At 37.4% G+C, this 144,179-nt stretch overlaps 8 protein-coding genes and 1 non-coding gene across 13 annotated transcripts; 5 read left to right on the top strand and 4 right to left on the bottom strand.

The window, feature by feature from the left end:
- The first annotated feature begins 446 nt into the window (after positions 1-446).
- Positions 447-2,496, top strand: LOC129441817 (cerebellin-2). Its single transcript, XM_073873150.1, has 5 exons — positions 447-735; positions 1,298-1,381; positions 1,545-1,628; positions 1,726-1,854; positions 1,957-2,496. Exons 1-5 carry the CDS (start codon positions 543-545, stop codon positions 2,229-2,231), a joined length of 765 nt encoding a protein of 254 aa, XP_073729251.1. The 5' UTR covers positions 447-542; the 3' UTR covers positions 2,232-2,496.
- A 648-nt stretch (positions 2,497-3,144) lies between these two features.
- Positions 3,145-8,716, bottom strand: LOC129441816 (uncharacterized). Its single transcript, XM_055201518.2, has 3 exons — positions 8,566-8,716; positions 6,633-6,882; positions 3,145-5,776 (listed from the first exon to the last, which is right to left on the bottom strand). The coding sequence occupies exons 2-3, from the start codon at positions 6,760-6,762 to the stop codon at positions 4,977-4,979; spliced, it is 930 nt and encodes a 309-aa protein (XP_055057493.2). The 5' UTR covers positions 6,763-6,882; positions 8,566-8,716; the 3' UTR covers positions 3,145-4,976.
- Positions 8,717-11,739: 3,023 nt separating this feature from the next.
- LOC129441815 (uncharacterized) lies at positions 11,740-21,713 on the bottom strand. The gene is made up of 6 exons (XM_055201515.2): positions 21,575-21,713; positions 20,078-20,327; positions 17,549-18,204; positions 14,096-14,197; positions 13,173-13,305; positions 11,740-13,025 (listed from the first exon to the last, which is right to left on the bottom strand). The coding sequence occupies exons 2-6, from the start codon at positions 20,202-20,204 to the stop codon at positions 11,971-11,973; spliced, it is 2,073 nt and encodes a 690-aa protein (XP_055057490.2). The 5' UTR covers positions 20,205-20,327; positions 21,575-21,713; the 3' UTR covers positions 11,740-11,970.
- Positions 21,714-31,641: 9,928 nt separating this feature from the next.
- slc35d1b (solute carrier family 35 member D1b) lies at positions 31,642-56,946 on the top strand. Its single transcript, XM_055201512.2, has 13 exons — positions 31,642-31,889; positions 32,332-32,365; positions 32,718-32,804; positions 50,763-50,830; positions 51,022-51,093; positions 51,176-51,244; positions 51,490-51,592; positions 52,524-52,616; positions 52,732-52,799; positions 53,742-53,820; positions 53,898-53,980; positions 55,607-55,659; positions 56,002-56,946. The coding sequence occupies exons 1-13, from the start codon at positions 31,684-31,686 to the stop codon at positions 56,010-56,012; spliced, it is 1,026 nt and encodes a 341-aa protein (XP_055057487.1). The 5' UTR covers positions 31,642-31,683; the 3' UTR covers positions 56,013-56,946.
- A 2,054-nt stretch (positions 56,947-59,000) lies between these two features.
- mier1b (mesoderm induction early response 1b, transcriptional regulator) lies at positions 59,001-72,865 on the bottom strand. Of its 3 annotated transcripts, none has more exons than XM_055201510.2 (14): positions 72,746-72,789; positions 72,009-72,074; positions 71,903-71,927; positions 69,288-69,433; positions 68,071-68,265; positions 67,204-67,333; positions 66,979-67,043; positions 66,809-66,881; positions 64,694-64,845; positions 64,453-64,534; positions 63,056-63,150; positions 62,786-62,913; positions 59,777-59,904; positions 59,001-59,697 (listed from the first exon to the last, which is right to left on the bottom strand). In XM_055201510.2, the coding sequence occupies exons 4-14, from the start codon at positions 69,384-69,386 to the stop codon at positions 59,414-59,416; spliced, it is 1,431 nt and encodes a 476-aa protein (XP_055057485.2). In that variant the 5' UTR covers positions 69,387-69,433; positions 71,903-71,927; positions 72,009-72,074; positions 72,746-72,789; the 3' UTR covers positions 59,001-59,413. The 3 variants fall into 3 exon arrangements, with proteins under 3 accessions (XP_055057485.2, XP_055057486.2, XP_055057484.2); XM_055201511.2 differs by lacking the exon at positions 72,746-72,789 and adding an exon at positions 72,245-72,630; XM_055201509.2 differs by lacking the exon at positions 72,009-72,074 and having other exon boundaries at positions 72,746-72,865.
- A 2,153-nt stretch (positions 72,866-75,018) lies between these two features.
- dis3l2 (DIS3 like 3'-5' exoribonuclease 2) lies at positions 75,019-105,529 on the top strand. 2 transcript variants are annotated; one of them, XM_073873051.1, is made up of 21 exons: positions 75,019-75,170; positions 77,763-78,410; positions 80,443-80,579; positions 80,657-80,710; positions 80,862-80,963; positions 84,441-84,579; positions 85,941-86,026; positions 86,447-86,676; positions 86,764-86,937; positions 87,277-87,356; positions 87,447-87,559; positions 92,178-92,285; positions 92,409-92,642; positions 98,133-98,212; positions 98,403-98,586; positions 98,779-98,868; positions 99,305-99,449; positions 99,647-99,777; positions 100,167-100,271; positions 101,478-101,582; positions 103,591-105,529. In XM_073873051.1, exons 2-21 carry the CDS (start codon positions 77,783-77,785, stop codon positions 103,693-103,695), a joined length of 3,030 nt encoding a protein of 1,009 aa, XP_073729152.1. In that variant the 5' UTR covers positions 75,019-75,170; positions 77,763-77,782; the 3' UTR covers positions 103,696-105,529. The 2 variants fall into 2 exon arrangements, with proteins under 2 accessions (XP_073729152.1, XP_073729154.1); XM_073873053.1 differs by having other exon boundaries at positions 75,076-75,195.
- A 2,300-nt stretch (positions 105,530-107,829) lies between these two features.
- On the top strand, positions 107,830-114,253 carry LOC129441798 (uncharacterized). Its single transcript, XM_073873047.1, has 6 exons — positions 107,830-107,926; positions 109,215-109,274; positions 109,422-109,655; positions 109,745-109,962; positions 110,055-110,214; positions 113,153-114,253. Exons 3-6 carry the CDS (start codon positions 109,442-109,444, stop codon positions 113,320-113,322), a joined length of 762 nt encoding a protein of 253 aa, XP_073729148.1. The 5' UTR covers positions 107,830-107,926; positions 109,215-109,274; positions 109,422-109,441; the 3' UTR covers positions 113,323-114,253.
- A 1,093-nt stretch (positions 114,254-115,346) lies between these two features.
- Positions 115,347-115,537, top strand: LOC129443520 (U2 spliceosomal RNA). Its single transcript, XR_008644184.2, has one exon. It is a non-coding gene; the product is annotated as a U2 spliceosomal RNA (small nuclear RNA).
- A 12,010-nt stretch (positions 115,538-127,547) lies between these two features.
- On the bottom strand, positions 127,548-134,580 carry LOC129441808 (complement factor H-like). 2 transcript variants are annotated; one of them, XM_073873033.1, is made up of 7 exons: positions 134,370-134,580; positions 132,102-132,281; positions 131,834-132,013; positions 131,419-131,595; positions 131,155-131,343; positions 130,957-131,007; positions 127,548-128,400 (listed from the first exon to the last, which is right to left on the bottom strand). In XM_073873033.1, exons 1-6 carry the CDS (start codon positions 134,431-134,433, stop codon positions 130,982-130,984), a joined length of 816 nt encoding a protein of 271 aa, XP_073729134.1. In that variant the 5' UTR covers positions 134,434-134,580; the 3' UTR covers positions 127,548-128,400; positions 130,957-130,981. The 2 variants fall into 2 exon arrangements, with proteins under 2 accessions (XP_073729134.1, XP_073729136.1); XM_073873035.1 differs by having other exon boundaries at positions 127,548-128,396.
- Positions 134,581-144,179: the final 9,599 nt, after the last annotated feature.

The raw sequence follows: 144,179 nt of genomic DNA, 5'->3' as shown, positions 1-144,179 counted from the left end.
ATTTCCCCTCACGCCTGTTTAACCGACGCTGATTTGGGCGGGTTTCTCCCATCCCCATACAAAACAACTTCTCTGTCTTTGACTGCTCTTACAAGAACGTGGGTCTCCTCGGCTGTGAACCGCTCCTGGCGTGCGCCTGGTAAATCCGTCATAATAATAGCAACCCGCCATGGAACTTGCGCCCTTGCGTTTAAAGGGAATGTTGGATAGCGTTCTGATTGGTTTATTTGACGTTACGCCCAAACCACACCTATGCATAATGAACCTACTTCAGACCAACCCCTTATTGATTTGCGCCCGGCGCAAGACTTATTTCTCCCGCCGGGAAAATAGCAACAGTGCCCAAGATCCGCCCACAAAGTCACATGCGCTTTGCGCTTCCCACTTGCGTTTCAGATCGTTAAAATAGGGCCCCATGTGCTACAAGACATTATTGCATTCACGTTTGCAGTCCAAAGTCTATTTGACAGTTTAAATGATTGTGCATAATGTTTGTTTTCTCTCTGAAACCAAACGAACTGCAGGACTGATTCAGTTGAAACATGAAAAGAAAAAGACAAACCATTATGTTGAAGCTTATTACAGTTTTAATGCTCAATATTTGGGCCATACCAGCAGATGATATACTTTCACCAAGCATCAACATCCTCGCTGAACTGGAGAAGATAACAAACATGGAAAGCAGGATTAAATCGATGGAAAATGAAATGGAACAACTAAAAACAAAGAACACAGGTAATATAACACTATTCACATATCTGTGACTGTAAAAAAAATTTTTATTAATGATATTAATACATCATCTGAAAGCTGAATAAATAATCTTTCCAGTGACGTATGGTTTGTTATAGGGCAATATTTACAACTATTTGAAAATCTGGAATCAAAGGGTGCAAACAAATCTTAATATTGATAAAAATACGCCTCAAAATATGCCTTGTCCAAATGAAGTCCTTAGCAAACATTACTAATGATAAACTAAGTTTTAATATGTTTATGCTTGGGAAATGTACAAAATATCTTCGTGGAACATGATCTTAAAATCCTAATGAATAGAAAAATCGATAATTTTGAGTCGTACAATGTATTGTTGGCTATAGCTACAAATAAATAAATAAACTTATGACAGGTTTTGTATAAAAAAACATAAGACATGCTAAAGGTAAACTCAACTGGCTTTAAATAGATGATGGTTTCTTACTGATCTCCAGTGAAATGATATAATTCATATTTCTATAATCCAGCAACACTAAATCACTTAAATCACATAAACATATATGACTGATTCTTATTTTAGCACAGGAGCTGGAGCTGAAGGCCTTAAATGTTCAAATGAATGAGAGAAAGATCAAAATGGATGAACTTGTAAGAGAAAATCAAGGTATTGTTAAACAAAAATATATTTTTCCAATCAAAATGTATGTGTGAGCCATATATTGCCATACATATATATACAGACAGATGTCAAGATCTGCATATTGTTTAAATAATCATAACATTTCAGTTTCATTGAATTTGACATTATCTATCAATGATTGTTTTAGCACAAGCAAAGAAACTGGAGGCCTTGGATGGTACAATGAATTACATACAGACCAAAACGGATGAAATATTAAAACAAAACTATGGTAATGTAACAGATGGCAGCTTTGTCAAAGGACTTGACTGATTAAAAATACAAATACACCTGTAATGAAATCATTTCTTATCTATTTTATCTCTTAGCGTCAAAAGTGGCTTTCTCAACTTCTCTGTTGTCCTCTCATGGACCTCTCAGCAGTTTACACACATTGATTTACAAGCACATATTTCTCAATGTTGGAAATGCCTATGATGCAAGCACAGGAATCTTTAAATCACTTCATTTAAAGCTTACCTCTTATTTATATAAAGCTCTAATAAAACATGTTTAATAATTGATTTATGGTTAATATTCATCTGACACAGGAATCTTTACAGCGCCTATGAGGGGAGTTTACATGTTCGTAGTCTTTTCAAAGGCGTATGGAGGTCGAGATAAAGCTGTCGTCGCGGGCCTGTTTAAAAATAATGAGCATGTGTTTTCTACATATTCAAGACATGATGGAGGTTTTATCAGCGCTTCAAATGGAGTTTCTCTGTTATTAGAGAAGGATGATCGAGTTAATGTAAATCTCTATCCTGGATATTACATTTTTGACAATGAACACCATCATAGCACCTTTAGTGGACACCTGCTTTTCCAAATGTGATTAGATATTGCACAGAGTTCAGTCACTAAAAATTAAATCTGTTATTTTATATCAAGACAAGATGTTAACATATGAATGTGTTGTTCTTTAAAAAACACATCCTTTCATTTTCATTCAAGTATTTATTCAACACATTAGCATTGCTTATTCTGAGGTAATAGAGTCAACCGTGGGTTTATTTAACAATAAAAAATATTTTATGCATATCTAAATAAATGACTGTACGAACTGCAACTTGTCAATTGATTAAAATATGATAACAAAATATTGATGTTTTTTCTTAAAATGATCCAATGACCAGTATGGTGTTTATGTGACCCTGTCTGTGAAAACCCAGCTAATGTGTTTATTTACTGTTTTCAACATAAAATCATCATGCATAATGTAAAGAACATTCTGTAAAAATAACAATATAACCTTGATATCTTTAATATTGACTCGGTAAGATCATGGCAAAGATTAAAATCTATGTGAAATCAAACTAAAATCAAAATAGAGATTACGAGACAGATACACAGACACGGTCACCAATATGAGTGAGTGTACACTGTTAAAAAAGATCCTACAGTATATTTTCAAACCAATTAATCTATTTATCTATTTATTTATTTTTAATTAAGGTTTACAATTATTTAAAATTCTAAGTAAAGGTGCAGTGTGTAAATTTTAGCGACATCTAGTGGTGAGGTTGCGAATTGCAACCAACGACGTAGTCCACTTGCTTTTGAAACACATAGAGAAGCTATTGTAGCCACCATCGGACAAACAGGTCATCGACGGAGACAACTTAGTAAAAAATTGTCCGTTATGGGCTTCTGTAGAAATATGGCGACTTCCATGTAAGGGGACCGTCTTTGTATGTAGATAAAAAGGTCTCATTCTAAGGTAATAAACACATAACGGTTTATTATGAAAGGTCTTTATACACCCCTGATAATATAGTTTTGTATATTATTTTGCATTTCTGTCAAGAGATCCTTCTAAAAATTACACACTGCACCTTTAAAACTCTGTAAAATTACAAACATTATCTGTCAATTAACAGCTAGTCTGTTATTTTAAGTATTATGCCATTATTGACAAAATAAAGAAAATCTTTTTTATACAGAAAATTTTATTATACAATATGTTTGCTTTTTTCTTAAATTACATGTACATTTACAATAAAAATCTATAATTAAATGTGTAGTTTATTATATTAAAAGTATATCATTTAAAATAAAAATACACAAAAATATAAAATAATATCCTTATTATAATTAATTTATTGTAAAAAATTATATAGGGTCACTTAAGACTGAATATAATGATTAGTCATCCATTTATGATATTTTCTAGGTTAATAATATTTACTATAAATCTTGTGAAATTCTCATATTGTGATACGCAAGCTCATTGTGAATTTAAAATAAGTGTGCCTTATATACACCATAAAATGTCCAAACGTGGTTTTAAGACGCCTATAAATAAAGGTTTAAGAAAGCTCACAGACAGCCGATAAAAGTTACCAGGATTTACAGATTTTTGTTGTCCAATTATTGTGGCCTAGTGGTTAGAAAGTCAAGACTTTTCTGTAACCCAGAGATTGTTGGTTCGATTCCTACAGCTAGAAGGAAGTGTTTCGGTGTTGCAGTAATAGTTGCCGATTTGTTTGTGTCTGTTCATGCAGTTGATGGGTAAAATGCAGAGACAATAATGTCTCTTTCACTTTTATTGGTCATTTTATTGAAGGTGTTTGGTTACAAAAATCTGGAGAAAATCTATAAAACAAATAAATCTGTAAAATTATTGTGTTTGGAAATTTTACTTTCATTTTGTTTTTTGTTTGGCAGCTGCTGACGTTTGACCATTTTTTATGATTTTTTTGTGTATGTAAACAAAACAAAAAATAACATAACTACTTAATTTCTTACATCACACATGTACATAGCAATAACAAAATGTACAGTTTATTAAACATTAAATATAAAATAATAAATAAACAAAAACTGTGATGGGTCAAAACAACATCAAACATTACACAAAAATGGTACTACAAACTTTTCCAGAACATTATTAATTTCATTATGTGGAAATTAAAGTGAAATTTTCCTGCTTGTTAACATATTAAAAACTTTTTTTTGCAAAAACGTCTGTAAACACAGTACCAGTAAACATCCAATAAACATTTACTCGCTGTCTTCATTTCACCTCCAAAAACATTAGCCATTAATTTTCCAGTTTTTCCAGGACACAAAATCTGGAAAAATGTTTAATATGATTTCATTTGTAGTAAAACCATTGAGATTTTTGTAAGAGGGTTAATAATTTAATTTAGTGATTATTGTGGTAAAGACTGTTGATGATTTTATAATAATAAATTCACAAACCATATCAAGAATATCTTCTGGTGTAAAGGTGCATTATATTTTATATAACTTCTGATCAATAGTTTAATATTTTTTTAAGGAAATCAGTAATGTGCAATTCAATATATCAATAACATTAAATAAGCACACAAAATCTTTCATAAATTAGACATACGACCCAAGAATGTAAAAAACAGTTTTTCAATGCAACTCAAAATGAAATTATAGATAACTATGACAGATTTGAGCAAACACATGTCAATAAGGCAAAAAAATTTAAAGTTATAAGCACTTTTATACATTTCAGGACTTGCTTGGACTCCCAATACAAACGTATAAAAATAAAGTAAAAAAACATTCTTAAAATGTCTTTAACAACCTAGTATGACTAGTTGAGTCAATGATGGATTGTTGTACTCGAGACATGCAGACATGTTCTCATGTGATATTCAAGACTGAATTTTCGAGTGTAACTCTTTCCACACTGAAGACATGGGTATGGACGCTCTCCAGTGTGCATTCTCATGTGTAACTTAAGACTACATTTTCTAGTGTACTTATTTCCACACTGAAGACATGTATATGGCCGTTCCCCAGTGTGAATTCTTACGTGTTCGGCAAGATTTTCTGTCTTTTTAAAACTCTTTCCACACTGAGGACATGTGTACGGGCGCTCCCCACTGTGAATCCTCATATGATCTGTAAGTTTCGTCTTGATTTTGAACCTCCTTCCACATTCTAGACAAGCATACGGTTGCTCTCCTGTGTGAACCCTTATGTGGACTCGAAGATAATTTTTATGTGCGAAAGTCTTTCCACACTGAGGACACGAGTACGGGCGCTCTCCAGTGTGAATCCTCATGTGCTCCGTAAGTTTTGTTTTTTTCCCAAAACTCTTTCCACACTCGAGACATTTGGCTGGGCGCTCTCCGGTGTGAATTTTTATGTGATTTCTAAGTTTTCCTTTAGTTATGAAACTTTTGTCGCACTGAGGGCAGGTGAAAATATTTTCTCCAGTGTGAGTTCTTATGTGCGCCGTAAGGTTTGCTTTTCTACTAAATCCAACTCCACAATGAGGACAAGTAAAAGATTTGCTGACTTCTTTTTCATGTGTGCTTTTTTGAAAGAAATAATCTCCTCCCGTTATGGAGTAATGTGATGTTTCTGATGCTGATGGTTCTTCCACTTTCACCAGGTCTAAAATAAAAAAGAAGGCGGCTATATATTTAATTTTTTTATAATTTTTTTGGGAAATTATATATATATATATATATATATATATATATATATATATATATATATATATATATATATATATATATTTATATAAATATATAAATATATATATATATATAAAAATATATAAATATATATAAATATATAAATAATGTGCACACACATATATTATGCAAAAACAAACATTTATTTTGTATGCAATTAATTAAGATTAATCTTTTGACAGTTCTTGTGTGTGTGTATATATATATATATATATATATATACACACACACACACAAGAACTGTCAAAAGATTAATCTTAATTAATTGCATACAAAATAAATGTTTGTTTTTGCATAATATATGTGTGTGCACATTATTTATATATTTATATATATATATATATATTTATATATTTTTATAACAAACATTTATTTTGTATGCAATTAATTAAGATTAATCTTTTGACAGTTCTTGTGTGTGTGTATATATATATATATATATATATATATATATATATATATATATATATATATATATATATATATATATATACACACACACAAGAACTGTCAAAAGATTAATCTTAATTAATTGCATACAAAATAAATGTTTGTTTTTGCATAATATATGTGTGTGCACTGTGTGAAATTATTTTGTATATATAAATACACATATGCATGTATGCATTTTAAAAAAACATATATATATTATATATTATTGTCATTCTTATGTTCCCGAGACATAACATCTTCAAATCATAATATGATAGAGGTACTTTAATGTAATATTTCTCAGCAATCAATTAATAAGGAAACCAAGAATGGACACCAACCTGTTTGTTCTTCGATGTATTCAATTTTTATTCTGCATGGGTCTGTATCAATCATATCTTCTCTCTCCTCTTTTATGATTATACTTTGACAGGACTGATGTGTCATGGTTGATTTATCACTTTGTGTCATTTCTACTTTGGATGAAGTGGCTCCTTCACTTGCAGAATAATAGGAATTATTCCTGTAGTTATTTGTGAATTTGCTTACTAGGCGCAAATCTTGATCTGTGTGTGGTACGAAGAAACAGACCTGCCAAAAATCAATCAAATACATAAATTAATACATTCACAGCAGCAACACCTTCAAGGAAATCAAAAAGCCTGAAAATAACAACATAAAAACACAGACTATAAAATACAGAATCGGGTGACTTGTATAGATCGCAAATGCCCCAAAATTGTAGTTCATAACTTAATTTTTCTTCTGTTGAGAGATGATTTAAATATTCATGGATTGAAACAGATGGAAATTGACTGGCTTGTGCTACCTCTTTATGGAGAACCCATAAACTGCATGTAAACTGCCTTTATTTTACCCTCCAAACCTTCTGATGGGTTACGTGACGGAAACGATGTTTGCATCCAAAAGTTTAGGCAGTTGACTTGTTAATAAGGCAATATATATCTGCTTTAAAAATGTGTAATAATTAAAGGTGGTCGCAGGATAACAAAGCTCAATAATCTAAGCTCCCCTATGCCCCTATGCTTAGCTTTATTACACAACAGTTAGTGTTTACTGGGTACAATGTACCATAGACTGTAAAAAATATGGACGTAGTGTGCATGACGTCACCCATAGGTTTGTGAAGAGCTTTTTTGAAGCTTTAAGGCCCTGTTTACACGTACATGGTTATTTTGAAAGCTGAGACATTTCCCTTCGTTTACACGCAAACGGAGAACTCGCCTCTGAAACGGATTCTTTCTAAAAACTCAGACCAAAGACAAATGGATGTTTAGGCAGCCAACTTCACAGTATGCGCCAGAGCTCGCACCTACGCCAAAAGTGCGACCTTGTTCTAAAGAGTAACAGGAAGTGATTTGTTGCTGTTTTCGGGATTCCGATTGGCTTACGCGGGCTTGAGATTTTGGTTACACCATATATACACATGTACATGTCAATTAACACTTTTCTGAAAACTGACATGTGTGCACAAAGTTATTTTTAAAACCGAAGAGGTTGAAATGTCTGTTTAAGAAAATATAATTTATGCTCTGACAGCAACATAACACACTAACTAGGGTTTGAAATGGGATCAGAAAGAACGTGACCTTTAAGGTCTATTGGAATTGACACCCTTTTGGCGCCTTTAGTGTCCAGTCGATGAATTGCAGTTTAAGTCACTTCCGTATTGGCTTCATCAGAGAGATCGGAAGGTTGCCCCTCGCAATGTAGGCATGGTGACATATTTGTAGTAAAACCATGGTAATACAAACAGTAAATAATCTGCCAAAAAGCATCGTTACTACACGTTTAATCGAATAAAACCATAGTTCATATTCGTAAGAGTTATATTGTGAAGACTTAGCATGGACAATGAATCGTCACGAGCCCATCATCTAGATTTATGAACGAAGCCCAGTTTCAAACAAAGTTAAGGTCCATATTGTGAACTTCACTCCTGTCATTTGAACATTTATTTATTTATTAACAAAGCGCCATACATAGTTAACAAACATTTGCAAACAAAACACGTCGGGCCCGCAATATCTACATACAACAAAACTACACATTTTTGACAGTTTAACCTGATATCAACTGTAGTATTAGTTTGCAGTCTTTAACCAAATCTATTGGTTTAGTAATATCACAAAAGACAAGAGAGCTCTACAGTTATCCAAGTCATTATATCTGGTAAGTAAATCAGACAATGGAATGATCAGATCACATCATCTCATCACACTAACATTCCTTATCTAAAGTGAATATACTAACCTGTCTAAACGAAGATCTTAAATATATCCTGCAGTTTGTTTTTATAAATTCCCTGATGACTTCTCGTCAGCCTCCTCTTCTTCTTCCTTTAGTTGTATGGCGGTTGGCACGCAAATGTGTTGCGCATTTCCGCCACCTACTGAGTTGGAGTGCTGAGCATTAATGTTGAGGGAATAAAAACGTATTTTTCTATTGTGTGTGCAAAGATTGATTAATTGATGTGTGCTCTTTAAGCAAATATAGGAATGACCAAATCATCCCTAATGACAAAAAACAGCATCTTCCCTTCAGATCCCTAATTTCTTCATTTCTATAGGTCTTGATGATTTCCCACTCACCAAAGAATGCATTGAAATAATGGTAAATGGCTTTATTAAATGCAAACATTATCCAGAGACAGTTTTACATGTCCATTTACAAGCATGGGATTTGCCTTTTGAATGAAATGGTCTATTATTACCTTAATTGAAAGGGTCATAAATAATAATGGTGAGCTCTGCTCTGATTGGCTGTTTCTCAGAGCAGCTGTTTTGGGTAGCTCTGTGTGTGTAAACCGAGGGGCAACCTTTCGATCTCTCTGATGAAGCCAATAGACCCCTTCAAGGTTTGTAAACATTGAATGACTATCGGGTGCGCGCGCAGCATACCATCCAGGCTTTATAATTTAATCTAACAGGGCTGAAAAATGATGACTTACCTCAAATGAAGTGAGCACAACAAACACAAGCCTCTTTGATATTTGCATTGTCCCAGTCTGCACGTTAATTGCTTGCAGCTGCAGATGTAGTAGCTTTTTGTTTTTGAGATTCTGCATGAATCGCGAAAACTCAACGGAAGACCTGGTGCGATTTTCACAGCCCACGACGTAAGTAGGAATTTTTGACGATACCGAATAATACGCAACTCAATCTGCTGTAATGACTTTTCTGACCCCGACATGCGCAGTGGAAACTGCCTGCGACGTGAACCGTGAAGGGGTCTATACGGAAGTGACTTAAATTGCAATTCATCGACTGGCCGCTTGAGGCTGGCTCCAAAAGGGAGTCAATTCTAATAGACCACCATGTTAAAAATGGCTAACTTTACAGTAGAAAATAATGTTTACATCCTGGTACAAAAAGTGATTTTGGTAGGTATAGCTAATTTTGCCCTTCACGACAACTGTGAGGGGGTGAATTTTTTTGTAACTCATCCGTTTAAATTATATTAAGCCTTAAAGTTCTGCATAATTCAAGGCGTGGCCACTTGAGTGAGGGGTGAACGGCCACTGCTGTCACTAGAATCGAGCTAGGCGGGCTCAGCAAAAAGCCACCTCAGCTTCACCCATGTCCCACCTCTTTACCCATTTTTGGTTTTCCGCGAGTGATTCGCAGTGATGCACAACGGCAGGCAACGCCTACTTTAAGCTTCAAAGACGATCCTCACAAACCAATGGATGACGTCAAGGACACTACGTCCATCTTTTTTTTTTTTACAGTATATGGTGTAAACAGACCTTTTGTTTGGGTCTGTATCAGACAAAGATAAGGATTTTGAGGAATAATCAATTATTTGGAGATTGTTAATGGACGTTTCTGAGTGGCAGATTGTGTTTTTTTAGTATAGATCTGCAAACGTAACTGTAACGTCAACAGTAGAACTTCAGACTAAACGTTAGCATATAGTATTAACTAGAATATAGCGCTAACGCATCAGTCACAATTTCATTGTAACAACATTTAGGGGCAGTTTCCCGGACAGGGATTAGTTTAAGCCAGGACTAGGCCTTAGGTTTTGTTGAGATTGGCCTGTTTTCCAGCAGTCTTTTGCATGCACAAGGTTTACACAGGTAGGAAACAAGTGTGTTTGAGGCACACAATATGTCATTACCATGTACAGAGCTTATATTATTCATCCATGCCTAGGCAAATACAGTTTTACATTCTACAGCACCTTTAAACTATCAGAAATCAGAAAGAATCTGAGCAGATCCTCACATTTAATGGATAAACATCTTTCACCCACTGAGTTGCCAAACCAATTTGTGATGATTATAGAAGAATAACGGCATAAAAAAACCCAACAATAAATTAACCTCTTTTATGTGAGGTTACAATCATACAGCAGGATATGGGTGATTCTCACGAAAACTTGGTTTTAAAAATGTCAAGCATGAAAATGTAAAAATTGCTTAAATTTACTTTTTTTCCCACCAGACATTGAAAAACAAAGTCTGGAGTAAATGGGAACATTCATTTAAAAACTTTTACTTATCATTTAACACTTTTTGTAACATAATAAAAAAAAATTAGTCCTAAAAAATCTCATTACCGCAACAGTCAGAAAACATCAACACTGACATATTTTCAAATTGACATGACAAACCTGAAAGAACATAATTTGGAGATTCTGCACATGCATTTAAAATCAAAGTATTATGCTTCTATTAATTAAATTAACATTTAATAAGCATCTGTTGCGGTAATGATAATCAAAATGTCGTGTAAGCATTCTGACAAGACAATATTTCAAATTAACTGTAAAAAAATGATCTTACCTGGTAGCCATCTTGAAGTAACTGGTCCATGTGCTTGGTCACTCAAAATCAAACTTTATTAAAATTCTGTATGTGTGCTTAAACTGTTCTCAAAAAGTGTTGCGGAGGATGAGAACATCAGGCATGGACACATCATTTTCCTAATTTTCTTCATTATTATTATACATGAATATTCAGTAAATATTTTTTCTGTCATCTAAAGTAGTCTAGCAAAACATCCATTTATTTTTTTCTTAATATTTTTGTGTTAATTTGATTAAATTACAACATAACGCATGTTCAAACACAGCCGGACACATTGCGGTAATGAGAATTTCAGCAGAAAATGAGATAAAATTTACAATTATAAATTCTTATGTTGAAATCACACATTGTGCAAGGTAGAACACAGTATTGTGTTAATTCTGATGCTTTTTAATGTTACTATATTACACATTTTAAAGCTAAAATCATTAGTGCCGTGGTGTTTCAATGGTTTCGTGAGAATCACCCATATAGGTCTTTCATTCAGTAAGTTAGGCATAGATTAAAGCAAAACTAACTTAAAAAAAAGTCAAACGTGAACGTTTCTGACCCACAAACAGAAAGAAAAGAACAACGAGCAACTAGTAGGGGAATGCAATAAAACTTCTACAAAAATTATGCAATTTTCATTGTTTTAATTACAATATAATTGTTTTGCATCCAAACACTATGTTTGATTGAATAATAAAGAACAAAAGTAAGCACATACATTGAGTACAGTTAATCGTAAACACTGACAGTGTGAGAAACACTTCACACTAAACACATTGAACACTGAACATATGAGCTCTCCAGTGTGAATTTTCATGTGGTCTGGAAGATAACTTTTTGTTGCGAAAGTCTTTTTACACTGAAGATGTGGGTAAGGGCCCAGTGTGAGATTTCATGTGGTACTGAAGACCTTTTTTGTGTACGTAACACTTTCCACACTGAGCACATGTGAATGTCTCTCCAGTGTGCGTTCTCATGTGCTCTGTAAGCTTTGTTTTCCTCATGTATGTCTTTCCACAGTCAGGACATTCAAATGGACGCTCTCCAGTGTGATTTCTCATGTGATCTGTAAGCTTTGTTTTCCTTGTGAAACCCTTTCCACAGTCAAGACATGGGTATGGGCGCTCTCCAGTATGAATTCTCATGTGGACTACCAAAGAACTTCTCTGTGCGAAACTCTTCTCACACTGAGAACATGCGTGTGGACGCTCTCCTGTGTGAGTTCTCATGTGATCTGAAAGCCTTGTCTTCTTACTGAACGTCTTTTCACATTCAGAACACGCATACGGACGCTCTCCAGTGTGAACTCGCATGTGATCTGTAAGCTTTGTTTTCCTCTGGAAAGTCTTTCCACAGTCAAAGCAAAGGTATGGGCGCTCTCCAGTGTGAATTCTCATGTGGACTGACAAATAGCTTTTATGCGTGAAACTCTTCTCACACTGAGGACATGTGTGTGGACGCTCTCCTGTGTGAGTTTTCAAATGCGATGTAAGTATTTTTTTTTTTGTGAAAGTCTTTCCACACTGAGGACACGAGTATGGACGCTCTCCGGTGTGAATTCTTATGTGAAATGTTAGTTCTTTTTTACATGTGTACCGTTTATCACACTGAGGACACGAGTATGGACGCTCTCCAGTATGACTTCTTATGTGAATTGTTAAGTGTTTTTTACGTGTGAAACCTTTCTCACAGTGAGGGCAAATAAAACGCTTTTCTCCGATGTGAATCTTTTTGTGCTCCACAAGAAGTCCTTTACTTCCAAATCCCATTCCACAACGACGGCAAGTAAAAGATTTTTGCCTTCTTTTGGGAGAGGAACTTTTCATCTGCGAGCAACCAGAAGATTCTTCTTCCTTTACGGCGTTATATGATGTTTCTGATGCTGGTGTTTTTTCCAGTCCCATCAGGTCTAAAATGAAACAAAAGGAGTATATTTCATTTTCATTACAGTTCATTTCTGTCATTCTCATGAGTCATGTTTAGACCACAAAATCTTAATAAAACTATAATGTGATTTTACTGTAATGTTTTTCAAGAATCCAGACTGGACACCAACCTGTTTCTTGCTTAATGTCTTCATTGCTCTTTCCGTGTGGGTTTGTATCACTCATATCTTCACTTTCCTCCTTTATGATTATACTTTCACAGGACTGTGTCATTCTGAATTTTAAATGAAGTGTCTCCTTCACCTGTACAATATGAATTATTCCAGTATTTACTTGTGAACATTTTAAAACATGCATGCACAACTTGCATTTCAGCTTTTTTTCAGTTATATTGTGTTATGTCATGAGGGTCTATTTTTTCCAGCGGAAGGCTTTTAGTGACAAGTAACTACTACCATATTTGTAGTAAAACTGTGGCAAAACAATAATTAATCTACCAAAAAACATGGTTACTACACCTGTATGCTAATAACACCATAGTTCATATTCATACGAGTTCAATTGTAAAAAAAAACTTAGTACAGTCCTACAGTAAACGTTTGTAAACAAAACACATCGGGCCCGCCAATTCAACCCGCCGCCACGTGAGGGTTGGACGTCCAGAGCGTGCGCTTTAATACTGATGTTTGTATCAGGATTCTGGTCATTCATATATTCATATTTATAAGACTATATTGATGTTTTAAATTAAAGTAAATATGCTTACAACATCCGAAATTAGCGCTTAATAACAAACGGATTTTATGTACACATTGCTCTTATCTCAAAATTAGGTCCCTTCTCATTTTAACAATGCATGATTTCTGAGGTTCTTTCTAGACATTTGTAAAACGGTGTATTTTCTGTCTTTTGATAGCTGAATGACCAACGTCCCGGTATAAAACAAGAGGATTAAAGCGCAGGATATGGACGCAAGTTATGGAGAGCTCTTGTCTATCCTATTCTCAGCTAAATGTCATCGGGTAAGTAAATCGGACAGTGAAATAATCAGATCATATTAACACCTAATATTCCCTACAATAAGTGCACTAACCTGTGTAAAGAAGATCTTAATTATTATCCTGGAGTTCTTACAAACTCGGTCAGTCCCGTGTTGTGGCGCTTGGAAAGGATTGCGCGTTCTTCTTCTTCTATGGATTTATTGGCGGGTCGCATAGCAACTTTTTGGTGCATACCGCCACCACCTGTGCTGGAGTGTGAAGTGATTTCAGTCTAGGCGTATGTTAACAGTCTTGAGTCCGAAAGTGGGCGGGGCAAGTGTTGCCTTACTAGGCATTCTGCTACTTGTGTTTGGAACGTTTTAAAGTGCACCTATTTCATTGCAAAAAAAAAACGTTCTATTTTGTGTGGTTTATGGTTCTACAAAACATTATTTTCCACATACTGTTCATTTTTGTAGCTCCAGATGTCCTGCCTTCCTTAAAATGCTCTGATTTTATACAAAGCTCATCGATCTAAAAAGCGCTGTGTCCCTAATCGGCCAGCTGAATGCCTCTGATGTCCGCAGGAAATGTGACGCTCCTTACCATGTTTAAAAGATTCGCACACAATGCAATGCTAACAGGCTGTGAGTCAAAGCTGGAGGAATTATGATAATGTCGTTTGCTTTTCCAGTAGGTAGTACCCAATACTATTTTTAATACCAATTCGGTTGGGGTTCCAAGCGACCGGAGCTGATATCAGAACATGAGGCGAAACACTGTCGATCACTGATTGGTCTGAGAGAAATGTCACTACCAGCATCATCGCTATAATGTAAAAGATTAGCTTTATCTCAGTGCTAGCTTATGCTGTCTCGAGTAAACATGTTGTCATCTGCGCTCTGCTATAAGTTCCCAAACTCCCTTTCAGTGATGAAAAACATCCACAGATTGAGAATCAGGAACACCATAACAGTTTTTTTCCAGACTTGCAGTTTGTTGTGGCACATTCGCGACGCGCACATCCACATATATGCTTAAAGCAACTTAAATGAGGCTCAACGGAGCGCATCGACTGACGCCACGGCTGTTTAGTAACTGTTATGTGAGACAGAGGTAGTGATAAATGCGATGTGCAAACATCTGTTTGTGGTAGTCAATTTTAATTTTGTGGCAAACTGAGAAATAAATAAATGTATGGAATATAGAACAATGCTCTCTCTTGTATGATGTCACAGCGCAGTAGGCAGTGCAATATAACGACACGCCTATAATCCCTCCCACTGCAAAGTGTTACTAAACTCAATGGAAAAGCTAACCACGCCAAAGTGAGGTGAGCTGACCCGACCCAAACCAAACCAAACCGTGGGGTACCATGCAATGGAAAAGCGCCATAAAACAATACCCCAAAGAATATGTAAAATTGTGAACCGGACCAGATGCTCTTTAAAGTTTAAAACCATGTTACTATTAAGCAACTTATTAAAAAGATTTAATTGAAAATATATATTTACGTTATAAGAGATGCAATTATATTTTATAAAAATATATAGGGTAATTTCAGAGTGATTGAGACACTTTTTGCTGTGTGTGTGTGTGTGTGAGGGAGACTATTAAAGGTTTAGGGGGTGGTCCGGGAAACCGGCCCTAAAAGTTAAATGTATAATTTATTATCCATTTGTTTTGTTGTCTCATAAATGATTAATAATATAAATTGAATACAAATCTTTAAAAATAATAATAATAAAAACAAAGCTTGAGCATTTGATTTTAATGAAGAAGCATTTTTAATACTCCATTTTACAACTAAACTAAGAAAAACTTTTTTTCTCAAAGAACAATTCTATTGTGGAGTTAAAAAACTAAAATTATTAATTTTAATAAAGTTTTTTTACCTCTTAAATAGCAAAAGATTACACACTAGCTGTACCTGCTCCAAATAAATACATTTAATTAATTACAATTAAAAAACAAATAATTAAAAATACAAAATTCAAACTAAGAAAATAAATAAATTAAAAAACAAAATAAATAAATAAGCTATGCGGGCACACACTGCTATCCCATCCACTTTCGCCCTCAGACTGTTAGGGGGCGTGCACACCAAAGCTTTAACGGCCGCAGCCGGTGTCATCAGCAATTCGATCCCCCCGGGCAATTCTGCCCCCCTAGGACCCCCGTGTGATTCCATTGGCTGAAAAAACTCCTCATGGGTAGTTTTCTTAGCGCCTTATTACAATTCCTACAAAATCGCGTTATGATGTAGTAAGAACGTTGTTAAAATTACAAATAACGTCTTTTAAATGATATGTTTCATATAGTAGTATATAAATGAGGCTATGGTGGGAGATCTACACATTGCTTGTGTCATTTTATTATTTAGATTATTATACTGTACCCTTTTCACTTTTGTACTGTGTAAAGTTAATAAATTACTTATAAAGAACATGATTTTGTTTAATGTGAGCTGAATTACACATTAAAATTATAACTTATAAGCCAAGATTACTACACTTTTACTATTAAAAAAAAATACATTTCGTAAGGTATGTTAATAATTTACAAAAATAAAAGTATTGTTTTTGTAAAGCAGATGATGACACAAAAGTACTGATGTGTCTGCAACATGAATATTAGTTTATTATATATATTTTTTGTTAACTTTTATTTAAAAACATTTGTATGCTTCTATTTTGTACAACGTAATTAGCTTGCTAGACCGCTAATGCAGACGAGATATCGGAATGACACATTTTTGACCAGGCATTAGTGCTAGGTACCAATCGGGGTCCTAGGGGAGACCGAATTGCCAGGGGGGACCGAATTGCTCATGACACCGGCACATGTATTCGATTGTTTCTAATGGAAGCTCAGCGTTTTTCAAATATGTCAGCAGCTTGCGTTTTTTTCCGAGCTGAAAACCGGCGCTGAGCGTCAAGAGTTGAAAAAGATTCAACTTTGGGTGAAAAGCTCCGCTCGTCAGTGTCAGTTCTCCCATCACAGTGGAGGAGGGGCGGGACAAGTATCACAACCACCAACCGGCTCACAGCTCAAGTATCACAGCAACCAAAGCGCTCAGTTGAAAAAACAGCTGGCAATCAGTGTCCTCCAGGCGTTTCAGCCGCGTTTCAAAGTTTTGGTGTGCACAACCCCTTAGGCTTATCCTCAGACTTTCATGACATATGGTTCTGCGCTTTTGCAGTTATTACTATCTCGCTACTTTAAGCATACTAACATGCACAATTATTACATAAGTTATAATACACAATTGAATTTGTACAATGCATGCATTTAACAACATAAATCAAAATAACCGACACCCAAAACAGCAGACCAAAACACACTGGGCACCGTTTGACCTAAAGATTTAAAAGAGACCACCTCATGATTATATACCAAAGTTGTCAAAAGTTATATCCAAAAATATCCGTTTATATATCTTTTGACCAGAAGGTTGTGAAACTGCGCAAGTACCCTCAGATCATGATTGGGACAACTTGTAAGTTTAGTGTCAATGCACGAAAGATCCAGTCACGTATGAGTTTTGGCATAATAAATCATACCTATCCGATGACCTCTTTGGGACATGGGTAAAGGAGCTCTCCACTGTGAAGTCTCAAGTGACTTCTGAGTGAGCTTTTGCATGGTAACTTCTGTTCACACTGAGGACATTGGTACGGGCGCTCTCCAGTGTGAATTGCCACGTGGAAATCAAGACTACTTTTTTGTGTGAAACTCTTATCACACTGAGGACACTGGTACGGGCGCTCTCCGGTGTGGATCCTTATGTGGACTCGAAGATAACTTTTATGCGTGAAACTCTTTCCACACTGAGGACACGGGTATGGGCGCTCTCCAGTGTGAGTCCTCATGTGTTCAATAAGTTTCGCTTTCCTTCTAAAACTCTTTCCACACTCAAGACATGTGGCTGCGCGCTCTCCGGTGTGAATTTTTATGTGATCTCGAAGTTTTCCTGGGCTTGTAAAACTTTTGTCACACTGAGGGCAGGTGGAAAGATTTTCCCCGGTGTGAATTCTTATGTGCGAGGTAAGGTTTGCTTTTCTACTAAATCCCTTTCCACAGTGAGGGCATGTTAAAGGTTTGCCGTCTTCGTTTTCGTGCGTGCTTTTCTTTTGAAGATTCTTTCCTTCTGAAGATTCTTCTGGAAATATGGAGTTATATGATGTTCCTGAAGCTGATGTTTCTTCCAGTTCCTCCCAGTCTAAAATGAAACAGAAGAGTATATTTTTATGACAAATTATTTTTTGTTGAATTTTTTCTGCCATTATGAGACCATAACATCAACATTAGCAATAGCAACATTATTAAAATATTAATATCTTAGAGGAATTTTTAAGTAACATCTATTTTAATCAGGCCCGACACTAAAAGAAGGCCACGCCCCCCCCCATCAGAAGTATGTGCCTCACTCTATTGCTGCGTTTACACCATCCGCGGTAGAGGCGTGAAGTCAATAATCCCCCCCCCCCCAAAAAAAATGTGAAGAAGCATTAACGCGCGTCTGGAGGTCTTGCAGAGCGAATGAGGCGTTTGGCGCAGCGCAGAAGACGGGTTCGCGCGAATTGAGCGCCTGTCGCAGTACGCGCGAATGGTGCTTTTTGTGCATTTTGCGTTTGACGCAAATTTGCCGCTGACGCCCGAGTTGGAAAAATTTAACTTTGGCGGAATTGAGCGCCGCGTTAACCAATAAGGAGCCTGCTTCCTGCTGTGGCGGCAGCCCCGCCCGGAGTCACGCATTCAACCTGAAGGAACGCTTGATATTGTCCGTAAGCAGTCACCCGGAGCTATTCGACACAAGTTCTTATGGAATAAAAAGGACCTCGCTTGGAAGAGTGTCAGTGAGGACATTGGGCAACCTGGTAAGTTGTAAAAACACATTTCACTTTTGAGTCACGTGACGTTTATCGACCCGCACCATTTATTTTCCCCTTATAGTAAGGTTACCAAATACAAACCGGTAACTCTCTCGATAAATGCACAATCAACATCAGTAAACTTGCAAACAGACAACCGCATAGCACTTGCCCCTCCCACAAGAAGCGGATTTTGCCTCTGACGCGTATCAAATGCTTGCTTTTTCCGTGCGTCTACTTCGCTCTAAACGAAAACTGTTTCAAACTGTTCAAGCGGCAAACTAGGCGCGCGGTAGATGCGATTTTGACGCCTCAAACGCGGTTGGTGTAAACGCAGCATTAGATTTCAACAAATACATATAATAATATTATCACCATAAAAATGCCATGATCTAGAATATTGTTGTTGGTGGTTTGTTTTGGTTCTTCTTAAGTAGGCAGCATTTCCAGAAGAGAGCTTGGAGTTTTCAGCCACTTTTAAATGCTTTGGTGTACAATGAATTAATTAAACAGTTATTTTTATTTAATGGCTTGCCAGCAGAAGACAGGTTGTCTTAGTAGCAATGAGATAATGATTTCTGTCTGGATCCAGCACCCAGACAGCATCATAAGCATATCTCCTGACACATAGTTTTGTATTTCAAGGTAATGTCCAGCACATATATTACCAATATTGTTCATATTTCTTTTTGTATTATGGACCAATGTATTGCGGCGAGGCCACAAAACACAGCTATAAAAGATGTGCGCTATTCAAACTAATACTAACTAATACTTTAATACTAATCATTTGCAGAAAAAAAGTTTTTGTTTACATAATATATGTGGGTGTACTGTGTATAATAATAATGTATAAATACACACACATGAATAATTAAAACATTTTTTGCATCTGTATATACATGTTTATCTTTATATATAATTTATATTATATAAATATTTTTTTTTTTCTTAAAATTATACATGTATGTGTGTGTATTTATATATACATAATTATTATACACAGCATACACACACATATATTATGTAAACAAAAACTTTTATTCTGCAAACGATTAGTCGCGACTAATCGTGAGGCAGCACTCTTACTTTAGTTTTTATTTACCTTTATATACATGTCTCTCAAATTATCTATTGGTTGCCCCCCCTGGCATGTATGCCCTGGCACCAGACATGATTTTAATGTTTCATCAATAAAAAAATCAACAAATCAACACCAACCTGTTTGTTCCTCGGTGTCTTCATTTATTTCTTCGCATGGGTCTGTAACGCTCATATCTTCACTTTCCTCTTTTACGATTATATTTAAACAGGGCTGTGTCATAGTTGATTTATCACTTTGTGCCATGTCTACTTTTGGATGAGGTGGCTCCTTCACTTGTAGAATAATAGGAATTATTCCTGTATTTATTTCAAACTTGGTTTACTGAAGGTGTAAATCTTGATCTGTGTGTGGTTCAAAGAAACAGACCTGAAAAAAATCAATACATTATATACATTACCAACTATACATTTATATAGATGGTTTCAGCAGAAAAAACATAACAAACAACGTTTTGTGGTCCAAAGTTAACTTCCGGTAGAGTTCTGCAAAGAATCATAACAGTCTCTAGAGCAGATTATTTCTGATAACAAGCAAAAGAAATAAGTAAATTACCTTAGTTCAAATCATAGCTAATCAACCATTACACTTAAAGTATACAATGTTAACTACAGATCGGCTGCCAAACCTCTTTTCAAATTAGTCTGGACGTCCCGTGTTTTGTAGTGGTGTTGGTTAGTAGCCTTATTTATTATGGTATAATTACACAGAATTTATGATAAATAAATATATTTTATAAAATGTCATAAAACTTGGCCCCCCGGCACCCCCAGTTTGAGAACCACTGATCTAACCCTTAGTGCGGGAGTCAAACGTGTTTTGTCTTATACTGATAGTAGGGGTAATACTGGTTCAATTAAAGGACTGTGTTAAAAGAACTTGCTGTAAGTTAACAAATTATTAATAAACTTGGAGTAGGTTGCAAAGCCATAAGAGTTATAAATTCATATGTAATTAGGAGATTAGCTCTCATTTTGACAAATGGCTGAAAGTGATAGTTCACCCAATAAAAGAAATTTAAGTCATCTTCCTCTTGTGTTCAGCTGAACAAAGGAAATTTATATAGGTTTGTATCAACATGAGGGTGAGTAAATGGGGGGGGGGGGGGTATTCGTTTAAAAAATGCACTGTACATTCATACAAAACCATACCTACACTGGTGCGGCGGCAGGCCACTTTGATACAAACTGCGTTCCGTAGTTAAAGCTTTAACATGTATTTAAGACATTAAAGCAGCGTTACGGGACGATTCTGAATTATACCAAAAAGTTGGCATCCCTACCTACCTAACACAACATAAAAACGTGTGAGTACACAATTACACGTCTTTATATTCTGCACTGCAGATGACATTGGCGTAATTTTCCGTATCTGCCTGATGCCGATAATTAATTAGGCTACTTTTGGCCGATAGCTGATCGATCATGTACCGGTAATATAGTTCATCTCTTGAGGAAAGTGACTCAGGTGGATACTGGAAGCTGCTTAATATGACGGTAAAGGAAAAACTATAACAAGTGCTGCTGACCAAGGCTATCTTAGTTTATATTTGTATAGTAAATAATATTATTTAAAAATCAGATCCCAACATCGCATCATATTTACAGTGCACTAACCTGTCTTAAAAAGGATATTTCAACCTAGTTCTCCGTTTGTTTGTCAGGCTCGTCTTCTTCTTCATTGAGTTTTGTGGCGGTTGGAAAGCGAACGTATTGTGTACTTCCGCCACCTACTGTGCTGGAGGGCATCAACGTTACAGAAATAAGAAAGTTTTTCATTGTGCATGTACAGACAAATTCAATAAGCTAAGGAAATAAGAAAGTATAAGAATCAAATTATTTTGATTAAACGTATTGATTTAAATATTCTTTTAAATCCTTGTGTATTTCTGATGATTATCTTATTGAATCCTAAAGACATAGATCATTTAGAGACCTATAGGGGCGGTTTCCCTGACAGGGATTAGCTTAAGCCAGGACTAGACCTGAGTTTAATTGGGAAATATAACTAGTTTTAACAAACATGCCTTACTAAAAAGATTACTTATGTGCATTTTGAGGCAAAACAAAGGTCACTGATGTATTTTAAGATATGTCAGTGCAAGTTGTTTTGAGTTTGGACAGCTCTTACATTTGTTTTAGTCTAGGACTAGTCTAATCCCTGTCCGGGAAACTGCCCCATAATGACTTAATTTGGTTATGAAGCCTAACCCTTTCATTATAACTCAGGAGTTTTCTGACTTTGTAGTCAGCCAAACCCGCTTGACGGAAATATTTACTCAAACTACCCCAAGAGATTTTAAAGGAATACTCCACTTTCTAAAAAAAGCATTATAATTTACTCACCCTCATGTCATCCAAAGTGTTGATGTCTTTCTTTGTTCAGTCGAGGAAGAAATACATTTTTTTTTTTTTTTTGAGGAAAACATTACAGGATTTTTCTCAATTTAATAGACTTTATTGGACCTCAACAACAGTTTACAGTTTCAACGCAGCTTCAAATGGCTCTAAACGATCCCAAACTAGACATAAAGGTCTTATTTTAGCAAAACGATTGGCATTTTTGGCAAGAAAAAAATCACTTTTAAACCACAACTTCTCGTTTTGCACTAGCCGTGTGACACCCCAGCACAACCTTACATATTGCGTAAGCACGTCAAAAGATCACACATGACGTATGCGAAACTACCGGTGCATTGTTTACAAGTGTAAAGAAAGAGGAACGTTCCGAAGTTGTTGTATGTGTAATGATATTAATTAATGTCTTTGTTTCAGTTTATAGTTTAAAATGGCCCACAAGTGTGCTTTTCGCATGACCTTTCGACGTGCTTACACAATACGCAAGGTTGCGCGCCACGCGGCTAGAACAAGACCAGAAGTTATTGTTTAAAAGTTTTTAATTTTTCTTGCCAAAAATGACAATAGTTTCGCTAGATAAGACCCTTAATTATGCCTCATTCGGGATTGTTTGCAGCTGCGTTTAAACTGCACTTTTAAACTCCAGGAAATGGCTTACGGATATATTTATATAATATTATTTATATTTCAAATCCATGAGTTTTGTGCAAAATTAATGCATTTGAGGAAAGCAGTATATCATGAGCTACAAAATGTATGGTACACTGTTAAACCTTGCTGTAGATTTCTGGGTAAATAACTGTAAAATTGGCAGTATTTAGCTTTAACATCGGTGAAAGGTATTTTACTGTAATATGAGGTGCAGTTATGCTGCACTAATAATAAACTACAGTAAATTACTCTTTGCACCAATTAAGGGAAATAACTGTAATATTATCTGGTAAATTACTTTCCTCTACATTCCCCATGATGCACTACGTCACAATTTATTGAAAACTGTTTACATCTTCAGTCAGAAAACAAGGATTAATTCATTAACACATACATGTGCATGTATACAAACAATTCATCCACAGGTGCAGGTGTCACCAATTTGCATTGATAAACTTATTTGTTTGTTTGTTTGTTTGTTTTCTCTGGAGCATGCTGTGTTGAACAATATAATAGTGGATTTGTATGTTTAAAAGCTGAAAATGGATCACATAACTATGAGTAAGTTAACTGTTGTGAGTGTCTTTAAAACACATAAAGGTAAGATTCCAAATAGCTTCCTGATTAGCAAGTTTTTAGCATCTCCTATCAACTTTAACCCTTGTGCATTGTTTAAATTCACTGCCCTTTCATGCTGTTTGTGGCCAAAAAATGCCACTAAATGAAACTGTTGAAAAATTTCTCAGATTAATATTTTTTCAAAAAAATAAATAAATCTGTTAATCAACCTCAATACTGATCAAAATTACCAAATATTTAAAAAAAAATTCCATGATTGTAACTCTTTAATTGCAAAGTTCATAAGTGATGTTACTTATTTGGAAATTTTTTTTTATTTATTTTCAATAAAAAGTGATTTTGGACTGGATTTTTAAACACTTTTCATAGTCTTGGGCATTTCAAAGATTAGAAAAAAAAAAACCATTGGCTTTGATGAATTTTTAGTTTTTGTGCAGCATCAGATTTTATTTTTTTCTTCCTCATTTATTGTTAGTGGCTGTTTTTGCCCCATTGACTTATAGCAACATTTTTTGATTGCAAAGCCATGACACCTTATTATCATGCATTTTGATTGTTGGTGGTTTTTCCTTTTGCAAATTTGTAATTTTTACTGTTGATCACCATGTGGCACCATAAACCCTTTAGTAGGCCTGTGCAAAAAACAGAGCTTAATTTCTGGTTTCTACTTCGAGTTTTATGGAGCATTTTTGTTAATGCTTGAATTGTTAGGATATAAGAAGGTCATTTAAATTATGTTGAATTACTGAAGGTTTGGAATAACCTGAGGGTCAACGGTGACAACGGAATCTTTTTTTTAGGGTGGGATTTGACATGATTTTGTTAAGTGTCTTAAAAAAAATTGTCTACTTGTTTTGTATTTAAATCTAGTCATGATTGCAGGGTTCTTGCAGTCCCATGCTCTATGTGGAGGTTCATGGCCTTGTTTATTGGGTGTCCCCGCCCCCTCGTTCTCATGCTTATTAGTAATCATTGGTTTTCTCCCATCACCTGTTTCCCCACATTATCTTGTTTGTTCTTTTCTATATAATGTCATTGTGTCCTTAGTTCTGTGCAGGTTCATTTTGTTTAGTTCTTGTGTTTGTGTGGTTATCTAGCCGAGTTACCTTGTCAAGTTTAGTGTTATCTGTCTGCTTATGGTGTTTCATGTTGTGTACCCCCTAGTGGGTTTTGTTTTATGTTAGTAAATAAAGTGTTTTCTGTTTTCCCCGACTTCGTCTGCGATTGGGTTCATTTGTCCTCTGATCCTGATATCTATTGCCACAGTAATAAAGTGTATTTGTCTAAATATTTTGGGATTCTTTCTCCCTTTTTAATAAAGTAACATAAAAAAAGAATCTTTCAAAAGTTAGAGTACCACAATGAGTGCGGCATTTTATATACTGTATATACAGTATTCTACCTGAAGCATGTGGTACCGTACAGTAATTAACTGAAATCACTGCTGTCAGTTATTAACTGTAATTCCTAACCTACAGTATAAAACTGGCAACATTGTTGCCAGTAAGACACCGTAATGATACAGAGACAGTAAATTACTGGCAACACTGTTGCCAGTTATTCACTGTATTGTCATAGACACAGTACTATACTGGCAACACTGTTGCCAGTAAGTCACCGTTACAGATGCTGTACAGTAACTAGCTGGCAACAGTGTTGCCAGTAATTTACTCCTAAAAAGCCTGGTAAGGTTTAACAGTGTAGGCTATGTGGGAAATTATGTGTTTTTTGAACCATAAACCCCACAAACACATTGTATTATACACAAATAACGTTTTTTTAGTAATAAATAGGTGCACTTTAAACTGTTGAGGTCCAATAAAGTCTATTAAATTGAGAAACATGATCAAGGCACTTCAGTCATGAGTCCCATTCACTTCCATATAGTAGGAAAAAAGAATACTATGAATGGTGCTTATGAACGGTTTGTTTAAAAACATTTCTGAAACGTTCACAAAAAACAAATGAATTTGTAAAGGTTTGTAACGACATGAGAGTGAGTGAGTAATGATGACAGAATTTTAATACCGGTATTTGGGTGAACTATCCTACGGAGCCCGTAAGGGGTCACTTTGGTGTATTTTTTTAGACCACACTATTGCGTTCCCACGCAATACTTTTGCGTTCCCACGCAATACTTTTGCGTTCCCACGCAATACTTTTGCGTTCCCACGCAATACTTTTGCGTTCCCACGCAATACTTTTTGCGTTCCCTCGCAATACTTTTTGCGTTCCCTCGCAATACTTTTGCGTTCCCTCGCAATACTTTTGCGGTCCCTCGCAATACTTTTTGCGTTCCCTCGCAAAACTTTTGCGTTCCCCCGAGAAACCTTTTGCGTTCGCTCGCAAAAAGAGAACACTGCCCTCTCGAGAAAGCACAGCGCTCCACAGCGTCACCCGAGGCAGCTCACCAGGCAATGGCATCACCGATGCCCACCGTCTGAAGACATGACACAACCACTGTTATTAAATAACCATACAGTACTTCTCTGTATTCAAGTCCAAGTCCAAATGAACAGCGGCATGCAAGACCAGTCCTGCACATCCAGTTCACTCCAAAATGGTCTAGTATTGTCACTTAACTTATGCTGCTTGACTTCTCAGCACAAAGATCACCACTAAATTCATACCAAACATTTCAAATTTAGAAATAGGCTACCCCATCCCATCCAACAAAGAAGTGGGCACTCCGCGTGCGCCGCGCACCCAGCACCACACCACACGGCACCATCGATGTCCGCTGCCAATAGACATACAACCACTGCCATTAAATAACTATATTGTACCTCCCTGTACCCAAGTCCAAGTTCAAAACAAAACTCCACAAACCTCTCCATCCTGAAATGGTTCATATACATTTACAATGGAGCGGTTTATAGAGTTTTATTTTGAACTTGGACACAAATACAAAAAATACAATATAATTATTTAATAACAAAGTTATATATCTAACAGCGTACATCAATGATGCCATATGGCCCGGCGTTGCATTGCCCCTCGGATCTGATTTGTACTCCCTCTGTTTCATTTTTGCATTCATGGTTAAAATGTTCAACCCTTTGATCCAAACAACAATTCAACCCTATGCCCATATGGGATTCAAAATGTTCAGTGACACCACAGCCAGATCCAAACGTCTCCCGCGCCGAGCCAGACGGACGAGCCCAGCGCTGTCATATAGCAACACTATGCAGTGTTTTCAAGCTCATAATGTTTATTTTAGATTTCAGACATTTAAATACACATAAGAACTGGTAAAACAATAGCCTACATTTAGTTTGTAAAATACACACCGATGTCTGTGGAAGCAGCAATACAAATCCATTCAAACAAGATAGTAATTTGCAAATAATAAATAAATATTATTTTCAAATAATAATAATAATTTGCCGACGTATCAGACAAACAGTGGAAGCACAAAGTTCACTCCACTGTTACAAAGGCTATAATGAAAAGACGGGGATGCGCTTCTCCCCCGCGAAAAACAAGCGCGCCCAAATGTAATCTTACAAAGTGTACCCATTACACAAATATAATATACTTTAATACAGTTAAGTGTGAATTAAATGCAATCTTTTCGGCGCACTTAATGCGCATTGAATGTGGTTAGTTTCAAATATATCATATATTAAGTTGAAATAAACTGTAATAAGTTGCCATTAAGAGTTAACTTAATTGTTACTTTATTACAACTTTATATCTACTTTCATAATTGCTTCTAGTGTTTTTACAATATAGACATGAAATTAATGTGACTTAAAATACACTTTAATGTCGGTTAACAATAAACTTAAGTGTGGATTAAATCCGATGTTTTCAGCGAAATGAATACAAATTAAGTGTAATTAATTTCAAATGTATCACACATTAAGTTGAAAATAAAACCAATAAGTTGCCCATTATTGCAACAACTTATGTGGGTCTTTAATACAACTTTATATTTACTTTCATAATTGCTTCTAGTGTTTTTAAAATATAGTTAAAGTGCACTATTCAATCTGCTGTCAAGCAATTAATGTAAAATTAAAAATAAGTTAAAGTATATAACAGTACATTTAATTATTAATAAAATGTAATGTTTCAAATACAAATTTGCCAAATAAATTCAAAAATATAAAATTAAATTAAATCAGTTGAACTGTGATTTCAGTGCAGTAAAGCGATTTCAATGCATCTTTCTACAGTATGTACTTTAACTACTTGTATGTACTTCTCAAAATACTGAAAAACAAATCTAGTTAATTAAATACGTATTCATTTCAGTTTAATGCATTACAAACAAACAAAAACCACAATGCTTACACTGACAATAAAACAGGGCTGGGTTTCCCGATAACGATTGAACTTAGCACTTAAGAGCGCTTTCTACGAGCTACTTAACAAACATTCGTTGTTCATTTACGTGCGTTTCCCAAAGATGCACGTGAAACGATCGCTCGCAGCTGGGTTTTAAGTGCTACTTACGAGTCGCTATCCATTTGTCAAGTGCTGAAATGTCACCAATAGAATGACTCGAATTCGTAGCAGAAGTTTGTTTAGGCTAATGATCTTCAGCCGATGTGCACTAATATTTTTAATAATATATTTTCATTATTGTTCAATGACTTTTAAATGTTTTAATAATTTATTAAATATTCTTTTCCGTATTTAGTTAGGACTCGTCCCACTGCGAAATGCCTTCTGCGTTTTAGATTATTAATATTATTTGTTGTTTATTATCTATGTTTCTTTATTATTATGGATTATTGCATTGTACCGTAAATATTTATTTGGTTTCTTTAATTAGATGCCATTTCCCTTCAAAACAATGTTTAGATGAATTATAGCAGCAATCGGTATGAACCATTTATCAATTTGCTATACCAACTTTTACCAAAATACAAAAAACTTTTACCAACTTATACAAAATACGTTTTCCTTCTTTATTAATTTATGTTTAGTCATTTAAATTTGATTTCTCATTTGAATTTTAAATATATTATATTATATATTTAATATTAAATAAACAAAGAAGAACCCAATAAATAAATAAACATTTAAAACATTACATTATCGTCATTGCAGGAGTGCAATTTGCTGGTTGTCCTGTAGGTGACATTGTAACTCTGTTGTCTTACGATGCACTTATTAATGAACGATTACTCCAGAGCACTCGTAGATCTACGATGATTTTCAAGTGCAACTTAAGTTACGAAGCTTTTGGGAAACAGCCCGTAATTCTAAGATGATTCGTACGATCGTTTTTACGATCTACTTAGCCTTACGTTACGATGCTTTTGGGAAACCCGGCCCAGTTTGGTAGTCAAATAATTATGAATCGAATTTTTTGTTTTGCAAAAGTACATTTAATAAATGAATAATGAGTTGTATATGTCCAAACAAATACAAAAAATTAAAAAAAATTAAAAAAAACTCTTAGTTTAATATTGTAAAATTAGAATCAAACAAGTATCAATATTGAATAATTGCATCCCTTAGAAAAAACAATCAAACTCAAAGTTATTATTTTTTAACATTTAAACAGACAACAAAAAAGAACAGCATGAACTTTAAATTAACAAATCCAAAGGTAGGTCACTTCAGTCTAATTATCAGTAATTAAAAGTGTATAGAAATATTGTCATCATAGAGTACTTTCTTTAAGTTAAACTTAAGAAAAGTGCACTTAAGTGTGTTAATAAATAGTGTCATTAAAGTGTATCCCATTTAAGTACATTAAGTGGTCTTTAATTTTAATTATATTATATTATCAGCAAGTGCACTTCTCAAAAAGTATACTCTTATTGTTTTAAGCACACAAAAGTACGCTTTCAATACACTTAAGCACGCTAATTTTTCACAAGGGCTGTCAAGCAGCTATTACATAACAGAGCGAGGCCGACGAACGTGCTCTTAAACAGGAAATAATATATGGAATTATTTGTGCATCTTTAAATAATTGTAAGAATACATTTCCTTTAAATATAATTTTTGTCATATAAAGTTTTAAGAGATAATAATGTCTTTTCCACTTTTATTGCTTAGACTTGTTAATGCGGTTAACGTGTTTTGCGCATTTACGAGTTTATTTCAGTAATATTGCTGTGTTTAAGGTAATAATAATACAATTTACATGTCAAGCTTCCTTATCCGTTTATTAATTTCATCATGCTGTTGTGTTAAGTTATATGTAGATATTTATTGCCATATGAGACGTTCATTGCCGTTATATGAATACTCTCGTCTATTATTCAAATCGCGGAATAATGTGTGCATCTTTGAATAACTGTAAGAATACAGTTCCTTTGAATTTTTTTAAATATAAATAAAAACAAAATAAAGTTTTGATCAATAATAATGTTGTGAGGATATTGCCATTGCCGTGAATACTCTCGTCTACAATATGGATTATTACGCTGTTTCAATTTTGCTAGTGAGTTTCTGGTTACCTGTGCAGTTGCATATGGAGTGTTTTATGGAGCGCTTCATATAAAAAATATGTCGTTCCAAAGCGAGATCTCAATGTGTATTATTCATTGATGGTATAAATTAAGCCCCCAACAATTTCAAATGCCCCCTCAGTCATTTCATCCTGCAGCCGGGCCTATAGGTACCTTATTACATTTTATTTCAACTTAATATATTTGAAATTAATTACATTCAATGTGCATTCAGTGCGCCGAAAATACCGCATTCAATTCACATTTAAGTGTACTCAAGCCCGTTATATTCATGCAAAAAGTACACCCCATAAAAGTACAGATTCAAGCACACCCATTTTTCGCAAGGGAGGTGCGCATCCCCGTCTTTCAAACATGTATCATTATAACCTTTAAAACCATAAAGTAAACTTTGTACTTCCACTGTGTTTGTCTGATACGTCGGCAAATTATTATTATTTGAAAATAAATCTTATTTGAATAGATTTGTATTGCTGCTTCCCCAAACATTAGTGTGTATTTTACAAACTAAATGTAGGCTATTGTTTTACCAGTGCTTATGTGTATTTAAATGTCTGATATCTAAAATAAACATTATGAGGTTGAAAACAGTGCATAGTGTTGCTATATGATAGCGCTGAGCTCGTCCGTCTGGCTCAGCGCGAAAGACGTTTGAATCTGACAGTAATGTCACTGAACATTTTAAATCCCATATGGGGATAGGGTTAAATTATTATTTAAATCAAAAGGTTGAACATTTTAACCATGAATACAAAAATGAAACAGAGGGGGTACAAATCAGATCTGAGGGGGCAATGAATGAATAAACCATTTCAGAATGGAGAGGTTTATAGAGTTTTATTTTGAACTTGGACTTAAATACAAAGAAATACAATATAATTATTTAATAACAGTAGTTATATATCTACTAACAGCGGACATCAATGATGCCATATGGTGTAGTGCTGGGTACACGGCACACACGGAGTACCCACTTCTTTATTAGATGGCATGGGGTAGCCTATTTCTAAATTTGAAATAATATTTTATATTAATTTAATAATGATCTTTATGCTGAGAAGTCAAGCAGCATAAGTTAAGTGACAATACCAGACCATTTTAGAGTGAATTAAATATGCAAGACTAGTCTTACATGCCACTGTTCATTTGAACTTGGACTTAAATACAAAGAAATACTGTATAATTCTTTAATAACAGTAGTTATATATCATATCTTCAAACAGTGGGCATAAATGATGCCAATGCCTAATGAACTGCCTCATGTGACGCTGTGAAGCGCGGTGCTTTCTCGCGAAAACAGTATTCTCTTTTTGCGAGCGAACGCAAAAGGTTTCTCGGGGGAACGCAAAAGTTTTGCGAGGGAACGCAAAAAGTATTGCGAGGGAACGCAAAAAGTATTGCGAGGGAACGCAAAAGTATTGCGAGGGAACGCAAAAGTATTGCGAGGGAACGCAAAAAGTATTGCGAGGGAACGCAAAAAGTATTGCGTGGGAACGCAAAAGTATTGCGTGGGAACGCAAAAGTATTGCGTGGGAACGCAAAAGTATTGCGTGGGAACGCAATAGTGTGGTCTAAAAATATTCACCAAAGTGTCCCCTTACGGGCTCCGTACTATCCCTTTAATGATCTACTGTCCCTTTAAAAGTTCAGAGAACGGGAAATCCTTCAGGTTGGAACGTCGGTTGCTCCTCGTACTGTATGTGCAAATGTGAAGGAAGCATGGCGACTAAACAAACGCGTTATCAAAAGAGATCTACTTACAAAAACGCCAAAGATGATAATGTGTCGCGAGGAGAAGTGCCCGGGACATCTACGTTGTTTTTAAAGCTAATGGCTGCAGCTTTCTATGGACTCTCTTCTTTTCTCATTGTTGTCGTTAACAAGAGTGTTCTCACTAACTACAGGTAATAAATAAAACATTCATGTCATCTCATTCAGCGCATGCAGGTGATTTATTTTTGACCAGATATTAACGCGATATGTGTTACGAGATCGTCTAATAACTCAATGCGTTATGTGACGTCATATTTCGCAACAGGCTTTCAGCTGTTGCTCACCTTTGGTGTGACTTAAATAGCTTGGTCATAGTTTGTAGCACATCTGTAAGCAGGTGAAAAGAGCTTACAGGCCATAACAATGTATTGTCTATAGAAAGTATCTTGTATAGCTAAAAAATAATGTTTAGTTGGTGTAAATTTTGTTACTGTCAAACTCTGTTACCAAGGTTAGGGTTTTGTGCAGTATGCGTGTGTGAAAGAGAACATGCTGTCAACCTATCCATATGTGCACTTCATAACTAAGTAACTAAATAACCAAAGAAAAATCCTAACCTTACTGTGTTTCCAGATTTCCATCCTCTTTATCTGTGGGAATTGGCCAAGTAAGACACATTTACACATCCAAAACATTTCACTAATGGAAGCGAATACTGAAACCATTAAAAGCCGATAAGAGTTCACTTGGTTGGACTTTATAATACATTTTTCATAGTACACGAATCATAATGAACTATAACCTAAATTTGTTCTAAATTTAAATATGATAGGAATGAAATGAGTCATGTACTAATCACAAACTAATCATTCACCATGAAGTACATGTTTGCTTGTTTGTTAGTTAATGTATTAATTAACAGTTATAACACTAAAGTGGTTGTTGTTTATTTATGAATTCATGTATGAAGTCATATTGTAATGTACTTGATGACAGTAACTACATTTTTCTATGTGCAGATGTTGGCAACTGTTATTGTGTTGCGAGGGGCAAAGTCATTAAATGTGATAGATTTCCCAGATTTCGACAGGAATGTCCTACATAAGGTGAGTGGCTTAACTCTGTTTGCCAAATTTGTCTGTGAATGTGACAATAGAGACTTTAAAGGGGACATATCATGAAAATCAGATGTTTTTTCTCCATGTTTAAGTGCTATAATTGAGTTCCCAGTGCTTAATCTATAAAATGTGAAAAAGATCAACCCAGTAACTTAGTTTTGGTAAAACATTTTCTGCAAGCATGTGAAAAAATAGGACATTGAAATTAGGCTCCCCTTGTGATGTCAGAAGGGGATAATACCGCCCCTTAATCTGCACTATCCAACCACATCACTGCTATTTATGGCGCTTTTCCATTGCATAGTATCCCACGGTTTAGTTTGAGTCGGGTCAGCTCACCTCACTTTGGCGTGGTTAGCTTTTCCATCGAGTTTAGTATCACTTCGTAGTGGGAGGGATTATAGACGTGTCGTTATTTTTGCGCTACCTACTTTTGTGGCATCACAAAAAGCGAATGTTCCGCCACAAACTGCAAGTCTGGAAAAACTGTTATGGTGTCCCTGATTCTCAACCTGTGGATGTTTCTCATCGCTAAAAGGGAGTTTGGGAACTTAAAGCAGGGCACAGATGACAACATGTTTGCTTGAGACAGCGCAAGCTAGCAGTAAAGGTAAAGCTAACATTATAGTGGGGATGCAAGTGACGATTCTCTCAGACCAATCAGTGATCTACAGTGTTTTCGCGTCACTTTGGTATCAGCTCGAATCGCTTGGAACCCCAACCGAGGTGGTATGAAAAAAAGTATCGGGTACCACATAGGCTACTGCACCTAATGGAAAAGCTCCCAAAAGTAAGCTGACCCAACTCAAACGAAACCAAACTGTGGGTACTATGCAATGGAAAAGCGCCAAGTGCACAGATCAGCTCATTTGCATTTAACAGGACACACAAAAATGGCACATTTTTGCTCACACCTACAAAGTGGCAATTTTAACATGCTATAATAAATTATCTATATGGTATTTTGAGCTATAACTTCACATATGTACTCTGGGGATACCAAAGATTTATTAAAAAGCCTTGTGAAATGTCCCCTTTAAAGGAATAGTCTACTCATTTTCAATATTAAAATATGTTATTACCTTAACTAAGAATTGTTGATACATCCCTCTATCATCTGTGTGCGTGCACGTAAGCGCTGGAGTGCGCTGCGACGCTTCGATAGCATTTAGCTTAGCCCCATTCATTCAATGGTACCATTTAGAGACAAAGTTAGAAGTGACCAAACACATCAACGTTTTTCCCACTCAAGACGAGCAGCCACACGAGCAAGCCTGGTGGTACAAAACAAAACGCAGCGCTTCTCCAAGCGGATTCAAAAGAGGAACTATATTGTATGGCGCAACAGCACCCTTGGGAGCACTTCGACCCGCCTGAAAAGTCCACTCCCCCTCTCACTCTCATAATGGGAGAGGGAGGGTGTTACTGCGCCGAGTCGAAGCACTCCCAAAAGTGCTATTACGCCATACAATATAGTTACCCTTTTAAATCCGCTTAGAAAAGCGCTACGTTTTATTTTGTACCACCAAACTTGCTCGTATAACTACTCGTCTTAAATAGGAAAAACCTTGATGTGTTTGGTCACTTCTAACTTTATCTCTAAATGGTACCATTGAATGAATGGGGCTAAGCTAAATGCTATCGAAGCGTCGCAGCGCGCTCCAGCGCTTACGTGCACGCACACAGATGATAGAGGGATGTATCAACAATTCTTAGTTAAGGTAATAACATATTTTAATATTGAAAATGAGTAGACTATTCCTTTAATATACAGGTAGCTTTAATGTGATGTATATTTTCTTCAGAGATGCAAATGCCTAAAGTGTCATTGTGTTGTACACTGAACTCACCTGGCATCCCTTATGCAACAAAAATATATTTCTCAATATATTACATGACAATATATTTCATGTGTCTCCATATATTGTGAAATTTACATAGTAATATATATCATGATATATTATATAAGAATATATTATATATATGTAAGTGATATATTGCAATATATTATACAATACTGCAATTATTGCCGTTTTCATATATTGAGTAAATACATCTCATTATACTATTTAATATATCCCATAATATATTGGAAATATATGTAGTAATATGTTGATACATATATTCTAAATGTATGTAATATATTGATACACATATTCTAAATGTATGTTATATATTGATACATATATTCTAAATGTATGTAATATATTGCAGTATATATTGGTAATATATGGAGTAATATGTTGATACATATATTCTAAATGTATGTAATATATTACAGAATATATTGGCAATATATGGAGTAATATGTTGATAAATATATTCTAAATGTATGTAATATATTGTTACATATATTCTAAATGTATGTAACATATTGCAGTATATATTGGCAATATATGGAGTAATATGTTGATACATATATTCTAAATGTATGTAACATATTGCAGTATATATTGGCAATATATGGAGTAATATGTTGATAAATATATTCTAAATGTATGTAATATATTGATACATATATTCTAAATGTATGTAATATATTGCAGTATATATTGGCAATATATGGAGTAATATGTTGATACATATATTCTAAATGTATGTAATATATTGCAGTATATATTGGCAATATATGGAGTAATATGTTGATACATATATTCTAAATGTATGTAATATATTGCAGTATATATTGGCAATATATGGAGTAATATGTTGATACATATATTCTAAATGTATGCGATATATTGCAGTATATTGTAAAATACATGAGTAATATGTTGATATATATATTCTATATATATGTAATTTATTAGAGTATATTGATAAATATAAATAATTGTCGCTTTTAATATATTGTACATGAATATAATATATGTGTTTATATATCTCAAAATATATGCAATATTATATTTATAAATATCCGCCATATTATATTCCGATTGATATGCAAAATGTATTAACAATATATGTACAGATATAGTGGCACATGCATGTTTACTATATGGTAGAATGTATTTTAAATAACATGTAAAATTATATAGAAATATATACATAAAAATATGTACACACATTTATACCACATATTAACACAGACTAATGGATAATCTATCAAAAGCCACCTTTATTTTCTTTTAATCAGGCACACATACTAAAACTCATTTGAGGTAGAGAGCTAAACAGACCTATTACAACCACAAGAGGTTTTGCACATGGTCAGACAATGTGATTTGCTTTACATTACATAAATGTCTTGCATTACATTTACATAAATTACATGTTAAAAGAGTGACATTAAACCGAAAATATACAAAATATAAATTAAAGCAATTTAAATTACCAATGTCTATTTATTTCAAACTTCAGCAGTGCCGTTATACAGTTAAAAATACAATATAAACAAAATGCACAGACAAAAATAGATAAATAAATAATAAACAAACTTTCAAGGAGCTTTGGCAACATGGAAAAGCAAAGAAATAAATTGCCAAAAGAACAGGCCTTTATCCTGATTAGGAGTCCATCTTGGCTCTTCACTGATTTAAATGACTTATATACCCATGCTTTTACACTTCACCTGGTGTCTTAGCTCGCATATTCTACTGTTGATGGATTTTCTAACATCAGCTTTGGCCGTGGAAACTGGTTTAAAACAGCATCTGTGGAACAAAACAACAATGATTACTCTCTCCCTTTTCACTCCTTCTCCTCTGGTTCACAAAAATCTCTCCTGGAAGAGATGCAATCAAAACTGGAAAGCACCACCTCTGAAAACTATGTACCTTGTAAAGCTTGAAGTTTTTCCTGGGTTGAGAGCATGCCAACGATCAGTCTCCTTCTCGAGTTTTACTGGTGGTTAGCAAACAACTTTTAGGTGCAGTACTGCCACCTACTGATTAGGAGTATGAGTTAGGACTATAGGTCAGGACCTATCAGCCTCCTTGTTGCTAGTGTCTCTTACGTGTCCTGTCCTCTCCTCGCGCCTGAATCTCAGCTTCCTACTCAAGGGATTATGCTCCATCGCCTTTGGCACGCATTCTGGTTGAAGCAGTCGGTGCTGAGTAGAGTACTGACAAACGTAGAAAATGAAAGGAAGGTCACTGCGGTTTCAATAAAACTGTTATTTGTGTAATGCAGATTTTTGTCTTCAATATTTTCTTTAGGCTATATCCCATGCACATGCATGCATATGGTGCAGTTGTTTATTTGGAAAGTATAAATTGTTAAATCATACATACATACATACATACATACATAGCACATGCATATATTCATGGGCATTGCTAGATATAAAGCTCTACTGGGGCTCAGGCCCCCCATTTTTTGCTGACTTTTTTTTGAAAGCCTGCTGTGTGCAAGAAGTGTGCAACACTTCTATACAATGTCCTTTGCTTAACCCACTATTCTACAGTTCAACAATTACTGCAAAATTTACATCTTCATTATACCTAACATTTTTACACAATTCTTGAAACTATGCCTCATATTCTCAAAACAGTAAAGACAATTCCATAAAGTCTCACACAATACTCCAAACATCATATTTTCAGGTCAAAATGAAGCTCTACACTCAAAACCATTCACTCTTACTGAAATACCAAGCTTTTCCCTCAGACAACACACACAAGCTTTCAAAAACACACACACACTACAACACAGTATTACACACTGGTGCAATCAATTCAAAACAATATATCCAAAACTGGTAAGTTGCTTGTGGTTCTCCCCCTCAAAAACCTTTTCACATGACCAAAAAGACACAATCAATGTATGCATTTGCTAATAAAATGGTTTATTCATTAATGTGCTATACACAGCACAACTGTAATGGTTTTTATTATGTCGCCTCAACATCCCGTCTTACAGTTTTTTCCAATTGCTAACACACAATTTTGCAAACTAGTCTGGTTTTATCAAAAAACTTAACACAATTTACAAAACCACACACCCAAATAGCAAAATACCACATATATCCTGCAAAATGAAGCACTCCAACCTAAACTACATATAACATTATCAAAATCAAACTTTGACACAAATTGAAACACACTTCATTCATATTACCAGATTTTTGTCTAACCAACTACACACAGTTGGGCATAATGAAAAGTACACTTTTCTTTAGTATGCTTTGCCATAATACTAAAATATGTATTAGATTGTTCACATGCACAAAAATATTTGCAGATACACACACATGCTGTTGAATGTTTTTTTTTCACCAAACAAGTCACAACGCCTCGTCCACATCACAGGCAATATATTCCCTTGCCAGACATCAAGGGAAGAAGCGCCTTGAGCTCCTTATCCATCCCTAAATTGCACCAACATCAATTTCATCACATGCCTCTTCCATAGCCTGCAAAAGAGGCATGCGCATAAAGGGCTGCTGGGTATATACCTTACATATAACTCTTCTATGGGGTTCAAAAATGGAGAGTATGGTGGGAGGTATTGCACGATAAATGTTTGGTAGTCAGCAAACCAGTTTTGGACTGGGGCTGCACGATGAAAGCTCACGTTGTGCCATACTACAACATACCGGTTTCTTTGGTCTGCATCATTCATACACTCTGATGGTATGAGCATGTTGTGGAGTCTTTCTAGAAATGTGAGAATATGGGCTGTGTTGTATGGTCCAAGGTTGGCATGACAGTGGAGGACACCATCCATATTGGAGATGGCAGCACACATTGTGATGTTCCCACCACGTTAGCCAGGAACATCTATAATGGCTCTGTGGCCAATGACGTTCTTGTGGTCTTTTCTAGTGCTTACATCCTGATTGAAGTGTTAACAATTAACCATTCAGGTGTTTGGGCAGGTGGCACATATATTGGCCATTTAGCTCGTGTAGTGTCATTTTGAATGGTAGTGTTTTGAAACGGCAAACATGTGACTTTATGTCAGATTGTTGTGTCTTGTGCAGAGAACCTTGTTCAGTGCATTTAAAAAGTGTCATTGTGAATTGCAAAATATGTGTAAAGCAGAAAATGTTTTTAGACTTTTGGAGACTTGAGAAGAGGTGTTGCTCTCTGTGTGTCAGTTTAAATAGTTGTGCTGTTCATGTCATTTTAGTGTGTTAACAATTGGAAAAAACTGTAGTTCTGGGTCAGGCCAGAGAATCTCATCCACATCACATATTGGTCCTAGCCAAACAGCGAGGGTAAAATCCTCTTGCATGATCCACCCCTGGCATTCATTTACTGATATGTTGATCTGTATGGAAGGTAATTTTATGCATTTCTTTATTCCAGTAGCATAGTCCAACAGTGTATGCACACTAAAGCTACTGTACAGAACAGTCTTACTGTAAGTACATCTATCTGTTTTCTTCCCTGAAGGCTCTGAAGATGGAGGCAACAGTGAAGCGACTCAAATTAGGCTTTACTCGTTTCCCCGCCTCCCTCATAGTCATTGTAGGAGCCATGTCATGTGACCGTGGGAGAATGGGGCGTCACCTAATTATGTATGTTTAAATCACCTGCGTGTGTTTGTGAGAAGCATGGGGGTGAGTGCAGGAGCACATATTTTTTGGTTGACCGTACGTACATACGTACAGCTATATATGACTGTTTGTTTATTGAGAAGCTGTATTTGATCTTGGGCAAATCACTGTTATTGCTGCATTGAAACAAAACATGCGGAGAATAAACAGCAAACTTGCAAGATGATTAACGAGTCACCATTTATTGCTCTCACTCAGCCCCTTAGCGGTTTTTAAGACACTGTGCCGCTACATCTAAGTCAACCAAAAAATTGACGCTTTTGGGACATTACGTATGGAACGATAAGGGAAGAGGCCTGTGCGCTTTGACTGGGACAGCGAGAAAAGGCTGCATCGATGGAGTATGGATTGTAAAGGCTCTGTCTGCTTAATAAGGAACTGTTGCATGCTTGGACACACTGAGTCTCAACGTCTGCTGCTATCGTCTAACTGGTAGGACAAAAGTTACAGTATTTATGCTTGTGTGCTGCGGATTAAGTGTAACAGAAGTGGCTGTTAACTACACAACCGCCGTCGTTGTGTTTGGCTTTGGATCGCGGCTGTTGTTGCCGTTGCTGTGTTTAGTTTCGGATTGCTATGTGTTCTTGAATATACAATTGAAGAGATATTTTGGATGAAGTGGATTGTTGTGGATTGTTTGCTTGTTGTGGAAAGCGTTTCACGCATGCGTTCATCATGAGTGAGTCTGAAACAGAAGCGGATACTGAACAGGAAAAATGTAAGCGAAAAGTTCAGCTTACCGCAAAGGCTTTGGCTAATAAAATTGAACAACTTCAGAAAGACCGAAAGAGAAATGTCAATGTGATTAAAGGTTCAATATCAAACATCAAAGAGCTCATGCTGAACAATGAAAATGTTTCAATGGTACGGTCTGAACTTGAACGCTTGACGCAACTATTTAAAGAGACAATCAAACTTCATGATTCAGTAATTCCATTATTACCAAGTGATGAGCAAACTAATCAAAATGAATGGTTCTCAAGTATATACAAATACAGTGATGTGTTTATAAAAAACACAACTCAATGGTTACATGGAATTGAGAACTTAAATGATAACAACCAAGCTCAACAGCTGCAACTTGCTGAACGCCAACGTTCTCTGAATGATTCAAAAACTCAGAACGAGTCTCAAAGTGACATGCATAACCAAGATGAAATAAATCCAAGTGACAGTATTTCTAATGTTGGAAGTAGAAGATCAAGCAAACAAAGCTCTGCTGCAAGACGCTCAACAACATCAACAACCTCTTCTGCACGTATTAAAGCAGAGGCTGATATAGCATCTCTAATGGTACGTCAAAACTTCATGAAAGAAAAGCATGCAATTGAAGAAAAGGAGCAAAGCCTAAGGAAACAAAAGGAGGATTTTGAGTTACAAATGGAAATTGCTGCAGCTATGGCAAAAGTGAAAGTGCTTAAAGGCTCAAGTGTACGCTCTGCTAAAAGTGATGTTACTTATCAGTCTGATGGAATGAATTCTTACTTTGATAAAGGACAACAGACAACACAGAGACTTAATGTAGATGCAGATTCATTAATTCCCACAAATATGACACAACACATTGTTTATTATAATGAGTATGGTAATTCAGGTGCCAAGGCAAAGACAGGAAATGTATCTCAGGCTGTCTATTCTCAGACTATTCCAAATTCAAGTCAAACAACTCAGAGTGGTCTTGGGAACCTTAATGTTCAGCATGGAAACAGTCCCAACACTGATTCAAGATCTGCTGATACAAGACTTACTAATGAAGTTCTCCATATTATGGATAAACAAAATGAAATTACATCTTTGCTGATTCAACAACAGTGTATGTCGTCTTTGCCAAAAAAGGAAATTCAAGTGTTTGATGGAGAAAGTTCTCTCATGGTCAAATATCAAAAGTGAAGATCTCAAGGCTTTACAAGATTATAGTCTGTTTTTAAGAAGTTGTTGTAATTGCATGGAAGATATTCACTATATGCATGAGATGAATACACCTACTAACATGTTGACTGTAGTGAAGAAGTTACCTTACAAATTAAGAGAAAAATGGAGGTCCAAGGTTTGTGAATTGCAAGAATCAAGCCATCAAAGAGCTACCTTTATTGACGTTGTAAATTTTGTTGAAAGACAAGTAAAAATAATGACTGATCCAGTATTTGGAGATATTCAGGATGCTACAGCACTGACAGGAACCAAATCATCAAATAAAGGAAAACTTCAGTCTTATCTTAAACCTAAAAGAAGCAGTTTTGCTACTACTGTTACAACAATGGAAAGGAAATCAAGAACTGGAATGAACCAAAAGGAAATTGTTTCACCTAGCAACAAAAGTTGTTTGTTTTGTAGATGTGAACACACTTTGGAATTGTGCCCTCTATTGGAAAAGAGGAGTCATAATGAAAAGATTGCATTCATTAAGGAGAATGGCATTTGTTTTGGCTGTATGTGTACAGGGCACATCAGTAAAGATTGTAGGAATCGCCTTTCATGCAAAGTATGTAGTCTTAAGCACCCTAGTATACTTCACATCTATCCAAGTGAGAAGGTGACCAATTCAAGACAAGTTGGTAGACAAGCAGATGCTGTAATGGACAGTGTTTTGGAGTTTGAGTCCAGTGGATTTATTGGGGCTGGTGAAAACCAATGCAAACTTTCAATAGTTCCTGTGCAAGTAAAATCTAAAAAAGGAAATAAGGTTGTGATTACTTATGCCTTTCTGGATCAAGGAAGCACAGCAGTTTTTTGTACATCTGGACTGATGAACAGACTTGGTCTGTCAGGTAAAAGGACTAACATTCTCTTACGTACTATGGGTCAGGAGAAAGTCACAACTACCAACATTGTTTCCGGTTTGGAGGTGGCCGGTTTGAATGAAAGAGACTTCATAGAGTTGCCAGATGCCTATACACAAAATACCATGCCTGTGCATAATGTAAACATCCCAAGACAAAATGATCTTTTGAGATGGCCACATTTGAAACATGTGAATCTGCCTGAAATTGACTCTGATATAGAGCTGCTGATAGGAGTGAATGCCCCAAAGGTCATGGAACCAATTCAAGTGATCAGCAGTGTGGACAATGGACCATATGCAATTAAAACTAGGCTGGGATGGACAGTAAATGGTCCACTAATAGGAGATAGTGGTGACCAATCAGTCTTCACATATCCTGAAGTTACAGTTAACAGGATTTCAGTTTCAGACTTAGGAGAGCTTTGGCAGAAACAATTTGAAGTTGATTTTCCTGAAAGTAACACAAGTGAACAAGTTGGATTCTCAAGAGAAGATCATAAGTTTATTGAAATGGCAACCAACTCATTAAAGCTTGTTGATGGTCATTACTCTATTGGTTTACCCTTGAGAAATGAAGATGTTCATATGCCAGACAACAGGGTAATTGCTGAACAACGTGCTCTGAATCTAATGAAAAGGTTGAAAAGGTATGCTTCATTTCATTCTGAGTATTCAGTTGTCATGAAAGATCTCATTTCTAATGGTTATGCTGAGAGAGTGCCAGCTGAGGACTTGAAACGTAGCGATGGTAAAGTATGGTATATACCCCATCACGGTGTTTACCACCCTCGGAAAGGAAAGCTCCGGGTTGTATTTGATTGTGCCGCTACATTTCAAGGGATGTCTTTGAATACCCAATTGTTACAGGGACCAGACCTTACAAGTTCATTGATTGGAGTAATAACCAGATTTAGGAAGGAACAAGTTGTGATCATGGCAGATATTGAAGCTATGTTCCATCAGGTCAGGGTGCCAAAAGATGATGCAGATCTGCTGAGATTTCTTTGGTGGCCTGATGGTGACCTTACTCAAAACATGGTGGACTATCGTATGGTTGTACATCTCTTTGGAGCTACTTCGTCACCTAGCTGTGCAAATTTTGCTCTCAGACGTTGTGCAGAAGATAACAAAGACTTCAGCCAGGAAGTTACCGATGCAATCTTGCATAGTTTTTATGTGGATGACTGTTTACTGTCAGTAAATTCAGAGGATAAAGCCATTTCTCTGTATCATGACCTTGTTGCTATATGTGCAAAGGGAGGCTTTACACTAACCAAATGGATCAGCAACAACCGAGAGGTTCTGGCGAAAATTCCAGAAGAGTTCAAAGCAAAAAATGTAAAGGATTTGGATTTGGACCACGACTTGCTTCCAGTGGAGAGAGCACTAGGAGTTCAATGGTGCATACAATCTGATGCCTTCAAGTTTAAGATTGTGTTGCAGCAAAGACCTTTAACCAAAAGAGGGATCCTCTCAACCATGAGTTCTGTTTATGATCCCTTAGGAATTCTGTCTCCTGTGATTTTATATGCAAAAAAGATCTTGCAAGACTTGTGCAGAAAGAAACCGGGCTGGGATGATATAATTCCTGTTTTAAGTGCTCAGGAATGGAGTAGTTGGTTAAATGGATTACATGATTTGGAAAACTTCAAGATTGATAGATGCTTCAAACCTGTGGGTTTCGGAGAGGTGAGAACAGCACAGTTACATCATTTTTCGGACGCAAGTGAGGATGGTTATGGAGTAGTTACTTACCTGCTCTTACATGATTTCAGCTCACAAGTGCACGTTGCCTTTGTAATGGGAAAATCGAGAGTAGCCCCTCTGAAGTCAGTATCCATCCCTCGTATGGAACTAACAGCAGCAACATTGGCAAGTCGAATGGATTCATTGCTGAGAACAGAACTGTCCATGCATCTTCAAGACTCTGTCTTTTGGACTGACAGTACTTCTGTACTGAAATACATTAAAAATGAAGTCTCTAGGTACCGAATCTTTGTTGCTAACAGAGTTTCAGAAATCCTCAAGGTGTCTCAACCATCACAATGGCGGTACGTAAACACTGCTCTAAATCCAGCAGATATAGCTTCAAGAGGGTTGAAAGTGGAATCTTTCTTGAAGAACAAGGATTGGGTCTTTGGACCTCAGTTTCTCTCTCTTCCTGAACAGGAATGGCCAGTTAATCTTACTGACTTGGGAGAATATTCATCAGATGATCCAGAGCTGAAGAGAAGTGTTACAGCCAATACTGTGCAAGTGAAGGACAATATGGATGTTACAATGCAGTTTATCCAGTATTTCTCCTCTTGGACTCTTTTAAAGAGATCAGTAGCTTGGATTCTCAGATTTAAGCAGTTACTTCTAAATCTAAGTCAGAAGAGAAAATCATTGAGAATGTCGTTGACACAATCTAACATTGATGAAACTCGACAAAAACAACAGTTGAAAAGGGAAATGGAGGAAATAAAGACTCAGTGTGGTCAAACCAAGCTTTCTGTGGAGGAGCTAAAAAGGTCTGAATTGGAGATAATTCGCCACTGCCAAAGGAAAAGATACTTTGATGAATTCTCAAGCCTGGAAAAGGGAGAACATGTAAAACGGAACAGTCAAATTTACAAGCTTAATCCAGTACTTGAAGATGGTGTTCTAAGAGTAGGTGGACGGTTGAGTAGGGCAGCCATGCCTGAAGAAACAAAACACCCTGCTATACTTGCAAAAGATTTTCACATCTCCAGCATTATTCTTAAGCACATACATCAAGAAGTGGGTCATGGTGGCCGAAATTACATGCTCTCAAGGTTACATCAGAATTATTGGATTCCTGGTGCTAGTGGAGCCATAAGGAAGATCATATCCAAGTGCATGATCTGCAAACGTTTGCAGGCAGCACCAGCGCATCAACAGATGGCAAACCTACCTCTGAACAGAGTCTCTCCAGACAAACCTCCATTTACGTATGTCGGAGTTGACTGTTTTGGACCTTTTGAAATTAAAAGTAGAAGAACTATTGTCAAAAGGTACGGTGTTATCTTCACATGTCTGACCATTCGTGCAATTCATATTGAAGTGTTATCATCATTGGATACTGACTCCTTTATTAATGCACTAAGAAGATTTATCGCAAGACGTGGACAAGTCCTAGAAATGCAGTCTGACAATGGTACAAACTTTCATGGTGGAGAACGTGAATTGAGACAAGCTATTGAAGGCTGGAACCAATCTCAGATCAATAACACACTTCTGCAGAAAGGAATCAAGTGGACCTTTAATCCCCCTAGTGGTTCACATTTTGGAGGCACATGGGAAAGACTGATTAGGTCTGTGAGAAAAGTTCTTAATGCAACTCTAAGAACACAAACTCTTGATGAAGAAGGTCTCCATACAGTTTTATGTGAAGCTGAAGCAATTATTAATGGACGTCCCATTACTAAGGAATCAACTGACCCTAATGATCTTGAAGCATTAACGCCCAATCATTTGCTACTGTTAAAGTCTACACCATCATTGCCACCAGGAATCTTTCTAAAGGAGGATATATATGCTCGTCGAAGATGGAGGCAGGTACAATATATCTCGGACCTGTTCTGGAAACGATGGACAAAGGAATATTTACCTCAGTTGCAAGAGCGGCAAAAATGGACAGCTCCATCTCGCAACTTCATTTCAGGAGATGTTGTGCTTTTGATCGATGATTCAGCACCACGTAATTCATGGATAACTGGAAAAGTGATTCAAACATTTCCAGATAAACAAGGCTTCGTTCGTCAGGTGCGACTGAAAACTAAGACAAACTATTTAAATAGACCTGTGACAAAAATCTGCCTTCTACAAGAGGCAGATATTTGATAGTTGCCTCAAAAGGACATTTGGGACTCTCTTACATGAACATTATCCTCACATAAGGCAGTGTATTGGTAAAATACCTTCCTTTGGACACTGAAGTGTTAAAAGTACTCTCGTCTAAAAAAAATGTTTTACAAATGTACTAATGTTGATATTGATGCATTTGAGATCTTGTATTTTGCATGTCTCCTATATGTATTTGATGAATGTAATTATTTTGAGTCATAATAATTAGGGGCTGGAAATGTAGGAGCCATGTCATGTGACCGTGGGAGAATGGGGCGTCACCTAATTATGTATGTTTAAATCACCTGCGTGTGTTTGTGAGAGGCATGGGGGTGAGTGCGGAGCACATATTTTTTGGTTGACCGTACGTACATACGTACAGCTATATATGACTGTTTGTTTATTGAGAAGCTGTATTTGATCTTGGGCAAATCACTGTTATTGCTGCATTGAAACAAAACATGCGGAGAATAAACAGCAAACTTGCAAGATGATTAACGAGTCACCATTTATTGCTCTCACTTAGCCCCTTAGCGGTTTTTAAGACACTGTGCCGCTACAGTCATGGACCAGGACATGGTCAGCTAGAGTGGCTCGAATTTCATCTGAGACTGTTTGTCACCTTGCCCTTCGTCTCCCTCCTCCTCCTTCACCACATCCTCCTCCTCTTCCTACTCCTTCACTAAGTCCTCTTCCTCCTTCGTCATGTCCTCCTCCTTTCCCTCCTCCTCTCCCTCATCCTATTCCTCTCCCTCCTCCTCCTAGACCTATTTCTTCATGTCCCCTCCCTCCTCCTTTACCACGTCCTCTTCCTCCTCCTTCACCACGTCCTCCTTCTTTCCCTACTCTTCTGCCTCCTTCTCTTCCTCTCCCTCCTCCTCTTCCTCCTCCTCGACCTATTTCTTTATCATGTCCTCTCCCTCCTCCTTCACCACGTCCTCCTTCTCTTCCTCCTCTTCTGCCTCCTCCTCCTCGACCTATTTCTTCATCATGTCCTCTCCCTCCTCCTTCACCATGTCCTCTTTCTCCTCCTTCACCACGTCCTTTCCATCCTCCTCTTTCTCCTCCTCAACCTATTCCTTCATTTCTCTGTGGATCTATTGTTCCAAAGCTCAGTGAACAGATTCAGGCCCTTTATCTATCTATTGAAGGATCTGATTGATGTGTGTTCAATTTTGACTTTTAGTGTTTTCACCTTGGTAATTGTTTGCTAATTGAGCCTAGCTGTGCTGACTTGAGTGAACAGTATTGAATGCTAGTGCTTTCCATATGATCAGATGGTGTAAGCACTGAGAAATGTAAGGATTTGTGTGTAGAGTTTTGAAGTAACAGTTCGCCAAATCTGACTCATGTGTTAACCCAGGTTATTTAATATTCCATAGTGTATTTAAAGTGCTTTATTTTCACACACAAATTTTGTACTTAATACACTAAAAATTAATCCTTAGTACTACTTAAGATTTTCTTAAGATTATCCAAGTGTACTTCACTGTACTATTTTGAGACACTAATGAACTAAATATGAACAAAAATGTGCTAAAAATGTATTTAAAAAATGTATTTAGGTACCACTTGTAGTAAACTTGAACCCATCTTTGTATAAAAGTTGTGTTCAAGTTTAATACAAGTGTTAACTAAATACATTTTTTAATACAGAGATGGTATGTTAAAAGTGCATTTTAATTCATATTCATGATGCTTCAAAATAGCACAGTGAATAATCTTAAGAACATCTTACATCTGTCTCAGCAACAATGCAATTCTACAGACAAGTCTGTAGAATTGCATTGTTGCTGAGACAGATGTAAGATATTCTTAAGATTATTAGTTATTAGATTTTCGTTAGATAATAATATTAAAAGATTTTAACATTAATTAACATTAATTCTGCATATTAAAAAAAACTGCATTTTTAAACTAAAACACAGCAAAAAAAATGTGACACCTGAAAATGTGTTCCACAACTAATCAAGACAAGAGGTTTTCCTGAGATTTTTCCTCTAAGGTTTCAGACCTGACCGGGTGAGGATGTAGTTTGTCTTACCTCCTTTAAACTCATCATCTCTCTTGTCTGCTTCGCTTTCCCTGCTTTGCACAAAACATGTTCATCTAAAGAAGCCAATAATGATCGAGTCAAAATAAGATTAACATTATTATTTAGAAACTTTCTTTAGTCGGGTCATGTTTTCATAAGCTAAGTCACTCGCGTGGTGTCACCTTTTGAATGCGGTTGTGCGCAGATGAACGCAAAGACGTGCATGGACATGGATACGTTTGTGCACGAGTCAATGCGACTGCTTCGTCGCTTTTACAAGCGTAAATTGGGTAACTACATTGCATATAGATCCGTTTTTGCCGCGATTATCTTTGTATAGGAATACACTAGTTAACTGCTCAAATTTAAACTTGAGATTTACAACGGGACACAAAAGATTTACACTGGGGCATGTGCCTCAGTAAAAGGGATCTAGCGACGCCCCTGCATATATTGCAGTATATTAAATCATATAAAGACAAACTATTACATGGAAAAACATAGTGCCCTTTTTGGTCTTGGTTACAATATATTTTGTATCAATATATACATGTATGGTCTATTCATATACTTCAATATAATGGAAAATATACATATTAAATCCTATATATGGGAATATACTGCCTAATATATTACATGATATTTTCTATGCCTATATTACAATATATTGGGAAATATAAATATTAAATCCGATATATGGGAATATATTGCCTAATATATTACATGATATTTTCCAATATACTGCAGTATATTTTTGTTGCATAAGGGATATCTCTCTATATGTAATAATCACATTAGATAACAGTATGTTCAAGTTAGTGGCCTTTATTTTAAGGTCAAGCACACTTTTCTGGCAAAAGTAAGGTTTGAAATGCTAATACATTTCTTTAGGATGTTTATTTTTGTTATATTGTGTTTTATAACTAGTGATGTTGGCAGAAACCAATGCCATGGTAAAGGTTTCTGCTTATTAATTTGTTTATTAGAGGGCCACCGATATATCGGCCAATAATTGCTATTGGTCGATAAATGCGATTTTCTTCACACTATGCGCTATCGGCCGATAGTTTAAATAGCCGTTAGTCATGGTTGATATGTCCTGTCAATCAAAAAAGAACAGGAAGATGCAATGAATTTAAGCTCTGTTTATTAAAAAAAAAAAAAAAAGAAACATCCCTAGGTTAAAGGAATAGTCTACTCATTTTCAATATCAAAATATGCCACTACCCCAACCAAGAATTGCTGACACATCCCTCCATCATCTGTGCGCGTGCACGCAAGCGCCGGAGCGCGCCGCGACGCCTCGACAGCATTCAGCCCAGCCCCACTCATTCAATGGTACCATTTAGAGACAAAGTTAGAAGTGACCAAACACATCAACGTTTTTCCTATTTAAGACGAGTAGTTATACGAGCAAGTTTGGTGGTACAAAACAAAACGTAGCGCTTTTCCAAGCGGACCCAAAAGAGGAACTATATTGTATGGCGCAACAGCACCCACGGGAGTAGTTCGACTCGGCGCAGTAACACCCTCCCTCTCCCATTATGAGAGTGTGTATGGGATCGGACTTTTCAGGCAAGTCAAATTACTCCCAAATGTTCTATTACGCCATTAAATATTGTTCCTCTTTTAAATCCGCTTAGAAAAGCGCTACGTTTTATTTTGTACCACCAAACTTGCTTGTATAACTACTCGTCTTAAATAGGAGGGGCGTTGATGTGTTTGGTCACTTCTGGCTTTGTCTCTGGGTGGTGCCATTGAATGAATGGGGCTAAGCTAAATGCTATCGAAGCGTCGCAGCGCGCTCCAGCTCTTACGTGCACGCACACAGATGATAGAGGGATGTATCAACAATTCTTAGATAAGGTAATAATAACATATTTTAATATTGAAAATGAGTAGACTATTCCTTTAATATTAATGGTCATTCAGAAAATGTAATCTTCAAAAAACCACCAAACTATCGGTATGGCAGATTTTAGTCGGAATAATCGACTATCGGTAACGGTGAAAAAATGTAATATCAGTGCAATCTCTAATAAGCAATTTTATCTGATAAAACTTCGTTTTAAGGTAAAATAATTTATGATTATAATTTGGTTACTGAAACATCCACATTACCAACTTTTTCCAAATAGATGTGTTCATTGGGAATCAGTAGTGAGTGCGTTTACATTTACAATCGTACTCCAATTATGCGTAATAAATTTAGAATGTCTAAAGTCATGTTAAGACGTAAAACGGTTTTCGTTGTGCGGGTCATAAACTGCTAAATTCAAACAATACGGGTAGTTTTTTGCCCATTACCCCGATTTCGTGTTAAATGCCTTAACTGGCTTTCTTGCCGTTTTATTCATGTGCGCATGTGTGTAAAGGTAACACAAACGAAAGTAAATGTAAAGTAACGACTAAAAGTCTGCTCTCGACTCAAGCAGTTGACAAAGATACTGCAAAATTAAAAACTCCTGTTACATTTACAGACTTGAAATCAGTGAAAATGTATTAGCTTTTGACGGATGTCCCTTCGGCTTTTTGAATGACTAGGCAGGCGGTGTTGTCACTTCCTGTGAGAAGCCTGACAGATCTGTGTAAACACTGTTGTCTGCATGGCCGATTTATTGATAATGTCAATCTCCGGAAGTGTCTTTATATTTGTTCCTCTTTATATAAAAAAGCTCTAGCATTATTTGTTTGCAGATGCCTATGCCAGTCATAAAGTTTATTAAGCTTAATAGTTTCTAGTTGGAACAGTTCATGAATTTATTCTTTATTTCACAGGTATTTCCACTTCCTTTACTGTATGTGGGAAATCAACTGACAGGCCTTTTTGGGACACAACAAGTCAAGTAAGTGTTAAAAAAAACCCTAATAATAAGCAAGAGTTTCCTGATTAGGTTAACTTAACAATGAAAGAAAACCACCATCAGACAGGACTTTGTCAAGTCAACCTTCATAATTTGTCTAGGAAAAAAAGGAATTTGTTATGAATTGTTGATGATTATGTTATAAATAACCAATAATAATTTGTTTTTTGCAGTCTGCCAATGTTTACTGTGCTGAGAAGATTCTCGATTTTATTCACAATGATGTTTGAGGGTTACCTGCTGAAGTACGTCTATATACTCTGTGTTTTTAGTAGACTCAGAGCAACTCTACTTATATACTAATGTATGTTTTTCATCTATATGTAGAAAGAAGTTTTCATGGTCAATAAAGGCAACAGTATTCACCATGATCTTAGGAGCATTTATAGCTGCGAGGTAAGCTGTTCATGCCATGCATTTTATCAGCATTTGTTTTCTCTGCTGAGCTGCACTGTGTCACTCTTTCCTTGCTCTTCTTCATGTTTACTTAAACCTTTTTTGAACATTTATTTATTGTTACATTGAATTGTGTATGTATTAATTGACATAGCCAAAGCCATGTGTTTACTGAAGTTTAGTGTAGATTTATGTTTGCTTGAATCATTCACATTAATGCAATGTTTTTTATTTAACTTTGACAGTACAGATCTAGCATTTGACCTCCATGGATACATTTTCATTACACTTAATAACGTTCTGACGGCTGCTAATGGGGTTTACATGAAACAAAAACTGGACTCTAAGGTAATTTGACTCTCAGAGAACCCAGCGTGAATATTCATCATATCCTGCTTAAATGTTTTTTTGATGATATTGCTAAAATCGGGATGTTTTATACAGTGCTGTGACAAAGTTTTAGACACATTAGATGCTTTACCAACAAATAATCTTTGCTTTTCAGTAGGAAATGTCAATGTAGATGTCCAAACATTAATTTACTGTATACTAAAGTGAGATTTTTCTTTACGAAAACCGGTATGGCACATATAGAGATCTGATCTTGCCATCATAAAGAGACCGAAAAATCTAAAATACCCTAAATCTATAAAAAAACTTTGCGAAGTCCAAAATGCTTGAAATAAACAACACTAAACCTATTTTTGTGAAGCATCCTTTGTGTTTAAAGTATCAACAAAGTACTTTACATATTTTGTTTTCACTTGAATTTTTCACAAATCTTGCACACTTGCAACACTAGATTGTAACAGTAACAAATTATAATCTGGTTTATAATCTTCACTGCTATTAGTATATAAGAACAAATAATGTACTTAAAGGGATAGTTCATGATGGTAAGCACACAGCTGATTGAAACCATTGACAAATACTATGGAAGTATTGTTATAAATGATGAAGATATTTTAATAAATGATGGTAAGCACAGTTGACGGTACCCATTGAATTCCATCATATTTGTTTTCCTACTATTGAAGTCAATCAGCTTACCATCATTTATCAAAATATCTTATTTTGTGTTCTTAAAAAAAGAAATTCATATTTTTGGGTGAACTTTAAAAACATAAACATGCACAAAATGTCTTAACTCTTGCATTTGTGCAACATTCAGATAAATAATAAAATGATGTTATTGTTTTGTCACTAAACCTGAAAGAACATTTTCTTGCTAAAGGTTGCACCTTTTTGTTATTTCATGAGATTTTCCTCTGCTTTTCAGGAACTGGGAAAATATGGGCTGCTGTATTATAATGCATTATTCATGGTTATTCCCACTGTAGTTTTGGCACACTTCACTGGAGACCTTCAGAAAGTAAGAACTGAATAAACATCCTCCAATGATTTTACTCTTTAAGCTTAATAACACCAAATGTTTCAAAAAGTTAAAGGCACTGTATGTAAACTTTTTTTGCATTAAATATTTTCAGGCTTTGGAATACGATGGTTGGGCCGACCTTTTCTTTATCTTTCAGTTTGTGTTATCATGTATCATGGGGTAAGAGTGTTTTAATTACTATGCACTTAATACATATTCATTCAAATTAAAAATATTTTAATATTATATTAATTTATTAGTTATTGGTGTAAATTAATATTTTTATTAATATTTAATATAAATACATACATATAAATAAATATATACGTTTATAATTGAAATGTAATTAGATTTTACAATATTTATATTTATATATTTATTAAGTCTGTTACTTCAAAGTTCATTTTTACTTTTAATGCATTTAAATTGATATTAATGCATTTATATTTATCCAAAGCTACTTAATGAGGAGAGCAATAGACGCAATCCACTAAGCAAATTGGCAAACAATGCATACACTGAAAAAAAACTTCTGGACATCGGTTGCACATAATTAAATACGTTTTTCTTAAAATGAATTTAACATTAATTAAAATTAATTTAATTTTAAGAAAACTTGATTGAATCATATTGAACTGGTGTAAATAATTAAATTGCGTAGATTCAACAATTCTTTTCAAGACAATTTATTTTAAGAAAATTTAATTCAATCATGTGCAACCGGAGATTTTTGTCATTGTAAGTGTTGTGAAAAGGGTTAGACTAAAAAGACAATGGGACTTAACTATAACCAAGCTAAAATATATTTGTGTATTGTATCAGTTTAAAATCTTGGATTGTCTCAGTAAAAGTTGTATGTTGTTTACAAACCAGCTTATAATATGTTTGGATATTTTTTCACCTAATTTCTATTAAATTCTTACAATAGACTTGTTAAGATAGGATGACGATAAGATAAAAATATGCGTATTATTATATGGGATGGATAGCCGTATGGAATATCGCTGAAATAAACTTTTTTTAAACAAACTGCATATTCGAGTGACTTTCAGACATGACTGATAGGTACTGGACAACATATTACTATCATTCTGTATCATAATACTTTGATTGTTTCGGCAGGTTTATTCTCATGTACTCGATTATGTTATGTACCCATTATAACTCTGCTTTAACAACTACCATTGTCGGCTGTATCAAGGTTGGTAATTTATAAGTGACTTATAAATGATTAAGAACTGAATATAGTAGCGTTAACTGTGCTTTTTAAACAAACAGAATATCTTGGTGACATACATTGGGATGGTGTTTGGTGGAGATTATATCTTCAACTGGCTGAACTTCATTGGCCTAAACATCAGGTAAAAATACATCAGGCTATAATAATATTTGACAAATTATGTGATATTTGAATACACAATGATCTATGTAAACAGCACAGACTTTGCTTCGGATTGAGGAAATTTCTCAGGAAACGTGCTTTTGTACAACTTCAAGTTTAGGAATTGATTTATTTTTATTATATCATTTAAAATGTTTTGCTTTGTGCACTTAACAGAGTTAAATATATCAAATAATGTGATATTTAGCTCAGTATCCTATTAAATGTACACTGATGCACAAAGACCGTCTGCCTAATATGCTTTTGGTTTTCGGTCTGCTGCCAAAACAAGCGTGTGACGGTGGACAGAGATCATCATATTCACTCTGATTGGTTCAATTCAAATGAATTTATATTCATATAGTGTATAGTTAATCGCTCTGTAGAAGAATGGGCGATGAAGGCTATGCTGTTACTTTGCTCAAAAGAGACGGGATAGCCTTAATTGCCCATCTACAATAGTACCTAACACTAGGGTGGTCCTATTGGGTCATTTTTTCTTTAAATGTTCAACTCTCACCCCTAAATGTGTTAGGATATCAATAAAAACACACTGTGCAAAATTTTGAATTATTCCTACAATATCTAGAGGTTGCTCAAAGCCTTTTAATATTTCCAAAATTACAGATTTTGCAAAATCTGTACCATTTAAAAATGGAGGGTAACTTTGTTGTAGTTATTTCAGGCTCTTCTGATCCGACCATATAACCATATAGGGGACTTGCTTCGTGTTGCTTCAGCCATTGTGTATATTGTCTATTGTGCTTCATTCACATTGAAGCTATTTGCTTTGAAAGACATATCACAACTAAAACAGGAGTTTTTAATGCATGGAGCATGGTCAAATAAGTATATATTATTAAACAATTACACATGCTAGCACAAAGTATCACATAATATGCCAATGTGTTAAAGGCGGAGTCCACGATGTTTGAAAGCCAATGTTGATATTTGAAATCACCTAAACAAACACGTCCCTACCCCAATAGAATCTGGACCTTCTGTTGATAGACCCGCCCCACACATACGCAACCCGGCAAGGATGTCGGTTATAGACACACTGCTTGCTGCTGATTGGCTATAAGTGTGTTTTGGTAGTCGGCCCGTCTCCTTTTCCAAAGCGTTTTTCAAACATCGTGGACTCCGCCTTTAAACTTCAAAGGTCTTGAGCAACCTTTACATATTAATTAACATTAAAAAAAATTTTTTATTTATTTAAACATATTGATGTGGTGAGAGCATGAATTTTTGAAAGTTGAGAAATAAGGACCACCCTAATTTAACACCCAGTCGCCAGTTTGTCTTTCCTCGGACCACTGTTGGTAATATCTCACCATCGCTGACTGCGAGCAGCCCACCAGCCTTGTTGTTTTAGAGATACTCTGGCTTCTTGCCATAACAATTTGGCCGCTCGGATTTTCATTCCTGCCTATTTCACCTGCATCCAACACGTTGATAAGAAGAACCGGTTGATTGTTTTCTTACTATCTAATCTACCAGGACCTCAATATGTGGCCTGCTTCAGAAATAAGCAACAATATTTGCTTCACTTGTGACTGGTGGGTTTGATGTAGTAACTTTCTGGCTCATTTTGTTTTCTCAACAGCATTGCTGGCAGTCTTGTGTACTCTTACATCACTTTCACGAAGGAGCAAAAAAGTAAGTACGGTAAATTGCACATGTTTGCAAAAACGAAATGAGAATTTTGCTAAACATTAATAACGCTAATGGTTTGAGTGGTTTTCAAACTGGGGGGTGTGAGATTGTGCCACGGGGCCCCAATTTTATGACATTTTATAAAAATACATTCAATTCTTTGTAATTAAACCCTATAAAATACATTGTATCATTTAATATGTTATGTTTAATTCAAATGTTAAGTTTGAGATTGTTTTTATGTCAATATTTTTTTGGGGGGGGATGCACCTTTTTTGCACACTTAAAAGTTTGAGAACCACTGGGTTAAGATAACATGCAAAAAAATGTTTTTTCTCTTAACAGAAACAAGTTGATGAAATAAACATGATCCGATTCAACAGTTTCAACAAATGATGGAGGGAGTCAGCAGAGGACACAAGCAGACTCATTTTATAGTGCCTTATATGCTATTAAGCATAATGGTGAAGCAAGCTTCGGATCCAAAAGTGTTTTTTCCATTCGTTTCTATTTTAGATTTTTGAAAATCTACTAAATAAGTGGACCAAATCAATTACGATGAATCACACATTATATCAAATGACAATTTTCTAAGCAAGAATATTGACAAAATGACTCAGGGACAAACTGTGATTTTTTTTTATTGCAAATGATGTAATTAACTGAAAAATATCAGTATAATACTATCTAAAATTATTTTGTGTTTATCAACAACTATTAAAGTATAAAATAGGGATGCACGATATATCGGCCAACATATCGTTATCGGCCGATAACTGCTTATTTTTAATATTATCGGTTATCGGTCTGATAGCAAAATTAGGTCGATAAATGAAAGGCGATAAATGATGGATTATTTTGGTTTGTTGAACGACTTCACTTGCTCATTGCTGGCCATGTGAAGTTTTGATTGGTGCTTTCTGTGACATAGCACAAAGATGACACGTGTTGCGGGCTTAAGAAGAGTATGCTAGTCTAGCGCAAAGACAAGATGTCCGCGGTCTGGGAGTTTTTCATTGTGAAAATAATGAATATTTATCGGCCTATATATATATCGGTTATCGGCCCCCAAATATAAAGAGTTATCGGGTATCGGTATCGGCCAAAATTTCCATATCGGTGCATCCCTAGTATAAAATTAGGTATAAAGTTTGGTTTAATTATTATTTTATCAGTTTTTATTGAAATCATTTAAAGAAGCAAATATCTTAAGCTCATGTAAAGGGGATAGTTCCCCCAAAAATAAAATTCCTGTCATCATTTACTCATCCTCATCTTGTTCTAAACCTGTATGAGTTTCATTATTTTGTTAAACACAATAGAAGATATATTGATGGCAGCACACAGTTGATGGCACCCATTGACTTTTATAGTATATAATAATACTTCTTATGGAAGTCAATGGGAACCAGCATCTCTGTTGTTTAGCATCTTATTGTCTTTAAAGGAACAGTATGTAAGAAATGTATATTAATTAATCATAAAATTGCCCTGATATGTCACTAGACATTAAGAAATAATTTTCATTTCAAATACTTATATCACTCACAACAATGGTCTGGCCAGAATATTGTCATTTAAAAAGTGGAGTTGCAGCCCTCAACTGATTGTGTTGTCATTTTGTGTATTGGCCACCAGTTGTGTGATTGCAGTACCAGTTTTAGCCACAAGTTTTGTGATTGCAATACCAGTTTTGGCCACAATCCTACATACTGTTCCTTTAAATGTCACAAACATATTCTAATGATAGGAAATATATACTGTTTTTGAAATCGCAAATTAATACAAGTACCCCCAGACAAAGCAGAGGGGATCTTGTGTTACTCTGTACACATCTCACTTCAAGCATCAAGGAATTTATGTGACACAGGACATAGACACCTAAATGAGTGCATGACTACAATCGTCAATAATAACATTATACAGATATATGATCACATAATGCTTGACCACCCAGAATCAAATACTAAAGCTCAGAGTACATTCACAATATTTATTAGATAAACGTCAGCGGATCAACTGAAGTCTTACAATCATGGTTTTAATAAATACCTCTCCATTACAAAAAGCAGTGGATAATTGAAGACAACACACCATCAGCTGTTCCTCATCTGCATTGGGCCAGTGTGAATTCAGAAGTTATCCTATTTATGATTTCAGGAAGTTCTGATCAGCGAGGGGATGCAGTACACCCCACACGTACCACTTTAAAGATTAACGCTTTTTACAGAATTAACAGTAAACAAGTCAACGGGTGGGTCAATATACTCGTCAGTGAATAGTAGATCTCTAAAAGATTTAAAGGTCTGCACGTAAGTGTGCATTTCAATTAAGGCATCTGAGATCACAGGATCTTCCCATCACTAAACAGGATTCGTGAAAGCATGGCTCTAGAAATAAAATGTCTGATTTTGCATTGATAGCCATACCGGATTGAGAAACCTGTTAGTGATCAGTCACGATTAGCGTTTGTCTGATACAAACATCCAGCTTTGTTAAACGCAAGGATGTACGTTTTCGCACAATCATCAGCTGTGTATCTACAATGTACAAAAACTTGAAAGGAAAAACTTTAAATACATTTACAATGATTATCAAAAGCATGAATTGTGTGCAAGTTAACAAATCTATACGACATTTTACCATCTTATGTGGTGATTGAGGTAAAACCCACAAGAATGAAGTTGGGTGAATCTCGCAATAACCGTCAAGTACATGTAAAGTTTCATTTGGAGATAAAGATATATACATTTTGAATTAAATAAAGGAAGCCCTTTTTTAGATTGTTTAAAGGGATAGTTCACCCAAAAATGAACATTCTCCCATCATGTTGGTACAAACCTGTATCCATTACCTTTTATCGATAAACACGAAGGAAGACACCCTGAGGAATGCCTGCAACCAAATCGATCATGAGCCCCATTCACTTCCACAGTAGGAAAATGGAATACTATGATATTGAATGGGGCCCATGAATGGTTTGGCTACAAACATTCCCCAAAACATCCTCCTCCGTGTTCACCAGAACAAAGAAATGTACACAGGTTTGTACAAATATGGGAGAATTTTCAATTTTGGGTGAACTATCCCTTTAATTTGGTTTGCATCGTTTTGGGATAAAATAACCCAGCATTTTTTGAGTGTAATGAAAATCAGGACACACATTAAAAAGATCTGTATAATCATGACAATTTGGGACAATAATAATAAATCTTAATGCTAAGAAAAGTCTTCCTTTTCTTTATGCAAAATATATATATTCATCTTTAATTTGGGGAGCCACTAATTCACCTAGTGACTGGAAACAAGTGCAAGCAAGTTTCCAAGCACACAAAAAGCAAAGCTTGGGAGTGAATCTATCATCTTATTTATTTCTACACCAGCTGTTAAGGGCGTACCATACACCTCCGTCAAGCACAGGACAAAAATGCAGCTTGATGTGCATGGAGACGCACACTGACCCCGCCCTCAAGGCAGGAGGCCACGCCTAACAACAATCATCCTTATGAATAATGCATAATGGCTTTTACAGCATATTGTCAAAACGTCCTAATAAAAATATAAATATCTTGTCAGTACAAAAATATCAGACAAAATCCGTTACAAAAAGAATATACATTTCTCTGTAAAATAGTTTTGTGAAAAAACTAGAGTTGGAGCTGAAGAGTGGTGTTTGTGGAGCAGCTTGGCTTTGGGTTTAGGGTTTGATGGGGGTCACAGCGCTGTCCCGTCTCCCCGCTTTCTACTTTGGTCTCGTTTAATCTTCCTTCGCTCTGGAAGCGTCCATCTCAACCTGGACCGGCGTGTCTAATTCTGTCCGGCACTTTTTTGTCGGCCTGTCGGGAGACTGGCAGTCCTGCTGGCGTTTCACAGAGCCGTTAGTGTCCACGTTAAGAGCGTCTGTAAGTTTACAGCCATTAGAGTCCGGATGATCTGTGGGTACGCTGTCCGCTCCGTTCGAATGAAGGGACTCGCTCTTCATCTCGTTCATACTGCTTAGTGTTTGTGTGGATTCTGCACTGGAGCTATGACTGTTGAGTCCTTCATTAGAAACCAGACAACCAAAATAAATAACACAAAGTGAACTGAAATCATTGATTTGCAGCATTATGTACTGTACCGTTGTGACCGCTGGTATCCTCTCGCTCTGATTGGCTGGTGCTGCTACTAGAAGGGGCAGGTAAGGGCGTGGTTGCTCGACTGGATGTAGTGCTTTCTGTCTCATCAAGCAGTCTGTCCATGTAATCCCTGCCAGAGAGCACAAGACACACGGTTACAGTAGAGAAATGGGAGAACCGGGGCGAAAGTAACAAAGCGATTTTTTCAGAGATTACATTTGCATTCCAAACTATGACAGCATCTTTAGCACACAAACTCTTGACAGAGCTGACAAATATCGCATTATTTTGTCACAGTAGGTTCCGAAAGCTGTTTTAATCCATGCTAAGTAAATTCCTAAAGCGGTAATTTTTTTCTTATAAAGCGTTTTGTTTCTGCTTTTGTGTGTTATAGTACTGATCAGTACAGGTTATTTAGTACTCAAAAACATCCTGAAGTTTGCTTTCTCAGAGTTTTTCAAAATAAAAGTAAATCGAGTTTAAATGTTAGGAGTTCATGTCGGGACGAAAGTAACACTTGTTACATTTGTCCCGCTGCTAATACTCTTGCATTATATTGGAAATTGGTATTATTCTCATTTGGTTTCATAAAATTTTTATAGTGTACATATTTTTGTAAAAAAAAAAATATTTTCAACAATTCAAGTTTGTACTGTCGGTTTTCTTTTGAAACATTTAATGAAACTGAAATTTAAAATGAAAATGTAATTCGTTATTTTTTGCAAAGATAAACGACAAAATATGTTTGCACTTATGCTGCGTTTACAAGAGCCGCGGTAGAGGCATCAAGCGTGAGTGTTTTTAATGTAAAGTCAATGTGAAGACGCATTGATGTGCGTCTAGAGGTCTCGCGGCGCGAATGATGCGTTTAGCACGGTGCTGTATACACGTTTTGCCTCATTCGCACGTCTACTTCACGCGAATTGAGTGTCTGTGCGGTACACGCAAATGGTGCTTTTTGTGCATTTTACGTTTGATGCGAATTTGCGGCTGACGCCCGAGTTGAAAAATGTGAACTTTGGCGGATTTTCGTGCCGCGGAGTCACTCATTTAACATGAAGGAACGCTTGATATTGTCCGTGAGCAGTTATCCAGAGCTATACGACACAAGTTCTTATTTCTATAGAGACAGGAATAAAAAGGAGCTCGCTTGGAAGAGTGTCAGTGAGGACATCGGGCAACCTGGTAAGTTGTAAATACACATTTCACTTTTGAGTCACGTGATGTTTATCGACCCGCGCCGTTTATTTTCTCCATATAGTAAGGTGACCAAATACAAACCGGTAACTCTCGATAAATGCACAATCAACATCAGCCATCTTAAAAAACAGACAACCACATAGCACTTGTCCCTCCCACAAGAAGCGGATTTTGCCTCTGACGCGCATCAAATGCTTGCTATTTCCACGCGTCTACTTCACTGTAGACATGCGAATGCAATTCAAACTGTTCAAGCAGCAAACTAGGTGTAGTAGACGCCTCAAACGCGGTTGGTGTAAACGCAGCATAACATATAAACAAAGTCATAGTACTGTATATTTGATAAAAATAAGTCATTTTACATTTGTATAGAATTCCACCTGGTATTGATGGACCACACTTGTGAGTTATTGACCAACACCAAAATATATCTCTGTCTAAAACATTATCTTTTAAGATTACGCTTTTCTGAAAAATTGTACTTTCGCCCCTGCTCTCCCCTACATATACCATGCCAATAAATGAAGAGCTCAGATCCAAACCTTTTAAGTGCACTTGACATTTTATATCAGGCTCTTATGTTTAGGTTCAGTAATTTTACTTTATTGGCAAATGTCACTTTAGTCATTTCACAGGTATTTAACAATTTGTCTTTCGCTGCAAAACCCTCTTAAAGGGGTCAAATTATGAGATTTTTTTAAAGATGTAAAAATATCTTTGGAGTGCACGTGTGAAGTTTAAGCTCAAAATACCCCACAGATAATTTATTATAGCTACTTTGTAGGTATAAGCAAAAATGTGCTGTTTTTGGGTGTGTCCTTTAAAATGCAAATGAGCTGATGAAATTCAAACACTGATCGCCATAATGGTGGTTTGTTGAAATTAAAACTTAATTGTACTCAATTATTTCTATCTTTGCACTAAATTGCAGTGGCGTGGTTGAAGAGTGCAGATTAAGGGGCGGGTTTTATTGTAATAAGACTCGCTACCTACTAGGGGTGGGAATCTTTGGTCACTTCACGATCCGATTCTATGATTAACGTTTTGATTCCAAAACGATTCTTTAAATACGTTGTTGGTAATTAATTATTCTGCAGTGAAAATAAATGAACTTTACGTTTTAAGCAAAAATTATGTCCTGAGGGCGGGATTAAGTGGATTCAAAAGTATCTGATGAACGTATAATATGTGCCGCGAACATTCGGTTAACATCATCATCTCATTTTTGACTGAGGTGGCATTTAGTAGGGCTGTAACGATAAATCGCGTGTCCCGACCTGTCTAAAATCGATTCTGAATCGCAAGGCTGCGATTCTGTGTTTCATGCACAGCTTGTGCGTGTACTATTGCGTTTTGGTCAGTAAGAAGTCCTTATCGATCTAAAATCATTATGAGTCGGAGTCGTTTATAACGGGCATTTAAAAAAACAACACTCTTTAAACAAAAACATTCAAAATATTCTTTATTATCATGAAAATACCTGAAACAATTTGAATAACAGCGATATAAATATTCTTTTAGACATTTCCTGGAATAGCGTTTGTAATGCTACTTCTTCTGTGGCACAATTGGAGTTTCTGCACGAGAGCGCCCTCTGGCTTTTGGATGTGGCAGCAATTCACCGTAATTCATTCAAATTCATTCATTGAGAAAACGCGCATTTTCATGATTAATCGTTCCAGCATTTAGTGGCTTTTGCATCTGAGCTTTTCAAATTTAAAATTCAACAATTCTCTTTTGTCAAACATAAAATGTTTTGTGATGCACCAATCCAGCCTACTAAGGTTTTAATAATAAACAGAGGCACTTACGTCACTCCGGGGTGAAGGTTGTATTTCCTTTTACCAAGTCTAGTTTGTTGTGCAAAGAAATCGTACCGCTCAGACTTCTTCCACATGTAATAAAAAGCCACACAGTCCCCGACTGACCGCGTTCTGACCTGAAAGAGTTTGAAAATAGCAAATAAAAGATGTTTACATTCCCCTTATCTAGCAGTTATTTAGAGGTATCATAGGCATGTTTATAAACTCCACGATTAAAGAGTTTTTTTAATGAAAAAAAGTACATTCTAGTAGCCGTACCTTGTTGGCCTGGATGAAATGAAAGTCTTTTCCATACGCTTTTAAGCCTTGTTCAAAACTCCTGCATTCTTCCTCTGTCCATACAGACAGTTCCTCTGTAGAAAAGACCAATCATATACATCTTATTCTGTCCCATATACATCAAATCTATATGAGCGAACAAACAATACACATACATGGACATCACTTTTTTTTTGTTTGCACAATAATACTTAATTCTGTGTAACTGAAACCTGTTGTACACAAATGTGGACAATTACACTGCTTCATGTTAAAAAAAATTGTTTAATGCTTCTTAGGATGTTAAAGGTCTACTGTGTAGATTTTAACAGCATTTAGGTGTGATATTGCGAATTGCAACCAACGGCTCAGTCCACAGTTCACTATTCTTTTTCGTAACGCATAGTGAAGCTACGGTAGCCGCCACAGGACAAAAATTTCTGTCAAGAGATCCTCCTAAAAGTTACACAATGTACCTTTAAGTAATGAGAGATGACATTTAGGTTTAATGATGAAATGCCATCATAACGTATTGTTGTTCTTTATGAAGAAGAGATGTGTAATGACAGTAATACGCACAACCGGCGCAACGTCATAGAATGCCTCTGAACAGGTTCACGCCCACTTTTGGGGGAAAACAGACTAGACGTTCCATTGACTTCCATTCAAAATAGCGGGAACAAAGCAACGCTCGTACACAGCCGGCAGGCGTAAATAACTTATGAAATCACTCAGATTAAACATGTTGAGTAATTATCTGTCCACCCTGCCTGCCATAGAGCGCGAAAGATACATTAACATATTTAATTTGGTCAATATAAGAACATGTCTCTTTCATTCTCCCAGCATCAAATTTGTGTAACAACGCTCCCTATTGGCCAGAGGTGTCTTACCCGGACATTTTACTCGTACCTCATCGAGTCAACAGGGAAGCAAGTGAATGATTTTACTTCGTATTTGAAAGTTACTTCGTATTTATTTATTATGTCTTTATATTTAGAGTAATGAGTGCACTTTTCCGTCCAGCCATACGACTAACTGGCTTAGCGATATTTCCAGCAATCACTGGATGGCGTTGTTACACAAATTTGACGCTGTGAGAATGAAAGGGACATGTTTTTATATTGACCAAATTAAATGTGTTAATGTACCTTTCGCGCTCTGTGGCAGGCAGGATGGACAGATAAATACTCAACGTGTTTAATCTGAGTGATTTCATAAGTTATTTACGCCTGCCGGCTGTGTAAAAATGTTGCTTTGTTCCGCTATTTTGAATGGAAGCCAATGGAAGGGCTGCTTTTCTGTCAACCAAAAAGGGGCGGTGACGAAATTTACAGTCAAGTTCGGATGTGCCGGTAGTCCGTATGGAGATAAATGACATAATACTGACTTCTCACCTCTGGCTGCTTTAACGTTGAATCTCAATCTTCGTAAAGCTTCTGCAGTGTCAAAGTTGCACTTTACCAGCTCATATAAAGCCTGTGGGCAGAAAACACTGTTTGTATTGTGTATTAAGGTGTTTTTAAATTAAGGAATCTCAAAGATGCATTTAAGTCTGGGATTAGGATAAACCCTGTCCAGGAAACCGCCCCATAATGTATTACAGAATCACTGAGACGAGAGGCAGGTCTTGAATACCTGCTCATTGTCTTTGATGTGGGATCCTTCAGGAATAGCATCTACTCCCGTCTCTTCTCCCGTCCGTCGGCAAGCTTCTGTGAGAAACTCCATCACGATGTGTTCAGGGAGGATCTCAGGATTCCACAGCAGCTGGTCGTCGTTTTCATACACTGTGAACGATAGAGTTCAAGATTCAGAACACTGAACATGTGTATCATGTTGTCTCGAAAACATCTGAACAAATGTTGCTAAAACATTAATCTTATACAAATACCGTTTAACACTTTAACACCGCAGTTCTGAAATGTAAAAAAAATGTATATGTGTTTTAGATGTAAAATAAATAACATCATGGTACGACTGGTAGGAATTTCATTGGTTTAGTGTGTACCAAAAAATCAGAAAATGTTAGTCATAGTTTTTGCCATTAAATCAGAATTTAGCAGTTCTGATTAACAGTTTATCACCAATCTATTAAAACCCACGACTTAAAACCGTTTCGAAAGATTCATGTAAGAATTGGTTCATACAAGTCATGCGTTTGTTAATCTCAGCACACTGATCACACCGTGTTTGTTTTCGCGTGCAACCCGTGAGACCAAAACAACATAAAGATGTATTGTATTAATTTTAGCATGCCCCCCCTCCAAAAATGTTTATAGTAGTAAAACTATATCAAGATATTATAGGATATAAAAAAGCACCCACAATATTGTTTTGACTGAAGTCGTACTGTTGTCAAAGTTGTCACTGTTTATTCCATAGGGTTCCCACACCTTATTAACTTCAAATTCAAGGACTTTCCAGGTCCAATACCCTCAAATTCAAGGACTACATTTCAAGTGAGAGCAAGGTTACATCGTGTGACATTTATATATACATTGTTACAGTTCCCTTTCGAGGGAACTCGCGCTGCGTCACTGTGGTGACACTTTGGGGATGCTTACAGGGGTAAGTGTGTCTGAATGTGTATATCAAATTCAACCAATGGTGAGGCTTAACGACAAAGACAGGGTGACGCGGGAGCCAGGAAGTATATCGCTATCTGAAATATTGCCAAAGACGACATTACAGGGGCGCAGAAAGTATGGCAAGGGAGACGCAGCGTCTCGTTCCCTTCTCAGGGAACAACAGTTACATATGTTTTCATGTGTCATACACAGATATGCACAAAAGCATTTTGGTATGAATCAACATTCGCATACAGAATATATAAACATTTAAAGCGAACAGTTTAGCACTAGTTTTTAACCCTGGAGAACCCAAATTTGACACGTGGGTTCTCCAGGGTTAAAAAGTCTAGAATTTTTATGATATTATCCTACACTACACAGGGAATAATATGGATTTTTTTCCAGAGAACTTCTTGCATAAAATAGATTCAAGCACTTTCCATGACCTGTATCTATGTATGTATATTTTCAAAAACGCCCCAGGGCCTTGAATTCCCCCCCCCCCCAGAATCACAAACTTTCAAGAATTTCAAGGACCCGTGGGAACACATACGGGCAGTTTCCCGGACAAGGTTTAGATTAAGCCAGGACTAGGTTTTTGTTATATTAGAACATTTAAGTAGTTTTTACAACCAGACCTTACAAAAACACTACTGACATGTATGATATGTCAGTGAAAGCTGCTTTCAGTTATTTTCACTTTTTCCAAGTTTAAGTGTTCTCACTGTCCTCATAGCTTCTATCAACCTAGAAAATGTGTAAAAGATTAACCCACTAACTTTTGGTAAACCATTCACTGCAAGCATGTGAAAAATAGGTAATTGAAATTTGGCTCCCATTGTGATGTCAGAAGGGGATAATACCGCCCTTTAATCCAACCACGGCACTGCCATTTAGTGCAGAGATCAGCTCATTTGCATTTAAAAGAACACACCCAGATACTGCACATTTTTGATCACGCTCACAAAGTGTCAATGTTAACACATTATAATAAATTATCTATATGATATTTTGAGCTAAAACATCACATACGTACTCTGGGTACACCAAAGATTTACTTGACATCTTAAAAAAGTCTTGTGAAATGTCCCCTTTTCAGACAACTCAAAGTCTTGACTTAAGCCCTGTCCAGGAAACCACCCCTTAGTGTTTTTATCCAATCTTTACAGGTAAAGGGTACCTTTCTCGTTCTCTTTGTATTTGCACAGTCCAGACGGTGTTTCGGCCTGATACATGGACCCAACCATGATCTCCTGTTGAGAACACACACACATCAAACATTACATCCTAGCTTACACAGAGAAGATGTGAAGAAGGGTTATGATGATAAAATAGTGTAACAGTCTTTACTTTCTTCCAGTCCTCAGAGGGAATATAGTCTTCATCCTCCTCTGATTCCTCATCTACTTCATTATCTTAACAGCAATTCAACAAGTCATCTTTTAACAACAGATGTCTTAGCACAAATAACATTTTATATAAATTAACAACATAAAGCACATGATGATTTTGGGGGCTTTCATGCGGGCAAAACAGGGCACAGTTCACATGTTAGATTAAGCAGGAGTCCCTTACTCTGAAAGTAACTGCGGTTCTGAGAACGTATGAGTTCAGATGTGTTACAGGCTTTTACTGCACATGTTCGACCATCAGCGGAGTGACTCTTATCTGCCAGACCCTTGGAGATCTTCCCTCCACCACCTTCCTACAAAAAATATGCAAAACACACATACGTCAAGCCGTCTGGATCTGATATTAACATGTAGATAATAGAGAGAAAACCTTGTTACTGATTATGGTTTCAGGCAATAATGGATCATCAATATGGAAATCTTTGATTTTTACCATTTTGGAATCCATTCAGCTGATCTCCGGGTCTGGCGCTAGCACTTTTAGCATAGCTTAGCATAATACATTGAATCTGATTAGACCATTAGCATCATGCTAAAAAATAACCAAAGTGTTTCGATATTTTTCCTATTTAAAACTTAGTCCAAAAATAGTTGGTTACTTTCAATAGCAGGGGACTATTTTCGGCCACAGAGTAATATCACTTCCCCTGCTGCAGTCATGTTACAGCAGCAAAGTCCCTGATTATTACGCCAGTTTGAGAGTATAGTTCATAGCCATATCTGCCTAGAAAATCACAACTTTAAATTTTCCGTCAGTCTTAGTACACCATGTAACTACAGAAGAGTCAAGTTTTAAATAGGAAAAATATCAAAACTCTTTGGTTATTTTTTAGCGTGATGCTAATGGTCTAATCAGATTCAATGGATTGTGCTAAGCTATGCTAAAAGTGCTAGCACCAGACCAGAGATCAGCTGAATGGATTCCAAAACGGTAAGAATCAAATGTTTAACACTAGGGGAGCTGGAAAATGAGCATATTTTCAAAAAAAAAGAGTGTCCCTTTAACATCAAAGTTCCTCATTGGACAAACCTTGTTCTTCTTTAGTTCTTCAGTGCTTCTGCTGCTCTCATCGTTATCTATGTCCTCTCCTTCATCATCATCGTCTTCATCTCCATCTCCATCCACATCCTCCTCCTCATCTTCCTCCTCCTCTTCATCCTCTGGCGACCCGCTGCCACCATATCTATAGAGGTTCAGAAGCTCCTGGATGGGCATTTCCCCCTCCTGCAGTTCACAGACATTAGTCATATATTGTGCGTTAACATCATTATCCAGTTTTTGAATCAAGTCCTGTCAAGACCGAGATAAGTCGAAATACATGAAATACAAAGAGAACATGACCTGCATTTTAGTCAACTTAATCTTTAAAAAATTACTTCTGGAAAAATGACACTACGGACAGATTTTACTGACAAAAAGTGTCCTGACAGTGCGTTCACACCAGAAGTGAATGAAATTAATAAATCGTGCTATTTACGCGGAGTAGGACGCTTGCACATTTTGAGTTAACTCGTTTCATTCGCACATGACATTTGCATTATTCGCGTGTAAAATTCAGATGCGAATATGTCAATTTGCAGGCTTCAGCTAGCTTGTAGTCATATATATATATATATATATATATATATATATATATATATATATATATATATATATATATATATATATATATATATATACATTCTATAAATGTACGAAGATGTGTCATACAGCTACAAGGATTTTGTCCTCCTTCTTGTTTTTGTATTTCTGCCTCCGCTCGCTACATCGTAATTACATCACTACTAGAGCAAGCTCCTGATTGGTTAACGCTGTGCGAATATCTGGCAAAGTTCAGATTTTTCAACTCGCACATTGTGCCCAAAACGCACAATTTGTGCAGCACCATTCACGCTGCAGGATGTTTATTGTGTCTTTGCATTGACTTAACATGTAAATCACTCGCGCTTAATGCTTTATTCGCTTCTGGTGTGAACGCAATACTAGACATCAGACATTTTGTGTCAGTTACAATTTTCAGAAAAAGCTGTCATCATTTATGTGACTGTTTACATTTCTCAACTTCAGCTGTCACCGTAAAGCGATACAATCATGCTCAGAGACAGTTTAAGGCAATCTTGCCTATGTGCTATGTAACTCGACACTTCATTTCAATGGCCTGCTATCTTCTGCATCTGATGTCAGTATCAGAGTGGCAGTCTAAACATTATCACCGAATAAAGATCATCTGTGGCACACTTTCAAACCTTTTCAAGTTCTTCTATCTCATTGCTAAAGTTAGCATCTCCTTCAGGCAGCTCCTCATCTTCAGGGGTCTGATCATCCTCATATTCTGGTAACAACATCTCCGCTGAGGGCTCAAAGTCAACGTTATCTGACCCAACCGAAACTCCTAAAAAGACAGGAAAAAACCCACAATGCAATCAGTGTACAGCAGTGGTTCTCAAACTGGGGGCCGGGGCCCCCAGGGGGGCCGCGAGATGGTGCAAGGGGGGCCCCAGTTTTATGACATTTTATTAAAAACATTCATTTATCATGAATTCTGTGTAATTAAACCTAAAAAAAAATAAGGCTACTAACCAACAGCACTCCTTTGTATAACCTAATATGTTTTGTTTAATTAAAATGTTACATTTTAGAACAGTTTTTGTCATAAATTTTCTTTGGGGGGGCCGTGAAGGAATGCACCGTGCACAAGGGGGGCCCGCATGCGGGAAAAGTTTGAGAACCACTGGTGTACAGTGTGAACATGCAAGAAATTTTGGGACAATAATAGTCATCATCACATGTACCAATCATTATCAATTTCGATTGATTGATATTAAAGGTCACTTCTTTCTGATCCCGTTTTTTAAACCCTAGTTAGTGTGTAATGTTGCTATTAGAGCATAATAATATGTGTATGATAAAGCTCATAGTTCACTGCACGGCGATGTATTTTCTTTAACAGAATTCGCCTTTCAAAGCCTACAGCGAACGGCCGGTTTGGATTATAGCCCTCTACTTCCTGCTTTAATGACAGTTTTTTGACTAAACTCCACCCACAGGAATACGTCAGTCGCCAGCTATAAGCTCAAACGGCTCTGCTAAGCTGCTATCGAATCACAACACACTAAACAAACTACACAATCAGAACTAAATGCATATTTCTGAAGGAGGGACTTCATAGCACAAGGACGACATCTGCCCGTTTTGAGGACAGTGAAAACAGCGCTATACAGATAAGTAAATTGTGTGAAAAATACCACGTTATTTTACACGTGAAATATGAACACATGTTATATTGCACACAGTAAACACAATCAAAGCTTCAAAAACAAAAAAAGAACGGGACCTTGAAGTCAGTATTGCATATGAAGAGTTTGGTTCCAAAATGCAATAAATCCATTTTGATTGATTTCTGTAAAAACATGTTTTCTATACCAAGAAAGTAAAATGTTTTGGTCCTTCTCGATTTCGTTGGCTTCGCGTAAAATAATGGAAAGTTTTTCATAAGATCCCCTGGGGTCAATGTGTTAGCATGACAGATGCTTGATGCTGTGTGGGAAACAAGCAACTAGCATTTTCCGTCTCCCGAGTGCCTCTCGCGTAAATTATTATATGTTAATGGCTTACGTTTCTTTCCTGTCACAGAAAACCATTAAAGGTTTATCAATGCCATTAAAGTATTATTTTGATTTTGTTTGTTTGTTGATCAGGAAGTACAAAGTAGGTGAGGAAAACTAAGATTGTGGAATGGTGCGCTGTGATTTTTTTGAGCAGATTTATTGCATTCTGCAGAAAAGGAGGAATGGCGTTTATTGCGTTTTGGGAAAAAAGGGAGAAAAGATGACAGAATAACACAGCTGATATTGTATTTTGCTTAAAATTAAGAATTTACCTTTAAATACTGACCTGATACAATACTGATTTTGGCAGTAACTCATTGTTTGTTTTAAATTGCGTTTATTGCGTTTTATCTGACAATCTTTTAATTTTGTTTTGCATGTCCTCTTTTTATAAGATTTAGATTTCTTTGTAGTAATTTATCGCAAAGGAGTTATGTGGCAAAAATATAACCCGTTAAAAAGACTCTTTTTGCATACAAGTGTGCATACAAATGCATTAACCCTGTTAACTACTTAAAAGTTATATATTTAAGCAAGTTTATACAAATACTAATATATTATAATGATAAAAAATACAATTATTAGCCTATACAAATTTCATTTCTAATTTATATGGATTCTTTTATCAAAGTATTGTACATTTACATTTATTTATATATTTAGCAGACACTTTTATCCAAAGTGACTCTGATATGAGAGAGCATTTTGTCTTAAGAGCCAACATTGAGCAAAGTGCACAAAGTTATGTTTGAAGACAGGATAAAATATTTTTAAATAAAATACATGCCCATCTAAATTAAACGTCATCATGACAAGAGCTAGTTTTTTCATTGTGTTCAATAGCATCAGTTGCAGTTCTTATTCCCTCGTAGGTTTATCTCAGGGCTACAAATGTTCATAGTATGCATCTCATAATTGTTATATTGAACTCTCTTCCAGATGAAACACATAAAAACTAGATACATTTCATAAGATGCATTGGTTATTATAAAGCGAACAGTTTTTTAGGAACTATCTAACCAACTCCTATTAGTAAGTCCCTATTTTTCCCATACGATGGTATGATGACTACATTTAATTGTTGCATTAAAGGCTAGTTATTGTTTCTAGTGTAACTTATTTCATCTTTAGATAAAATCCTTAAGTTTGTTTTTTATAAATCTGCCATTAACAAAAATATCAGCTATGATTTTTGGATACAAAGTATAAACATCTGTTTTACCAAGACAGGTAAAGTAGGTTAACTGTCTTACCTGGGCTTGAACTCCCCAAGGAGGGCTGTAAAACAATTAAAGACATAAATTGAATCATTCACACCGATTTACATGATCATATGTTGTTTACCTGACTGAAAATTACCTGATAATCATGAAACAAATGGATCAGTAATGTATTTCATTATAAGGGTGTTCAGTTGTGTAACCCCTGAAGTCAATATGAAGGAAAGTTTTTTCAGAGCAAGTTACATTTTGGTAAAAGCTTATGAAGACAAAAATATATTTTTAATAAAATGCACAAATGAATCATACACAAAGATACCAGAAACATCTAAAAAAAAACTTTATCATTTTGTTTCTTACGAACTAAATATCTACCGTAATATTAAACTGTACAACATGCCAATGTTGAAGATTTCCTGGTAAACGATGAATCAGAGATGCTGTGTGTGTTTATGTGTGTATGCGAGAGTGGAAGTTAACTGATATGCAGTTTTGCTTAGCATTCATTAGAAACATCTGTATAAAATTCAGCATAAAATATAGATGGGATTTAAAATAATAATCCGTAAAATCATGATTTAGCGATAATAATCAGCACAAACGTCAGTGCTTGTGTAAATATTATAAAGATAGTTAATGTGAATAAAATTATAAGAGGAGTATCTGGCTAACTGAGGGCGAGCTAGCTGCTATTAACTTTGCAGAAATAAAATTTCAAAGAATTTCACGCGTCTAACCGCCTAAAATACCGCACAACTTAATATAAAATATATACGAACAACTTATTTTTTTAAAAACACTGTACAAAAATAGTTTTTTATATAACTGCAAAAATATGTTATTTATTTGAAAGAAAATAATGAATTTCCTTCTCACCTCCGCCATATTTACAGCGCTGCTGAGGGTCAGCGGAATGTGGGCGGAGTTAGCGGAAGTTCCCGGATGATCCAACCTCAGCCTCTCTCTCTCTCTCTCTCTCTCTCTCTCTCTCTCTCTCTCTCTCTCTCTCTCTCTCTCTCTCTCTCTCTCTCTCTCTCTACAATATAAAGTCTAAACTTTGCGCAGTTATATTGATCCAAGCTAGTGATACGACTATCCTGTGATTATATTTTGGAAATAATTACTGAACTTTGTTCATTATTAAACTTATAATATAAGCATCCTGATTTATTTTTTCTGAAGTATAATACACTCTACCGTGATTTTACAAGTTAAATTTAAACTAGCTGTTTTAATTTAAATTAGTTCAAAACCAGTTAATGTTCATTCTTTTACCATGCAGTTTGTATATTAATAATGTATCACAATAGACAGATACATTGTTTTCATTAAAGAATTTATTCTCATATATTGACATTATTTGAATGTTACTATTTTACACATTCTAAATATGATTATTACTTGAAACTTAATAGAAATGGATCATCTCCATTTCAGCATCTTACATTTGATTATACCAATCTGTTTTCAACAATGGCATAAAGGATGTTTATGTGGGTTGTCTGCTGCATATGTCTTAAAAATGTCCTGCAGTTTAGGGTTCATTTAAATAGAAAGGAAAAGGGAGAAATAATGAAATAATAGAAATATAAAATGTATCACTCATTTAAACTTTTTACAGTTCATCTAGATTACTGTTTTAATTTAACATCATTAAATCAAAGATTCAACAACAGTCAGTTTATAACAATACTTTACAACAAGAATTGCAGAAATCACTCATTTTTGGAGTTTTTTTTATATCAGTTTAATCCACAGTGAAGTGACATTTACATTTTCCCTGAACAATATACAAAGCAGACAATATTACAAATAATCTACTAGTCAAGATTCACAATTTGGTTTAGGGCTGATCCAACTCGTATTCCAAACAGTTTGGAAAAATGTAAAAATAAATAGCACCTTTCTTTCTGTCAAGAGCTTAAATATCCAAGCAAGTTGCCTTAGATCAAAAAAAAAATCATGAATAAAAGATGGATCTATGATGAACCTTAAAATAATGTAAATTACCACTGTAATGTCCCAACAGCTCGTTAATTTATGTCCATGCTGCGTAGGGCATTTAGTGCATTTCTGCAGCACCTCAGTCACTCTTAACAGCCCATTCCACTTATATCACTTATCCTATCCATTTTGAAACCGAAGCAATTTTTCCGTTTATCTCTGTTTTTGACGGGTTGTTTTTTGCGTAGACTGTGCTGATCGCTCGATGTCGGGCGCTGTTTCGCTCCCTTGTCGGTCGTGCTCAGCTCGTGCGGTACCTTGACAGCGCGCGACCTGTTCAGTCCTCGCGCGTCCGCTGTTTCATTCCTCAAAGGTCTCGCGCTCCGATTATCTGCCGAGACAGATTTTGTAGACTGAAACAAAAGATGATCATTATGAGATTATGAATTTATCTCAGATTTTGCCAGAAACAAGTATGCAATCATGTTCACCATACCTTGTTTTTAAAAGGCACACTAAAGAATGACATTAATTTATCTTGTTTTAGTTAAATATGAAGTCACAACATTGCCAAATTGCATCACATATGCAATAAAAAGTAAAAAATAATTTTTTTTCTCCCAGACAAATTCTGCGTAAAAAGACACAAACCTTGTCCTGGACTGTGGTGACTGGTTTTGCATAAAGTGACAGACTGAGCATGCACAGTCCGCAGATCAGTGTGTATATCATATCCATCCCTGCGACTGTTGCAACTTATCACACTATAATGAATAAAGACTGGATCACACATGCCCACTCCTCGCCGAGTTTTATAATCCAGCTATGATGTCACGATTATTTAAATAGTGACATCTTGTAAAGTATTTTCATTTTCTTTGGATATTTTAATGGGGACTTTCATTTGGTAGTTAACTTAGGAATGAAAAATAAACATTTATTCTGTTTTGCTTATAATCACTAAAGTTATATTCTAAAATGGAGTCGGTGTTTCTATATTCTTTAATTTAACAAACTGTTATAGGCTAAACAATTTTTGACGAAAATATGCAATGGTGGTTACCAAGGTGTTGCTATTTGATTTTTAAGTTTCTATGCGTAATTTAGGTAATGTTTCGTATTTAAATAACTAAGATCATGTAAAAAAAATAAAAAATGTTTTTCCCAAATCTTTTTCTCATGAAAACTTGAAATCTCACTGCTTTTTGGCAAAAAAACTACATTTCCCATAATGCACCAGCAACACTTCATTTAAGAGACCCGGAAGAGAAACGCGTTTCTAGTGGTGTTGTTGTCCGGGGTGTACTGTGAGGGGTCTACTTCAGCAGATTATTACCCAAACCCCCAGATAAAGGCGGTGAGTCCGACATTTCTTTTTTTGTGTACGTATACTTTAAAAACACAAAAATATAGGCTATTTAAATCCTAAGGGTCATGGCAATATGTAGCTGTTTAGCTCGTTGTCAACAGTAGTGTGACTCATACTAAAGTCTTGCGGTAATGTGTAAAGCTTTATGTAAGATAATATCTGTTTAAAGCACACTGCGTACACTCGTTTGCCGCATTTTTTTTGCGATGTTATGTGTGTGACATTACAGTTAACAGTTACTAGTCTGGTAAACATTATGTCACCATGACCATAGTGCCCAAATATGTTCTGGCAAAATGTAATGTTTGTGTTATTTAATTTGTTTTTTCACTATCATGGGCAGTTTAACTGTCTTGTTTACTATGCATTTTATTGCTGCTTTTCAAATGCCTTTTATATCAAGAATCTATGGTTTACTCTTGTCCCAGACCTAGACATTTAATCAATCAAATTGTGAAATTCTGTCAAAAATGTTAAAGGAATACTACTGCACCCTTAAGCCGTCCTCGATGTACATCCTTTATCAGTCGAACACAAAGTTATTAGAAAATGTCTTGGCTCTTCCAAACATTAAGCTTGTATTAAACAACCACCATGAAACAACTTCTGATTTTAAAGGCCAAAAGGTACATTCATCCTTCACATAAGTAATCCAAACTGCCTCAGAAGGTTAATAAAGGCCTCTTGAGGAAGGATAATCAATTGGATTTTGAAAAGAAAAATATCCATATTTAAAACTTGAAAGATTTGAATAACTAGCCTACGGTAATGGCCGATGCGCATTCACCAGAGTGTCAGCTTAGGATGTAGCGTACGATGATTTGGTGAGAATAGACTCTCACAAGAACCGTGCGTTTTTAACTCAATGTCCTCTTATATCGAAATCCTTTGCCATTTTCTTTAGAATCCTTGTTTTAGACTTCTTATTCGTGACTGGCATTTTGTTTTGGTCTCCTCTGTGCCTCTTTGTTCGTCACTACCATAGACTGTAAAAAATATGGACAAAGGGTCTGTAACGTCACCCATAGGTTTGTGAAGAGCTTTTGTGAAGTCAAATGTGGGCGGAGCCTGCCATCGCCATCATGGCCACGCATCACTCGCGGATAACCGAAAATTGGTAAAAAGGCGGGACGTGGGTGAAGCTGAGGTGGCTGGTTGCTGAAACCACACGTGTTACGTGCGTCCTTATAGAAAATAGTATACACATATCTCTGTGAAGGCAAAGGGAGAATTCCAAATATGCATGTCGCACATGAGCAACGGGTTATAAAAATGCTTACACTGCATAAAAATGGTCTTTAATTGCAGCTGTGATGACAAACGTAAACACAAAGATTGGTTCGTGAGATCGGCAAATTTTACGAGTACCGATTGAGTCATTTAATGCCGTTATCAGCCGATGGCAATCTGCCGGCTGATCGATCAGAGCATCCCTAATATAAATATATGTTTAAGCCATTTTCTGGAGCTGCTTGTGTAAATTTGCGTTCACACCAGCCGCGGTAGAGGCGTCAAAAACACGCTATTTGCGCGTAGTTGGACGCTTGAACATTTGAGTTTACTCGCTTCATTCTCGCGTGAAAGCCGCGCTTCAAATTCTAGTCATTCGAGACATTTACGCGGAAATCTGCATCATGGGAGAGGCTTCTGCGACTCTGGTGAGCCCCGTTTGCTTCCTGTAATCACATCACTACTACAGCAAGGTCGTGATTGGTTAATGCGGCGCAGAAATCCGCCGAAGTTCAGAAATTTCAACTCGGAACGCGCCACAGGATGCTTAATCGCGTCTTGCATTTACTTAATGTGTAGATCACCCGCACTTGCCACCTCCACCGCGGCTGGTGTAAACACAGCATAATGGTTCTTCTTCTGCGGCCTTTATTAGTTTTTGCACTAGAGCGCCCTCTGGCTTTTGGTAGCGCTATTTCACCGTAATTCATTGAGAAGCATAGCAAGTATCATCGGCCAATGTATCGTTAGACCCCTATTGTTAGTTCATGTTAGCTAATGCATTAACTAATGTTAACAAACACAACCTGATTGTAAAAGTTTTACCAATATATTTTTTAATGGGGCGTACACGCCAAACGCAAATTCAAGTAAATTACATACAAAGTCAATGCAAGTATGCAAATAGAGGCAAACTTGCGTTGGGCTATGTGAATGACGCGAATCGTTCAGAAACGCGCTATTTGCCTCAAAGTTAAAATATTCAACTCAAAGAAAAATTTGCATGACACAAAGTTAAATCCTGCGAGTAATCTAGAACTAGGAACGTGATGCTTTGCATAACTTCGCATTATTATTAAAACCTATATGTGACCCTGCGTTTGAAAAGCTAAAGTCATTGTTTGTGAATTACTGTTTTCTACATTGTCATTTACATAGTGTAAAGAACATTTTGTAAAAAAAAACCTCGATATTGACTGAGTAAGGTCATGTCAAAGGTTAAAATCAATGACTCGTATTAAACTTTGATGCTCCATCATTAGATTAAGACTTTAGCCTTGGTTTCACAGACAGGGTCACTTTTTTCCTTTAGCCTAATGGAACCACTGACACTTCTATTCTTTCTTACAGACAATATTTGAACAGAGATTATGGAGTCTTTACCTAAAGTAAAGAAAACCTCTAAACCCCGACATGGAAAAGGTGGAAAAAACCTCCCCAGATCCCAGAAGGAGGCTCATGGCCGACTTCCGAATCAGCATCAAAACGACAAGTCACGATCAAAGCAGCAAGCGCAGGCAGGGGAGAACGCATGCACATCGGATAGCAGGTCTGTTAATGATGTTACCAGGAGAAAAAAGGCAAATTCGGAGTCATCTTATTCCAGTGATGGCTTGCCATCTCAGCAGGGTGGGCAGACGGGCAACACATCCACATGCTTACAAGTGGATGAAGTGGGACATCAAGCCGCACACACTGAAGACCAGGGCGAGAATCCTGGCGCGCTTGAAAAGAATGCCACAACAGAGTTGCAAAAGGTTGCAGAGTCCAAAAAACGGCGAAAGAAGAGAAGCAAGAAAGACATGAAAGCGAATCTAGTGGGATCTGAGGAAAGTGATGCTTTACAGTTGAGCGCCCCAGAGGAACAGTCTAAAAAAAAATCAAAAAAGAAAAAATCAAAAGGAAATTCAGACAAAAAAACCAAGGGGGCATGTGGCCCTGAATTTGATGCCATGGCTGCTGGGAATACACCAAACAAAAAAGCTGCTCAGACTCCAGGTATTTCATTAAATTGAAGAGCAAGTCTTCTTTCTAAACCAAGCCCTGTCTTATGGTGCTTTTCCATTGCATAGTACCCCACGGTTTAGTTTGGGTCGGCTTAGTTTTTGGAAATAAAATAAATGTATCGGAATGTACAGCGACGCTCTCACTTGTATGATGTCACAGCAGTAGGCAGCGCAAATATAACAACACGCCTATAATCCCTCCCACTCCGAAGTGTTACTAAACTCGATGGATAAGCTAACCACGCCAAAGTGAGGTGAGCTGACCCGACCCAAACTAAACTAAACCGTGGGGTACTATGCAATGGAAAAGCGCCATTAAACCCTGGGGCCTGATTTCACAGTTTCTCATTTATAAAAGCCACTTAAATGTCTTAATTTTACTAAGGCATTAAACCTGGCTTAATCTAAGCCTTGAAACCGGACCTAGATTTTTCAGTAACCTCAAGAAGTCAAAGAGTGGTGAAATCACTACCCTCAATATTAGTGTTTCAGTATGATTTAATTTTTGTATTTTTTCACATTTATAATATCAAGATTAAAGTCCACATGAACCGGAAGTCACAATCGACTTTTCTTCCGTGTTGTGACGTATTTCTGAGTAAAACTGGTAATATCACATGAGAAAAATACTGGGTGTGGCTTGTGTTTTACACTTTGGTTTGATTCGATATAAAGTAGGAGTTTTATTCAGAAATGGAACTGGCAGCAGACTGAAAGTTGGAAGGGGCGGAGTTAACGGATGCTCCCGCCCTAGTTGACATCAACAGAGAATGATTGCCACGAGGGTGGAAGTACATTTTCAGATTTTAATTGAGGTTTATGAGGGCACATGAATAAAAAAAGACTTCCATGGATAAATTGCTTATAATAAACACTGCAATATTACATAAAAATAAGAATTGTCAGTTTTGATTTTATTGGGACTTTAACTCATTCCTCGCTAGAGCTGTCAAAAGATTAATCGCGATTAATCGCATCCAAAATAAAAGTTTGTGTTTACATAACATATATGTGTGTGTACTGTGTATAATTATTATTTATATATAAAACACACCCAATCATGTATATATTTAAGAAAAAATTGTTATATTTATATATAAAATATTTATATTTATATATAATATAAATTATAGAAATGTATATACAGTATTTAAATGCAATTATTTCTTAAATATATACATGAATGTGTGTGTATTTATATATACATAATATTTATACACAGTACACACACATGTGCTATGTAAACACAAACTTTTATGTTGGATGCGATTAATCGCGATTAATCTTTTGACAGCCCTATTCCCCGCTAGCCTATTTAAAAAAAAAAAAGATGCCTTCCAGGGAAATTTTCTTCTATAAATATATAAACATACAAATATATCAAATGAGATGTTTCTTTGTTCAAAAAAACAAACAAAACGGGGGAAAAAACTTTTGTCCCATCTTCATTCGTTCTCTTTTTATAACCTTTTAAATATGGGAAGGTTTCTTTAAAAATACAAAATTTTGAGTAAAAAGCTTAATTGCACTTTTGTAAATTAATTAAATTCATTTTTACTCCGTTTTTTAAATAAATTACGTAAGATTAATTACATAATAGCGGAATTACATATTAACATAAAAACTCATCAGGAAAGGGTCATTGGCAGGGAAATGTTTTCTCTTAATTGACCCTTCAATGGCGGGGAAAGAGTTAAGGTTCAGTTAATGTCCGTTTTAGTCGTATAAAGCAGTGTCAGAAATTATACTGGAGTTAAAAATATTGACTGATGTTGTGCATTAGTTACAGTTACGTTCATATTTTATGACGTTTCAATTACATAAGTGAAAGGCATAATTTTTCAGATTGATTGAATATTTCTATTTATTTATATATTAATGTTGTGTTATTTCAAGTTTAAAGCCAAAGATTGTGACTTAAAAAGTAAATGGATTACCTTGTATTTCAAATGTCATAGCACTTGAACCTGTGTTGCAATACTATGTTAAAAGAAAAGTATTTAATGGCATTCTTGCTTTCACAGTATCAAAAGAAAGTTTACAACTAAGCAACAAAGATATGAAGACCAAAGGTGGTAAAGGGTCAAGGAAGCAACTCTTCGAACAGTACATGTCCACAGAGAACGTGTCTGCCGGCCTGAAGAGAGGCGAACTCATTCAAGTAAATACATGAAAACCTACATAGACAAAACCTTGCATAGACAAGATTTTCATAATATTTTTATCATTCTATTCAAGGGCGCATTGAGAATAAATCCTAAGAGGTATAAAGAAGCATACATCCCATCTCCAGTAAGTATTGAATCATTTCCTGAACATACACTTTAAAAAACGATCAAGTTACATACGTTACAAGTCACTCTCCTCTGTTCTTAGTTTTTTTTTTTTCGTTTTAATAAATGACTTTCATTTGTGTCAGTGCCTTTTAAATCATTTGTTGCAGGATGGGGCAGCTGACATCTTTTTGGATGGGATTGCAGCCCGAAACAGGTCTTTGAACGGAGATGTTGTTGTTGTGAGAATTCTCCCCGCTGAACAATGGAAGGTACTTTTATCGTAATTGACTCAGATTTTGACAGATTTAGTAACTTGAACAGCAAGATGTGCTCATATTATAAAGACAGGCCTACACGCTCGTGGGTATGTGTCTTTAACCTTCTTTGATGTTCTGTAGCCGTCAACTCATGACTTGTAGTTTTTGGAACAAAAAGAAAGCCTTACATAACCCATGGCTAAATGTTACCTAGCAAAGATTATTTCAGAAAAGTTTTAGCGTCATGTTTCAACATGTGGTTTTGTGAAATCAGTTGAGCTTGTAGTTAATTTTAGTTTAATAATGCCAAAGAAAAACCATCAGAATCATTATTTAGTTTAGCAGTGACTAGATCTGAATAGTAACCTTTAAATCATTAATTATTAATGAAGCAATATTGGTCGAGTAGGAGTGTGATATACTGTAGCTCTATATCAGTATGAGTGTGATTAAGGCCGGAGGCGTTAGCTTTTATTGCTCGTGTCGGAAGGGGGAAGAGTGTGAAACCTTATTCTTAGGTAATAAAAACAATGCAGTTTATTATGTAAGGTCTTTACACCCCTGATAATATAGTTATGTAGATTATATTGCATTTCTGTCAAGAGATCCTTCTAAAAGTTACACAATGCACCTTTACCTATATATACAAATGTTTGGAAACACTTATTCATTCTTCACATATATTTTTCCACATTATGTAAGGGATAATGTATAGGCAGCTGTTGTTATCGCAGAAATAAGCCCCGACAGTGTGATCAGGACCCAAGGCCAGGGTAGGGTCTTGTATCACACTACAGGGCATATTTATTTCACAATAACTACCTGGTGACTGGACATTATTTCATTAATAACACGTCTATTTACAACATTAAATATTGATTTGAAATATTTTATTTGCTAATTTTTAATGAATGTAGATCCATGAGAAAAAACACGTTTACTTTCGGTTTTATGATAAGACAAGACATTCAGATGTCACAAATACATGAATCATTTGTAAATATAATGTCATATATGTTATTAAAGGATTAGTCAATTTTCTTAAAAGAAAAATCTAGATAATTTACTCACCACCATGTCATCCAAAATGTTGATGTCTTTCTTTGTTCAGTCGAGAAGAAATTATGTTTTTTGAGGAAAACATAGCAGGATTTTTCTAATTTTAATGGACTTTAAAATAGAGCCCAACATTTAATACTTAACTCAACACTTAACAGTTTTTTTCAACGGAGTTTCAAAGGACTATAAACAATCCCAAACGAGGCATAATGGTCTTATCTAGCAAAACGATTGTCATTTTTGAGGGGTCAGCTGGCGCATCACGACCGGATCTACATGACGAGAAGTTGTGCTTTAAAAGTGTATATTTGTTATTTTTCTTGTAAAAAATGACAATCGTTTATTCCTCTTATACCACCGTTACCACAAACATTGCTCTGGTGCCTATTTTTAAGACATTTGACAAGTTAGGTGTGCGGTTATCAGAAATTAATGCATACCCACGGAACATTTCTCAGCCAATCAGAATACAGCATTCAACAGACCCGTTGTATAAAGTGGAAAATAATGTGTTTTTAACCATAAACCACGCAATCACATTGTATTTTACTAAATACACAAAATAACGTTGTTTTTAGCAATGACATAGGTGCTCTTTTAAGCATTTTCGAGTGCCGTGTAATAAAGAATAATGGTAAACTCATCAAAACAAAAATGTAGCTATAGGAATTTTGTTGTGACTAAAATAAATCAAAACTATTATATTTTATTATTTGCAACACTGTAAAAAAACAGTAAATGTACCAGTAATTTTTTGTCTGGACATTATCCAGTAATTTACAGACATTTCTGTCATCTCTAAAACACAACTTCAGGTAAAATACGGGTAAAACAGCTGTGAAAACAATACAGAAAAATCCTTTGTTAATAAAGTACTTTGTAAAGATTTTTTATAATTAACATTCTCATCCTTTGCATAGAATTAGCAAAATCGTATTTGTGACTTTTTTCAAGAAGCTACTTGCTTTTATGCATTTTAAGAAATATTGATAAATTTCAAATCTTTTCTTGGTTATTATTGGCAGCTTTTTCCTTAGTATTAAATTTAATTCATTATTTTAGTTTTCTAATGAAAAAATGAATTTGTTCATACATTTTTTGTCTATAAAAGTGTTTTCAAATATTTAAACACATCTTCAGATGAAAACATTTATTAAGATCATGAGAAACATTTCCAAACTTTTAACCTTTACTGTGTCTATAATATCATTTTATTTTAAAAGTTAAGTTAACTTTTTTTACATGAGCCACATCATTGAATCGGTTCCCTGTACTTCTAGATAAGTGTGCATGTGTGGGCAGTTGTGTGTCAGGAAATCTAAAATGCTTTGAGGCAAGTTATGTCAAGACGTTTTGTAAATAATCAGGAGCAAAGCAATTAAACCGAATGAAAATGTAGCTATCAGACCCTAAGGACACGAATGTATTGATTCTCAGATTTGCAGAGTCATGTAAGGTGATCCACTATCATCTGAAGTCAAGTATGGATAATAGCCAGCGGATTTTGAGCCTGACTTCATACTGGCTTGTTTTCAAAGCTTGTAAAGACGGTGAAACCACAAAAGTGATGATGAAAAACACAATTTATTTGCTTGCCAAAGAGAAATGTTACTGACATTATACCGTTAAACATGCTTTCTAATAGACGATTTATTAATGTACAGTGGTGGCATCGAAAATATGATTTATTGAACACTAGCGAGTCTGACCACAGATATAAAGACTATACCTCCTTGCGCTATAGGTTGTGCATAATGTAAAGTTTACAGTAATCGAATTGTTGAACATGTCAGGGTTCTGGCACGGATCAACACTGTTACGTTACCTTGGGCTTACCCATTGGGCACATTGGGCAATGTTTCTGTAGCTAAGTTGATAGAGCACTGAGCAGCACAAAGAGTCATAGGTTGATTCCTAAGAAACACATATACTGAATAAATGTATATCTTAAATGCACGGCAAGTTAGCATCTGCCAAATGTGTAAATGAAATGTGCCAAAAGAGATCTGTTTTTTCAAGTGGATGAAAATTTCGGTATGCCCATGCATGAAGATGCTGTCCTTCAAAAAATATGAGAAACATGATCTCATTGACAAACATTATAAGCAGAGATGTAATAAAGGTAGCCTAGTGTTGCATTTATATGTGTCAGCCTGGTTTATAATTGATGTGTCTGCAGTTGGTGCACACGATTGTCATGCGTGCTAAGTGTGCAAGATCGCATTTTTTGGGAACTTTGCGTGTGGCTCCGAATCCGAAAATGACTGACTTGTATGGCCGACGAAATTGTGATTAGATAAGCCACGTGCACAGCTGTTGTAAAATGACTGTGAATGAATTGTAAGAATTAAAGTCATATGCTTGTAGATGCTTGTAAAATATACGATTTTTGTCAGTAAAAAGTGGTGACACGTTAAATGTATTTTGCAGGCAATCAATGTAGACCTAAATGAGAGCAGTTCAGCCAATCAGAATCCATCAAAGCCTCCTGATGTCACAGTGGAAGCCAAATACGATGAGGAGGGTGAGGTGATCAAAAAAATGGCGAGTGTCAATCTCAATGATAAAGGTATATTGATTTTTCACTTGTCATCCAGCTTTTGGTACTGCAAATGTATAAATTCATGTCTATGTAAGCTTGTGTGCATGTGCTAAGATGTGCTAAGCTAATCAAATGGTGTATTGTAGTCATTATTAATACTGAAGGTTTTGGCATATCCATAATTTACATGTGCACACCACAACAGTTTAGACGTATCACTCTAGAAATCAGGTCGGCTATAAATATATAAGAGAGTTTTACGTATATCCACAGGAATTGAAATTGTTGAGTCACTCATTGAGAACTAAACGGAACCAGAAAGCCAAGACCTGGGATAAATTTTTTCCTCTTTATCAAATCCAAATCACTTTGTTTGCACATGCCTGCCGAAGTTGCCTATTAAATCATTAAATGTTCGTAGCTTAAAGACGGCAGTGGATTCCAGAGTGTCAAGTCTGATACGGGGCATGTGGTGACTGAAGTGAGCAGGCAAAGAAAGACATGATTGTGTTTGCAGAATGAATAAGCTATTCACCCCACTTTTTCCAAAACAGAGATCTTCATGACACATTGTTATGTCCTTAAATGACACTTTAACAATCAAGTTTTGTTTACAGGCGAAATAAAGTGTTGCATTACATCTGCATTCAATTAATACATAAATTGATTCATTTAGGAAACACTTCTGTTTAAAACATCTTAGGAAGAGAAATGCTACAACACAAGCGATTCATTGGAGAGATCTAAACAATATAAATGCAGCGATGTAGGCCAAAAAAGTATGACATTGTAGAGAAGAACAGTAAAACAGTAGTATGCAAGGGTTTAGAGAGTATTTTAACTGTGTGTGTTTGTGGGTCAGGTGCTCATGGAATAATATGCTATATGTTTCTTGGAAGATTGTAGGACAAACAGCTGCTCAGGTCAGGTGAAATTCGAATACTCATTCCCCAGGAACATAGTTTTATTTGAGCAAAGATCATTGCTCACATACCTGTGAAGTGAGACACAGAGTGATGTTGACATAAAGCATATTTGATGTTGCGATGTCTACAAGGCAGGCCAAGATTAATGCAGACAATGTATACTGGATGCTTAATTGGTAATTTGCATAACAGTAGTAAGAAAAGATTGTGCTTGAGTAGTGGCTGCAATTGTGTATTGAGAAAAGCAGGGGGCCGAGCACAGAACCATGAGGTACACCAGTGGCTAAGTAATGTAATATGGTGAAGTACAAAGGATAGAGATAAAAATCTGGCAATTCACTTTATTGAAGGCAGCAGGGATGTTTCCACAACCGAAAGAAAAGTTCTATTTCATACCAAACAGCAGCCAATTATAGGCAGTGACACAGAAAATAAATACCTGTTATTTTTCTCATATTTTAGGCTCTGTTATGACACAATGTAAAAATGGTACTGAATCAAACAGTTCTGGATCACGTTCAGAGAAAACTTTTCAAAGGACTGGAAAGGTTAGTAATATGTTCCACAGAATATACAGAATGTATCTTTAGGACAATGACATCGTTTGTTCATTTGAGAAGCTTAGATGCAAAAACCTCTGAGTGCCACCTTTGTCAAAAATGAGATATTATTCGGTTTATCGTCTAATAAAAATGCTCATTTACAAGAAAACATGTCACTTAAAGGGTTTTGCATCTCATTTGTTTATCCATTTGTTCATTACAGAATTCATTAATTCATCAGTGTAAATATTTATAAATTAAGGATCATAGTCAGGCTTCGTTACATAGCCAGTTTTTATGGCCAATTCTTACTGATAACTAGAGAGTAGGGTGGTGGCTGGTATGTCTTGATTGTTTTATATTTATACAACTGTAGACCGTTATTATGTTGTCTTAACATCAGTAAATGGATGTTTTGTATTTCAGGTTGTGTATATTGTTGAACAGAAGCACTCCAGGGCAGCATCAGGCTTCCTCAAATTTCTCCCAGACAAGAATTTTGCCATGTTTTCTCCTGTGGACCACCGTGTACCCAGAGTAAATGTGCCACTAACAGATTGTCCTGAGAACTTTACCTCCAGACCTGGCGACTATGAAAACACACTCTTCATCTGTCGAATCACACACTGGCCAGCGGACAGCAACTTCGCTGAAGGGTGAGTTTTCTGTACATAGTCTGAACATTAACATAGAGATACTTTGAACTTTTTCTTTAAACTTAACTTGCTTCTGTCTGATTTAAGGCGGCTTATGAAATCATTAGGACAAGCAGGTGAAATAGAGCCAGAAACGGAAGGCATCCTGACTGAATATGATGTGGACTTCTCTGAGTTTTCAGAGGAGGTGTTGGGATGTCTTCCTCAAGAACTGCCCTGGAGCATCCCTGCCCGTGAGCTTTCCAGGAGAAGAGATCTTAGGTAGGCTGCTTTACTATTCTCCATTAGACCACCACCACATTCCTAAATATATATAATACATTTAAGTGTTAAGTTTTTATCCAAGTGATTTATAAAAATGTGGAAAACAATGAGAGGATTCATTTTAAAAAGGCAATAATATGAGTGGAATACAAAGTTTCAACAATTGAGACCATACCTGTTGGAGAATGCTGCTAATGGGACATAATTTGAAACATTTGTATGAATTTCTTTGCATTTCATTTGATTATTGAATGAAATTGGAATAATGTGAATATTCAAATTGAGTCGCTTAGGAGCTATACATTTAATAAAAGTATTTTGTATTTTTTTTTAAAGAAAAGAATGCATTTTTACAATTGACCCAGCTACAGCCAGAGATTTGGATGATGCACTGTCCTGCAAGCAGCTGTCAGATGGTAATTTTCCTGATCATGAATTTAAACGTTCAAGTTTATCAATAACATTTTTAAAGTGGTGCAAGTGACTTTGTATTCTTCTTTGTTTAGGTAATTTTGAGGTGGGTGTTCACATAGCTGATGTGAGTTATTTTGTGGAGGAAGGAAACGCCTTGGATCAAATCGCCAGCCGAAGAGCCACAAGTGTCTATCTTGTCCAAAAGGTAAAAGTGCTATTTGTTTTAAAATTCAAAATATTTTATTTGTGGAAAAATGACCAACCAATAGTACACAAGTAAGTGAGTCTCTTAAATTTGCAGTGCAATTTTAGATGTCAATTAAATCCATGTTGATGCTGTAGGCACAAGTCTGACTGTTTGACAGCATGGCATTTTGTTGGACATGCACATTAAATTGCTCGGGAGATGAAAGATGATCTGAAACGGGAGAGGGATGTCATGTTCAATAAGCAACATGTTTGATGGAAAACGTCATTCTCCATAAAACGGTTTCTTCTTGTATTTCATGCTGTAATCATTTTAAATAACAATTTCAGTGATCATTTGGTACATGAGGGAGTGTCCAGGACACATTGCAAACCCTAAACAAAAAAGAAAATGCTGTTTTACTGTATGAGAGTATAAACTGTATAAATCTGCAGTAAAACAAATCCTAAGATAAATATATAAATAAATAAATAAATATATGTGATTATAATATTAAAGAAATAGTTCACCCTGAAATGAAAATGTTGTCAACATTTACTTACTCTCATGTTGTTAAAAACGGTATAAATTTCTTTGTTGTGATGAACACAAATGAAGATATTTTAATGCTGTATAGCCGTCCAATTTGTCCAATTGTCTTGCCATAGTTTCAACAAGCAGATATCTGAGGATAGTGCGGATGGTACAATTATTTAAAATGATTTTTTTTAAAGGAAACTTTTGTAATTAATGTACAGTGGTGTGAAACGTGTTTGCCCCCTTCCTGATTTAATATTTGTTTTGCATGTTTGTCACAATTTAATGTTTCAGATCATGAAACAAATTTAAATATTAATAAAAGATAACACAAGTAAACACAACATGCAGTTTTTAAATGAAGGTTTTATTATAAAAGGGAAAACAAAATCCAAACGCACATGGCCCTGTGTGAAAAAGTGTTCACCCTACTTCCCTTGTTAAAACATAACTTTGGTTTATCACACCTGAGTTCAGTTTCTCTAGCCACACCCAGGCCTGATTACTGCCACACCTGTTCGCAATCAAGAAATCACCTAAATACGGCTTGTCTGACAAAGTGAAGTAGACCAAAATATCCTCAGAAGCTACACATCATGTTAAGATCCAAAGATATTCAGAAACAAATGAGAAAGAAAGTAATTGAGGTCTATCAGTCTCGAAACTGTTATAAAGCCATATCTAAAGCTTTGGGAATCCAGCGAACCACAGTGAGAGCCATTATCCACAAATGACTAAAACATGGAACAGTAGCGACCCTTCCCAGGAGTGGCCAGCCGTCCAAAATTACCCAAAGAGCGCACAACAACTCACATAACTCTAGAGATCAATCGATATATCCGTTTCCCAATATTCTTTTGCTGCTTCAGGACCTGAAAGACATGATGGGATAAATGAAGCCATGAATTCTGCTGTCTACCAAAAAATCCTGAAGGACAATTTCATGCCATCTGTTCGTGACCTAAAGCTGAAGCGAACTAGGGTTCTGCAGCAGGACAATGATCCAAAACACACCAGCAAGTCCACTTCTGAATGGCTGAAGAAAAACAAAATGAAGACTTTGGAGTGGACTAGTCAAAGTCCTGACTTCAATCCTATTAAGATGTTGTGGCATGACCTTAAAAAGGCGGTTCATGCTCTCAAACCCCCCAATGTGGCTGAATTACAACAACTCTGCAAAGATGAGTGGACCAAAATTCCTACACAGCGCTGTTACAGAATCATTGCAAGTTATCGCAAACGCTTGATTGCAGTTGTTGCTGCTAAGGTGGTCCAACCAGTTATTAGGTTTAGGGGGAGCACTTTTTTTACACGGGCCATGTGGGTTTGGATTTACTTTCACCTTCAAAATAAAAACCTTCATTTTAAAACTGCATGTTGTGTTTACTTGTTATCTTTGATTAGTATTTAAATTTGTTTCATGATCTGAAACATTAAATACAAATGTGTCAAATATGAATAATAATAATAATAATAATAATAATAATAATAATAATAATAATAAGGATTTGGGCCAACACCACTGTTGGTATACAGCTGCATGAAATATCGCATTGTGCAAGTGATTTTTGGATATTTTATTACAAAATATTACATATTGTGGCTTTAATAGTAAATAATCATTAGTACTTATTTGCATTACAGTAATGAGAGTGTGTTTTTGCATTGTGTTAAAAATAGATATGGGAATGGCTTAAAGGTAAAGATAGTTCATCCAAAAATGAAAATAAATTTATTAATGACTCTCATTTCGTTCCAAACTCGTAAGACCTCCGTTCATCTTCGGAACACAGTTTAAGATGTTTTATATTTAGTCCGAGAGCTTGTTGACCCTTCGTTGAAAATCAACGTACAGTATATTGTCCATGTCCAGAAAGGTAATAAAAACATCATCAAAGTAGTCCATGTGACATCAGTGTGTCAGTTAGAATGTGTTGAAGCATCGAAGATACATTTTGGTCCAAAAATAACAAATATTACGAATTTATTCAGCATTGTCTTCTCTTCCGTCTGTGTGAGACTAAAGTCACGTGACTGCAGTGACGCGGCTGACGTGTTATTTGGTGCGCCCCGGCTGTTTTTTTTGTGCACCCGGCTTCGTTTACAGTCTGAGTGAGATGCATGCTGTAAGTTTGAAAAAAAATCTTCGCAAACATGTCTGAGGATAACACGTCGTCAGCTTCACTGCAGTCACGTGACTTTAGTCTTGCGCTTCACAACAGACGCGGAAGAGAAGACAATGCCGAACAAACTCGAAATTTTTGTTATTTTTGGACCAAAATGCACCCTTGATGCTTCAACACATTCCAACTGACCCACCGATGCCACACGGACCACTTTGCTGATGTTTTTATTACCTTTCTGGACATGGATAGTATACCGTACAGAGATTTTCAATGGAGGGTCAGAAAGCTCTCGGACTAAATATAAAACATGTTAAACTGTGTTCTGAAGATGAACGGAGGTCTTACGAGTTTGGAACGACATGAGGGTGGAGTCATTAATGACATTATTTTCATTTTTGGGTGAACTATCCCGTTAAAGGGATCTGAAGCTTGTTTTGTTAAAAAAGTATTAATAATTGAGCAAATTTACTTATTATTGAAATATCGGTCTCCTTACCGTACCACATTTCATGAAGGGAAGGCTTATTATAGTGATTTATAATTTGAGCTATTGAGACTGACTTTTCCATAAATAATAATAATAATAATCTTTATTTTATATAGTGCCTTTCAATGTTACTTCTCAAAGAGCTTTACAAGTAAAAAGCAAGATAAAAATAACAGCTAATACAGAGAGGGAAATTAATTCCGTTTGACATCATTTGACTATAACGCATATAACCTAAAATTTAATTTCAAACAGAGATGGCGATAGAGAGGCAAAGTTACATTTTGCAGCTTTAATTAAACTACTCTTATTTGTTTCCTTGAATTATTACGCCGTAGGTCCTATGCTGAGCTATATCTTGAACCACAGGGTCATCAAACTTCCATAGCTTTGACGAATGTGTCAAATGACCTATGTAAAATGTTTGATGACTTGACTCCATTTATCCTTTTCTGCTTTGTGAGATACAATCACATTCCACTGTGTATTTTGCAACCTCACTGGTCTGTTATTGCCGTCTCATCTTTAAAGGCACATAAATCTTTTTCTCATTCGGCGAAGACGGCTTTACGCTATGATTTATCACAGGGTTTGTAGGTTATTGAGCTTGCCTTATTTATAAAATAAAGAGATTCCTGAATGAGATCATGAAATTAGACTTTAATATCTTCTCAGACAAGTTTATGTTAGAAGCTTACAAAGGTGATTGTCATGATGAAAACAATGCTTAGGGCTAATTTTCTGTTTATTGGCCTTGCGGTAGGTACGATGATAGAGAGTATGTTTAAGCGATCTTCGTTCAAATTTAACTTTGTTTGGTGTAAAAGTTTCTTTGATGGTGGCATTATGTCATTGTAATTGCCACAGTTTAATGATTCAAATCCTTTTTTGATTCACATGTGACATACATCAGACTTTTTATAATGTGAACAGACAGATCAGATATTTTTGGCCTTTGTTTTATATGGTTTTAATGGCAGGGTTTCCACTCTAAGCCAGATGTCAAATTCCGTGACTTTTCTCTGACTTAAAAGCTAAATTTCCATGACCTAGAATGTATGGAAAACTTCTTAAAGTTCCTGTCAGGTACAATTTCTAAGCTTACTAATATTGTTAAAGGAGCATTTCACCCGTGGAAACTTTAATCTTTATCAAAAGTGGATCATATTTGTAGTCGAAATGTAACATAAATTTAGAATTTGGTGCCTATTTGACCGAGAAAAGGGGTGTTTGTAGTCTCACCCCCTCTACAAAGATATTGTACTTCCTGCTTTCAATGATGCAAAATGATGATTTTTACATCATTGAAAGAAGGAAGTGCAACACTGAAATCTCTATTTCTCCTGTCTCAGTGGAAACAGAGGGAATGATGCATGACCATTCAAAAACATGACTGGGGTTCTAACTATACACAGCTTAATGCAAATGGGTGAAGTGTCCCTTTAAGGAAATGTATCATATTTGACATTTCAGTGTTTTGTCGCAGGTGATCCCCATGTTGCCTCGTCTTCTGTGTGAGGAGCTGTGCAGCTTAAACCCTTTGACAGATCGACTGACCTTCTCTGTCATTTGGAAGCTCTCTCCAGAGGGCAAGGTAGCGCGCGCGCGTGTGTGTGTGTGTGTGTGTGTGTGTGTGTGTGTGTGTGTGTCTGTGGTCCTTACAAAGCGCTCTCTGAATCCTGTGTTTTTTATAACGGTGTTTTCATATGTCCTGTAGATCCTGAGCGAATGGTTCGGCCGATCGGTCATCTGTTCCTGCATTAAGTTAAGTTACGATCACGCTCAGAGTATGATCGAAGACCCTGACAAGAGCTTCAGTGCTGACGAGCTGCCACCCTGCTCCCCGAACCACTCCATACAAGAGATACAGGAGGCCGTCCTCAACTTGCACAACATCGCCAAACAACTCCGTTCTCAGCGCTTTGAGGGCGGAGCTCTGAGGCTCGACCAGGTCAGACTGCACATCATTTTGAAAAAATGCTAATACCTTCTTTGTCTCTGTTTAAATTCTGTCTTGTCCCTGTGCTGATACAGCAGATTTAATACTTTTTTGAGAGTATAGACTAAACAAAGGTTTTTACTAGGGGTAGGCGTTTTTGTTATATTTGGTTCTTATGAGCTCAAAAAAATCTGTAACCACCAAAACAGTCAAAAATTGCATGGGTATATTTGTAGCAATGGCCAAAAATACATTGTATGGGTCAAAATTAGTATGATGTATAGCTTTAAAGGTCCCGTTCTTTCTGTGTTTTTGAAGCTTTGATTGTGTTTACTGTGTGCAATATAACATGTGTTCATGTTTCACGTGTAAAACAAATGCAATATTTTTCACACAATTGACTTATCTGTATGATGCTGTTATCACTGTCCTAAAAACAGGCTGATGTCTTCCTTGTTCTCTGAAGTCCCTCCTTCAGAAATACGCATTGAGTTCTGATTGTGTAGTTTGTTTAGTGTGTTATGATTCGATAGCAGCTTAGCTTGCCATTAGCTTAGCTTGCCGTTAGCTTAGCTGGTCACTGCCTGGTCCTGTGGGCGGAGTTTAGTCAAAAAAACTGTTCTAGTGATGTGATTAAAGCAGTAAGTAGAGGGCTATAATCCAAACCGGTCGTTCGTTGTAGGCTTTGAAAGGCGAATTCTGTTAAAGAAAATATATCGCCTGGCAGTGAACCTTGAGCTTTATCATTTTACAGGTATTATTTATGATCTAACAGCAACATTACAAACTAACTAGGGTTTAAAAAATGGGATCAGAAAGAACGTGACCTTTAAGGGGCGTGCACACCAAAGCTTTTAGGCCCGCGGCCGGTGCATGTTTTAAATTGTTCCCAATGGAAGCATTGTGTTTTTCAAAACAGCCAGCAGCTGGCGGAGTGTCAGCTTTCAGCGCAGAAAAACTACATTACCAATCCCAGGAAGTAAACTGTTGCCAACAATCCATGTGTTTGTTGTAGTCCAAGAAAAAAGATTTAAGTTGGAGACGATGACTCGCATCATCGTTTACTTTGGGTTTGGACCTTTTGGACACTTACACACCAAAGGAAATTTAAAAACATGAATCGGACAATAGGTGCTCTATAAAGAGCAACTATCGTCCAGTTCACCGTTTTACATTTCTTTTGGTGTGTAAGTGTATATTAGTACGTTAACGATATGCAAAAGGTACAAACCCCAAAGTAAACAATGACGCGAGTTATCGTCTCAAAACATAAATCCATTTTCTTGGACTACAACAAACACACGGATTGTATGCAACAGTTTATTTCCTGGGTTTGGTGATGTAGTAAAGAACGACATTATCATAATTCCTCCCGCTTCAGACTCACAGAAGTAAGTTAAATCCTGTTAGCATTGCATTGTGACCAAATCTTTCAAACATGGTAAGGAGCGTCACATTTTCTGGCTGACGTCGGAGGTATTCAGGCCAATCACAATGTACATATTAGCGGGCCAATCAATGAGCTTTGTAAGAAATCAATGCGTTTCATGTTAAAACGATCTGATATAGCGTTTATAATAGTTGTTTCCACTATGTTTACTATTTTGGGCAAAACCTCTTCTGCAAACCTCCATTTACCTAAATAAAAATCACTTTTACTTTGAAAATGATGCGCTGTCACATAAAAGCAGCTGTTCGTTTACACGATTAACACTGCAGCGCAATCTTGGAGTTCTTAAACTAACATAGGGTCTAAAGCGTTTACGAACCACTTTGTTTATGAGGGATGAAAACGGTGGAGTAGTCTAAATGAAATGCGTAAACGTGGCAAAAGTAATGCGTTTTAAAATGTAAACGGATTGATGTAAACATGGCCTAAATACTTAAATTAGTCTGTGATATGAATGACCAAAATAGTTAAAAATTAGCATTCTAATCCAAAAGTCTTTCTTCTAAAGCAGTAGTACTTTTATCCTTAAATGGATGAAAGGATAGACAGATGATAGATGGATGGATATACCGGTGGTTACACGGATGAATGAACCGATGCACGGAGCGATTGATCTGATTTTCCGTTATACAACACTTGTTACCTAGAAATGTCATAAACTTATGAGAACATGCATCTGCTTTGAATACAGTGATGGATCTGTTTGGGTGGTGATTCCTTCAGGCAATGGGGCTCACTCAAATCTTTAAGGGTTATGCACGGCACAGGCTTTCTGCCATAAAACTGTTAACATGTGGTTTATCCCTGCTTATAACACATAACACTCTAGCATCACAAAGCAAAATGTAAAAAAAAGTTTAAACCTTAACTCTATTAGGAGGATGCATTTTGACATAAAAAAACTCCCTTTAAACATGTAAGAGGCATTCAAAGAACTCGTTGTACTTGGACGAAGTACACTGGTACACTTCCAAGGACAAGCAAGGAACAATGTGTATTTACTGTTTGTTCATTAGTTTTTATTAAATTATGGACGAGTCAGTATTTTTAATGACATATCTATTAAACAACTATAATACAAATTCTGTTAAAATTAAAGTCTGTAAAGTCATTCACAGAATTGTTTCTACACACGTTATAAATGTTAGAAATGTATAGCTGAAACGCGTTACAAAAACTGTGAACTATGTATTGTGGAGTTACACCGTTATTAAACAGCTTTCCATATTTCGCTGTCTCGATGATGCACTGAAGCCACCGTGCATGGCCCCGCCCCTAACACAAAAGCGAGTAGTTCTTTCAGGTTGTAGCGGTATTTGAAAGTTGAGAGAGGGCAACTTTGCACCCAGACACAGCCAGCATGCAATGTCAGCTGACCCCCTAGTAGCTGCATTTCCATTACCCTTTAAATTGACATTGCGAATTGAAAATACGGCCTATTAACAGATTTTAGCAAAACTCCCATATTTCACAAAAAATGTTTACGCCCGTGTGAAGCAATTTGAGAAAGGAGTATTTCGCAGAACTACAATGGAAGCAGTTTATTCATATTTCCAGGTCACCTGATGCAAGGAATGCCGCGTTCCAGGCAACCTGTAACCCGTAAATCACAACTTCAAAACCACACCTCATGACTCTGAACTGGGAGTACATCAATCTAGTACGAGTTCACGGGTGGGTAGTCACGAGTTTGACTACCGTTCCAGTGCACTTTCACGGGTAGAAGGTTGGAAAAACACGGGTTACAGGCTGCCTGGAACGCGTACTCCCAGTTCGTGAGTCGTGGTTTTGAAGTCGTGATTCACGGGCACAAAAACCTGCCTGGAAACCAGCATAAGTCACATAATCATTATTTAAAGATGACGCATTACGTACTACCTCCCAGAAACACCTCATTACGTGTCTGCTCCAAAGTATAAGAGGTTTTCCTTGGCATTAAAGTCGCCATGAATTGGAAGAATCGATTGTCTTGTTTTCCCGTGGTGACGTATATCCAAGTGAAACAGCTTCTGAAATGAAAAAAGGTAGGGCTGGACTTGAATTTGTCCATTTGAGAATTTATTGGATTGTTGGTCATGTTGCTAATTGCTAATCGCTGTGATCTTTTCCCGACTCCGCCCACCTGCCTTACCATTTGACCATATGACTCACTCACTTTCTTCCAAGTAAGATCCTTTTATTCCATTTTTTATTAAAGTACGAAGATGTGTCGTAAAGCTCCAGGTGTCCACATACAGTGGCGATGATTTTGTCCTCCATTGATGTTTTGTATTTCCACCTCGACTCGCTACATCGTAATCACGTCACTACTAGCGTAAGCTCCTGATTGGTTAATGCGGCACAAATATCCATCAAAGTTCCAAATTTTCAACTCTAGCGCATCTTTATATTGACTTAACATGTAAATCACTCGTGCTTAATGCTTCATTTGCGAACGCACCATTATGTCGTCTTCACTTAAAAATAATGGGTCTCATTCACGAATAATTGCGTACGTTTTTTGTATTTATACACACAATTGTCACGAAAACTTTCCGCCTAGTTCACAACACATGCGTATGCACATGAGTTTGTTCTTGTATTCTTACATTAGTGAATTATGAGTGTTCTACTTAAAGGTGCTCTAAGCGAATTCACGTGTTTTAGACCATAAAACATTTTTTGTTACATACAGCAAACGTCTCCTCACTATCTGCTTGCTGCCTGTCCGCTGACCAAACTGTAAAAAAACGCGATCTCTGTAGACAGCCCAGGAACCACAAACCGCAATAAACACACAGTGGCCGAACCTAGCACCACAAAACATAACAAATTGTTCCAGCCAATAAACGACAAGAAGGATTTGGGGGTGGGGGTTGGGCGTGTTCATGAAAGCACGGAAGGGAGGGGGAGGAGTTAGCTACGCTCCGTTTGTTTGAAAACAGTTCAAACATCAACAAAAAGTGACGTCTCACAGATTCGCTTAGAGCGCCTTTAAAGGCGGAGTGCACAATGTTTGAAAACGCTTTGGAAAAGGAGACGGGCCGACAAAACACACTTGTAGCCAAGGTGCGTGTCTACTAACCGACATCTTTGCTGGGTTGCGTATGTGTGGGGCGGGTCTTTTAAAAGAAGGTCCAGATTCTATTGGGGTAGGGGCGTGTTTGTTTAGGTGATTTCAAATATCAACATTGGCTTTCAAACATTGTGCACTCCACCTTTAAGCGGCCGTGTGCACGAGGTTGGTCATTTGCATAAAACATGCCCAAACCAGCTCCATATAAGGGCTTTCCGCAGCGCAGCACTAGTCCACAGAAAATTTTAGAGCAGTTTGACAAAGAAGCAAGAGCAAATGCTTTTATATAGAGATTTAAAAAGTGAGGAAGGAAAGCGTATCAAGCGTGAAAGATTTGTCATTACGTGCATCTTCTTTTATACGTGTAGAAACAATAAGTAGGCTATAATAATGTATAATATAATGTATATAATTATAATATAGATCATGTATAATAATATATAATACAGAACATATTATAATATAAAATATAATCATGTAAATTGTATATATCAACATTATCATACACATTATAATTATAGCCTAGTATTTGATTGTAGATTACGTACAAGTGGTTTTAAGTTTGTTTTTCCGCACAATTAGAAGACACTTTGATACGAAAGTTTTTGTCGAATCACGATTTATTTGCGAAAACATCCTTACGCACATCTCACACACAAATTTGTGCGTACGCAAGCTTAGTGAATGAGACCCAATGCTTATTGCGATGGATGTGCTATTAGTAAACCTACCAACATCAGTCGACATGATGCCGAGGAAAAACTATGTTTCAGTCGCATATCATCGGTTACTGAAAACCGTCATTTGGCAATAGCCTTTTGTCGACATTTAGAAAATAACGCTAAAGTTTTGCGCAAATCTGTAATGGAAACGCAGTCTGTTTGATGTGTTCCTACCCCAAGAGCCAATTGTTATCAGTCATCCTCCCAACGATATTAAACATGTTGAATATGATCATTACTGAGTATTTTAACATGTTGGCATTTCCCAATTGCAGTTGAAGCTGTCTTTCACTCTTGACAAGGAGTCTGGGATGCCTCAGGGCTGTTACGTCTATCAATATCGGGACAGCAACAAGTAAGCCAGAATTCGTACACACACACAATCTGTGGGTTTTATAATAAACCTCTTAGTGCCAAGCGATCTCACGCTTATGTAAAAGCAGCTTTGTTTGGCTCGGAGCTTTTGAAGTTTTCACTTCCTGTCTCAGTATTAAATAATGTGCTTAAACACATCTATAGTGAGTCACATGTCTTTTGTCACACAGATTGGTGGAAGAGTTTATGTTGCTGGCGAACATGGCGGTGGCCCATCAGATCTACCGCTCGTACCCCGAACTGGCCCTCCTCCGGAGACACCCGCCGCCTCAGAGCAAGATGGTGAATGACCTGCAGGAGTTCTGCGACCAGATGGGCATCGACATCGACTTCTCCTCATCTGGAGATCTGCACGTGAGTGTCTCGCACTCATGATTTTAATATTACTAACTACTTTTTTTAATTGTCATATAATGTTGCCCGTGAGCACAGCTGTTTAAAACAAATGTGATATTAAAAGCCGTGAACATGAAATGAAAATAAAGGAAGAGCTAAGAGATCAAGTTGTTGTTATTGTGTACCAAACATGTTCATTGTTTTTGACAGCGGAGTCTGAATGAAAACCTCGGTCATGATGAGTACGCCGGAGCCAGGAAGGAAGTTCTCACGCATATGTGCTCCAGGCCGATGCAGATGAAGATGTGCTTTAATTAAACAATCTGTGTATTTATACTGTATGTGTCCACACGGCTCCAGACTAACTTTTCCACTGGTTGCACTGGTGGATTTGGTTGGATGCTATCTTTTTTACGACAACATGGGATTAATTCTTGCATGCTGATCAATAGTTGTCTCATTCTTGCACATACCTTATTGCAGATGTTCATGGGGTGTATAACACTCGTGCATTGACTCATATCAAAAATATTTTTTCAAATTTATACAATATGACCAAACATGATATGGTTTTTAAAGTATGCCTTCATGGGTGTTAAGAATTCATGTTTTCATCTCAATATTTGACATGACCCTTAAAGATATCAAAGTTATATCATCACAGAATGTTCTTTACATTGATAGTAATACTGTGAGGTTTTGAAGGATTCGGTTATGTTTTTGTCATGTTTAGATGGCGGTGTATTTCTGTTCAGGAGCACTGAGAGATGAGAAGCTCTTTCGGCACTACGCTCTGAACGTGCCTCTATACACGCACTTTACATCCCCTATACGACGCTACGCTGATGTCATAGTGCATCGTCTACTGGCCGCCTCCCTCAGTGAGTTACTTTAGTGTCTCTAACTAACGAAGTTGATTCACTTACACAAGTTTGGTAACAGAAAATCTGCATTATCAATAATTGAAGTATGCCAAGTGTGCATAGTCATTGGTCAATTTGCTAACATGGATGACTTGAGAATATCATGGGATATTTTATTGCTAAATGATGACGAATTCTCTTCTCTTTGCTGTCAGATTGCGGGCCGCGTTTGGGTCTCGGAGGGGAGGACGTTCACAAACAAGCGTCCCTCTGCAATGATAGGAAGACCGCTTCAAAGAGAGTTCAAGAGCTGAGCTCTGAGCTGTTCTTTGGGGTCTTTGTGAAGGTAACTATCATGCATAACGTATGTTGACAAACACTTTGTAGTGCAAGTACAAAAAAACATTACCAGGTATGGGCATTAGGAGAGTAATTCATGCTTTATATTTGATCTTTACCATAAACTCATAGTGGTATTATCTAGCAAGTTTGTCTCGCAAGCTTATGATAACCAATTAATTGTCGCCCCCCACTGGTAACTTGTTGTGATGGCATTTTTGTGCACTCCTTTTGAGCGTATAAAGAATGTGATTTTAAAAGTGGTGTTACATTTAATGAATGAATCAACATTCACAACGCATTTTAATTTTTTAAATAATTTTGTAATTGAAGTGGATAAAGCATCTTACAGCATGTATTGATGAGCGAGTGTGGTGGTGGTGTTGTTGTTTACAGGAGTGTGGACCGCTGGACTCTGAAGCTATGGTCATGGGAGTTCTGGATCAGTCTTTTGATGTGCTTGTGCTTCGCTATGGAGTGCAGAAACGAATCTACTGTAATGTACGTCTGTCTTAATATCTGCATATTTGACTTTGCATTGTTCAAAGGTAATCAAGTGATTTGTACAATAAAAGAATGCATTTTAAGGAGAAAGTAAGAAGTTTAGCATTTAAAGCAACACTATGTAGTTTCCATGTAAAAATGACTTACAGCTCACCCCTTTATGGTTGAAAAGCGCAACAGTGCCTGGTATCAGACACTCTTCTGCAGGCAGGGGGAGGGGCGGGGCTGTGTGCTCTACCCTCCATCGCCACTTTCAGAGTGTGCTTGTAGCAGCTAGGAGGTTGCTCAGGTTGCAGCAACAGTACAATTTGTCCAGTTACAAGTTGTTCTATCACTGAAATAATTTTAGAGACATTATTTAAAGGTAAAAAAACTACATTAGTGTTGCTTTAACCATTGTGAGATTACTGTAGTTCACTAACCAAATGACCCTGTCTGGGTCTAAATAGTAGTTTTCATATAGCCGGTGATTCTTTTGCATGTTACACAGTAGCAGTGGTGGCCGGTGACTTATTTTTTCGAGGGCACACGATGCAAAGTTCATCACAACATGTATGTAGCCCATCATGTGTGTGGTCCGTAATTTCAAAATATGTGTTCTGCGAGTTGAGAGATCATGTGTGCATCACGTGTCTTGTCAAAATAAGTGCCTGCTGCAGATGCGTCCAGGGGGTTTATGATAGAGGAGATGCTCGCGTTGCCAGATACTCACATAATCTCATGCGTAATCAGAGTTTACTGTTAAGAGAGTGTCTTGTGTGTATTTTGTGAATGTGAGCGTCTCTTTTGTCATGAACTGTTTTGATGCAGCAGGCACTTATTTTGATAAAACACATGCACATGGTTCACATGTCGCAACAAACACATATTTTGAAAACACGAGCAATACAAATGATGCTCCGAACACATATTCGGGTGAGCAGTCACCACCCGTCACTGCACAGTAGGTAACAGAGCTCAAATGACTGAACTAGAGGTCAACCCATACTGGATTTTGACAGTGTCGATAACCAATTAATTATCAATAATTATTAATAATACTTTAAAAAAAAAACATAGCATGAAGTAAAATACTGAACGTTTATTACAAAATAAACAGTATTAAGCCATGAAATTGTATTGTAATTAGTAAAAACTTTTTACATTTCTTACGAATAATGCATGACATAATTAATAATGCATTTTGCTGTCTCTCTCATGAAGTCATTAGAGGGACTGAAGACGTTCCACTTCCATAAAGTTGGGAAGAAACCCGAGATGATGCTTGTTTGGGAATCAGATGACCCAAGGAAGGACTTCATACAGCAGGTGCAAACTCCACACACAGATTTTATTTTCCTATCATTGCTTTATCAAGATATTGTTAAGATATTTTATTCAGAAGTATAATTTAGGTGTAGATTGTTAAGAAAGCTTGCTGTTATAAGAGATTAACAAATTTCTTTGTTCTGCTGAACACAAAGGAAAATCTTTGTTAAGAAGCGGGAAACGGAAGCACCATTGACTTTCATAGTAGCCAAAAATACTACTATGGAAGTCAGTGGTGCTCGAAAATGATCAGGTTACAAACGTTGCTCAAAATTTCTTCTTTTGTGTTCAGCTAAACAAAGAAATGAATACAGGTTTGTAGTAACACGAGGGTGAGTAAATCATGACAGAATTTTCATTTTTTGGGTGAACTATCCCTTTAAGATACAGTAAAAGACAGAACCTGCTATAGTGGCATTTACTAAGCCAAGCATCACTATTATTGCTCGTTGTAGTATGAACCTAAACAAACCCCTCACCCAGGGTTTTAATAGTTTTAATAGCACCCGTGAGTAACACTATAAATTCGCCAGCTTGTTCAAGAGGGATTCTTTATTATATTTAATGTTTTTTATAAAAATATGCTATTATAAAAATGTGCAATGTGTATAAAGACCTTACATAATGAATTGTATTGTTTTTATTATATTAGTACGAGTCGTTTTTATCTTCATACACCGCGAGTCCCCTTACATGGAAGTTGTCGTCATGTTTCTACAGTAGCCCTAAATGAACAAACCGCTATATAGAGTCCGTTTCTTCACTAGGTTGTCTTCACTGATGCCACTGGTGTTTGTTCAGAAACTGTCATGTGAGACAGAGGTGTAGTGATAAACGCGATGTGTAAACATCTATTTTTGGTGGTCAATTTTAATTTTGTGGCAGACTGAGAAATAATAAATGTATGGGGGTGTATTCAAACGAAGCTCTCACTTGTATGATGTCTCAACAGTAGGCAGTGCAAATATAACGAAACGCCTATAATCCCTCCCACTCCGAAGTGTTACTAAACTCGATAGAAAAGCTAACCAAGCCAAGTGAGGTGAGCTGACACGACCTGACGTGACCTAAACCGTGTTGTACTATGCAATGGAAAAGCGCCATAAGCGTTTCGAAAAGGAGGGTTGTTGGTTCCGCATGAATGTATCGAATGACTAGCATTCCACGCGCGAATGAAGCGTGTAAACTCTGTGAGTTCACATCAGACATGTTTGACATCTACCACGCGTAGTTGGACGCTTTAACATTTGGAGTGTACTCGCTTCATTCGCGCATGAAATTCTAGTCATCGTGACATTCATGCAAAAAAGTCGCGTCATGAGTGGGGCTACTGCGACTCCGCTGACGGTACATTCACACGGGGCGTAAGCGTTAACGCTTCCCGTTCACTTTTAATGGGTGACGTCATGCGTTGCCGAACTGAATTGTGGATCCGTCCGCACCGCGTCACTGCCGTTGTTCGCGGCAGAAGTTGAACATTGCTCAACTTTTCCAGCGGCAACGCGTGTGTCAGCCAATCAGATTGCCTTATGCAAATAATCTAGGCAGAGCCAGCCAATTACATTTATGGAAGACCGGAGCATAGGTTGCGGCCACTGTGATTGGCTGTTGGCCACGCTGGAGACTTCCGTCAAGCGTTAACGCTTTCGCCCCATGTGAATGTATTGTCACTCCCTGCAACTCCGCTCGCATGCTCCTGACTGGTTAACGCGGCGTAAATATCCGCCAAAGTTAGGATTTTTGAACTTGCGCGTTTCCAGCGGCAACCGCACAGCAGGATGCCTATTTGAGTCTTTGCATTGACTTAACATATAAATCACTTGCGCTTGCCGCCTCTTCCGAGTCTGGTGTGAATGCCACATTATGATAAAATGGTCCTGTGAACTTAAATAAGGTAGTGAGTCGTATCTAGAAACCAAAGTTAGATGCTAACAACTAAACACTCTAGCAAACTGTACATCATAGTTATTTGTGCTGCAGATCATAATGGTGTCTTTATGTTCTGCAGGAGATCTCCATCTTCACTCTTGTGAATGTTCAGCTGAAGGCAGATGGAGCTCCAATGAAATACAGCGCTGTGCTGAAGAGACCTTCAGACAACCCTTGTTCATAAACATTCATTCATATGAATTAGCTCTAACACTTTTATTTCCGCAGGTTTCAATAATTTCGTAACCAGAAGAGACCTATGGTGATTCAGGTTGCTCTTCGATTTATTATGAAAGCACATGTCTTTTCCATTTTAAAAGATTCATATCTGATTTTTAATTTTGCTTACAAATTTTAAGTTTTTATTTGAGTTGTAAATGTTGCATGTGCCTTTTTTGTGGGAAATTTAGCTTTAGCCTCAGGAAGTGTAAAAGGAAGTTTTCGTTTTCAGGGACGCTGCCAAATAATTTAATCTTGCTTCCAGTCATTTCTCCTTTTGGATGAATCTTAGTTGTAATTTTATTTAGATCCTGTCAGCATGATGTGCTTTTTATGGGACATTATTTTGTTTTTGATATAAAAATGCTATTATGTAGCCTTTGCATGAAGAATGATCACTTCACAAACGGTGTTTTGTCAACTTCAGAAGTTGCAAATATGTTAATGATTATATTGTTTTCCCAATGGGAAGCATTGATCCCTTAACGAAGAGGCTATTTTAATAAGTGATTTTATATAATTATTGTGGCTCGGCTGTGTAGTTGCATGGTTACATGGCAAGTACCATTAATTTTATTTTTTTAATGTTTTGTTTAACATGAGCTTTAAAATCTTCTGTTGTTTACTGTTGTTTTAGTTTTTTTTAAATTGTTTTTGTTCTTAAAAACACTTCAGGGGACAGAGGAGCTCTGGATATAAGGCATTTCACAAATTCAGCTTGCACACTGTTTGACAGATAATATCAACTAGTTAAAGTTATTTGATAAAACAGTTTTAATGTGTAATTTATCTCATTTTTAGGCATTTAATTTAATGCTAAATCTTCTGGTTAGATTTTTTGCACATGGAATCTAATATTAACTTGTAATCTCATAATACAGTTAATATAATATTAGTGTTGTTGCCAATGATTGGACCACGTTGGATACAGCAACTAAATACTCCTTGATCTAACTGTGTTCTTATTTATTTAGCCATTTTCTTATCTCCTGTATGCTGTCAAATTTCAGACTTGGGGCCGATTACAGGAGTTAAAGCAAAGCATTGTCAGTTGGATTTAAAAAGGCCATAGTAAGACAGCAGCTGTATATGATGTTACATTCATTTTTTCAGTAAGCTGTCATGCTCCAGTATTAATGTATATCTGAGCTGCATATAAAGGCTTGTGATGTTGTCACTTCTGTAGGTGTCAAACTTGATATAAGTGCATATTTATTGGTCGAAACTGCAGTCCTAAATTACATGTATTGTGAGTAAATCCATTGATGTTTGGCTAATAATTAATTCAACATGTGATGCAGACTGCAAAACTAATAAAAAAAATCAACTACACCACAACAAAGTTTCTTTGTATAGTGTAAGATGTCTATATTTAAGTATATATTTAACTTGTATATTTGTAGGTTTACAAGGTTTTTTTGCATTTTTAACATGCTTGTCTGTTATGTTGAGTTGTTGTAATGCAACAATGTGGTATAATAACCCAGCACTTCAGTCAATTTTAACCCAGCAGTGTGGTCTGTCCAATATTTATCCATTATAGGTCATAAATAACCCAGCCATTTTTACAGTGTACTTCGTAATATAAGTAATATAATAGTAATATTGAAATTATTCTTTGTATTTTAGGTTTTAGTTCATTTAAATATATTTCATAATTAAATGTTTATATAAGTGTTGTCTTTATATAAACAAATATTATTCATACCATTCATAATTCATTCTGTATTCAAGACTAAGATTATAACTGGATATCCTGGATATGTCAAAATAAAAAATAATATTTGGTCATCATGCAACTTGACGTCTTTAATTTTTTATTATTATGCACGTCAACTAAATGACGACATTTTACAGGGAACGACGTTATGACCAAATTAAAAAATTAATCGCATACAAAAATAAAGTTTGTTTTTGCATAATATATATGTATCTGCACTGTGTGTAATTTAGTATATAAATATTTACATGTGTGTGTGTGTATATATCAGACATGGGGACTTGTGACTTGGTGACTTGGACTCGAGTCGACTCGAGTCGCTATTTTTGTGACTTGTGACTTGACTTGACAAAAAATAAAATACTTGAGACTTGACTCGGACTTGGAAGTTAAAGACTCGGGACTTGACTTGACTTGAGACACAATGACTTGAATGACTTGAGTGTTAATCACATCATGTTTTCAGTTTGAATATAAAATATATAAATAATTAAAAAAAATAAAGTTGACGCAGCTTGAGCGCAGGCTAAGAATGGCGTTATCATGACTGAATCACGACACTATTATCAGCTCTCGTACCTTACGCACACCACGCCCACTTAGATCAGATATCAACATGTCAGTCGGAGGGGTACCGAGGGTCATCGGTTTCGGCTTCAACAAGATGTCAAAAGACGAACAGTGCATTGCAAGACATGCAACATTAAAATCACGGGCAGCCACGTGACAACCTCCAATTTTGTCCGTCATTTGAAGAGCCATAGTAAGTGCTTGTCATTTTTTTAATGTCTGGTTAGTTGGTAGATAGCTAATGTAATAATAGCTAAAGTAGCCATTAACCCTCATCAATGATGAGTCATTATACCATGTTGGGGACAAATGTGGGCAAAATAATTTAGATTTTTTTTTAAATACTTCCCTTGATCTGAGCGGTATGAGACTTGGCTACTTTTTCTAAGTTTGTAAGCGTCTTTTGCGTGCTCAAGTTCGTTATTTCATATGTAGGCGCACGAACGGAAGAGACGCGCACGCGGTGCGACGCGCTCGTTTTTCTGGGCGCAGCCTTGAGCATTCAGAGCATTACACAAGTGTGTGTGTGTGTGTGTGTGAGAGAGAGAGAGAGAGAGAGAGAGAGAGAGAGAGAGAGAGAGAGTGTGTGTGAGTGAGAGAGAGCTTGTGTGTGTGTGTGTGTGAGAGAGAGAGAGAGAGAGAGAGAGAGAGAGTGTGTGTGTGTGTGTGTGTGTGTGTGTGTGTGTGTGTGTGTGTGTGTGTGTGTGTGAACTATGTTTGAGAGAGAGAGAGAGAGAGAGGGAAGTGTTCAGAGAGGAGTCTGTTGGATGTTAAGCTGTTATTTGTTTTATGGACTCAATGTTGAAAATTGCAAACATTTCAAACAAGGTTGGCAGAAGTGAAAAATAAATAATTTATGAAGTTACAATTTTGTTTGATTCCATGATGTATTTTACTGAACATGAGTATTTACAATGCAAATCCAAATTATTGTAATTTGCTGATAGTTACTTACTGTATATCTTGTCTTTTCACTTTATTAAGATCAGATTCTGCAGGTAAAATTACAATAATAAGGTGACTTGACTTGGACTTGACTTGACCTACTACAGGACTTGACTTGACTTGACTTGATATAGCCTGTGACTTGACTTGACTTGACTTGCCCAAGACAAAAAATACTTGGGACTTACTTGAGACTTGAAGGTTCAGACTTGAGACTTACTTGAGACTTGCACATGTGTGACTTGGTCCCATCTCTGGTATATATATATACTTAGAATTTAAACTATATATTTTATATTATATATACATTTAAAAATGTATACATAAATAAATGTTTTCTATTTATATATGTGTGCATTTATATATACATAATAATTACACACAATGCACCAAAACACAAACTTTTATTTTGTATTATTTTTTTATATTGTTTTTTTAGAGGCAAAACACGAAGAGAAATTTGTATATATTGTGTATAATTAATAAAAAAAATAGTTTATAACTACACAAACGTAATATTAACTAGAGGCAAGTTGTGTATGTTGTGTTCGTTTTTTGTCGCTATATACATTTTGTTTAACTGACCACAATATTACTGACAATATTTGTTGAGAGGAATACTTTGGGTTAATTTCGAAAAACGACAGAATTTATCAGAGCTAAAATACAAAAACAATAAGCTTGTTCGGTTTCATGCGGCGCCGCAAGAACCGACAGCCGGATGACGTCAAAGTATCGAGAGAGCGAGACAAAATATGATTTCTTGAATCATTCTCGCGGTACTTTGATGTCATCCGGCTGTCGGTTCTTGCGGCGCCGCATGAAGCCGAACAAGCCTATTACCTTCCTTGGACCGCACTTGCCCCGCCCACCAGAAGCCCCGGAAGTTGCGTAGCAGTCATATGCTAATATTTACCTACATACACACAGACGTCGCGCTCTGTGGAGGTGAACCGCAAACGAGAAGGGTATTCCTGCACAACTGGAGGCTGCAGTTTTGTGACCGCAGTTTTGTGGCCGCAGTTCTGTGGCCCTGCGTTTTTGTGACAGCGCCAACTATCGAACTGGCAGTGTTGCGAACTTGGCGACTTTGTCGCTAGATTTAGCGACTTTTCAGACCCCTTTAGCGACTTATTAGCGACAAATCTAGCTACTTTTTCTGGCATTGTTGGAGACTTTTTGGAGACTTTGACTTGAAAGCACTTATCATTCAGTCTTCTCAACGAGCAGCTACCGCTCCTTCCGTGGGCTCCACCCCCATACCAAAGCACGCGGCCTCGTGCAGCAGAGCAGAGTCTCTCCCATCTGCAGTCAGGGCAGGAGATTATGCTCATCTCTTCGCGGCCAGACGGCAAAATCCTGTATGCGGGAAGCCGGTGTTGTGTCGAACTCAGTTCCCCCTATGTTTCCCTTTAGTGTAGTGCTTTTATGGCGTTTTCATCACGTTACATTTAGAAAGATTAAAGATTTGAATTGGTTATACTAAAAATGCATAATATCATGTATTTTATAATACAATTTATTAAATATTTCATACATTTGACAGTTTTCTATTAGGGTATTTCTTTTACAATATAGCCTGTCTTTTTCTTTTTTTTTTTCCTTTACTGGTTGTTTTAAAAATGAAATGTTTGCATACATAATTAAATAAATATTATACATATAATATGATTCATACTGTAAAAATAATTGACTTACCATTAAGAACAATACAGATGCATTACAGAAATGCACACATATACATCTCAGTAGCCATTAAAACTTTAAATATATAAATAATAAAACCTATAACGTGATAAAAACGCCATAAAAACACTACACTGAAGGGAAACATAGGGGGAACAGACCTCGACAAAACACCGGAGCTGCCATCCCGCGATGACTTACATTTATGGCGGGATATAAATAAATGGTCTTTTAATAAAATAAATCAATGTACAAAAATAAATGTGTTTGAGTAAGCTGAGCAGCAGCACATTCAGAATAGACAAAATGTACGGAGCTGACACGTTAATGAGCTATATACAACGTTTCCTCTCACATATCATATTAGAAATAGAAGTGAGATTACTATATTGATATAATTATGTACAAACGTTATTAAAAACTAAACCACCAGGGGCCCAGAACTGCGGAAGTTCGGTAGGTGGCGCTGTCACAAAAACGTAGGGTCATAGAACTGCGGTCATAAAACTGCGGTCATAAAACTGCAGCCTCCGGTTGTGCAGGAATATACTATTGCCGCAAACTGCTTCTCAGCGCTACTCGCTAGTTTTGGTCTTGTGGAGTTTTTATTTTTATTTTTTAAGGTAAGTTAATACTTTTATAAATTTCAACTAACAAGTAGATGTAGCACATTCTTCTACTGAGCAGCACGATACTCGCTTGGCTTTATATGCCGTTAATATGTATATGCAGTTAATTTCTGGTTTATTTTAATGTTTAAATTACTCCAGGTCCCTATTTACATGCAAGTATGGACAGCAAGTGGGCCTACACCAGACGTAATATCATTAGGAAACGGGCTGTTAGAACAAGAGTCAATAAGATGTTTGAATCTTTGGGGAAAGAGATTCAATCTCCACCTGAATCAAAAGTTGAAGCAGGCAGCAGTGTTCAGTCACAGTGGCATCAGGAAACGCCCAACTTCCAGACAAAAAACCTCTCGTGCTGTGACCCATTCATAAAATGTAAGGTTTTCTTTTATTAATAGTCTATCATTGTAAATAGTAGCAAAACTTGTGTTGTAATTTTACAATTCCTGTCTTTAATGTTTTAGCGCTTCTTATTGAAGTGGTAAGAAACCAAGAAATTCTTATGGAGCAACAGAGGAGCATAATAGAGATGGTTCATGATCTGCAGGCAAACAATGTCAGAGAGATCACAGACTTTGAAGAGGACCCTTTAAATCAAAGCTGTTTTCCCATTGAAGACCTCAGTTCATTAATTGAGCTTGAAAACGATCTTCGATCGTGTCCAGAAACCAGACGAAAAGTGGTAGGTTACCTGTATTGTGCATGTCTGTATGCTTTTCTAGTCTGGAATGTAGTGTGTTGTAGTGCATCACAACATGTTTAAAAAAATTTCAGGTACTTGAACTTGGATTGTTGGGTGGTGTGGATGTGAAGGACACAGTTTGGCGAATAATGAAAATGGCAATAAAGAACGACTTTGCCAAAACTGTGAACTGGAAAGGTGTTAATGGGAAAACACCTTTCCATAATTTGGAGTTTAAGAGTGTTGTGATTGGTAAGTGCTTTTGTTGTCAATATTTCTGGAAACTTGCTTGTGCTTGTTTTTACATATCATAAATTAAAGGTTAAAATTCTTGGTTTTTGGATTGGTGATGTTTTGTAAATGGTTTAGAGGAAAACACCACAGCTTTTCAATATTTTACTATGTTCTTACCTCAACTTCGGCTAATTAATACATAACTATCTTTTTTCAATGCATACACTTAATCTTTGTACAGCGCGTCGTGAATGTGTTAGCATTTAGCCTAGCCCCATTCATTCCTTAGGATCCAAGGGATGAATTTAGAAGCCACCAAAAAATGTTTTCACTATTTAAAGACTGTAAGTACACAAGTAAGTATGGTGGCACAAAATAAAACGTGGCGACCAGGGCTTTTTCCAGATTTTTTCCCCAAATTGGTTTGTTACGAACAGAAACAGCGTTTTCATGTTTCCGGTGTTCGGTTCAACATTAAAATAGCCGTTCCTGAACGGTTAGAACAAAAAAATTATGTTCCCGAACTGGTTAATAACGTTCCATGTCAGCTGTGGGACATACAAATAAGTAGGCTGATCATTAGGACATTAAACTTAAATTATTAGTCTACATAATTTTCCTTAAGTCTCTATCTTGTCATCAAACATTAAAAAAGGCTACATTATGTAAGCGGCATAATTCTGACATGCCTACATTTGTTTCAGCATTATACATTAATTAAGACAAGGACAATTTCTGCCATGTAATTTATGGGCAAACAACTTAAATAAAAGTTTTTTTTTTAGTAAAAGAATAGACCCCTTCAAGGTTTGTAAACATTGAATGACTATCGGGTGCGTGCGCAGCATGGGGTCAAACTGTTCATACCATTTAGGCTTTGTAGTTTAATCTAACAGGGCTGAAAAAATGATGACTTACCTGAAATGAAGTGAGCACTACAAACACAAACCTCTTTGATCTTTTCATTGTCTCAGTCTGCACGTTTAATTGCTTGCAGCCGCAGATGTTGTATTTTTTGTTTTTGAGGTTCTGCAGGAATCCCGAAAAACTTAACGGCAGACCTGGTGCGATTTTCAAAGCCCACGACGCAAGTAGGCATTTTTGACGATACTAAATAATACGCAACTCTATCTGCTGTAATGACTTTTCTGACCCCGACATGCGCAGTGGGAACCCCCTGTGACGTAAACTGTGAAGGGGTCTATACTGTGGTATTTCGAGATCATTTTGTGTGTATGTGTCCTGTCAAGAACAGAAAGATTGTTCGCTTGCTTTTTGAAACGCGTCTCTCCGTGTATACACTTTTGGGTGCACTTAAACACGCGCGCACACACAGACGGAGGACGAATTCCAAACGACGCTTCATGAAGAAGATGCTGTATAAACATAAAGTGAAAATTTCGTTGTTTTTCAGTGCTTTATTCACCAAATGTATTTTAATGGACTATAGTATGAGACACAGTAGCGCAACTCTCTCTAGAGTTTATACATTAAGAGTTCAGATCTTTGAAGGGCATGGGGATAATCACGTTTAATTGCAGTTGGACCGGACACATTCAACCACATGTGCGTCCAGAAAATTGCTCACTTTAGCCCATTTTGTGGTTAAATTGTTTAAAATCACTTTAGTGTTAACATTTGCAAGCCTTTGAAACGCTTTCATCCTATTTAAATTTGCGTATTAATCCACGAATTGCATGCGAGCCGAACCATGGGTCGTGATCTATACGGATCACGGATCAACTGCGATCCGTTATGCAGGGTTTACACCAGACGCGGTAGACATGGCAAGCGCGAGTGATTTTAATGTTCAGTCAATGCAAAGACGTGATTAGGCATCCTGAGGCGCGGTAAGTGCGGCGCGAATGAAACGGCAGAGTTGAAAAATCGGAACTTCGGTGGATTTCCGTGCCATGTTAACCAGTCAGGACCTTGCTGTAGTAGTGATGCGATTACATTACAGGAAGCGAGCGGAGTGGCGGAGGCGCAGAAGCCCCTCCCATGACGCAAATTTCTGCATGAATGTCTCGAATGACTAGAATTTCACACGCGGCTTTCACGCACGAGTGAACTCAAATGTTCAAGCGTCCAACTATGCGCAAATAGCACGTTTTTGCCCCCTCTACCGTTACTGGTGGGAATGCACCATTACACCACTAATGAGTATTAAAAAAACAAACATCTTTGAGATACTTGGTTGCCTATAACATTTACCTCTTATGATTGAGCATTAGAGACCCGGGCTTGAGTAGGCTACTTGCTAGTGGCAAGCTTTTTATTTCTCCAATAAGTGAACTCATATTGCACAGACATCTTATCAAAGATCGAAAAAAGTAACTGTATTAAAGGACAAGTTTGGTATTTTACACTTAAAGCCCTGTTTTCAAATTGTTTATGATGAAATAAAACAGTTTTGACTGAAAGTTCGACATATGTGGCTGCCCCGAGAATTTTTGGTTTCTGTTTTATCACCCACTACCTCTACAATAGGTGTGTAGGTGCACCGGAACAATCCTTCCTAAAATGCATTAAGCTTTCGTTTACAAAGACGTGAAACTCACCGAGTGGTCAGGGGTGTTCACTGATATGCTCACACAAAAATCGCTGCAAAAGATGCTTTCCAATAGCTGTTTTAGCATTCGTTGTAAACTTGTGGACTTATTTTTCCAAACGCCTCACACCCGTACATTCTTCCATTGAGAGCTTAAATAATAGACACTCCAGCCCAGTGGGTGGCGATAATCAACCTTTGCCAATTGCAAGAATACAAACAAGGTTCCCAGTGCGGAGTAATAGCGTACCTCACAGCACATCTAATACAAGTCAATGGAGTTGGACAAAAACTAAATACGCATTCCTGTAAGTTGTGGTAAGAACAAAGTAAAATATTGAAAAACTGTGGTGTTTTCCTTTAATACCTCCCCTTTTTTTAACTATGTGAATGCTCCAATTCTAGACGCTGTAAGAAGAAATCCATCGTGTACACAGGCAACTGAGCTGGAGGTTGAAAATGTTATTAAACGTTGGTTTCATCTGGCTGGTGACCGTGAGGGTGGAAGAAAAAAGCGAATGCAGTTGCAAAATTTTAAAGCTGAAAACTCATTTTCAGTTGTGAATCTGGAATAACTTAAGATGAAATATGTGCACTCGACATGAAAGAAAGAAAAACGGATCCGTATCTTAACATCTTTTCCACGTTGTATTTTGTTTTTTGCAACACGTTTGCACATCTGTAAATATTTTATATTTAACCAGTTTTGCTCAGTATTTTATTTAATCTTATCTATGCACTACACTTTGAATTTGCTTGTTTTGTTTTTCCAATTATACATTTCACATACGAGTACTTAACAGTTGCAATGTAGATTCTGGTATTAATATTGATCTTATTTGGATAAGCTGGGGGTGAGTTTAGGGGTAAGGGTTGTGGTAGTTTGGCTCTTTTTTGGATTCTGCATTATTAGTAGCTTTCTATATGAAACTTCATTTACTCTGCATTTTTTTTTTTTTAAAACATACTGTTCATACAAAATACTTGAGGATGTTTATTTAATTTCAGTACATATCCTTAATGCTTTACCAGTGGTATTTTTTTGTTTTATTTAGGTTTAGTAAATTATTAAGTCGTTCATTTTAGTCTATTTTACTCTTGCATGTTGATACATATTTTGTTTAAACATTTTAATCTTAAGTACAACAGATTGTTTGCTAATAGATTACAAACTTCTTAAATCTGGTGTTTTCTGACAGTGTAGGCTTGCATCAAAAGGTTTGAAGAATCTTAAACAAGAGCTTTTAGTATGTTTGTAAAATGATCTGTTTTTGATGTTACTGTGTTGTTCAGACTGCTATCAATTTTTCTTGTTTAAAATACTGAAGGATTTAACTGTTTTTGTACATGTAGTAAGACTGGACATAAAGATTTGGAAAAGGTAGATGATAATGTGTAGTTAATGGCCTACATTTATTCAGTTTGATTTCAGAATCGTTCAGTTTGGATTCCCATTTAGTAACCAGCTGCCTTAATAAAATAAATCCGAAATCGTGTCCATTCAAACTTTTATATGCATATTACATTGCATTGCTTAAACTGTTAAAACATATGCATTTAAAACTTTAAGGGGCAGTTTCCCGGATGGGGTTTTGCTTACTCATATAGGCTTAGTTGAATTAGGACATTTAAGTAGTTTATACAAACACACATACTTTACAAAAAACGATACTGGTGTGACAATCTTGAGACAAAATGATGTGCAAGATGTTTTTTAATTCAAGCAGCTACATTTTAGTCTAGACTAGGATAAGTCCTGTCTGGGAATCTACCCATAAAAGTTTTTTCCAGTTCATACAAAGTTTAGCTTGTGATGAAATGATTTTTTTTCCTGGACTGGGCTTAAAGCTAGGCCAAGATTAAAACGCATGTTTGAGCTGTCTGAACTAAAAAGCTTACAAGTCCAATAGTTTTGTCTTAAAATGCATACCAGTAACGTTTTTGTAAGGTATGTTTGTTAAAACTACTTAAATGTCCTTATATGGGAACCTGTGAAATCCAAGCTAAAATCTCATACTCTAATTTGATTTCACATTGATCAGATTGCATATTCACAGTATGTCCTTTACATTATGTAGGATGCTTTTATGTAGAAAACAATAAATCACAGATAAATGACTGTGTTTTATATAGGACTGTTCAGTACTAATGGGATGTGCTTGCAATACCGTATTTGTCCACTGGGTGGCAAACGCGTTCCGTTCTTAAAACACTGCAATAACGTTGTACATCAGTTACGCTTGAAAGGTTGTACCTCTGCTCTGACGTAAGTGCTTCTCTTTTCACGTTTATTTAACAGGTTTTCTGATTATCCAGAGTTTCATTGTCTAATACTGAGGGAATTGTGTCTGTGTTTCTGATTGGAGAAGCCGTAGATCATTGTAATATCAACTCCTCCCCCAATCTTTGTTGACTAATGTTTTGCTTTTCAAAAAAAACAAAATATAGATTTTAAGTACAGATATAATGTTCATAAGAAAGTCTTGATTACCTTTGGTATAAAAACGATTTGAGATGAAAATGACAAAAGAAATCATTTTGCCGTCATTCTATGTCCTATTTTAAGGAATCGGGTCTCTTCTCCTGAGCATTTGTAGGTATCGCTTCTCGGCCTTTTGGCTAAGATCAAGTGTAGTATCTGTTCTTATCAGTTTAATATCTGATACGTCCCCTACCCGGGGACCATATATTAAATTGATTTTTGGAAACGGGAGATGGAATAGGGGCTTGCTCCGTCCACTCCACGCATCGACTCGGTATTGCAGTACTTCCGGGAACGGTGCACCCCCCTCTCAACAGTTAATATCAGACTAATTAAACCTAGACATTGAGGCTCGTTATGTAAGGCACATAACTGAATAACCATGCTGCGATTCTAAAGCTGTTGCTTTTCGTGTGTAGTAATTCACGCTGTGAACTTTCACGCGTATATATATATATATTTAAATTTATGTTATTATTATGTAAAGGTTTATGGAAAGTGTATCGAAGAATTACAGGTAATTCAGTTATAGATACAAACAACAACTAGGATAATTCTACAGTTTATATATGCATAACAGGACTTACTGCCGTTGCATGATTATTTTAAAAGCGTTCAGGCACATAGCCTTAGTCATAGTATCATTTGTTTTCTTAGAAACTGTAGATTAGCAAGATGCCACAGATCCCAACGTTAAAAAAGTGCATTGTTCATTGCGGCAGTTTGGTTCTGGCTAGTGAGGATACAGCTACGAAGGGGAGCGAAGTTTGGAGCGCTCATTCTGCGAGATCTCACGAGATTATGGCCGTAGCTGTATCCCTTCCAGCCACAACCCGGAAGCTTAGCGCAGAAAGTCCCGCCTCCGATACAAATAGCCAATCATGAAACTGACGATTCTCCGGGGAGTGGCTCTTTCTGAGTGCTCGAACTAGTAACTTAAGCAACATTTAAAAAGAATTTCTGTGTTAATTTGAGTTAAATAAACAATTTATAGAATAGTTGATGTCAGGTTTAAATGTTGGTGTTGTTTTATTGTGACTTGTGCGAGACGAGTGATTTTAGATTAACATCATCATTTATTTGGTGTTTTTTATCAGTTTCTTTTGCTGGAAACCTAATGGACTGATATAAAGAATAAATTAATTAAAGTAGAAATAACTTGGTTTTATATGACTAAAATAGCTGCCCATCAGAAGTGCAGACCTCTTTGTCAAAGACTTTGAATAATATTCCTGCTAAAAACAATAGACACCATCACAGAAATTCTATTGGTTTTATTGGGAATTTTGCTGGTTCTAATGGAATATGGCCCAAAACACACTACAGTGTATTGGTTTTTGTTGGTCTCTAATGGTATGTATTGGTGCTATTGGTTCTATGTATTGGTTCTAATGGAATATTGCCAAAAAAAGACTACAGTTTATTGGTCTTTGTTGGTCTCTAATGGTATTTATTTCTTCTATTGGTTCTATGTATTGGTTCTAATGAAATAAACACACTACAGTGTAGTGGTTTTAATGGTAAAAGCTAATGGTTCCTATTGGTATTTTAATGGAAACCATTAGAATTTTCTGTAATGGTTTTATTGTATTTTTTCAGCAGGGATACCAACCTTCATTTTATATATATATATATATATATATATATATATATATATATATATATATATAATTATATATATATATATAATTATATATATATATATATATATAATTATATATATATAATTATATATATATATAATTATATATATATATATAATTATATATATATATATATTTATATATATATATATATATATATATATTTATATTTATATATATATATATATATATATATATATTTATATATATATATATATTTATATATATATATTTATTTATTTATTTATTTATTTATTTATTTATTTATTTTTGCTCAACTGCTGAAATGGGTCAGTGGCATCACCATATTAGATTTGGCAAGAATAGGCTGCAAACCATATACTGTAAAAAGTATGGATGTAGTGTCCGTGACGTCACCCATAGGTTTGGGAAGAGTTTTTTTAAGCCAAAAGTAGGCGGTGCCTGCCGTCACCATCTTGGCCACATGTCACTGCGCATCACTCACAGATAACCGAAAATGGAAAAGAGGACGTTGGTAAAGCTGAGGCGACTGGTTGATGAAACCATGCCCGCCTAGCTCAATTCTATTGACAGCAGTGGCAGTTCACCCGTCACTTAATTATGCAGAACTTTAAGGCTTAAAGGGCTCATGGCGTGAAAATCTGACATTTTCCATGTTTAAGTGCTATACTTGGGTTCCCAGTGTTTCTATCAACTTGGAAAACGTGAAAAAGATCAACCCATTAATTTAGTTTTGATAAACCATTCTCTACAAGTATGTAAAAATTAGGTCGTTCAGATTTTGCCTGTTTTGTGAGATAGGTAGCAAGGCCAATTACAATAATATCGCCACTTAATCTGCATTATCCAACTACAGCACTGCCATTTAGTGCAGAGAAAAAAAGAAAGAGAAAAAATAATTGACTGGCTAACACCAGACCAGTCTCATAGTAAATACAATGTGGTCTGGGAACCACATGCTCATTTTCTTGTATTTCAGCCATGGTTTTCGAATGCCCAGAGCTGTTTATTGAGCGCTACGGATGTCTTTCATATGTGTCTGTACGTAACTCATAGCTAATTGTTTCAATTATACCAGATGACGTATGTAGAGCGACATCAATTCAACCGTAAAATACTTTTATCGGTATACAATTTCACCACTAGATGGGGTAAATCCTACTTTTTTGTGGCTTTAAGCTTTATTTGACAGAAGTCATTTAGTCATTACTGGTAGGTGCGAGGCTAGGCTTCAGCATTTGTGTAGCGGCTATTCTGCAGAGTAGTGTGTGTATAATTGGCTGCTGTATCAAGAATAATTGTGCAATTGGAAAGAAGGATGCCATGTAATTGTCACAAGTCGGGGTGGACCCAGATGTAAATAAGGTCACGCCCCTTTCTCCACCTCGAGGAGATTCCCAAAGCCACCCCAATGACCAGACACACAAGGTAAGCATAAATTAAAATGTACTTTATTTAATTTAATTAAAAATGATAAATAGGGAAGGGAAAAAGGGGGGACTTAAAATAACGGCCACTCCAGGCTCTCCTCCTTCATCACCAACTGAGTCTTTACACAGTTCATTCTCCTGACGTTCACTCTCGTTCTCCCTTCCTTTGCAGGCAGCTTGGACACCATAACACAGTTAGTGCAACTTGGATACTTCTCACCCCTCTGCTGCTTACAGCTCGGGCATATGTGACTGTCCACAGTTCGTTCTACTGACGTTCACTCTCGTTCTCTCTTCCTTTACAGGCAGACACAATAACATAGTTAGTGCAACTTGGATACGTCTCACCTCTCTGCTGTTTACAGCTCAGGCGTGTGTGACTGTCCACAGTTCGTTCTACTGACGTTCACTCTCGTTCTCTCTTCCTTTACAGGCAGCTTGGATACAATAACACTGTTAGTGCAACTTGGATACTTCTCACCTCTCGGCTGTTTACAACTCTGGGTAAGTGCAGCTTTTCCTCAGCTCGCTAGACGGCGTTTTGGTCGACAATGCACAGGGCGGCTTACAACAGCTGGCCTGCACAGAAGGCAAACGGCGACGATCTTCCCAAGGGGGCGCCGGGGGCCAAAACCCTCTCGGCGAATCCGCTGGTCAGCAGGGGGGCGAACCGTCACAACCGTCTCACCGGGCCGAGCGCTGCCCTGTCCTCAATGCCCGTAGGACGATCGAAGATCAGACAGGGGCGCCCCTTTGTAGAGACCACGGGGCGGCTGAACTCCTTCGCCCCTCACTCTGCCACAGATAGAACACACAGGTAAGGTAGCAATATACAGGTTCGTGTTTTGTACTCACACACACACACACAGCCAGCTTCCAGGTCTTCACCGCCGCACTCTGAGACTGTCGACACACAGACGGGGCAACTTCCACGGCCCACCGTCACTTTCGCTTAAATCGCACACAGCATACAATAGTTAATGTTTACTCACAGCCGTCAGCCTCTCCGTCTCTTCCTCAGTGGAGGAGATGATGCGGGGTACGTCTGACAAGACACACAGCACTTGCACAGCAACCCACAGCAAATACACAGCACCACTTCAACGTGAAAAGGTTTTCAAATGACATGGACTCACCACCACACTACAAGTGCACACACGAGACGCCCAGCGTCTTCCACTTCGCTAAGGACAGATGGGGGCGATGACACTACGGCCGGGGCTTTTAGGTCTGCTGCTATGGCGATGTAATCCACTTATTCCTGCGGCTCACCTACCACGCTCGATCGGGGGTAGGGCCGCTTTCCTCTTCCTGGAGCGTTCAATAATACACAGGTTAGTAGCTATGTTTTCGGATCAAATCCAGAGCCAATACTCACGGCGGTCTTCTTAGTAAACAGTTTACAAACGGCTTCGTTTCCTTACTCCTTGGTTACTCTAAGCGTGTCACATTTACCGTTGTTTCCTTCTACCCACAGGGTTTCTGCTTACGGTAACGTCCGCTGAGAAACTGCTCTCTTCGGGGCGCTTCCTTTTTCTCTGTCCACACATCGCCTTCCTTTCGCCCCAGGCAGCTCCTGTCTTCTCTCCGTGCGCTCCAAGCGCAGCCCGGATCAACAGAGCCTGCGGGCTCTTCAAAATGTGCGTGAATACTTTTCTGCCCTAGGCAGAGGAGCTTTCCCCGCGTCGCTCCCTTCTCGTGCCCGAACTCCCGAACTGTGATTTAACTGCTCTTAAAATACTCCTCTGTGTACTCCAGTTGTCCAATCACCCAGCGATCTCCTTAACTATACACAGCTGTTTAATCGGCTGATTACAGCCTTCGCGAGACTGCCGGATGTCCGGTGTTTCTTTTCTCCAATCTGGGCGGAAACATCCGGGCGGAACCAAACTTTCCCAACTTTTGGTTCCGCCCCGAAAAGATCGTCACCTTGTGACATAATTATGATTTATCCCTGCCTTTTAGATAGAGTCAAGGATGGTGAAAGAGGGACATTGTCAGGATGTCGAAATTCTGACACGTTCTCATATTCAGTTTTTTTGTTTCAGTTTACAAGGCACTTGAAAATACTTTTTGTGAGCACTAGTAAATAATTTTTTTTTCAAGAAACGTTCCCACAATTTTTTCCCAGGAAAATTAGCCAAAGCAAAATTCTAGGGCATATAGTAATTTCCTGAATATAAGCACCACGAATGATTTTATTCACTGTGTTTTATGCCACCAAAAAACAAAACCATGTATTAACCTTATCTGTGTATTAACCTCAGTTTACTAACACAACCTATTGAATCAGATCATGAGTTGACGATAAAGTAGAATAAATGCATTTGGATAGTCCTCACTCGTGCATTAACCTCACAGATTATGACCTTAGTTAATCATCCACCATACTTTATTCAGGGGAGCTTGATGAACTTTCAGCAATGCCCTGATCATAACAATCACATAATAAATCAAATATTATACAATGAACAAAAAGAAACTTATCAAAACAAAAACATCAAACGAGAGCTCAACGCAAAAAAATTCTACTGGCCCAGTCAGGCTAATGGTTCAGGTTTTCACTTGCCCTGCCAAAATTTTCACTGGCCCCACTAAAAATATTTTTGTGTGACATATTTAAAATAATAATTCAAAAGTCAAATATAACTACACATTTTATTTATCATTAGCCTGTCAGTGCTATGGTCTCAGATATTTTAGCATAAAAACTGCACAAAAGAGAATTCATAAAAGAAATCTTGTTGCAAGAACGTTAACTAACCTATATTACTAAAACAATGTTATTACATAGAACATTTTATAAAGTGTTGTTTTTGTTTCTGCCAGCACACTAATAAAGTGGATTGCCTTAATCTCAGTTAGCATCTCTTTCCAAAGAACCTCAAAGATAGTGTGTGTGAATCTAGAATTATAAATATTTAGATAATGTTATAATAGGTCAAAATCATAGTGTGATGGAAACAAATAGAAGTGTGGAAAATATATATTGCATTTATTTTCATGCAGTTCTACAACCATTTTAACAAATAGTGGAGCATTTAACGGACTTATTTCTTTAACGCCAGCGTATTTTTCAAACAAAATACAGTTTCATCCCATCTTCATTTTTATTCATCACCTCTCAAATATGGGTGGGTTTCTTAAAAAACACCAAATTCTGAGATAACTGCATTTTGTAAGGAATTTGTTAGAGATCAGATTATATCAGTGAATGCTTCAGTGTTTTATAAGTGGGGTAAACGCGCCACCAAGTGGGTAATAGCGGAAATATGGATTACCTTAAACTCATCATTGGTGGGGAAAGAGATGCAAGATGTTTTTAGTTTTGACAGCTCTTACATTTATTTTTAGTCTAGGACTAGACTAATCCCTCTCCGGGAAAAAGCCCCATAGACACGTATACATGTTGTTTCCTGTCGAGAACGTTCTCTCAACATTGAGTCAGAAGCTGACGCTATGGGATTGGATCCTAAAGCCCCTAAAGCCTTATTGCACAACGCCAATGCAGTTAAAACTTGCGCTGGCCAATGACCCTCAAGACAGCAAAGGAGGCGTGAAGCCGTCCTGAGAGAATATTTTCAGTTTTTTTTTCCTTCACAAGCAAGATTTCCCTATAATGTGACACCTGTTGAGTACACAGATAAGACGGACGACCCTCTTAGCGATCCAGATGTCGAGGATATTCTCACGGTGCGGAGGTCCTATCAACCTGCACGATTCGCATGAATCATTGGTTGGGTCCAAAGTGCCCTCAATGTGAGGAAGGTGCTCAGACCTCGGCTCAACATTGCTCTCAGAAGCTCCTCGCTGCAGCTTCCCACTGTTCAGTTCGTTGCCGAGAGCCTGCGTCTTGAGCCAGTTGGTCGGAGATATTTTCCAAAGTAGACAGGGCGGAAGCCGTGGATACCTGCACATCTCCCCCGTTGAGGAAGCCGTGGCAGCTCATCTTACTTACTTACTTATTCATTCATTCATTAAGCTTACGCTTTCATCCATAGCGACTTACAATTGCTATATATGTCAGATGTCTGGAGCAACTAGGGGGTTAAGTGTCTCGCTCAGGGACACAATGATGTGTCACAGTGGATTCGAACCCGGGTCTCTCACACATAAGGCGTGTGTCTTATTCACTGCGCCATCATCACCCCTCATTTCTACCCTTCGTCCTCCTCCTTGGGTGGTGAGCCTTCATGTATGATGGCGAATCTACGGTGTTAGAAACCCGGTCCTGGGGTACCGCAGTCCGGGGCAAAGCCACGCTCCTGACGAGAGTGGTGTGAGAGTGAGAGCGCTGAGCGGCAAACCCGCCGCAAAGAGATTAAAGGTCTAATTGGGTATCCCGCTGGCTGTTGCGGGCGACGCAGGCATTGTTCATACAAATGTTTGTGTGTTGAATGTATTAAATGTTTTGCCTTGTGACAAACTGAGCGTTCTCTTCTCCAGGGCAGCTCCCGTCCTCATATGAGCGTGCACAGCGCACACCCCCCGCCATTCCCATATTTATCGGATTGGATGCTAAACATTATTCAGAACTAGGGGTGTCACGATTCTCCAAATCCTCGATTCGGTTACATTTTCGATTCTAAGGTCACAATTCAATTCGATCCTCAATTTTAAATTTTTTTTTAAAAAGACATAAAAATGCTATGCCATTATTATTTATTATTATGATTTTAGTTTCACAATAACATGCACATTGCGTGGGCTTCACTTTACGCAGGAGAGCTTGTAGAGAGAGGATTCCTTCTTGCACGCACCTGGACTTAATGTGTGTGTCTTGGACTCCTTCTAGCACCTTAAAACAAAACCAGCACGTCATGAGCAGATGCGCTTCTCTCTGTCTCACGTGCATGCACTCTCGCATCTGTCCGAAGTCTAAACATAAACTAAAGTTGTAATCCTTACGTATTTGTTCAGTTTTATATGTTTCATGCGAGCTGAGGCAAACTATCCCTTTTGCTTAAAAATATAACCCGCTGCATCTTGGCGCCTCTCTCACTCTTGCGCACGGGCAGAGAGCTGTGCTTCGTCCGAAGTCACATCACTAGGTAGTTATCCTGTTTATGATTTGCATTTCAAGGAGTTGTAGCAATACATCCCTCGTGTTTAAAGGAACAGTATGTAGGATTGTGGCCAAAACTGGTATTGCAATAACAAAACTGGTGGCTAAAACTGGTACTGCAATCACACAACTGGTGGCCAATACATAAAAATGACAACATAAACATCAGTTGAGGGCTGCAACTTCACTTTTTAAATGACAATATCCTGGCCAGACCACTGTTGTCAGTAATATAAGTATTTGAAATAAAATTTTTTCTTAATGTCTAGAGACATATCAGGGTCATTTTATGATTAATTGATATACATTTCTTACATACTGTTCCTTTAAAATATAAATCGCGTTCCGCTGGACAGATGTTTTTAAAGGCACCTCTGATAGTTTTTTTCCGTCGCTTGGCAAGCCGACCTGACTTGACATAAGGGCGTGGCAGCATCGACGATCCCATTTTTTAATTTGAAGTTCGAGGTTGTGACTTAATTTCGATCGATTTCAATTTAAAATCGGAATCGTGACACCCTTATGTAGAACGGATATTCTCTACAGTTTCGACGCAGACCTTTCCATTTTAATGGCGTGATAGCGTCAACAGTCAACAGTCCGTTCCGATGAAGGAGACAGAGAGCGGATTTTATAGCCGGTAATTTGCTGTAAAAAAAGACGGCGGTCTCAGACAGATCTTGGACTTGAGACTAATCAACAGAGCATTACGCAAACGTGCATTCAAAATGACTACCCTGAAGCAGATCCTCGCCCACATTCGGCCCAAGGACTGGTTTATTTCAGTAGACCTGAAAGATGCTTACTTTCACATTCAGATCGCCCCGCACCACAGGCGCTTTCTGAGATTTGCATTCAAAGATGCTGCATACCAATTCCCTGTCCTCTCGTTCGGCCTGGCTCTTGCCCCGCACACATTCACAAAATGTGTAGACACAGCATTGTCCCCGCTGAGAGCGAGCAGCATTTGCATTCTGAGAGAGCCACAGCTGTCGCAATTAGACAACCTCGGTCTGCGTGTGAATCTGCAAAAAACGGTCTGTCTCCAACGCAAAAAATTGTGTTTCTAGGTATGCGCCTTGACTTAGTCTTATCAGAGGAGTGCAAACGAGATCTAACATCTGTTCTGAATGTGTTTAGCCACGGGTGCACCGTGCCACTGAAACAGTTTCAGAGACTTTTAGGCTTGATGGCGGAAGCCTCCCCGGTTTGCCCTCTCGGCAAGTTGAGTTCCCAACAGGGCGTGGATATCGGGACGAGCGTGCATTACAGTTACAAACGGATATATGGGAGGGCTGAGACCCTGGTTCGATCCAAACCTGTTCAACGGTGTGCCCAACTTGGGCTGATTACGAGGCGGAAAGTAGTCATGACAGACTCGTGACTAACTGGCTGGGGAGCCCTATGCGATGGCGTTCTGGCTTCGGGCTCCTGGTCGGAGCGGTTTGGGCATATAAACCCTCTAGAGCTCAAAGCCGCCTTCTTAGCACTACAGAGCTTTACGATGCTGATCGGGGGGCATCATGTTCTTGTCCGGATGGACAACACTATGGTGGTCTCATACATAAAGTGCTCCAGGCCGCTGTTCAGGCAGGCAGAAACTATACTGCTGTGGACGGATCGTCATCTCCAGTGGTGTAGTGCAGGGTATAAGCAGGTATACGGAGTATACCCACCTCTTTATTTGATGGCATGGGGTATACCCACTTCTACTGGGGGCATACATTAAGAGTATACCCACTTCTACTGGGGGCATAAATTAAGAGTATACCCACTTCTCCAGACACCACTACATCACTGGTCATCTCCTTTCAATAAAAGGGACACATGTACCAGGCAGTATGAACTGCGGAGCAGATATGCTGTCGAGGAATGGCAATTCCCCAAGTGGATCTATTTGTGTCGGAGGAGAACGCGCACTACCCGCTGTTTTTCTCGTTGACAAGCTCTCCTCTGGGTGGGGAAACGGTGTCGTTGCTTTGGCCGAGAGCCAGCAAATACGCGCTCCTCCTGTAAAACTGCTGTCATCAGTATTACACAAGATCAGAGAGGAAAAAGCAACAGTGACAATGATCTCCCCATATTGGCCGAACCAGCCATGGTTTCCCGAGCTGTTGGAACTGTCAACGGCTCCCCCATGGCCGATCCCGTTGAGACAAGATCTCCTCTCTCAGGTGAACTACTTTCTACAGCACAGAATGGCTACGGGAAGCATGCCCTCCACCCTTAAAGTATATGTTGCTGCCATTGCAGCTTTTCATGCTGATATGGGGGGGGCACTCTGTGGGCAAACACGAGCTGATAACGAAGTTCTTACGGGGTGCATGGCGCCTCAGACCTTCTCGCCCACCCATCGTGCCATCTTGGGATCTGGCCTTGGTCCTGAAAGCGCTAGCTCTTTCTCTGTTTGAGCTTATTCTAATGGTGGGTTTGAAAAAACTTTCTCTAAAAACTGTACTTCTACTGGCTTTGGCTTCGGCTAAGCCAATGATTCTCAATTATTTTCTGTCACACCCCCCCCCAACAGTATGATGCCAACAGTGCTCGTTGGTTTACTGAAGTTGCATTCACAAAGCGGGACGATTGTCTGCAATATTCGGCACATTTTCGATGAAAAAACTCAAGTGGCTTATCAGCGTGACTGGGGTGTAATGTCTTTAAGTGACGCCTTAATTTATTTGGCTTCATACTGTCCGCTGCCAACATTTTTAGACACAGTAAACATACCGGTCTTTCTTCATCTCCTTCGTCGCAGTGAAGCCAAGCGCAACATATGCTTTTTCATATTTCCTTATCTTAGCTTTCAGGGGGCTTAACGTCTTTGCCTCATTATCTCTGTCTGTCTCCGACTTTCTTTTCATGCCTGTTAAATATTTTTCCATGGTCTTTGTTATCTACACTTCATATCTCCTGCTCTGTGATGTGTGGCGTGTAGCGACGCCCTCAGAATACCTTAGCGCCAGCTGCTGCTCGCCCGCTGAGTATTTGAGTTATTTACTATGAGAATACCATGTACTGGTTTTTCAGATTATTCCTTGTATTCTTGACGCAGGGAATCATATGCTTGCTGGATGCCGATTCATGTGAATACTGCATGTGGATTATTTCCTACAAACATTAACGCCGGACCTCGTCCGCCCATTGGGCACATAAACATGTGACTGCAAAAGTGCTGTGTTCACTGCTGCTAGTCCAGTGATCTAGTTTCTTCCACAACCTGTGCGCCAGATGCCGTCCGCTCGCTAGGTATGTTGCTTGATTCATTAGCGTTTACTTGTTACCCGCTTAATGTGGTAGTTATGCTAGTAGGCTGACTAGCCCTGTCATGGGTTTTTGGCTGGTGTTTATACAGTAGGCTGCTATTCGGCTGGTCATTGAGATTGTTGCATGTTGTTAGCTTCGCTATGCTGGGCCTATCTTGCCACATGCATGGCGCGGTTCTATACAATCTCCCATAGCGTCAGCTACTGACGCAATGTTGAGAGAACGTTCTCGACAGGGAACGTCTTGGTTACTATCGTAACCTTGGTTCCCTGGGAGAACGAGACATTGCGTTAGCTGCCGTGCTCACGGCTTAGATAGGCTGTACACTCGTTCATTTTTACTGAAGATATTTGCTCAGGATGGCTTCTATTATAGTAAGGAGGCCATGCCTCCTTTACCGTCTTGAGCGTCATTGGCCAGCGCTAACTGCACTGGCGTTGTGCAATAAGGCTTCAGGGGAATCATGATTGGAGGATCCAATCCCATAGCGTCAGCTACTGACGCAATGTCTCGTTCACGTTCTCTCAGGGAACCATGGTAACGATAGTAACCGAGACGTTTTTACAGTTAGTGTTAGTGTTTGTATTATTGGAAAATCTTGATGTGAATAAATCATAGACAAATGAAGCAAAATGAAGCAATATTTGACCATGTAGGCAATGTTTCTCTGCTGTCTGGGGCAAACTCAGATCAGTCTGTGATGTGATCACATGCATTTACTGTATGTCAGGTTAAATAAATGTTTTTGCGCAAAGATCTTTTTAGCTCTCTTGGATTTAATAATATAATGTGTGTCATTTGCTTATAGAAGTTTAATTAATAGGTAAAATGATCATAATGCAGCTATGAAAATAAAGCTCTGAAACCAATTTTTTTTAGCATTTTTAGTGTAAATAAAATGGGAGAAAGCAGTTGAATGATAACAAGCAAACTCGTTTGAATGTAAAGCTTTATTCTGAAGCAAGAACATATTAGCATGCATTTCAGAAACATCATGGTATTAGATCATTCACTTGTTCATATGCTTGTAGACTGAAGCAACGTTGGTCATAAATGTTTGTGTGTCTTTCCATCTTCATTTTCTGTGATTACATCAAAGATCTAAGATAGATAATCATACATCATAAATATAAGAGTAACGAGAGATAAATACTGACACATAAGAAAATGTTTGAAGTTCTCGTGAACTGGAAGTCGCGATCGACTCTACTTCTGTGTTGTGACGTAGTTCCGAGTGAAACAGAATTTCATGCAAGAAAATAGTGGGCGTGGTTTGTGTTTTCCACCTTGCTTTGATTGGATATAGAAAAGTAAGCGTTTTATTTAACGCTGGCAGCAAACTCACACAATTCTCCAAACATCATATTTTCAGGTCAAAATGAAGCTTTACACTCAAAACCATTCACTCTTACTGAAAAAACAACATTTTCCCTCAAACATCACACACAAGCTTTCAAAAACACACACACAACATAGTATTGCACTGGTGCAATAAAATCAAAACAATACATCCAAAACTGGTAAGTTGCTTGTGGTTCTCCTGCTCAAAAACCTTTTCACAAAGACACAATCAATATGCATTAGCACATTTTTATTCATTCATGTGCTACACAGCACAACTGTAAAACATTTTTTTTTTAATTATTCCTCCTCAACACCCCGTCTTTATTCAGGGTCAGGCCAGAGAATCTCATCCACATCACAGGCTATATTGGTCCTTGCCAAACAGCGAGGGTAAAATCCTCTTGCATGATCCACCCCTGGCATTCATCTACTGATATATCTATCTGTATGAAAGGCAATTTGATGCATTTCTTTATTCCAGTAGCATAGTCCAACAGTGTATGCACACTAAAGTTACTGTACAGAGCAGTCTAACTGTAAGTACATCTATCTGTTTTCTTCCTGGAATGCTCTAAAGATGGAGGCTACTGTAAATGACTCAAATTAGGCTTTATTCATTGCTCAGCCTCCCTCATAATCATACCATGGACAAGGACTTGGTCAACTAGAGCAAATTTCATCTGAGACTGCTTGTCACCTTGGCCTCCTCCTCTGCCTCCTCATCCTCTCCCTCTTCTTCCTCCTCCTTCATCATGTCCTCTCCCTCCTCCTTCACCACGTCCTCCTCCTTCTTTCCCTCCTCTTCTTCCTCCTCTCTCTCCTCCTCTTCCTCCTCCTTCTCCTCGACCTATTCCTTAATTTCTCTATGGATTCATTGTTCCAAAGCTCAGTGAACTGATTCGGGCCCTTTTATCTATCTATTGAAGGATCTGATTGATGTGTGTTCAATTTTGACTCTTAGGGCACTATCTTGCACCCAGCGCAATTGACTTTGTCAGTGACGCATGTATCATTTCGTATTTTGCACCGGCGCACAGCGGTTTTTTCCCTCCACAGACGCACGTCGGCAAACTAGGGAATGAACTTGCGCTCCCTGGGCGGTTCAGCGCAAAAAAGGAGGCGTGTTCCGGCGCAAACCATCTCTTATGCTATTTTGCAGTTTCAAAAAACAATTGCGCTACTAACCAAAAAAAACTAGTCTAAAGTCAGTGGCGCGTTGCGGGTAGTTCATTATGCTATTTTAAGGGCGCATGCTTGACCATATTGTATAGCGTGCACAACGCGCATTGCTTATCTAATCTACACAGATGCAACAGTTATTTTTGCATAATCATAAATTGTTAAAATGAAAAATATTAACACATGAGATAAGGGAAATCATTGTGGTGAGCATTGTGCACAGCAAAATCACCAGTGTTCAATCAACACTGTTGGTGTACACATGGGGACGACCAGGTCTGGTGTTACTCATATAAACACCAGCAGTTCTGATTCAACACTGCTAATTCTGCGGTGTGGTGATAGTTTTTATGTATTGTGTGGCTGAGTTAAAAAATTCTCATGCAAATAACGATTAAAATATTTTCATAAATTTGTTGTGTGGCTGTATTACGTTTAATTTATGTAAATAATAATTCAAATGTTTTCATAAGAAACCTTAATGGATATGAACTTGATTTGTAAGTGTACTTTGGGGTTTGACCTTGCTTGCGTTTCCGATTTCAAAGCCCCCAAACCCTTTCAGCGGTGAGGGTGGACGCAGCGTCCTCTGCTGGCGTCAGGTCATGTGTAGAGGCAGATCCACCTCCTGTTACACGCCGTGCCCGATTTATGCTCGCAAGCTTGGGATTCCCCCGTCTCCGGATATCATTGTAGCGGATGCCAGCTGATGAGACAATTGTGGGCTATATTTCCTCTCACGCCTGTTTAACCGACGCTGATTTGTGCGGGTTTCTCCCAAGTCCCATCCCCATACAAAACAACTTCTCTGTCTTTGACTGCTCTTACAAGAATGCCGGTCTCCTCGGCTGTGAACCACTCCTGGCGTGCGCCTGGTAAATCCGTCATTATAATAGCAACCCGCTATTGAACTTGCGCCCTTGCGTTTAAAGGGAATGTTGGATAGCGTTCTGATTGGTTTATTTGACGTTACGCCCAAACCACACCTATGAATAATGAACCTACTTCAGACCAACCCCAAGAGTCATTTCTCCCGCTGGGAAAACAGCGCCCAAGATCCGCCCACAAAGTTACTTGCGCTTTGCGCTTCGCACTTGCGTTTCAGATCGTTAAAATAGGGCCCTTAGTGTTTCCACCTTGGTAATTGTTTGATAATTGAGCCTAGCTGTGCTGACTTGAGTGAACAGTATTGAATGCTAGTGCTTTCCATATGAACAGATGGTGTAAGCACTGAGAAATGTAGGAATTTGTGTGTAGAGTTTTGAAGTTACACTTCACCAAATCTGTCATGTGTTAAAGCAGGGTAGTAGTGTTTATAGTTCAGCAAAATGATTGTGCTTTTTGAAAGATGGCGTTATGGTTTTGAAATTTTAGTTAAAATCCTGATTATAGTGTTTTAGCGAGGAAAAACTGTAAAATAAAATAAGGTTGGATTTGGTGAATTACACACATATTTCGAAATCAAAAGAAACATAATGAAGAAATTTACTTTTATCCCACCAAAAACTGTCAAATGTATAGAAGATTGTCTTCTGACAGTGAGAGAAAAAGACCAAAAGCACAAATGGCTCGGCCCTGTGTAACTATATAAAATAGTGTCCCGTTCGCAGTAAAATCATATCAAACATCTCAAACCAAAGTTAAAAAAGTTATGGAGCGCAGCTTTAAGTACATAAAAATGTCATTAAATTGAATAGATATTATATTCTGCTTTTAGTTGTACTTCTTAAATCCAATAAAATCTGATCAGTGTCACTTCCATTACATTAAATAATAAAACATTATCTAAAATTCATTGTGAACTTTCAAGGATGCATTACCTCAGTGTTTCCTCTTTGGTTTATTTTATCCAAGGACGTTTTTTTCTGTACCTAAGTAAAAAAATGGAAACTATTTATTGTGGTAATATCAAAGTTATTACACTAAAAACAACATTTTTCAATGTTCAAACAGTAAAAGATTTAAATTTGAACTATTAACTGGTTTAAACTCATGTGAGGAGATTATATTGTACTCACATTTATTTTCAATTCTTAGCACCCCATCAGTACACAATGCTTTCGAATATGATTGTCTCCAAGAACCTTCAACAATCCATCCATCATTACAATCAACATAAACTTCTCTAGCACTGTGCCTTATGTAGTCATCAAGGAAGGGTTTTATATTGTACTCCTTATAAATGTCAGGTGTAATTTTGCAAGGCTCTATGAGAGAAACAAAGACACACATTGTGAAACTTTATAATGAGATTCAAAATAATCTGTAAACAGACGACTTACTCAGACATTTTGGAGGGGTCTCCCATATCCCATTCAGACACCTGCAATATCTGTTTGGCTTGTCCAGAACAAAATAAGACTTGCAAAAGTACGATACCGATGTAATAACTTCTCCTGTCTTCTGCTCAACGTTAAAGTCTCCATCTTCAATCATAGGAGGTGGAGGACAAATGCTGCCTAAACACCATATAACACCATCAAACACATGTATGACTATTTTAAACATTTATGTCCAAGTATTTCACACAATTTTATAAATAAAATCTTTTTACATTTTAACATTATGCTGATTTGTTTGCTGAATCTTAATATTTTACTTTTAATATAAATGTTAAATAAGATCCCAGAGTCGTTGAATATCATACAGCATATATCATATGTACACATTATTTTTGAACATTTTGTGTGGACTCACTTGTGCAGTCAAACGTGCCGTTCCATTTTCCTTCTTTACAAATCAAACCTCCGTTTGGTATTTTATCATACGGTTTATTACACGTATATCTCAAAACATCAAAGTTGTTGAATGAATTTTTCTCATCTAACAGGGTCACAAACTGCAAGTTTATTGTTGGTTTGGTACACTGAGCTTTTTCTGTAATAAAAATGTAGAAATTGTTCAACATAAATATGTGAACCTGTCTGTGAAGATATCAGGGTTATATTTTGTGAATTTGACTCACTAATGCATTCTGGGTAAATCCAGGTTCGTGCATCACACGTAGCATTGGTCTGTTCGTTAGATTCATAATTTTCAACACACTTATAGCTTGCTGTGTCTCCATGTGAATATTTCCTCTCACCTGGGATTTGATCAATCAGTATAGCATTGTTCACTGTACGAAGAGGCTTTAAACAGAAAGCTACAAAAAAATGGTGAATAAATTAAAGAGGATTAGGTGAATCTATAATAACTACAAAAAAACAATGCAAACATTTTGTTTATTATATTAAATATATAGCAGTGGCTAAATTTTTTTTGTAACAAGGTATTGATAAGGGAGAAAGGATAAATAAATGAAGAGTTTGGTTCCAAAATGCGATAAACGCCATTTAAAAAAAAAGAGTTATCGCCAAAATCAGTATTATATCAGGTCAGTATTTAAAAGTAAATTCTTAATTTTACGCAAAATACAATATCTGATGTGTTATTCTGTCATCTTTTCTCCCTTTTTTCCCAAAATGCAATAAACGCCACTCCTCATTTTCTGCAGAATGCAATAAATCCGCTCAACAAATCACAGCGCACCATTCCAGGCATTGTAAACAAACAATGGCGGCGCGTAGAATACACAAAGAATTCTAGTTTTCCTCATCTTTTACTTTGTGATCAACAAACAAACAAAAACAAAATAATACTTTAATGCCATGGATAAACCTGTGGTGGTTTTCTGTCACGACTGGACACAGGAATTAGGACGCAAGTGCAGAGTTCACGTAACATAAGGACATTTAATAATAAAACACGGGAATCAAACAACAGACAGGTAAGTAACACAGGAACATGTAACATGAAGACCGGGTACAGACATGGTAGCAGCGACAATGATCCGGCAATGAGTGTGACACAAACACGGGTATAAATACACAGATAATGACACACAGGTGGAATGAATAAGGTGATAATTAACAAATGTCCAGGTGATGACAATATGGAACAGACACAAAACATGACACGTATCCACCGTGACATTACCCCCCTCCCTTAAAAAGTGGCTTCCAGACACCACAAAACAGAACAACGTCTGGGAGGGCGACTCAGGGGGAGGGACGGAGGGTTTAGGAGACAACGGCGGACAAAACCTGACGTCACCAGCCCGGCCAATACTGGAACAGCCTCTGGTGCGTAGACCATTAGGGTAACCGACTTTGAAAGTTCATCCATGGCGTGAACTCGAGCGATATTGCTTAATTAAACCTCAACATTTTATTATTATAAGTGTGTGACTGGAAAGAAACGTAAGCCATCAACATCTAATAATCAGAGGTGGAAAGAGTTATAAAATATTGTACTCAAGTAAAAGTAAAGTTACTTTAATAATATTTTGACTTAAGTAAAAGTAAAGTTACTGGTCTAAAAATCTACTCAAGTAAAAGTAAAAAGTATGTCATTTTAACTTTCTCAGAGTAAAAATTTCTTTTTTACAGCGGGGAAAGGTGGAGGATTCTAGAATAGTCAAAAACAACAAGGGAATATAAATCTCAAACTAGCTGCTTAAAGTCCCTCTGCAATGTCTAATGACCTACGCATTCCTCGAGGACGTTCTTAAGTTGTGTTTGACTTGACGCGACGCTGCTAGACCTCGGAAGATAATGCGCATGGTATTAAAACGCGTCGTGCAAATGAGCGGCAATTTCGTACTCAAGAGCATGAATCCTACCTTTCATAGGAATGAAACACTCGCTTCGCGTCAGTGAAAAGTGGTCGCTTAAATATGACCAGGGGCTATTTTTATAAGTTGAGGGTCTGCATTAGTGCGCACCTGTCTCATCTGTCTCCATGGTTCTTTTTGTGTGTAAGTAAAAGTAAAAGTACAGATTTTAAAAACTACTCAAAAAAGTAAAGTACACAACTACTCAATTACAGTAATGTGTGTAAATGTAATTCGTTACATTCCACCTGCTAATAATTTACGTGAGAGGCACCCGGGAGATGGAAAATGCTGGTTGCTTGTTCCCCCGACAGCATAAAGCGTCTCTCATGCTAACACATTGACCCCAGAGGATCTTATTTTACGTGACGCCAATGAAAATCAAGAAGGACCAAAACATTTTACAGCTGATTGCTGTGAAAAATGTTAAACGGCGACGTCCCAAGTATAACCGCAGCAATGACAGTGGATTGTGCAGTATCTCCATATAAAATGTTCCTATCTGATTTCCAGCAACTAAAATAGCTTAAATTTTTACCTGAAGAGTTCTTTTGAAATCCAGCATCAATGAAAACTCACCTTCACATGTTGGTGCTTTCTCCCAGTTTGCATTGTGGCATTCAACTTTACTATTCCCGCTCATAGTGAAATGTGTTAGACATTTGTAATTGACATAGGATCCAGATGAATACAATGTCTGAGGTTTAGAGATGATGAGTGCATTATCAACTTTAGGGGGACTGACACAACTCTGCTCATCCACTGAAAAAAAAACAACTCTGCATTTTTATATGATGGTTTAAACAACATGCTGTAAGCATGATGTGTTATACACATGTGACATTTATTTTCTTCAATTATATGTTACTTATGTCAACAACACTGAATGACAGCAGTAGGATTGTCATAACTGCACAACCAGTTTCAAAAGACTTTGAACAAAAAAAAATCCTGGCAGTGTAAACGTCTGAATTATATTTACATTTATGCTTTTGACTCGCAGAGCATTCAGTCTATACACAAGTATGTGTGATTATGAAACCAATGACCTTTTGAGATGCTACTGTAATTATTCCCTGTTTCTCTTTTACAATCCTAACTTTTATGAAAGTAATAAGACTCACATTCACAGGTGGGTGTCTCCCATGTACCATTGACACATCTGATGACTGTGTGTGATGGTTTAAACCCTGGATCACATTTAAGCTCTACAGCAGATTGTTCGGTGTATAGATGTCCGTGTTTAATGCTGGGCAAAGCACCGCATTCATCCAGCCCTGTATTTAAAAACCCAACATTAAAACTGTACTGCTGAAATCAGACAATTAGAAAACACTCCCTGATGCATCGTGTCTCATTAGTCCAGATCCCATTGGCGCATGTCGCTGCCCCCCACCAGTTCCCAAAGTATGGTTTATAGCCCAAATTGCATGAATAATAGATAATTTCCTTTTTGGAGCTGTCTCTGTGTATGTACCCATTTTCCATGGTTGGTGTAGTGCAAGATTCTTTCTTTTCTGTGAGGAATGAATTTCACAATCTTTTCATTTGAATCATTTATGAGTTATGTGATGATAATAAGGTTCTTTATAGCATGAAATTGAATTGTCAACAAGCTGTCACTTGCCAGTAGCCCTACAGGGCTGTATGTTTGTCCATTTGCCCTGGTAATTACAGGTGATTTCTATGCGTTGCCTGGGTTCAGTATTACAATAATATGTTATGCGTGACTTAACTGCATAGCGAGTTCTAGTGTCTTCAATCTTAGCATTTAGGATATTTGGTGCTTCACACATAATGTCTGAAAAACAAACATTCATCATAATAGTTATTAGAATTTAAATAATATGCTTTATTAATAGCACAGACTGTTACATTTGATATAAATTCATACTGTACCAGCACCACACAGTGGATCAGGTTTCCAACCATCTTTTGTACATGTAGCCTCATATGCCACTTGATGATAATCAGACAAACATTTGTAAGATCTTCTTTCATTTAATCTCATATTTCCATAAAAATAATAAGACGCATATGAAAGACGATGGTCACGTGGAACTTCACATGTAATCTCTGAAAGAAGATTTTCAACATTTAATTAATATTTATGTCACGGTGTGTTTAACACCGAAAAAGGAAAACTAAAGAAGAACCCAAACGCAGACCAGATATACAAAAATAAACTATGAATTTATTTAAACAGAACAGAAACACCCACGTGGGGGTAAAACAGAGGATAAACTAAACACTGTGATGAAACACAAACTAAACAGGAACAACGGGAACAGATATCCAACACGAAGCACATGAACACTGATTAAAACAGCTTCGACAATGCATGCGCACACGACAGAGAACGAGAGGGCATAATAAAGACACCACATCAATGGGAAGGTGCACATAATTAATTACGTAAGACACGAGTACATAAGGGAGTAGGGTAAAAGTGACAAGACACTGGGAACACGTGACACAAAAACATAATGTGAAAACACGTGTTAATAATAATAATAATAATAAATTGCATTTTATAGCGCTTTTCTCAAACTCAAAGTCGCTTTACAAGGCAGATAGGAGGAGAAAAAAGGGGGGGGGGAGGCTATGGATAGGCAGAGGCGAAGAGATGGGTCTTGAGGCGAGACTGGAAGATGGTAAAGGACTCAGAGGTGCGGATCACAAGGGGGAGGGAGTTCCAGAGCCTTGGAGCTGCCCTCAAGAAAGCTCTGTCCCCAAAACTGAAGAGTTTGGACTTGGGGATGGAGAGGAGACCGGCTGAGGTGGATCTTAGGGACCGTGAGGTTTGGTAGGGGGAGAGGAGGTCAGTGAGGTATGATGGAGCCAGGTGGTGGATGGCTTTGTAAGTAAGAACCAAAATTTTGTATTTGATCCGGTGGGAAATGGGAAGCCAGTGCAGTTTTTTTAAAACTGGAGTGATGTGGTGCCAGGATTTGGAGCGGGTGATGAGTCGTGCAGCTGCGTTTTGGACCAGATGTAGTCTTTTTATGTAAGTTGAGCTTACACCAAGGAGTAGTGAGTTGCAATAGTCCAGTCGTGAGGAGATGAAGGCGTGAATGAGTCTTTCAGCAGCAGGAGGTGTAAGTGAGGGTCTGATTTTAGCAACGTTGCGGAGTTGAAAGAAGGATGTTTTAATGACCTGACGGATGTGGGGCTCAAGAGAGAGGGTTGAATCAAAGATCACGCCAAGGTTGCGTGACTGGGGAGCTGGATAAGCAGTGGTGCCGTCGATAGTGAGAGTGGGGTTATTGGTTTAGCTGAGTGTAGATTTGGAGCCGATGATGAGGAATTCTTGTTTATTGCTGTTGAGTTTGAGAAAGTTCTGTTGCATCCAGGTTTTAGTAGCTGACAGACAGGAATTGATGAGGGCGAGGGGAGGATTGTGGGGGGAGTTTGTGCTGAGGTAAATCTGGGTGTCGTCGGCATAGCAGTGGTAGTTCAGGTTGAAATGACGAAATATCTGACCAAGGGAAAGAATGTAGATGATAAAGAGGAGGGGGCCGAGTACAGAGCCTTGGGGAACACCTTGGGTGACTGTGGATGTGGCAGAGGTCTGGTTATGGAGGGAGATGAAGTGGGATCTGTTGCAGAGGTAGGAACGTAGCCAGCTGAGTGCAGTACCCTCGATACCAAGGTTTTTAGGTCTGGTGAGCAGTGTGTTATGGCACACAGTGTCGAAGGTTGCACTCAGGTCGAGAAGGATAAGAATGGTGAGGGAACCAGCATCAGCAGAGGTGAGGAGATCATTGAAGACTTTGAGGAGAGCGGTTTCTGTACTGTGGAGGGGGCGAAAGCCAGATTGGAGGGGTTCAAATTGATTATTGGCATGAAGATGGGTTTGTAATTGTAAGGCGACTATGCGTTCCAGAGTTTTAGACAGAAAGGGGAGGTTGGATATTGGGCGGTAGTTATTTAGTGAAGAGGGATCCAAACCCGGTTTCTTGAGGATTGGGGTGACAGCAGCAGTTTTGAATGCAGAGGGGACAGATCCAACGGACAGTGATGAGTTGAAGAGGTTAGTGAGGAAAGGGCAAAGAACAGGGAGGCAGGACTTCAGAAGTGGAGTAGGGAGGTAGTCAAGTGAGCATGTAGTAGGTTTAGAGGAGCTGATGAGTTTATGGATTTCAGGAGTGGTGACCGAGTTAAACTGGGAAAGGAGGCAATGTGGAGGAGGGTGAGGTAAATCAGGAGAGGGAAGGGCAGCCATGTCCGGTGCTGGAGTAGTTACTGGGAGGTCTTTTGGAGAGGATAGAGACTGATAAATGATGCTGATTTTTTCAGCAAAAAAGTGAAGGAATGAGTTGCACAGATCAGGAGTAGAGGTAGGGAGGGTGATGGTCCGGGGCTTGATGAGTTTGTTGATTATGGAGAAGAGGGTTCTAGGGTTTTGACAGGGGTTGGTGAGGATGCTGGAGATATAGGTAGATTTGGCAAGGGTGAGGGCGTCTTTGTAGGAAGTGAGATGGAGTTTATAGGCCTCTTGGTGTACGGTAAGAGCTGATTTTTTTGACAGACGTTCTAGTTGGCGACCAGTTTGTTTCATTTTACGGAGTGCAGGTGTGTACCAAGGTGATGAAGTGTTAAAAGTAACAGTTTTTGTTTTGAGGGGGGCCAAGGTGTTAAGGGAGGTACACAAAGCAGAGTTAAGGTGATTTGTGAGATCATCAGGTGAAGTGAGAGTTGGGTCCAGGTTGAGAGTGGTGGAGATCAGGTCAGAGAGATGTTGGTGATCAATAGATTTAAGGTTACGGAAGGTGATTTCTCTGCGGAGGCGGGGGCGTGGAGTTGGAGAAGGAATGGTAAAACGTATCAGTTTATGATCAGAGAGGGGAAAGAGGCAAGGATGGAGGTCAAGCACTGGTTGGTTCGCACAGATCGAGGATGTGTCCTTTTTCATGGGTGGGGAATGAGACATGTTGGGTGAGAGTGAAGTTGTCCAGTAAAATATTGAATTCCGATGACAGTGTGCAGAAAGGAGAGTCAATATGGATGTTCAAATCACAGAGTAGCAGCAGACGTGGAGACAAAGATGAAGCTAGTGTGAGGAGTTCAGTAAAATCAGAAAGGAAGGACGGATTTGGTTTCGGTGGTCGATAAATGAGAATAACTGTCATGGATGAAAGAGCTTTGAAGGCGAGATATTCAAATGATGATACTGAGGGGAGAGTGAGTTCAGTGATCTGGAAGTTGTGGTTGAAAATAACAGCAAGACCACCTCCACGGCGGGAGGGGCGGGGTTTGCAGATGTAATTGTTGCCTGTGGGGGAAGCTTGGTTGAGTGAGAAATAATCATTGGGTTGCTGCCATGTTTCAGTGAGCAGAAGGAAATCCAATGTGTTGTCAAGGATTAGTCCATGTAGAGCAAGGGCTTTGTTGTTAAGCGATCGGGTGTTGAGTAGGGCAAAGTTGGCCTGGTGAGAGGGTGAAGAGATGAGTGCAGAAATGGGTGCAGGCTGAAAAGATCTGAGGTTGTCCCAGTTAACAGTCCGTGTGTGATGGTAATGCAGTTTTGGAGGGACAGTGAGTTTATTTGCGTTTGATTGGAGAATTTCTGAGTGAAAAGTACTGTAATCCAGTCCAGGATTTCTGTGCAGCCTGTCGGTGCGCTCAACACTATGTAATCCAGCGAGGGAAACGTTCCGATAATGAGTAGCTGTGCTAAAAGCTGCGCAGTCCAGTCCGGGTTTTCTATTCAGCCTGTCGGTGCGCTCAGCGCTATGTAATCCAGCAGAGAAGGCGTTCCGATGACATGGGAGAGGTGCGACAGAGCGTGCAGGTGACCATATGGATGGAATGGATAGTCCGTGGTGAAAGTAAACAAACTTGCGGCGTAAGCTTCTGTGAATGTAACGGGATCGACGTAGAAGTCCGAGCTGTTTTATGACTGTGATGCAGGATGGAATGGAATAGTTGATTAGTTCGACCAGTTGCAGGGTAGAGTATGTAAACATGATGCCGAGCGGTGGGACTGAGAGCTCCGTGGTTGCAGTTAGCGATAAACTAAGGACACATAGATGGATGATTGATGTAAGTGCCAAAATGATCCACAGCATGACAGCGAAAATGAAAGTAGCGGTCACGGCTCGCATATGTTGGAGGTTGCAGTGCGGGAGTTACAGCGAAACAGACAGAAGTTAGCTGAACGGAGTCAACCAGCTAGCGGCTAATTGATGAGGATACAGTCCGGTGTAGGTGCCCAAGAAACTTCAGGAACCAGCTAGAAGGCTGGCCAGATGGGGAAAGGCTGTCCAGAGGTAGGGATACCGTGAACACAAACAGATAGAAACACAATGAAAATAGCAGAAAAATAAAAATAGCAGACAGAAAAGCGGCGAATAAACAGCGCCAGCGTCCTCTCACGTCCGCCTCTGTTGTTTTGATAAAGCATAGAGGTTTTGCTGAGTGTAGATTTGGAGCTGATGATGAGGAATTCTGTTTTATTGCTGTTGAGTTTGAGGAAGTTCTGTTGCATCCAGGTTTTAGTAGCTGACAGACAGGAATTGATGAGGGCGAGGGGAGGATTGTGGGGGGAGTTTGTGCTGAGGTAAATCTGGGTGCCATGGCCTTGCCCTCAGAAATCAGACCTGAATCAAACCCCAAGGTCTGGCAAGACCATGACAGCCACAAGACACTGGGAACACGTGGAAGCCACACATACAATATGACTCCACATGTCCCCACAAAGAACATAGTACTGTCATGGACTTGCCAAGTGTACTCAGACCTTACAAAAGGTCTGACAAGCCCATGACAGTACCCCCTCCTCCAAAGGCGGATACCAGACGACAAACAAACCAACACATTAAACACGATTAGTCCATGGGCCAAGCCAGAATTTGGTACCACCTAAGGTGGCAAAATATATTTGGTACCAGTTTGTTTGTAGAGTCCATATAAGTACTTTGAAACATGATAACCATTTTAAATGAGTAGCTTTACTAATCTTTTGGGACAATCATTATTTTTGCCAGTATAGTCCTACAGTATCTGCAGGTCTAATGTAAGAGGTAGCCATACATGCTGTATGTTAATTTTTTCAGGACAGTCAGGGGTGTCCAGATCTGCCATCATTTGACATGATATTGGTTGTATAAGTTTTATATTAAGCTTCATATTAAAGAAAGCATCTTTTAAATTGTTATATTTGTAAATCTTATCTTAAAAGATATTGGTGTGGGGGGATATCATTTTAGATATGGATAGACAAGACTGTCTGTAATCTGGTGATATCAGAACCATGAGGGTGGGACAATCCATGACCTAGCAATTTGAAAAAATATGTATGTAGTACAGCGGTTCCCAAACTTTTTTTCCTGCGCACCCCCTTCTATGTCCCGACCGGGTTGGCGCACCCCCAAACCCCACTTCAAAAAAAAATTAAGACTCGCCATAAAGACACATGTTTAATCATGTGCAAATAACTAGGGGCCGGTTGCACCAGCCGGACGTAAAGAAGTTGGGTGTAAGTCCTACGTTGGGCTTAGCTACGTCTGACATTGTGAAAAATATTTATGCCTGTTGCACCATCTGAAACTACGACTAGACGCAGCTACGCTCAGCGTAGATGATGCGCGCCCCCGTGTATGCGTTTAATATTTAGACGCCATTCGAGTTTCCTATGGTAAGAAACGTACACTTACTGCCGCCAGCTAATAGATGACATATGAGAGCTTTCCTCGTGTTTACCAGTGCGCTCTCCCTCAAGATGCGTGCGTCACGTGCAGACCCATCAAACACATTCACAAAAGCCTTTACAGTTCGCACAAAAGGTGTATAATAGTTTGCAGATTCATTATAACAGCTCAAGTTTCAAACAAAATTAAATGAAAGCTTTTAATAAGTTCTCTACAGTGTCTTTGTAAGTATTTATGTATTTTATTATAAAATTCATTGCTGGTCTTTCTACCATGCATGAACATTGCTCGCGTATCCTGTGCATTAGACACACCCATGTCTCGTCCCATTTGATTATTTCTATTTTTACCATAGAAAAAAGTCTCTCTCTCTTGGTCCCTCTCCTCCTTCGTGACTAACAACTTTATCATAAGACGTCCCACTTGACAGTTTCCCTGATTTCAGCCAGTTAAGCATATTTATAATATGGAATGAATGAAACGAGTTGACACGCATATAGCGACTGCAGGGCATAACAGAAGAGCAGCGCGTAGAAAAAGACAGCAGCTGTCTTCTACGTTTCTATCAAAAACTAAAAGTATAGTTTTTTATTTAAAATAAAAGCGATTACAAAGGAAATGTTTACTGTTCATGTTTTTTATTCATTTATTGTATGGAAAAATCCCACTTAAAGAACCAGACCGCCATTAGATTTTTCCACTCGCGCACCCCCCGGTGGCAGCTCGCGTACCCCTGGGGGTGCGCGTACCACACTTTGGGAATCCCTGATGTAGTATGTACTGTATATGAAAATTGTATATTATCCAATAACAACGACTGGTGCTAATTTCAAAAGTTTCAGATAACTCCACCATACTTCATTGTACATGTAAGCCATGTAATCATGAAAAGGCGAGTCCTACTGTTTATTTTGATGTGTGTTACCCTTGTAGCCTACTAGCACTTTGCGACTTATTCAGTATGACTCAGCAGTGTTTTAATGAGTGAAGAAATTACCAATTATTGCAACTTTGTTTAATTTGATGCATTTTCAAATCAAGATTACTCAGACCATCTTTGTTCTTCAAGCAAGATACTTGTGTCACTGTGAAGTAGGTCCACACTTTTTCATTTGATACCTGGGTAACACTTTACAATAATGGTACATGAATAATCATGTACTAATACATAAAATAATAATCCCTTTACTATGAACTAATGATGAGTTAAGCTATGTACTAATCAATAACTAACCATAACTATGTCATGAGTCATATGAATTCATGCATGAATTACAGCCACCTTAACTACACATTAATACATGTTTGTTAGTTAATGCATTAATTAACACTTTGCGTAACCCAAATCAAACATGCTCTCTAGAAGACCGTAAATAACTTGTTTATGCAAAATGTTTAAGTTTGTAATGCAAAACTGTTTACGTTTGCTCCTGCAGCTGAGCTACAAACTTATAATTGAATGGCACTGGATTTCTTGCAATATTTACAGTTAACCTTAATCATTAAATGTACAATTATGCATTCATAATTAAAATGAGTTATTCCACTGCTGCCATTAAGAGTGACAGAAGCTATTCTTTATCAATTTAAATCAGTGTTAGCCTACAGATAATGGTTATTGTGTGAACTGGCTTGTCTTATTATCAAAATGCACATACAGTATCTGTCTTGTGTTCTTGTTCTTCTTTTAAGCCATTATTGCCCCTTCCAAATGCCTGCACAATTTTCTCCTCTGCTCCTCTCCTTTACAAACCACCAAAAATTAGGATTTAGATGAGCTGAATATGTATAGAATGTGTACTTGATAACTTTTTAACAATGTACCCCTTCAAGAAATGTCATTACCTACACAATAATATAGTAACAAATCATTAATTTATGCTAGTTTATTATAAGTTAATGATTAGTTATTAATGATGTGCCCCTTAAAGTAAAGTCATGACCTAAACATACTTAACAAATCATTAATTCATGTTAGTTTATTATAAGTTAATGATGAGTTATTAATGATGTGCCCCTTAAAGTAAAGTCATGACCTAATCATACTTAACAAATCATGAATTTATGTTAGTTTATAAGTAGTCTGTTTCTCAGTTTGCTGCGGCAGAGGGAGAAAATGTTTGATGGGTGGGTCTCTTAAAATCTGCGTGCCAGATTAACAGATAATTTTTTAAACTTAATTTGGGGAGAATAAAATGACTCTGTTCTGTCAATTCAAGTTCAAATGACGTTATTCAATCTAACCGTATTAGAATGGCTGAAACAGAAGGCTACATCCTCCGGAGGTCGGATATAAAGGCTGCATACGTCATTAAGCCTGGTTAATTTCATGAGCATTACATTCGCAAGGCCTAAGCATATTACAACAATTTACGATTAACTATTTAAGCATTTATTTTGCTAAACCGCCCGTGGCTTACCTACTGGTTCTGAAACATAGGACCCAGAAGCAAAAAATTAAACACTGCTTTATTGAAAATCAACTTAAACAGTCCAGTCGGGCCGTCGAGTCCCGATCTACCAACAGCGAGATAACATCAGTGTTAAATAAAGTTAAATAAGTTCATAATACATAACTTAAACGAGGCTTTCTTTACCACAGTGATCCACGCGTTCTTACTCCACATGCATCTGCTACCGAGTGCACCCTAATTTGCGCGCTTTGTTCAAACCCGCCCCTTCCGCTCTAGATAACAGCAGCGATTGGTGGATGGAAAGCAAGACATTACCGTAATAA

The sequence above is a fragment of the Misgurnus anguillicaudatus genome, chromosome 2, assembly GCF_027580225.2.
Source record: "Misgurnus anguillicaudatus chromosome 2, ASM2758022v2, whole genome shotgun sequence".
NCBI classification, from domain to species: domain Eukaryota; kingdom Metazoa; phylum Chordata; class Actinopteri; order Cypriniformes; family Cobitidae; genus Misgurnus; species Misgurnus anguillicaudatus.
Note: the sequence above shows the minus strand (reverse complement) of the source record. Positions and strands in the feature narration are given on the sequence as shown.

Excerpts from the sequence above, each read along its gene's own strand:
- dis3l2 (XM_073873051.1), top strand. The coding sequence starts at position 77,783 with ATGGAGTCTTTACCTAAAGTAAAGAAAACCTCTAAACCCCGACATGGA. Across the intron at positions 92,286-92,408 it reads AGCTCTCTCCAGAGGGCAAG|ATCCTGAGCGAATGGTTCGG; the intron begins GTAGCGCGCGCG and ends TATGTCCTGTAG. Across the intron at positions 98,587-98,778 it reads CCTCATCTGGAGATCTGCAC|CGGAGTCTGAATGAAAACCT; the intron begins GTGAGTGTCTCG and ends TGTTTTTGACAG.
- LOC129441817 (XM_073873150.1), top strand. The coding sequence starts at position 543 with ATGAAAAGAAAAAGACAAACCATTATGTTGAAGCTTATTACAGTTTTA. Across the intron at positions 1,629-1,725 it reads AATATTAAAACAAAACTATG|CGTCAAAAGTGGCTTTCTCA; the intron begins GTAATGTAACAG and ends TTTATCTCTTAG. Across the intron at positions 1,855-1,956 it reads TGCAAGCACAGGAATCTTTA|CAGCGCCTATGAGGGGAGTT; the intron begins AATCACTTCATT and ends CAGGAATCTTTA.
- LOC129441798 (XM_073873047.1), top strand. The coding sequence starts at position 109,442 with ATGGACAGCAAGTGGGCCTACACCAGACGTAATATCATTAGGAAACGG. Across the intron at positions 109,656-109,744 it reads CTGTGACCCATTCATAAAAT|CGCTTCTTATTGAAGTGGTA; the intron begins GTAAGGTTTTCT and ends TTAATGTTTTAG. Across the intron at positions 109,963-110,054 it reads CAGAAACCAGACGAAAAGTG|GTACTTGAACTTGGATTGTT; the intron begins GTAGGTTACCTG and ends AAAAAATTTCAG.
- LOC129441815 (XM_055201515.2), bottom strand. The coding sequence starts at position 20,204 with ATGGCACAAAGTGATAAATCAACTATGACACAGCCCTGTTTAAATATA. Across the intron at positions 13,306-14,095 it reads TTAAGATCTTCTTTACACAG|GTGAAGGAGACACTTCATTT; the intron begins GTTAGTGCACTT and ends CATATTGTACAG. Across the intron at positions 13,026-13,172 it reads AGACATTAAGCAAGAAACAG|ACCTGATGGGACTGGAAAAA; the intron begins GTTGGTGTCCAG and ends GTTTCATTTTAG.
- LOC129441808 (XM_073873033.1), bottom strand. The coding sequence starts at position 134,433 with ATGAGCGGGAATAGTAAAGTTGAATGCCACAATGCAAACTGGGAGAAA. Across the intron at positions 132,014-132,101 it reads GATTTACCCAGAATGCATTA|AAAAAGCTCAGTGTACCAAA; the intron begins GTGAGTCAAATT and ends TTTTTATTACAG. Across the intron at positions 131,344-131,418 it reads GACCCCTCCAAAATGTCTGA|AGCCTTGCAAAATTACACCT; the intron begins GTAAGTCGTCTG and ends TTTCTCTCATAG.
- mier1b (XM_055201509.2), bottom strand. Across the intron at positions 67,044-67,203 it reads GAACCGCAGTTACTTTCAGA|ATAATGAAGTAGATGAGGAA; the intron begins GTAAGGGACTCC and ends ATTGCTGTTAAG. Across the intron at positions 66,882-66,978 it reads CCTCTGAGGACTGGAAGAAA|GAGATCATGGTTGGGTCCAT; the intron begins GTAAAGACTGTT and ends TGTTCTCAACAG.
- LOC129441816 (XM_055201518.2), bottom strand. The coding sequence starts at position 6,762 with ATGACACAAAGTGATAAATCAACCATGACACATCAGTCCTGTCAAAGT. Across the intron at positions 5,777-6,632 it reads ATACATCGAAGAACAAACAG|ACCTGGTGAAAGTGGAAGAA; the intron begins GTTGGTGTCCAT and ends TTTTTATTTTAG.
- slc35d1b (XM_055201512.2), top strand. The coding sequence starts at position 31,684 with ATGTGCAAATGTGAAGGAAGCATGGCGACTAAACAAACGCGTTATCAA. Across the intron at positions 32,805-50,762 it reads ACAGGAATGTCCTACATAAG|GTATTTCCACTTCCTTTACT; the intron begins GTGAGTGGCTTA and ends TTTATTTCACAG. Across the intron at positions 51,094-51,175 it reads TTTGAGGGTTACCTGCTGAA|AAAGAAGTTTTCATGGTCAA; the intron begins GTACGTCTATAT and ends ATCTATATGTAG.